The sequence below is a fragment of the Amphiprion ocellaris genome, chromosome 10 (assembly GCF_022539595.1).
Source record: "Amphiprion ocellaris isolate individual 3 ecotype Okinawa chromosome 10, ASM2253959v1, whole genome shotgun sequence".
In the NCBI taxonomy this organism is placed as follows: domain Eukaryota; kingdom Metazoa; phylum Chordata; class Actinopteri; family Pomacentridae; genus Amphiprion; species Amphiprion ocellaris.
The window spans coordinates 6,132,761-6,256,427 of NC_072775.1; the positions used below are offsets into that span (position 1 = coordinate 6,132,761).

Here is a 123,667-nt window from a genome sequence, read left to right on the forward strand (position 1 = left end):
CCAGTACTTAGCCCTTCACCTGGTTACTAAAGTCACCTGGTTTCTCCTTGCTGTCATACTAAACGCAGTGTTCTCTTTATGTAGCGGGGCAGAAACTGAGTGTGTGGAGACCTGAGTTTAATGCGGGAGGTTGGAGTTTGCAGACCTGCACTTAACATTCACCTCAACCCTCACCAAGAAAACACAACCCTGATGATGATTAGTAAGTACGGTTTGTGCAGTGCAGTTTACACAGGAGAAAAACTCATCTCATGAGGACTTCCTCATCACCTTGAAAAACACCCTCTAGTGAAATTTTTTTTAAACCTTGTCAACATGTCCATATGGTGTTTCTGAGATGCTGGAAGACATATGATGAGAGAAATAAGCAATCGGTGGCTAAGTATTTCCACCTTGAAATTACAGTTCGCAGATGAGGAATTCAGGCTTCTGGGGTTTCAAACATAATTTCTGTACTGCTATTTTCCTTTAGAATTGTTTTGTGGGCAAAGACGTACGACTGAATTACTGAAATATTCCAACTTACTATTAACTAAATATTACTCCTACAAGATTACTTGCAATGAAAAAATTAAATCTGTAAATTTAAAACACCGATATGAGTTTTTAAGGGTTAAATCAATGACTGGAGAGGGACTTTAAGGAGTATATTTCTCTAAAAATGCAGAGATAGCAGTCAGCTTCTTGATTGAAAATGTGTACAAAAGGGATCCAACTTACAAACATTTGTAATCAGTGATAGATAAAAGCCAAACATATTAATATTACAATATTAATTCAGTGGCAGATACATCCATATATAACATCTATCTAGCCATCCATTCATTTTCAGAGTCAGGTCACGGTGGCAGCAGATTATTTCCTCTCCTTAGCAATGTTTTCCAGGATCACAAAGTGTTCCCAGGCCAGATGGGGTATGTAATCTCTCCAGGGAGGTCTGGGTCTACCTCTGGGTCTCCAATCAGCTGTGTGACCCGAAAACCTCCAAAGGAAGGTACCATCCTTGTATGTGTGTCTTTTCTTTTCTTTTTTAATATAACCTCCATATACAGCTTGGGGAAAATCCTTTAAAATAAAAAAAAAACAAAACATTGTCCTAAACATAACCAAAGAGCGTCTGTTTCCTAAACACTACCACACACTCAGAATGTGAATTCTAGCCTCTGGTGTCACAGTCTTGTGTAACTGCTGTGTTCCATTTTCCTCAGAAAGTCGCAGCTGGGACTGATGTCACACCTCAGTTGACTGCGCTCCACTACAACAAATCAGAAAGCCAAGATGCACACCTCCAGGAAAACCTCTGCTTCCAGGTTACCCATTATTAGCAATACCAGTTGATAAGAATGCAGTATATGATATTTTGTACCTACAAACACTGCATGTCCACAGATTGAACAGTCTCGTGTGTACGACTGATTCAAATGAGACACAAATAAGACAGCAATGCTAATAAACAGTACTTTGCTACAGTTTTCATTAATGTGCTGAGCAGATATCTACCAAGGTCGAAGCACTGCCCTGACATCCTCATAGCCACTGTGATGGAGTTTGAAAATGCAGCACTTCATTCATTCAACAATGCTTCTGAGTATGATCTAACCATAGATGACCACAATAGAAACAACTCACTATTATATAAATGCAATTTCATGCAAACAGGGCTGTTTTTAGTTGTTATATTTAGCTATAGGCACAGTCACTGCATGTCGTAGCATGCCATTAACTTTTTAGGATAGGCTATGTGCTCCATATCCCATCCCTCTAGATAGAATCACATTGCCTTGTCTGTGAAGGTACTAGTTTGCCTATGTTCTCTATTCCCTCATCCATGGACTACATTTTGATATCAAAATGTTTATTATCAGTGTTAACAAATTTTAAACAACTAAAAGTCTGGTAAAGATTTTGAAAATTTAAACTAAAGGACCAGCATAGCAGTAAGGTATCATCTGCAAAGATGTTGATTAATGAGAGATAGTTTAATCAAATTAAAAGCTCAATCTGCATTAATGCTCAAAGTCACAGGAACCACACAATATAAAGTAATGGAGTCGAACCACAGTGTGGACAGTTTATGTAACAGGACGGAGAAATCGATTATATCAAAGGCCAAACTGAGCTGCACAGTCACGCCATCGTTTCTTACTATGTTGGGAGCAATAAATGTGCAATGACCGAGCGGTTAAAACCCAGCACATGGCGTCATCATAGACCGACATGACTGAAGAGGTCATAGTATGTCCAGTTTTTGTTTATGGCATTTTGTATTCAATTTCTGATTTAGCATTGTAACCTAGATAAGGGATTTTTAATCTATTTGATCTCCAGGTTTACTAAATCTCCTCCTTCTTTCAATTTTATTATTTATTTTAGTAATCAGTTCTTTAAATCAGCATTTACTTTTGCTACTGCAACATCTTGTTCTATTTTTTTTTAACATCTCTGTGTTTCTGCTGCCAGTGATTCACAGAATAAAGAGGTTGTTGACCAGCCAGCCTATCTGCCCATCTACTCACTGATGGAGGGAGGTGGTGCCTGCTGTGATATGAATCCGATGCTGCCCTGATTGGAATACAATGACCTGACAACACACAATCTCTCTCTCTCTCTCTCTCTCTCTCTCTCTCTCTCTCTCTCTCTCTCTGAACAAGGTTATCAGCAGAGATTATCAGGTTAGGACAATAGATGGCTGTTCACATAGGTAGTAAACAAGACGTGTCTCCACCGTGCCTGATTGTCATTTTATATCAAATTAGACTGTTTTTGTTTGAAAAAAATACAATAAGAACATTAGTGCAACTGATATCACTATGATTATTACTTGTAATAGTAAGAGGGAGGGAAAGACTTTGTGGCCTGGAGGTAATCGTGCACAAATGATTACATTCTTGTTACATAACCAACAATGCAACCAATACTACCATAAATATCAAGAATCCCCTAGTTGCAGCTATTTTGTCTACACAAGCTTACATAAAGTCTACAGGGAATAACATAGCAACACATAAAAACAACATTATTCTTGAAGTTACTTGAGCATGTTAATGCTGCTACATAAGTGGGTCATTGGATATTTCATACTAATTAAGCATTTGCCGACCTCCTATATACGGTCTATAGGGTATCTGTAATATCCCTGATGGTTTTGTCTCAACTAGTGGAGGCTTTTCTTTGTTCTCAGTGGTTTGCTCTTGATGTATTTTAGCACAGCATTCACTGAAGTATTAAAATGTATAAAAGATGGATGTAGTCTCTAGCTCTGAAAAGTGAAGCTCATGTGGAAACACAACACCTCTGGTTGCAAAAAACAAGCTCAATGACCCTGATTCTCACTTGATTTTCTACCTCAGTAAACATTTTCCTATTAAGTTTATGGTTTCAATTGCCAAATTGAAATGTCTTTCAATATAGCATGATGTTATTTTTCAAAACTATGATCCCATTTGGAGTAAATTAGGCAATAAAGCAGCATATGCATTAGGGCGGGGCTACATCTTGATTGATAAGTCACTACCATGTGGACATGTGTTTATCTAAGTCAGATCCACTCTTTGCCAGACCAAATGGCAACTGTGAAAATCTAAACTTCAAAACGGTATTCCACTAACCACTGAGAGACATCACTGCTATGTCCATCTTTAATATGTCCGAGTGAATTGATTTATTTAGCATTTTTACATCGTCTGAATGCTTCAAATCCCGAGAGTTGTCACATAACACTCAATATTCTGACACTAAAGTGTCACTTAGTAATGACCCACTTTTGAAAATATAACGTTAAAGTACAATTTATTTCATTTTCTTTTTGATCTTTCCAGTGGGGAGAGAAACTCTAACAGTCAGGTCCTGGTTCAGTGGTGACCTACACTTGCTGCTGTAGCTTTGCAGTGACAGGCTACTACCAATATTTTTAGCTGCACTCACTTTCAAACACATTTGTACAATCGTCTGACCACTTGTGGCCTGTGTGTTGGACCATGAGACCAAATCTCAGAAAAATATTTTGGAAAATATCTCTGTGAAGATTCTCTGTCATCCAGATCATGGTAATCGTAGGAGCTTCAGTAAAAACTAACTGGATTTCTCTTGTAGGTTTTTGAAGACCATTTCCCATGTGACCTGTAGTGACTATATATTCTGGTCCTCCCAGTTAGCCAGTTAGAACTGAAGACGCCTCTTGGATGAGAGATGAAACGTCTTCAAAAACCTAAAAGAGAAGTCCAGTTGATTTTTACTGAAGCTTCTATGATTATTTTGAAAAATGTATCATAACCAGTTGAAATTGTGTCAAAAAAACATAAAATACTTTAAAGAAAACTTGAAATTATCATTCAAACTCTTTTTGTATTATGGTTTATATTGTTTTGTCCACCTCTTTTACATTCTAGTCTTCTGAACTGAATTAACTGCATGCATCCAAATATTATTCATTTGTCTAGTTCTTGAGATTAATAAGGGAAGTTTTGATTCTCGGCCATGCGAAGGAATCAGAGTAATTCATGACCAGAATCAGTCAGCGAGAGGTCATTAAAAGTTTGTCCACATCCCATGTATCATCTTCTGAATATAAAAACTTAATGAAGCCTGTTGAGGCTGCAGCATCTGAAGCGGCTCTTCAGAGAAGGATGATAACATGCTCTTAACACTTCCCTGAACCGTGCTGGAGTGCATCACTTTTCAGACTTTTCACCAGGGACGAAGCTAAGGGGGTCACTCCACCAGGCACCATGAATCTTTGGCAATTAGGCAGAGAAATGGAGAGCGAGTGGGGTTGGAGAGCTGGGAGATGGTGGAGGAGGGAAGTGGTGGTGGTGCGTTGCTCTATTACATCCCAGAGTAGCAGGTGAATGTGCTCTGAAGCTCTCCGGCTTCCTGTATTGCTGCTCGGTGTGCTACAGGAACGCAACATTTGGGAAAAGAAGCTCTTTGATCAGTTAAACGTTGTGTGACGAGAACACTGGCTGGCGGTTTCACCTGTGTGCGTTAAGTGTTTAGAACGGTGCTTTGAGATGTTGCAAATCTAGCTCTTAGTAGTCAGTAAACACAAGCTGTTTGTGTGTGTGCGCTCTGGCAGACCAAATGAATGCTGGAGACACGAGCTGAAACTGTGATCGTATTCATGCCAAACGGGCAACATGGAAAAAGTGCTCACATTAAACTGCTAATAATGATATTTGTTTAGCATTATGGGGTCAATCAGGGGTTTCGAGACCCTCTAGATTAATGTGAGGGGTTGTCTGATGTTTGCATTTGATCTCTCCTTCATCTTGTCTTTTTACTGTTTGAAGAATGAAGGAATTATGAAAAGACTGATACCGCTCTCATATCTGGTTGCTAAATATGAAGCTGTCATCACCTTGAAGTCGCTAAGCAACAAACAGATACCAGGTAACCATTGCAGACTGCCAAGAAATACTCTGGCACATAACCCTGCTGGAGAACCAATAACTGGTGTTTTGTTACCTTTAGGCAATGCTGGCAAATTGTTCCCCCTTGCTTTCCATCCTAAGCTAACATTAACTGGCACATGCTTTGACCCTCTGTCAAACCACAAACTGTTTTAACATTACAGTTTTTGTATGTTGTGTACTTCGGGAGCATTACAGGTGCAGTAAAGCACATTATGTTACCTTTGGATGACCCAGCTAGCCATTTTCCCTTGCTTTCACTCTTTATGCTAAGCTAACTTCCAGCTAGTTGTTTTTCCCCTGCTTTCAGTCTTTACCACCAGCCAGTATCAAACTGCAGCATTTAAAAGAGATTCTCTACTTTCCAACAACCCTTGAAGTAACTATGTACTTTTCTGTTGGGGAAATTAACTAAATCTAATCTTCAAATCACAATATTTCATCAAAATTACTTGTTTCATTTAAAAATTGCCAAAAATTTACGATTTGCACCACTTCCATAAAAGACAAAAAAATAAAAATAAAAAATTCAAACAAACCCATGAAGCCATACATGACACAACTGTGAAGCACGGTCACATGACAAATATTAGAGTATTGTTTGGATAAAATGCAGGCAGAGATGTTAAGCAAGGTTCAGAAGACATAATACGTACTTGATCAACAAAATAAATGCAGAACGGGAAAAACAAAAGGTATAAGGAGGAGCATGTTGTCAGTGAGTTGTTGAAAGATACATTCAGCATGGTGAAACAGCTTCCTAGAGCTGATGTCCAGAGTAGTTTGTAGATATTCTACAAATGTAATGAGTTACATGTTGATAGCATGTGAATTTCAGTTTCTGAATGTTGGTAACTGTGAGACACATCTTGCACATATTGACTAGATTTCATTTTCAATTTTGGCAAAATAGATGTAGTTGAGGTAACATGAATGTGTTACTCAGCACAGAGGACATTTCTGTGTTTCCCTATATTTCTAGCCATGGTTGTGCGGCTACATATGGGTGCAAGATTGTATATTGCAGTGAAAAATGAGCCCACAGTGAGCAAAAAGGTAACCAGAACAAAGAATGCAAAGAAACTACTTGACGTTCCGAGGTTTAAACGTCATTATGAATGACGAAACCACTATTTTAACACACGTTGCCCAAATTAAATGAAACATTAAGTTCGTACCACTGGACAAGTGCATTGTCTTCTGACCGGCCATGTAGTTAAATAGCAGCTGTGAAACCCTCCATTGGTCCGACTCATTCTCAAGCTGCCATATGAGCTGATCTTTGTCCTCTCATAACTAACATATTGTACAAGCACACATGGCCAACACGCAATAAGCAGCCTGTTATCAACCAACTGGCATAATCTGCCCTGCCGATTTTTAACCCCCCACCAACGTCCATCACATTAAACTTCTTATGAGGCCTGGGTTAGTTCCTCCATTTTGGGAGCGATCTGTGATCTACGGCCCGCCTGGAGAAAACACACAGGAATTAACTTCAAATGAGGCATCATAAAGTGCCATGCAGGAGATGCACTGTGAGAGGGCTAATTCAGCAAGAGGAAGAGGAGGCACCCCTTCTCAAATTTCTGCCAGGTCACAGAGCAAGAAATCCATGGACAAACATTTATGAAGCCCTGTGGTGAAATAGGCTCCACAGTCATCTTTGGCAACGTGATGAATGGGATTTAATTACTCCATGGTGGAGCCCGGAGCTGATCAAGAGGCGCACCGTCAGGGGCGGAGCTAGAGAAAAATTAATATGGTGGCAAAGGGGTGGCAGATACATTTTAGGGGGTGGCATATAAATATATATATATAAATATATATATATATATATATATATATATATATATATATATATATATATATATATATATATATATATATATATATATATATATATATACGTATGTGATTGGATCAGATTTGGATGAAACCAACCAGCAGGCGTTATCAAATTGACGCAAGTACTGCTGAAACAAGTATGTTAAATAAGTAAATATCATTTGTATTTGTCAGCCAATCCCAAACATGAATTGTTCTTATTAGCTGTCAATCAGAATATGTGACTTGATGTGTCTAGCAGAAAGGGGAAAAGATTTAAATTGAAATAAAGTCAACCTTATACACTTTGAAGAAACCAAATGCTTGATATGTTAAAAATGTTTCTTAAATTTAGCAACAAACTAGATTAAGACTAGACAATGTCTCTCTTGTACACTGTTTTGGGAAATCTGCATTTGTGTGATCTCTGCTTATGTTCGGCCTGCCACAATGATTACATTATTAATTCATCTAGAACAGAGTCAGAGTCCAGATCATTGTATTTATTGTCTTAGATTTGTGGTTTTATTTTTTGATGCTCTTTGAGACATTTCTAGAATAATTCTATAATTCCAATACTCGGATATTCTTAAGAATTAAGGATCTACTCATCTTAAAATTGAAAGACGAACTACATCAGATAATAATTTGTCCAAAAAGGTAATTATTGTGATAGGTGTACCTCTTATTCAGATATATTATACTAAAGCAATATTCATAGCATGTGGAGCAGTTGGACCAGAGATAGTCTGATTTACCTTTCGCTGTCTGACCTCTGCCTGCCTTCATTTCTTTCTCTCTCTCTGAACTCTTCCTCCTCCACCTCCTCTCTGGGATGTTCTTCCTCCTCTCTTCTTTTAGGCTGGGAAAAGCTGCTGGCGGTTCCCTTCCTCTTCATTCTTTACTGTCTCCTACAAGAATCACACTGACTGAACTGTTTTTTCCTTTGATAATTTTCATTATTAACTATGACACAATCTGATATGTACAATTTAAACCTTTAAAGAGATACTTAACATGTAAACGTTTTTTCAGCTGTGAACTAAATGATATGAGTGTACTATGATGAAACACATCAATGTTGGTGTTATTATGACCTTGTCACCAAAATTATTTAAAAAACAAAACAAAACAAAACAAAACAAAAAAACCCCAGCATTAAACAAGCAGGATTTAGGTTTCAAACAGTGCATGAAAACCTGGTGTGGCTGGGGTACACTTTAATGTCATGTAAAGTCTTAGTGAATGTGTGATTTCTTTTGACCTACAGTGTGTTGTGAGAACCACAGGTTGTAATTATCAAAAAAAAGAGAAAAACTTCTACAGACGATCCCCCGCCATCCTTCTGTGGCTGTTCTCTAACATTAGCTAGCTACGTAAAAATTAGCAAGGCCCAGGCTCACTGGAAACCGTGGCTCCTCTCACAAGCAAACACTTTATGTGACTTTAGACACTATTAGCATTTAATACATTGTGAACAGTTATATTAGCATGTAGTCTAACCCAGTCTAACTAGCGTCTTACTGCCACACCGAAGTCCAGCTGTCATTCACGAGTGAGGTCTAAGAGCAGCCACCTCAGGGGGGCGTGTCGCCTCGTATCTGTAGCAGCATAGACTGTACAGGACGTGACGTCAACATGGTGCATTCAAAGCACTCGGACATCGGAGTTTCACTCGTTATTTGTCTTTCCTGGACTTTCGCTCTTTACGGCCGGCCACAACCTTTCATATACATATTTTTGAATGAGATCATTCAGAACTGGGGTGGCAGCCGGGGTGCCAAGGCATCTTCTAGGGGTGGCAGTTGCAACCCTATGCCACCCCAGTAGATCCGCCCCTGCGCACCGTGGTGGCTGTAGCGGTGTTCCCGTGGATCAACATGGAGCAGCGGTCAGGCTGGAGCTGGGAGAGCAAGGTCCTCTTCATCCGCTCACATGCCTGTCTGATGGCTGGGAGAAACTAAAAAAATAAATAATAAAAGAAGAAATATCGCAGCGCACCGTGCAGCTCCTCTGCAAAAAAAAAAAAAAAAAAAAGAGGCTGCACAAAGACGGTGCAGGCTGTGCGCAACGAGCCGCTGTCACCCCGCGATAATCTTGCGAAATATCGCTCAAATTTAGGTCAATCTGAAAGTAATAGGCTGCCGTTTTCTCATCAGCCATCCCACCCCCTCTCACCATCGCTTCCCCTTCCCTCCCCCCTCCTCTCGCTCTCTCTCTCTCTCTCTCTCTCTCTCTCTCTCTCACACACACACACACACACACACACACACCTCGGATGGATGGATGGATGGATGGATGGACAGCGAGTTAAAGCTGAAATATAAGGGGGATCTCCATTTTCGATCAATGCAAGCTGCACCGAAACACAACACCACAATCCACACCACGCCTCAGCACATAGAAGCAGAATAAAAAAAATAAAAATAATAATAATAAAACATCTGGCACACACTTCGATCAAAATAAAACATGCAGCCATATTCCCAGCAGGCTGTCACCATTCTAGCATTTCTGTTTTTCCCCTCTTCTTCTAGCAAGCATTTGCACAGATGGGAGGTGTGAGGCGAGCGGAATGAGGAAACTGGAATGACATTGCGCCTGCTTACTGTAAAATAAATTCCCTCGGGGGATGGAGAGCCTCCTTTTTTCTCCCTCTTGACTCCCCTCCTTTCCGACGTGCGAATTTCCCGAAATTCAGACCATGCAAAACAGGTAGTCAGTCATTTCCACCCCTTCTCCGAAGTATTTGGTCCAGCTCGGTGGCGTGAAGGGAAAGAAGAAGAAGAGAGAAGAAGAGGAAGGCAAAGCCAGCATCCGAGAGAGGAGGAGAGATACAGCTGTGGTGGAGGAAATGAGGGAGGAAGGAAGGAGCGGCCGGGCCGGAGCACTGCGCACAGGAGAGGAGGCAAGGAGAGCGGCACAGCCTCTCTCTCTCTCTCTCTCTCTCTCTCTCTCTCTGCTAGTTCACAATACAACATCCCCCCATCCCTGCCAGACAGACTGACAGACGGCCCGGGTACCAGTGTCAGCAGCGACACCCACCGGTGATGAGAGGGACTGCAGTATGGAGGGCGATTAATGCCACACTCACCAAAAACAGCTGGAAGAAGAGGCAGACATGTGGCTCATGTTACTGCGGGTGTTTCAGGACAACATCCATCCATCCATCCATTATCTATACGCCGTTTAATCCTCATTAGAAACGCGGGGGGCTGGAGTCTATTCCAGCTGACTTTAGGTGAAGGCAGGGGACACCCTGGACAGGTCACCAGTCTACCACAGGACTACACATAGAGACAAACAATCACATTCACTGCAGCTGAAGCTGTTTAAGAGTCCTTAAGTTGCCATGACAACACAAGAAGGTGGTAATTTTACGATCATTAAGTGAATTTTATTTTGGAAAGCAGGTTGGCATATTGGACTGCACGGTGGCTTGGTGGTTAGCACTTACGCCTTGCAGCTAGAAGGTCCCCGGTTCACGTCCCGGCCTTCCCAAGGTGTTTCTGCATGGAGTTTGCACATTCTTCCTGTGAATGCGTGGGTTTTTTCTGGATACCCCAGTCCAAAACATGCTCAGGTTAATTGGTGAGTCTAAATTGTCCGTAGGTGTGAATGTGGTTGTTTGTCTCTAAGTGTAGCCATGCGACAGACTGGTGACCTGTCCAGGGTGTCTCCTGCCTTCACCCTAAGTCAGCTGGGATAGACTCCAGCCCCCTGTGACCCTAATCAGGATAAAGTGGTTTGTAGATAATGGATGGTTAGAATTGTTGTACTTTTGGTCAAAATATTTATTTTTAGTCTTGTTTTTGTTTGATTTAATTGTCCTGCTTGATAAAGTTGTATTGAATGTCATATGACTCACGGCACGGACGCGAGGTGCAGCCCAGGAGAGAGAGAGATTGGGCGGGTTAAGTGGCCAATTTTAAGTCCGGTCTGCTTTTGTTTGTGTTTCTTTGGTCATCCATGCGAACACAGTAATTATTAATTTGAATAGGTTTTAAGAGAACTGTATACATTGTTTAGAAAGAGACTCTCTAATGTGATGTTGTCATGTTTGCGTTGATAGTTTTCATGGTGTACCACCAAGTGATCTAGCTTCTGTGAAGATTAAACCTTCTTGTGGACAAAGCATGGTGTCTTTCAATGACCAGCAGTTACACTAACATTCACACCTACGGACAATTTGGAATCACCAGTGAAACTCAGCATGTTTTTGGACTGTGAGAGGAAGCTGGAGTACCCAGAGAACACCCACGCATGCACAGGGAGAACGTGCAAACTCCACATATAAAGATCCCAGGCCCAGGCAGGGACCTGAACCGTGGATTTTCTAGTGCCAAAGTGACAATGCTAACCACTCAGGACCACATTTAGCCCTAAAATAATTAGCCACTGTGAAGTGGATGTGATAAAAGGGCGACAATGTAATCATCAGAGGTGCTAAATGTAAAAAAGCTGCTTGCAAAACCCATTTCCACAGCATTAAGGTGCCCCTTCTCAGTAATTAAGCAGGCCTCATGGTGTGTCGATTAGTTTTCTGACTGGAGATCCTGCAAAGATGGTTGATATCATAATGACTGTATTTCTTTTGCTCTGAAAATACCTTATACTATGTTCCCTTACACATTCTCGGGTGAATAATTTGCATATTCCTGCGCATCCAATTTAGAACCACTAAATATCACCGAAGGCAGGTACAACAGGTCACCAGTCCACATAGAGAGACACACAACCAAGCACACCCACATTCCCACCTACGGACAATTTAGCATCACTAATTAATGCCTCAATCGGCCCAATATTACTGGGCCCACCAGAACCCATGCCCCACACCCCTCATGTGTGCTCATTATTATTGGTTTCTCTTTTCACATTGCACCTTTTATACTACATAATACACTTTTTATTCCATTCTGTACTCTTTTAATACTTTATTGTAGATAACACCAACTTGCACTTTATTGTAGGCACCTTATGCTGTTTCATTGACCGGCACAATTTGCGCATCAATTGCATGCTCTTTTGTACATTGTCCATCTATCCTGTATGGAACATGTGTGAGCTACTGGATATTATACCATTATACTAATGGTATCTATCTATCTATCTATCTATCTATCTATCTATCTATCTATCTATCTATCTATCTATCTATCTATCTATCTATCTATCTATCTATCTATCTATCTATCTATCTATCTATCTATCTATCTCTAATCTCAGCATGTCTGCAAATTTCATACAAAACTCTTTCTGTGTGGAGTTGAAATAAAACAATGAAACAAAAATTAACCATCTAAGACATTGCATGGATAAATTATCTAGACCTATGAATCTTTTTTGTGTCCTCAGTTTCTCTATGAGCTCTGTTTAGCCTAAACAAGTAGGTAAAATCCCTAGATGATCATACCCCGTATTCCAGCACAGCGTGAATATTTCTGTTACTTTTTATTGTTTTTTTAATTCCTCGGATTTATCACACTCCCTGCTTCCTATTTGTCTGGCAAGACTTTCTTTGTAAAAATAATCTTTTTATCCTTAAAAAAGTGTACTTGTTAGTGTTTTTTGTTATGCACCAAAATACCAAATTACATTCCCTGTATGTGAAAACCTGCATGGCAATAAAAGTTATTTTAAAAAGCAGTGAGCTGTTTCGCCCTCTTCAGGCAGAACACTGTGTCTGCATCCATGATCGTCAATGGACGTTTGAGCTACATGACTATTGGTTAGTTAGGTGTTTCATGGTGTCTGGGTTTAATTCTTATTCATTCGTAAAGCTAGGAGGCTAACTAGTTGTGGGGTCGCTTCTGCAAATATCTTCATATCTTTCTATCATAGCTTTTTTGTTACACCTCCACATCCAAAACCAGCTACAGTTAAACCAGTCATTCTCAAAAATAAGTCTGGACACACCGTCTCATTTGATGTTTTTAATTTATTTTAATTATTTCCTACATTGTAGATTAATGCTGAAACATCAAAACTATGAAAAAACACATGGAATTATGTAGTTAACAAAAAGTGTTAAGCAAATCAGATTATGTTTTATTTTTTAGATTCTTTAAAGTAGCTCTCTTTTGCTTTGATGACATCTTTGGACGCTCTTGGCATTCTGTCAGTCAGCTTCATGATGGTACTCTCCTGGAATGGTTTTGAATTAACAGATGTGCCTTGTCAAGAGGCAATTTGTGGAATTATTTGCCTTCTTAATGTGTTTGAGACCATCAGTTGTATTGTCCAGAGGTAGGGTTAGCACGCAGTGGATAGCCCTATTAAAACTACTGTTGTAATCCATAGTATGGCAAGAACTCTCAACTCACTGAAGAGGAACGACAGTTCATCATTGCTTTAACAACATGAAGGTCTGTCGATCCTGAAAATTTCAAGAACTTTGAATGTATCCTCAAGTGCAGTCGCAAAACCCATCAAACCCTATGATGAAACTGGCTCTCATGAGGACGACCTCAGGAAAGGAAGACCAAGAGTCACCTCTGCTGCTGAGGATAAGTTCATTAGAGTCACTAGCCTCAGAAAGTGCCTCGGATTAGAGCCCATATAAAGTCTTCACAGAGTTCAAGTAGCAGACAAATCTCAATATCAGCTGTTCAGAGGAGAATCAAACCTTCACGCAAGAAGCAAAGAAGCAAAAGAGAGCTACTTTGAAAAATCTAAAAAATAAAAAATATTCTGATTTGTTTAACACTTTTTTTTGTTTACAACATAATTTCATATGTGGTCTTTCATAGTTTTGATGTCTTCGATATTAGTCTACAATGTAGAAAAGAATCAAAATCTGTAAAAACCATTGAATGAGAAGGTGTGTCCAAACTTCTGATTGGTACTGTATATCTTATGTGGCCTGGGAATGCCTTGGGATCCCCCAGGAGGAGCTGGAAAACATTACTGTGGAGAGGGATGTCTAGAATTACCTGCTTAGCCTGCTACCACTGTGAAAAGATATAACAAGGTGTGTAATAAGACCAAAAAATGGCAGTAAAGGAGAATTTACTGTAATTTGGGGGAATTTACTCAAACATCCATTTATGCTAAAACATTTGGGATTTGATGCAGCTTTATTTATCTCTACCTGGTGGATTGAGTTAATTAAAAAAAGACCAATGCTTTTTGAAAATTAAAGAATTTACATTGATATATTTTAATTGGTCCAATAGTATGTAAAGCTGAAGAGTATTAAAAGCTCAACTAAAATCAGTGAGCAGTGAGCATGCATGTACCTTGGGGTCCTCCAGGTGATTAATGACTGAATGGTTGATACTGCAGACAGCATCATCTGTGCTCTGTGCTTTGTGATTTACAGAAAACTTAGCAATAATATGAAAATTTTGAGGGACTCTTTCATGTAAAAAAGCTGAAATTTAAAAAGAAACTTAGATTTTTGTAGGACAAGGGGTGTTTTAGGTACTGGCCCCTTTTGAGTTAACCAGCTGGCTGAAATGGGCCACATTCACACACACTTAAACAGAAGCTACACAGACACTGAGGGTGCAAAACAGATTCATATGTTTCCATGCAAAGTCTTGTTTGTTTTTTAATTTATGCATCGCATATAGTGTGGCAGGAGGAGAAGAGAAAACGAGAAGGGAAAGGAAGGAAGATGTCAACACAACCAGTGGAGAAACCACTGAATAAGGCATGCCGTTAATGAGTACCAGGACGACAGACAGCAAATGCTGGCTTGTTGGCAGGGGGTTGAAACAGTCCAAAGAACCCCTTGGCAAAGGCGCATTAGTGGCAAAGTTGCTGGCTCTGGGAAGAAGCAACACCTGCCAAAAGAAACTGAGAAAGAAGCTTCAGTGTTGATCAAGCCCTTCTCAAAAAGATGTTTCCCTTCTTACCACAAGACATATCCAGGGAGATGCATTTAGTTATGCAAAGGTCAGTAGTATCAAAGGTTTCTCTGAAGTGAAAGGCAGTGCTGGGGATCACTGGTTTGAGAATTTTTAAAATCCAGACCTCAGTATTAAGAATCCAAAAATTCTTTCAGCAGCACGAGCAGAAGGATGGAACCCTGAGGTGTTTGGGAAGCGGTTCCAACTCTATAAAGGCCTGCTGCAGGAACCTCATATCAAACATGTTCCTTCACATCTTTGGGACTGTGATGACTTTGGCCTGCAAGGCAAGTTTTTTGTCTCACGTTGAAGTGAGGAGGTGTCGAGGTTAGTGCTATCGTCTCTCCTTTCTCCATAACAGTACTTACAGAAATCAGGGCAGCAGGAGCATTTAGTTGCACAATGGTCATCTTTAAAGGGCAGTGATGAAGCTGTGAGAAGCTTTATGGTTGCCAAGAGACCGTTGCAAATAGAGTTTTTGACGTCTGGATAGAGAGTGTCCTTTTCGTGGAATCAGGTCAGATATTTACAGAGAGATGATCCAAAGTCCCTGTTTGATGGTAACAGCAGTCATGTCTATAACTTGAGCTTCATGAAACTTATGGAAACCAAACGTGCTTTTGATGACTTATCCATCTCACACCTCACATACCCTCCAAGCTCTTTTCCAAAGTTTGAAACTCAGTTGGTATGAGGAAGGGTGGAAGTGGAGAAGAAGGATGGCAGGACACAGCTCCCTAAATCAGAAATCTTCTGTTTTTTCTTCCTGAAGACTGCAACAGTTGGAATTAGAGGTACAGGGATTTTCCTTGTTAACAAGAACATAATCTCTAAGAGTGTGAAGTCCAAGAGAATCACAACAGAGTGGGCGGTGTCACCCACAGCAACTAACCTGGTCTCTGGAGAAGTGGTGATCATCACATTTCAAGAGGATATGGAGGTTCTGATTCCACACCTTCATGCCTCAGGTTAACCTTCAACCTCCAACTTCTACAGAAGTTAGCACAAGATCAGTGAACTAAAAGCCATTTCAAATTGAGGAAGGAGCCTCAAACCAAGACCTACCATTTAACAAGCATATAAACAGAGCTCGATACTGTGAACATTTCATTTGAATTTATGACTAAATATGTGTGCAAACTGTAGAATGAACTTATGGGGATATGAGTGGGTGAAAAATATCACAAAAGTCAGCCCAAGCAGCCTACATTTTTCCAGCAAAAATGTTGATAACACAACGATAACAATTACACAACCAAGATGTTGAACCACTGTTGTCCATTCAAAAAGTACAAAAAAGTTAAAGATTCTGTTTTTACTATCGAAAAAAAATTCAAGTATGAAGACACAGTGAGCTAAAGAGTTCGCTGAAGTTAGCAAGTTTCATGCACACAGTCTAAAACCTATCAGTCATCATTTCAAAAGACAGAGTGTGACAGAAACTAATGTTACAGCTAAAAAGGTCAATGTTGGTGAGGAGGTGGATGTAGAAATCAGTAAAGCAACATTTCCTGGAACCTCTTATGGAGGTGCCAATTCATGCTTCACCGCTTGTAGGAAATACAGTTTTAACCCAAAGCGGCAGTGACAAGGTGACTTTTGTTACAGGAAACTCTCACCTTAAACAAGATTCCATAAAGAAGCAGAATAATGCAAAATCACGACCTGTATATATATTAACACACTGCAGAAGAAAACAAGTCTCTGTAACCTTGCAGGCAGCTGTGTGAAAGCAGGTGCTGCTTGCTGAAGAGAAAAGGACACATCTGAAAATAAAAATTAATATTGCATATTATATTGCCAAAGAAGAAGGAGCCTTTTTGAAGTCTGGGCCACTTTATTACCCTCCTTGAGGAAAATGTAGAGTGGAAATAAATCCAACATATGACAACGACAAAAGATGTGCAAAGATGATTGGATATATTGCAGACCCAATGAAACGGAGCCGAACAGTGAAGCTGAAAGCAGGCATGTTATCTGGCCGAGACAGTCATATCTCCAACACAGAATGTGGAATTGTGTATGTGCAGGTTTTTTGAAGGAAGCCAATAAATTTTGCTGTTGCTAAGCTGTTTTTCTTCTGAGCATAATTTGTGTCATTGCAACATTTTAAAGTAAAAAATTAAGCGCCAATTTGTTTTTTCATCATGGGTTCTGTGTTTTCATTCAGGGGCTCTTGAATATCATCAAGGTTTGCGCTGGGGATAATGGAGGGTGGATAAGAAAATGTGTTTCTTTAAGGGCAGATGGGGCTTCTCTCAACATGTCATTGTGCACCTACAAAGCAAGGAACCATATAATTCCAAGCTGTTGTACTCAACACAGGTTTTAATCACAATTACTACACTGCTTCTCTCATCTAACTAGTGAAAAGTGTTGGGCTATATAGTTTTTGTATGTGATATTGTGTTGGGGAATGTCTGCTTCTTGCACATCTTAGAACTCACAATACTGAGTCTACAGAAGACAGAGCCTAAGGTGTCTAAAGCCTATGATCTCTTGCATCTAATTTGGAAACACTTCAGTGGAAAGTCAAAATTAGAGCTCTGTGCTCTTGGATAGAAACATCTGCAGTCGTTGGAAGATGTTTCTGCAACATGGAGAGGACAAGAACCTCACAGTGGCCGTGATCAACACTCAATGGTTCCTTAACATCTCGAGTATCTGGTCCGTCAGTGTCCACATCCATTGAAGTTCAAGGGTTCAAAATTTCTAGTGATGATTGTTAGACACAACTTGTATTAATGTCATAAAATGTAAGAATAGGCTGAAGAGTTGAAGATCAGTTTCGTGCTAATATTTTTTCTCAACTAACATTTATGCAGTATTATTTACTCGACACAGCTCTGCACATTTAGCCACTTACTTAATGGTTTGTTTGATGACCCTGAGCCTCATAAAAAGAACATTTGATCTTCCCTCAAGCTCCCTGACTGTTAAAGAAAAATACAGTAAAAAGACTGGAGGCACCCAAGATAAAATCAATGCAAGATGACCTGCTTGAGAAGACCTAGACCTCATTTGGTCAGTGGCAGGGTAAGCAGGGATGTTTAAGAGAACTTAATCATCGCCTTCAGCATCATCTATTAGATGCACAGCAGAAGAGGTGGAAGATGAGAGAAGTGCAGCTGAGGTTACAGCTATGGTTCAGGTGTATAAGTGTCTTCTGAAGGGGAACAACACCTCACACATCCACACCTGAAGCAGCACATGGAAGCTGCCGTCAGCATCAACGTGGATGTTCTCAGAATGAAGTTTGATGGTTTGGTGGATGACAAGGGCGTCCAGACTGTACCCTCCAGAGGTAGCCAAACCTTCGGAGATGACACCGTGGCAGACCTGGTGAGGCATTTTGAGAAGCCTCCAATGCAGGAAGAATTTATTTGATTTAATTGATAAGACACTGCACTGTCAATCGACACACTTGTAATCCAGGATAAGTATCAAGTCTTGAAAATAATAACAAAAACACAACCTTTGGGACAAAACCCTCAGTGGCTGAGAGATGCTGTCGAGAAAGAACTTCTTCAGAGAAGACCACAGAGTAAGGCAGAGCAATTCAGGCACATTTATGGGTTTGTTTGGTTGGTTGGTTGTTTTTTGTGAGCTGAATTTTTTTTGCCTTTTTGGATGTTGCAAGCATGATATTGATGGGTTGTGTTGACATATCTTAATTTTCAGGTGCTCAGCAGCTGTTTGGAGAATCCCGCAGGTGCTGATTGTTGGGACAGTTTTGAGTGTTTGTAAAACTTCAAAATTTACATCACCTGTCCTCTAGGAAAACGTGGAGAACCAAGATCTGAGGAAGTTCCCTCCTCTTCTCTGCATCCAGGTGGTCCAGATCCAGTTCCTGCTCCAGGCAACTATTGCTCAGCTGGCTCCTCCTCCTGGCTCTTACTCCATCACTGCCATGGTAAACAGTGTGTGTGTTGATTGTGACTGTCAGCTTTCTGCCTTTTTAACTGGGTAAACTGGACAAGAAAGGTTTGTTTTTGTACAATTACAACATACAACATCTGGCTTCTCTCCTGGCTTTACCCTTACTGAACCTAAGCAGGTGGGTACCACTGACTGCAAAATGCAGATGTTTAATCCAAGTCATTTGCAAGAACAGCAATATTCAGATTTACCATGTTATCAGTTGTAAATATATTTACTTCAGTTTAAAAAGATATTTGCTTCTTTTAAAGCAGGTATTTTAATGACAGAACACCTAAAATGAAGCAAAACACCCCTCCAACTCTACCATACTTGGTCTCCTCCTTCGAGCACCCCTCTACCTAAACCAATGGAACGCTTCAGCTCAGGTTTGGCAGTTCCTGTTCAATGACAGGATGGGAGACAAGTGGAACAGAGAGGGAAGGTGAAGCACATTTTATGTCCTTTCTTTTTGTACCTTTACAATACAACTAATATACGACACTAACCCTGTTTAAAATGTAAACTTCCTTAAAGTTCTGCCTTTTGGACATCAGTCCATCTTTTACTCATTTATCTAATCACAGAAACAGGAACTTTGACCAAACCTTTGTGTGATATGTATATTTAAATAGGATAGAGTGGAATAGGATTGCATACAGATAGACTTAGATTAACATAGGCTTATATTCAAGTAAGAATCAGTAGGAATATGGATAGAATAGTTGTGTTTTGTATTTATTTAGATAGCAGCTTCACAATATATGTCTCAAACAGAAGCACCTCTTCAGAGGAGGGCACTTGATGTTCTTGGGTTTCCATAGCCGTGTCCATGGAGGCCATTCTTGGATGGAGAAAATAGTGGATGCCATCATCTTACAACACTACTGGCTCGGGATGGAGGAGGACACATGAAAGCAGGTGAGATCCACCTCAGTTTGGTCTTTTTTGACAAGAATTTACCAAGAAAAAAATGCTTTCATCTCAAAATGAAAACAGATTTTCACAATTAATCAAAAAATAATATTAGTGAGTCTCCTAATTCAGCACAGGCGCTGCCAGTCGGCCCCAGGAGTCACACAAATCGTCGGAGTGCAGTGAATGTGTCTCCAGTGATTGGTGAATCAGTCCTCCTGGTTATAACTACACCATGAGGACAAAAGAACACTTCAAGCAACTCTGTGAAAAGGTTGCTAAAAAGCATGCTAGGCCTGAGGGCTAGAAGGAATGAACTCCAAGCAAAGAAGGCTGTCGCACTCTTCTGCAAAGTAAGAATATGCTTTTGTAAAATGCCCTCTTTCCTTGCTTACCTGAACCACTTATAACTAAAAGGGTGAATCTGGTGTGCAAACTTACCTCAACCACAAATTCCCACCAGTATATCTGTCTGATGGTTGATTTCTTCACAAGGTGGACAGAAGTTGATCCTCTTAATTAAATGCTATCAAAAGTCACTGAATGAATTTCAGTGCACCTAAAAGGCTTCTGACAGAACAGGACAATGCCATCAATGTTTTAACTCCCCTGATGACAATATTCATGTTTCAACTGTTTCTGCCAGACCAACTATAGTGGCATTTATGAAGAAATAGCATACATCTTTTGCTACAGATACTTTCTAGTGTCACTTCTTCACTCCATCTCTCATGCTATCCACAATTCTTTTATCTTTTGTGATTTGTTGCCATCTGCCAGACCCCCCTCTTACTTTGGTTGTTGCACCTTTGCCATTTGCATTTGCCTGCCAGACCCCTTGATTTGACTACCATTTGTTCTTTGTTGTATTACCTTCTTTGACTGATTAGCAACCATATGCAAATTAACCACTATTCACCCTTGTATTTATATATGGCCTCTCCCTACACTCTAAGAAATTTCCCTGTAAATTTACAGTAAAGAGCTGGCAGCAAAAGTTGCCAGCAGCGCACTGTTGTTCTACAGTAATCCTACCATATTCTACAACAGTTTATTACTGTAAAAAATATTACAGTATTATGCTGTTTAAAGAGCTATTTCCTGGGGCTTTCAAAATGAAAGCCCCAGGAAATAGCATAGCATAGAAATGGCTCAGAGAAGAGATGACTTTTCAACATTAAGCTTTTATTAAAGCCAACTCTGTATCAAACATATTTCAAAAACTGACCTATCTAACCCATTCAATTCTAGTAACATGCAATCATTTCCTCACGCTGAACAGGTTCTTATTCTGCATGTCCTAGTTCAGGTACACTGAGTTTGGTTTCCATTTTTCCTGAACTGTAACAAAAGATACCTATATATCACTTAAATTATTTAACTACTGCATTGAACACATTCAGCAACTAACAAATTTCAAGTAATTCAAGTCTGGTAAAATAAAATATATAAACACAATTAATAATGTTTAACAGGTTGTCAACAATCTGTTTAAAAATTGCATATCACATTTCAGGTACCCTGCCTTCAGAATCAGTCTTTCATAACTCTTAATCATGTTCAATAAACACCTAGTTAAAGAACAAACCTGGAACTGAAGTATTTTATACTGAACCCAACACAATACTGATACTTGTTACCTTAAAATGACAACATGAACATCTGGTTGCAGACTGCGCTTTTGCTTTGTGAAAGTGAGGTTCTGTGTGGAGAGGTGCTGTGGGTTTACATGAAGTCCCACTCAGAGTCCATCAGTCTTTTTATAAAGGTGACTACATGGGGATTGACAGTAGATGTCTTTTTCTGGAGCAGCTTCCTGACCTCTGGAACATCACCTTCTCCTGGCTGGCCTTTGTTCCCCTCTCAGGGTTGATTACCAAGAAAGAGCCTACAACGAAATGACAAAGAAAGAATATATTAGGTGTGGTAGTCAAAGATCCCTTGAACATGATATGGAACTCTGTCACATTCATCCAAAAAACATACAAAAATAAACAGTAAACTCAAATTATTAAGCAAAACAGAGGCTTCCACTTATAACAGCTGTTTAGTTCAGTACACATTTAAATCTAATTTTTGCAGCCGTTTGCATAACAAGCAAATTTACCTTTCCTAAGTGGAGAGAACAGCAACATGACACATCCTACAAACCTTTTTAAAACTTGAAATAACCCAAATGGTCGAATGCAGACAAGTACATGTGGAGATGTGACAACAGATCAGTGGAGCATCACATTGTGTAGTTGATCAAAAATTACACGAAAGACAGAGATAGCTGACCTAACCTAGCTGGATCTGGTTGCTTAGAAATTCATTTTCCTGGTCTGGTTTTAAAGAAAGACCCAAAGTTTTTTCCACTCTGCAGCCAAAGGGCAGTATGCTATCTGCTAGCTAGTTAGCTAGCTAGCTGCTAGCTAACAGTGTGGGAAACGTTAGCATTCATGCTAGCGACTCGTGGCTAACACCAAGCAGTAACTAACCTGGCTATGTTTATGTTACTGTCACAGAATAAAACATAAAACAGACTGACAGAATTAAAAGTAAGGCAGGCTTTTTAATAATCACAGTTACCTTGTTCAGTGAACCGGAGCAGGAAGGATCAGCTACAGGTGGTCCGTGCAGGTCTGAGCCGGGCCGAAAATCGTCGTCCTCAGTTCTTTCTTTTCTCCTAATTCTTCCCTCAGTAATGAGTAGAATCACTGATACATACTATTTTAAACCTATTTCGTCACTTCTTTGTGTTGACTGTTTGCTAAATGTGGTGACGTGCAGGAAAATTTGCAGAGACGAGTAACGGTCGGACTGCAGCAACAGTCACACTCAAATCAACCCAAACCAGAAAAATACTGTAATCTGCTGTAAGATTGTACGGTAGCTTGCTGTTAATATTTTGTTCTTTAAAAACACATGAATTTACAGTATTCAGCTGTATTTACAAAGAACGGTATATTACTGTACAAAATATGCTGTATTTTTACAGCAATTTGTTACAGTGTACCCTCTGACTATCCCTATAAATTGGGGGACTGCAAACGTTCTGGTTCGGCTTACCTTCACAGACTCATGCTCTGTGTTGGTAAACCCACCGTAGGCCGGAATACAAACAAACACCCCACTACAGCAAGCTTCAAAGGACTAAGAGTGATATTTTTTAAACAGCTTTAAAATAACTTCCTGCTCAGCTTAACATCTCAGGACCAATGGCGCTGTCGAAGAAATCAATGGGACAATTCAAAGGTATTGTAAGTGTATTTTTTAAATAATCATACAAATGACGACATGTGTTGTGTATGCATCACCATCAGGACCTTGACTGCACAGCTGGATGTTATACCCAACAGTTGGGACAATCACGCAGCTCCAAGCAGCTCTTTCTACAGTAAAGACAAAGGTGGCAAAGTTCACTCCCAGTTTTCTTAAGTTTGTTTGGGAGGTCTAGTATTCTGCCAAGGTTCCTGAACAGTATACCATGTGTAAAAAAGAGGCCCATGCTTTGTGAAATAGTTTTAAACTGTGCCATGTGTATTTCTTGTTTCCGCAGAGCACTGATGATCGTGTAAAGGTTGCACTTGGTCAGGAATCATCGTTTCCTGTGGTCCAGACTCCACCTGCGCATGACACTCCTGCACAGACGAATAGGGGAAAAAATGAAGCTGAAGAGGAGCCACAATGATGACTTCCAAGTTGATAATCAATTATTGCATCAAAATTAAATGCAGGAACAAAGAGTTGGCATGCATAAAGAGACTATTTTTATTTATTTATTTTTTTTAAAAAGACTCCAGCAGCTGGGATACCTGAAGAATACTTTAAAAATTTTTTAAAAAGCTATAACTGATCAAAAATCTAGTAATTTTTCATTATTAAAATGAATTTGCATGCCTTTTAACACACACATCTCTGTAAAAATTCTCCTAATTTGCAAGATTTGTGTCTAACATTAGGATTAAGGCTTATTTTCTGAAAAGATTTCTGTAAAATGACAAATTTTCAAATGTATTTCAACAGTCTTTATGTCAAAAAACATTAATTTTGTTTAAATTATTGACATTTTATGGTTATTCAGTTACTGTTTTTAATATTATCTTTGCATTAGATATGTATTTTCACTCTCCATTACTGTAATTTTGTGGATTTTTATGTATTTGAAAAATACAGTTACGTTTGTGAGTGAGTGTTAGGGTAAGTCTTTAAAAAATATATATATATTTTTGCCATACAGTGTAATGAATCAAATAACTGTGCAGCAGATATCTTAATTTATAATTTGCATGTTTTTGTTTTTAACTTGAGCAGCTTAAGAACTAAATTCTTTACATTAAAATCTATTTTTTGTGTGTAAAAAATAGCATTATAAAAAAAATGCTGCAGATTGTATCTGTATTCATGAACGCTTTAAACAGATTGAAACAACAACAAGGGACCAATCAAGATTTTGCAAACTGCTTGTAACAGCTCTGGTCAGCAGTTTATGTTTGAATAAATGTTGAACATCATGTGTTTGGCTTGAACTTTATATTAAATAAAACCATTCTGGTTTTCTTTTCCTCTTTCTTTTAATAAAAGGTCAGTTGTTTGGTTCCTGCTGTGAACTGTAAGCTTTAAAAATTAATTATAGACATAATACATGATAAATTTATTCAGTGTGATAAACTGAGCGTCTCAGATTTTTAATCACAGAACATCAGAAGTTACATACATACTGTTTTAATTGTAAATTTGTCATCCTTTCTCTGTATTATTAGAACATTCAAGTTCAATACAATCTAGATGATTTTATTTATCACCACAGAAATAAGAATAAACTCACAAACTTAGATTACAAGTTTTAAGATGACAGTTAAGACTTTACAATAATAAATATATAAATTTATCAGTCTAGTTTAAATATTCTAGTTAAGACCTTAGAACAGAAACAGGATAAGAAAAAAATGTATGAAAGGTTCTAAAATAAAAGAATTAATAATCTCATTAATACGGCTGTCGCTGTGCCATCCTGCACATAAAGCACAGCTGATCTCATACCTGACTGGTAAACTGTTTCAGTCAGTAAATAAACACATAAACACAACTTGATGTAGGTTGCAGTAGAGGTTCAGGAGCTTCTTCCGGTCACGTGAATTTGCACATGATGTAAAAACGTGACACGTGATTTTGGGAAAGCGCGCGGCAAATTGATGATCCGGAAGCTAAGCTGTCCTGGTTTGTTTAAAACAGGTGGATCAGGTGTTCTTCCCTCATTTACCAAACTGATGCCAGAAGAGGACGGCGCTGCCTCACGAACCTCTGCTTCTTTTTCTGCGGAAAAGCTGAATTTCTAGAGACGCTGGTTGGAAACGGAGCCTCCGGAGTTTACTGAAGGTCAGCGACAATCAAAATGTTTGTAGCCGAAATGTTTTGGGTTTTATAACGTTATATTTAAAATGTTTTTCTGTCTCCTGTAGACCACAGACGAGCAACAAACACCAGACCAGCGAATATGGATTTGGACGCCGTCCGAGGAGCCTAAAATCAGACAGCAGGTCAGTAAAAGGCTGCAGGTTTGTGGAAAGTTTGTGAAGTTGACGACGTATGAGCGTCGGTGTGCGTGAGGTCTGGTGATTAAGGTCGCTTCGAGTTTCTGCAAATATTTCTCCTGTTTTTTTTTTTTTTTTTTTTTTGTTGAATTAATGTGTTGAACCACAACTTTGCAATTTTGACGTAAGTTTTTTTTTTTTTTTTTTTTTTTTTAATTTAACCTCCGATGTGCAGCTGTTAACCTCATTAATTTAAGGTGAAACGCTCTTGAATTTAAAACATTTTGGGCCTTCATTTAACAACTCAAGTGTAGTTTGTAAACATCACATCGTCATGAATCACAAACAGCTAAACTAATCAGATACGTGACGGGAACTCGGCCAACAGCGACCGAGTTAAATGGATCATTCCGCATTGTGCGTAAACCACAGCCGTTTGGGGGCACATAGAGCGTCTTTATTTCTGTTCATACCTACCGGTTCATAGTGGCTTTTATTTATGCTAAGTAAAATGCAAACAAATTCGAAAACTGATGTAAAATGATGCATACAGCTCACAGGTATTTCTTTGAAATGTTAATTCTTCTGCACCAACGTTTGTTTCACCCAACGTTGCTCTGGTAAATTTAGACATTTTGAGATATTTTCCTTCCATAACATGTCGACACATTTCGGAGTTAAACTCCGCATTGTATTTTTGTCGGCAGAATTCATTTTGTAGTTTTTTGTTTGAGATTTTTGACAATGAATCAATACTGTTCAAATGGTGACTCACAACTGAGAAAATATCCCAATATTGAACTACATTCTTTGTAACTGATCTTATATCAATTATCAATGTTTCAATAAAGAAAAACACTCCTATGCAGTTGGTACTTATGTGTGCTCTAAAAATACAGCTGCATGCAACTAAACTGCTCCTTTGCTCCTTTACCAAACAGGTGCAGAAGCAAAAAGGCACCAGCAGAGGAAAAGTCTTCTTCTGCATGAAAGCTGTTGAAACAATGGCTATGGGAGTGTTTCTGAAGTGGGTGAGGCTCGAGATTCTTGTTGGAGGACGTGCACGTCGATGGAACTAACCAAACTTTCTTTTCAACAGGTCAGTAATTTGACTTGGATTTTACACTAAACAGTTGGTTGAACCTTGGTTTGCTGTGCAATCTGACAATGAAGCATGAATTCAATGCCGTGTTAAGCTTAGATTTAAGAGCATAGAAACCAAAATGGAGTGAATCCATTTTTAACTGGTTGACTTGCAAATTTGAGAAACAAAAGCAGGTACAAACTGCATGTAAGGTTGTTCATTTCAGTTGGATGTAATTTCAATGTCTAACTGGTGACAGATGGAAGACTTTTGTAGTGAAATGGTGAAGATTGCCATTTAAAACTCTATCAATTGACAGTTTATCCAGTTTTATTGGTTTTTGGTCAGAAATACAGCAGCAAGCCAACATTTGTGCTGCATTTCAGTGTTTTTACACTGAGGGCAGCAGAATATTGCATCCAGCTTGTCCACATGGACGTTTGTGGGTTATTTTCTTTTAACCTGGATTTTCCCTCCAATTTAAAACGTCTAAGCCTTTCACCTGTTTCAACCACATCACCATATTGATTCTTTTTTTCCTTTCTCCCCCAGGTAGATCTACGAATCGTGAGAGCTGTATTTTTTTTGTTTATGGCCACTGTGCCATCTATCCTCTATTTTCCATTTCCTCTTTCCATCTTAAAGTTGGCCTTCATGTAGGACTGTAACGGTACACAAAGCTTCATAGAATACCTCAGTTTTGAGGTTTGATTCAAAGTCCTTTAGTACAGCTCAGAATTGACCATTAAACTATCAGCTGAAGAGTTCCAGGTTTTCTGACCATGTGTACCGTTCCATCCTGATGTGGTCAGCGTGCTGTTGTAACTTTTTGTTTCCAGGTTGATCATCCTTCTGTTCGTCTCCCCGTAGTTTAGCCTTTAGTGCGTCGTTTAGATGATCCCTCAACAGTAAGTCTCACTTTCCATACTTATTTTGCTGGTTTGTCTCTCCTCGGCCGCCGTGCCGACCTGTCCTGTCTTTCCAACATGGCCGCCGTGCCGTGTTTTTCGCATCCTGGCCGCCGTGCCGCTTCTTCAGCCTGTCTCTATCCATTTCTCACCATGCGTCGTCCAGCATGGCCGTCGATCCGTAGTTTGAAACCATGCTGGAGAAGACATTTTCTCTGGATCTATGGATAGTAGGTGGTAAGTTTCTTTAAATGTTGGTTCTGGTGTTGGGCTCAGTCTTGATCTCTCATTCTCTCTCTTAGTATGTCTATAATGGCCGGTTTGCTAAACTTACTGTGTAATAGAGCTGTGAAGATTATTGCGTTCGTTTAGCAGTATATTCTCGTGTTGTACAAATGCCTTCATGTGTCTGCTGTATCGGTCTGTATTTAAAGATGGTCATCGCCTCCGACAGCCAAATTCATAGACTGTAGTGTAGCTGTGGGCATCTTTACATACAGACTGTGCAGTGTGGTCAAGCTGCCTTGTTGTGGCTCAGCAGTTGCAACGAGGCAGCTTCACCTGACAAGTGATCTCTGTCATACTGAACTGTCATCTCCTGCATGTCCAGCACCTCTTTATATCTGTACCTGTCTGTCAAGCATGATCACTACATCTGCCACGCCTCTGTGGCTGCACTACCTGTGGTATTCCTTGTTCTTCCCTCATTCACCAAGCTGATGCCAGAAGAAGACGGAGCTGCAGCAGGAACTTCCAGAGACGATGACTGGAAATGGAGTCTTCAGAGTCTATGAAAGGTCTGTGAGAATCAACATGGTTGTTGCAGGAATGTTTTGGGTTCCGAATGCATTTATTTAAAGCATGTGTGTGTTTTCAGTTCTCAGATGCGCAGCAATCACCAGACCACTGCACATGGATGGAGATGCCATCTGACTGAGGAGCTGAAAATCAGACGACAGGTCAGTAAGTCTGCAAGTTCATTGAAGTTACTCACATGAATGAGGCGTGGTGAACAAGCCTTGGTCAGGTGTGTTGATTCAACATCTGGCATGTTCTCTTGCATGTATTGCTTCAGTGTGCTTTGCAGAAACTCAAACTTTTAATGCTTGAAATGTGTTGAACTAGTTTGGAGTTTAAAATGAAGTCTCTTTCTAATCTCAGAGACGCTGACTGGAAATGGAGTCTTCAGAGTCTATGAAAGGTCTGTGAGAATCAACATGGTTGTTGCAGGAATGTTTTGGGTTCCGAATGCTTTTATTTAAAGCATGTGTGTGTTTGCAGTTCTCAGATGCGCACCAATCACCAGACCACTGCACATGGATGGAGATGCCATCTGACTGCGGAGCTGAAAATCAGAGGACAGGTCAGTAAGTCTGCAAGTTCATTGAAGTTACTCACATGAATGAGGTGTGGTGACCAAGCCTTGGTCAGGTGTGTTGATTCAACATCTGGCATGTTCTCTTGCATGTGTTGCTTCAGTGTGCTTTGCAGAAACTCAAACTCTTTATGCTTGAAATGTGTTGAACTAGTTTAGAGTTTAAAATGAAGTCTCTTTCTAATCTCAGAGGTGCAGCTGTTAACCTGAAGTTGGAAGACGTGCACATCGATGGAACCAACCAAACTTTCTTTTCAACAGGTCAGTAATTTGACTTGGATTTTACACTAAACAGTTGGTTGAACCTTGGTTTGCTGTGCAATCTGACAATGAAGCGTGAATTCAATGCTGTGTTAAGCTTAGATTTAAGAGCGTAGAAACCGAAATGGAGTGAACCCATTTTTAACTGGTTGACTTGCAAATTTGAGAAACAAAAGCAGGTACAAACTGCATGTAAGGTTGTTCATTTCAGTTGGATGTAATTTCAATGTCTAACTGGTGACAGATGGAAGACTTTTGTAGTGAAATGGTGAAGATTGCCATTTAAAACTCTATCAATTGACAGTTTATCCAGTTTTATTTGTTTTTGGTCAGAAATACAGCAGCAAGCCAACATTTGTGCTGCATTTCAGTGTTTTTACACTGAGGGCAGCAGAATATTGCATCCAGCTTGTCCACATGGACATGTGTGGGTTATTTTCTTTTAACCTGGGTTTTTCCTCCCATTTAAAACGTCTAAACCTTTCACATGTTTCAACCACATCACCATATTGATTCTTTTTTTCCTTTCTCCCCCAGGTAGATCTACGAATCGTGAGCGCTGTATTTTTTTTGTTTATGGCCACTGTGCCATCTATCCTTTATTTTCCATTTCCTCTTTCCATCTTAAAGTTGGCCTTCATGTAGGACTGTAACGGTACACAAAGCTTCATAGAATACCTCAGTTTTGAGGTTTGATTCAAAGTCCTTTAGTACAGCTCAGAATTGACCATTAAACTATCAGCTGAAGAGTTCCAGGTTTTCTGACCATGTGTACCGTTCCATCCTGATGTGGTCAGCGTGCTGTTGTAACTTTTTGTTTCCAGGTTGATCATCCTTCTGTTCGTCTCCCCGTAGTTTAGCCTTTAGTGCGTCGTTTAGATGATCCCTCAACAGTAAGTCTCACTTTCCATACTTATTTTGCTGGTTTGTCTCTCCTCGGCCGCCGTGCCGACCTGTCCTGTCTTTCCAACATGGCCGCCGTGCCGTGTTTTTCGCATCCTGGCCGCCGTGCCGCTTCTTCAGCCTGTCTCTATCCATTTCTCACCATGCGTCGTCCAGCATGGCCGTCGATCCGTAGTTTGAAACCATGCTGGAGAAGACATTTTCTCTGGATCTATGGATAGTAGGTGGTAAGTTTCTTTAAATGTTGGTTCTGGTGTTGGGCTCAGTCTTGATCTCTCATTCTCTCTCTTAGTATGTCTATAATGACCGGTTTGCTAAACTTACTGTGTAATAGAGCTGTGAAGAGTATTGCGTTCGTTTAGCAGTATATTCTCGTGTTGTACAAATGCCTTCATGTGTCTACTGTATCGGTCTGTATTTAAAGATGGTCATTGCCTCCGACAGCCAAATTCATAGACTGTAGTGTAGCTGTGGGCATCTTTACATACAGACTGTGCAGTGTGGTCAAGCTGCCTTGTTGTGGCTCAGCAGTTGCAACGAGGCAGCTTCACCTGACAAGTGATCTCTCTCATACTGAACTGTCATCTCCTGCATGTCCAGCACCTCTTTATATCTGTACCTGTCTGTCAAGCATGATCACTCCATCTGCCACGCCTCTGTGGCTGCACTACCTGTGGTATTCCTTGTTCTTCCCTCATTCACCAAGCTGATGCCAGAAGAAGACGGAGCTGCAGCAGGAACTTCCAGAGACGCTGACTGGAAATGGAGTCTTCAGAGTCTATGAAAGGTCTGTGAGAATCAACATGGTTGTTGCAGGAATGTTTTGGGTTCCGAATGCATTTATTTAAAGCATGTGTGTGTTTTCAGTTCTCAGATGCGCAGCAATCACCAGACCACTGCACATGGATTGAGATGCCATCTGACTGAGGAGCTGAAAATCAGACGACAGGTCAGTAAGTCTGCAAGTTCATTGAAGTTACTCACATGAATGGGGCGTGGTGAACAAGCCTTGGTCAGGTGTGTTGATTCAACATCTGGCATGTTCTCTTGCATGTGTTGCTTCAGTGTGCTTTGCAGAAACTCAAACTTTTAATGCTTGAAATGTGTTGAACTAGTTTGGAGTTTAAAATGAAGTCTCTTTCTAATCTCAGAGACGCTGACTGGAAATGGAGTCTTCAGAGTCTATGAAAGGTCTGTGAGAATCAACATGTTTGTAGCAGGAATGTTTTGGGTTCCGAATGCATTTATTTAAAGCATGTGTGTGTTTGCAGTTCTCAGATGCGCAGCAATCACCAGACCACTGCACATGGATTGAGATGCCATCTGACTGCGGAGCTGAAAATCAGAGGACAGGTCAGTAAGTCTGCAAGTTCGTTGAAGTTACATGAATGAGGTGTGGTGACCAAGCCTTGGTCAGGTGTGTTGATTCAACATCTGGCATGTTCTCTTGCCTGTGTTGCTTCAGTGTGCTTTGCAGAAACTCAAACTCTTTATGCTTGAAATGTGTTGAACTAGTTTAGAGTTTAAAATGAAGTCTCTTTCTAATCTCAGAGGTGCAGCTGTTAACCTGAAGTTGGAGGACGTGCACGTCGATGGAACTAACCAAACTTTCTTTTCAACAGGTCAGTAATTTGACTTGGATTTTACACTAAACAGTTGGTTGAACCTTGGTTTGCTGTGCAATCTGACAATGAAGCGTGAATTCAATGCCGTGTTAAGCTTAGATTTAAGAGCATAGAAACCAAAATGGAGTGAACCCATTTTTAACTGGCTGACTTGCAAATTTGAGAAACAAAAGCAGGTACAAACTGCATGTAAGGTTGTTCATTTCAGTTGGATGTAATTTCAATGTCTAACTGGTGACAGATGGAAGACTTTTGTAGTGAAATGGTGAAGATTGCCATTTAAAACTCTATCAATTGACAGTTTATCCAGTTTTATTGGTTTTTGGTCAGAAATACAGCAGCAAGCCAACATTTGTGCTGCATTTCAGTGTTTTTACACTGAGGCAGCAGAACATTGCATCCAGCTTGTCCACATGGACATGTGTGGGTTATTTTCTTTTAACCTGGGTTTTTCCTCCCATTTAAAACGTCTAAACCTTACACCTGTTTCAACCACATCACCATATTGATTCTTTTTTTCCTTTCTCCCCCAGGTAGATCTACGAATCGTGAGAGCTGTATTTTTTTTGTTTATGGCCACTGTGCCATCTATCCTCTATTTTCCATTTCCTCTTTCCATCTTAAAGTTGGCCTTCATGTAGGACTGTAACGGTACACAAAGCTTCATAGAATACCTCAGTTTTGAGGTTTGATTCAAAGTCCTTTAGTACAGCTCAGAATTGACCATTAAACTATCAGCTGAAGAGTTCCAGGTTTTCTGACCATGTGTACCGTTCCATCCTGATGTGGTCAGCGTGCTGTTGTAACTTTTTGTTTCCAGGTTGATCATCCTTCTGTTCGTCTCCCCGTAGTTTAGCCTTTAGTGCGTCGTTTAGATGATCCCTCAACAGTAAGTCTCACTTTCCATACTTATTTTGCTGGTTTGTCTCTCCTCGGCCGCCGTGCCGACCTGTCCTGTCTTTCCAACATGGCCGCCGTGCCGTGTTTTTCGCATCCTGGCCGCCGTGCCGCTTCTTCAGCCTGTCTCTATCCATTTCTCACCATGCGTTGTCCAGCATGGCCGTCGATCCGTAGTTTGAAACCATGCTGGAGAAGACATTTTCTCTGGATCTATGGATAGTAGGTGGTAAGTTTCTTTAAATGATGGTTCTGGTGTTGGGCTCAGTCTTGATCTCTCATTCTCTCTCTTAGTATGTCTATAATGACCGGTTTGCTAAACTTACTGTGTAATAGAGCTGTGAAGAGTATTGCGTTCGTTTAGCAGTATATTCTCGTGTTGTACAAATGCCTTCATGTGTCTGCTGTATCGGTCTGTATTTAAAGATGGTCATCGCCTCCGACAGCCAAATTCATAGACTGTAGTGTAGCTGTGGGCATCTTTACATACAGACTGTGCAGTGTGGTCAAGCTGCCTTGTTGTGGCTCAGCAGTTGCAACGAGGCAGCTTCACCTGACAAGTGATCTCTGTCATACTGAACTGTCATCTCCTGCATGGCCAGCACCTCTTTATATCTGTACCTGTCTGTCAAGCATGATCACTACATATGCCACGCCTGTGGCTGCACTACCTGTGGTATTCCTTGTTCTTCCCTCATTCACCAAGCTGATGCCAGAAGATGGAGCTGCAGCAGGAACTTCCAGAGACGATGACTGGAAATGGAGTCTTCAGAGTCTATGAAAGGTCTGTGAGAATCAACATGTTTGTAGCAGGAATGTTTTGGGTTCCGAATGCATTTATTTAAAGCGTGTGTGTTTGCAGTTCTCAGATGCGCAGCAATCACCAGACCACTGCACATGGATTGAGATGCCATCTGACTGAGGAGCTGAAAATCAGACGACAGGTCAGTAAGTCTGCAAGTTTATTCACGTTACTCACATGAATGAGGTGTGGTGAACAAGCCTTGGTCAGGTGTGTTGATTCAACATCTGGCATGTTCTCTTGCATGTGTTGCTTCAGTGTGCTTTGCAGAAACTCAAACTTTTAATGCTTGAAATGTGTTGAACTAGTTTGGAGTTTAAAATGAAGTCTCTTTCTAATCTCAGAGATGCTGACTGGAAATGGAGTCTTCAGAGTCTATGAAAGGTCTGTGAGAATCAACATGTTTGTAGCAGGAATGTTTTGGGTTCCGAATGCATTTATTTAAAGCATGTGTGTGTTTGCAGTTCTCAGATGCGCAACAATCACCAGACCACTGCACATGGATTGAGATGCCATCTGACTGAGGAGCTGAAAATCAGACGACGGGTCAGTAAGTCTGCAAGTTCATTGAAGTTACTCACATGAATGAGGTGTGGTGACCAAGCCTTGGTCAGGTGTGTTGATTCAACATCTGGCATGTTCTCTTGCATGTGTTGCTTCAGTGTGCTTTGCAGAAACTCAAACTCTTAATGCTTGAAATGTGTTGAACTCGTTTAGAGTTTAAAATGAAGTCTCTTTCTAATCTCAGAGGTGCAGCTGTTAACCTGAAGTTGGAAGACGTGCACATCGATGGAACCACTAAAACTTCTTTCAACAGGTCAGTAATTTGACTTTACACAAAAGGCCAGAGTTATTTGAAACTTGGTTTACAAAGTAACATGAATTCTAAGTTGTGAGCTTAGATGTAAGACTATAGAACGCAAAATGGATGGAACCCATTTTTAACTGGTTGACTTGCAGACTTGAGAAACAAAAGCAGGTACATACTACATGTAAGGTTGTTTATTTCAGATTGAAGACTTTTGTAGGGAAATGGTGACAAGTGCCATGAAAACTGTCCATAAATGGAGTGAATGTATCCAGCTTAAGTGTGTTTGGTCAAATGTTTGCATCAGCAAAGCAACAGTTGTGCTTGTGTTTTTCCACCACACTGATTTTTAAATTATTTTTTTCCCCTCACCAGGTTGATCTACAAACTGTGAGTGCTTTTTTGTTATGGCAACTGTCCCATCTGTCCTTTATTTTCCATTTCCTCTTTCCATCTCTTGAAATTGGTCTCCACATGTAGGATTGTAACGGTACACAAAGCTTCATAGAATACCAGTTTTGAGGTTTGATTCAAAGTCCTTCAATACCAGCTCAGAATTGACCATTAAACCAGCAGCTGAAGAATTCCAGGTTTTCTGACCAACTGTACCGTTCCATCCTGCTGTGGTCAGTGTGCAAATTCATAGGAACTGTAGTGTAGCTGTGGGCATCTTTACATACAGACTGTGCAGTGTGGTCAAGCTGCCTTGTTGTGGCTCAGCAGTTGCAACGAGGCAGCTTCACCTGACAATTGAACTCTCTCATACTGAGCTGTCATCTCCTGCATGTCCAGCACCTCTTTATATCTGCACCTGTCTGTCAAGCATGATCACTACATATGCCACGCCTCTGTGGCTGCACTACCTGTGGTATTCCTTGTTCTTCCCTCATTCACCAAGCTGATGCCAGAAGAAGACGGAGCTGCAGCAGGAACTTCCAGAGACGCTGACTGGAAATGGAGTCTTCAGAGTCTATGAAAGGTCTGTGAGAACCAACATGTTTGTAGCAGGAATGTTTTGGGTTCCGAATGCATTTATTTAAAGCATGTGTGTGTTTGCAGTTCTCAGATGCGCAGCAATCACCAGACCACTGCACATGGATTGAGATGCCATCTGACTGAGGAGCTGAAAATCAGACGACAGGTCAGTAAGTCTGCAAGTTCATTGAAGTTACTCACATGAATGAGGTGTGGTGAACAAGCCTTGGTCAGGTGTGTTGCATGTGTTGCTTCAGTGTGCTTTGCAGAAACTCAAACTCTTTATGCTTGAAATGTGTTGAACTAGTTTAGAGTTTAAAATGAAGTCTCTTTCTAATCTCAGAGGTGCAGCTGTTAACCTGAAGTTGGAGGACGTGCACGTCGATGGAACCAACCAAACTTTCTTTTCAACAGGTCAGTAATTTGACTTGGATTTTACACTAAACAGTTGGTTGAACCTTGGTTTGCTGTGCAATCTGACAATGAAGCGTGAATTCAATGCTGTGTTAAGCTTAGATTTAAGAGCATAGAAACCAAAATGGAGTGAACCCATTTTTAACTGGTTGACTTCCAAATTTGAGAAACAAAAGCAGGTACAAACTGCATGTAAGGTTGTTCATTTCAGTTGGATGTAATTTCAATGTCTAACTGGTGACAGATGGAAGACTTTTGTAGTGAAATGGTGAAGATTGCCATTTAAAACTCTATCAATTGACAGTTTATCCAGTTTTATTTGTTTTTGGTCAGAAATACAGCAGCAAGCCAACATTTGTGCTGCATTTCAGTGTTTTTACACTGAGGGCAGCAGAATATTGCATCCAGCTTGTCCACATGGACATGTGTGGGTTATTTTCTTTTAACCTGGATTTTCCCTCCAATTTAAAACGTCTAAGCCTTTCACCTGTTTCAACCACATCACCATATTGATTCTTTTTTTCCTTTCTCCCCCAGGTAGATCTACGAATCGTGAGAGCTGTATTTTTTTTGTTTATGGCCACTGTGCCATCTATCCTCTATTTTCCATTTCCTCTTTCCATCTTAAAGTTGGCCTTCATGTAGGACTGTAACGGTACACAAAGCTTCATAGAATACCTCAGTTTTGAGGTTTGATTCAAAGTCCTTTAGTACAGCTCAGAATTGACCATTAAACTATCAGCTGAAGAGTTCCAGGTTTTCTGACCATGTGTACCGTTCCATCCTGATGTGGTCAGCGTGCTGTTGTAACTTTTTGTTTCCAGGTTGATCATCCTTCTGTTCGTCTCCCCGTAGTTTAGCCTTTAGTGCGTCGTTTAGATGATCCCTCAACAGTAAGTCTCACTTTCCATACTTATTTTGCTGGTTTGTCTCTCCTCGGCCGCCGTGCCGACCTGTCCTGTCTTTCCAACATGGCCGCCGTGCCGTGTTTTTCGCATCCTGGCCGCCGTGCCGCTTCTTCAGCCTGTCTCTATCCATTTCTCACCATGCGTCGTCCAGCATGGCCGTCGATCCGTAGTTTGAAACCATGCTGGAGAAGACATTTTCTCTGGATCTATGGATAGTAGGTGGTAAGTTTCTTTAAATGTTGGTTCTGGTGTTGGGCTCAGTCTTGATCTCTCATTCTCTCTCTTAGTATGTCTATAATGGCCGGTTTGCTAAACTTACTGTGTAATAGAGCTGTGAAGATTATTGCGTTCGTTTAGCAGTATATTCTCGTGTTGTACAAATGCCTTCATGTGTCTGCTGTATCGGTCTGTATTTAAAGATGGTCATCGCCTCCGACAGCCAAATTCATAGACTGTAGTGTAGCTGTGGGCATCTTTACATACAGACTGTGCAGTGTGGTCAAGCTGCCTTGTTGTGGCTCAGCAGTTGCAACGAGGCAGCTTCACCTGACAAGTGATCTCTGTCATACTGAACTGTCATCTCCTGCATGTCCAGCACCTCTTTATATCTGTACCTGTCTGTCAAGCATGATCACTCCATCTGCCACGCCTCTGTGGCTGCACTACCTGTGGTATTCCTTGTTCTTCCCTCATTCACCAAGCTGATGCCAGAAGATGGAGCTGCAGCAGGAACTTCCAGAGACGATGACTGGAAATGGCGTCTTCAGAGTCTATGAAAGGTCTGTGAGAATCAACATGTTTGTAGCAGGAATGTTTTGGGTTCCGAATGCATTTATTTAAAGCGTGTGTGTTTGCAGTTCTCAGATGCGCAGTAATCACCAGACCACTGCACATGGATTGAGATGCCATCTGACTGAGGAGCTGAAAATCAGACGACAGGTCAGTAAGTCTGCAAGTTCATTGAAGTTACTCACATGAATGAGGTGTGGTGACCAAGCCTTGGTCAGGTGTGTTGATTCAACATCTGGCATGTTCTCTTGCATGTGTTGCTTCAGTGTGCTTTGCAGAAACTCAAACTCTTAATGCTTGAAATGTGTTGAACTAGTTTAGAGTTTAAAATGAAGTCTCTTTCTAATCTCAGAGGTGCAGCTGTTAACCTGAAGTTGGAAGACGTGCACATCGATGGAACCACTAAAACTTCTTTCAACAGGTCAGTAATTTGACTTTACACAAAAGGCCAGAGTTATTTGAAACTTGGTTTACAAAGTAACATGAATTCTAAGTATTGAGCTTTGATGTAAGACTATAGAACGCAAAATGGATGGAACCCATTTTTAACTGGTTGACTTGCAGACTTGAGAAACAAAAGCAGGTACATACTACATGTAAGGTTGTTTATTTCAGATTGAAGACTTTTGTAGGGAAATGGTGACAAGTGCCATGAAAACTGTCCATAAATGGAGTGAATGTATCCAGCTTAAGTGTGTTTGGTCAAATGTTTGCATCAGCAAAGCAACAGTTGTGCTTGTGTTTTTCCACCACACTGATTTTTAAATTATTTTTTTCCCCTCACCAGGTTGATCTACAAACTGTGAGTGCTTTTTTGTTATGGCAACTGTCCCATCTGTCCTTTATTTTCCATTTCCTCTTTCCATCTCTTGAAATTGGTCTCCACATGTAGGATTATAACGGTACACAAAGCTTCATAGAATACCAGTTTTGAGGTTTGATTCAAAGTCCTTCAATACCAGCTCAGAATTGACCATTAAACCAGCAGCTGAAGAATTCCAGGTTTTCTGACCAACTGTACCGTTCCATCCTGCTGTGGTCAGTGTGCAAATTCATAGGAACTGTAGTGTAGCTGTGGGCATCTTTACATACAGACTGTGCAGTGTGGTCAAGCTGCCTTGTGGCTCAGCAGTTGCAACGAGGCAGCTTCACCTGACAATTGAACTCTCTCATACTGAGCTGTCATCTCCTGCATGTCCAGCACCTCTTTATATCTGCACCTGTCTGTCAAGCATGATCACTACATCTGCCACGCCTCTGTGGCTGCACTACCTGTGGTATTCCTTGTTCTTCCCTCATTCACCAAGCTGATGCCAGAAGATGGAGCTGCAGCAGGAACTTCCAGAGACGATGACTGGAAATGGAGTCTTCAGAGTCTATGAAAGGTCTGTGAGAATCAACATGTTTGTAGCAGGAATGTTTTGGGTTCCGAATGCATTTATTTAAAGCATGTGTGTGTTTGCAGTTCTCAGATGCGCAACAATCACCAGACCACTGCACATGGATTGAGATGCCATCTGACTGAGGAGCTGAAAATCAGACGACAGGTCAGTAAGTCTGCAAGTTCATTGAAGTTACTCACATGAATGAGGTGTGGTGAACAAGCCTTGGTCAGGTGTGTTGATTCAACATCTGGCATGTTCTCTTGCATGTGTTGCTTCAGTGTGCTTTGCAGAAACTCAAACTTTTAATGCTTGAAAAGTGTTGAACTAGTTTGGAGTTTAAAATGAAGTCTCTTTCTAATCTCAGAGACGATGACTGGAAATGGAGTCTTCAGAGTCTATGAAAGGTCTGTGAGAACCAACATGTTTGTAGCAGGAATGTTTTGGGTTCCGAATGCATTTATTTAAAGCGTGTGTGTTTGCAGTTCTCAGATGCGCAGCAATCACCAGACCACTGCACATGGATGGAGATGCCATCTGACTGAGGAGCTGAAAATCAGACGACAGGTCAGTAAGTCTGCAAGTTCATTGAAGTTACTCACATGAATGAGGTGTGGTGACCAAGCCTTGGTCAGGTGTGTTGCATGTGTTGCTTCAGTGTGCTTTGCAGAAACTCAAACTCTTTATGCTTGAAATGTGTTGAACTAGTTTAGAGTTTAAAATGAAGTCTCTTTCTAATCTCAGAGGTGCAGCTGTTAACCTGAAGTTGGAAGACGTGCACGTCGATGGAACCAACCAAACTTTCTTTTCAACAGGTCAGTAATTTGACTTGGATTTTACACTAAACAGTTGGTTGAACCTTGGTTTGCTGTGCAATCTGACAATGAAGCATAAATTCAATGCTGTGTTAAGCTTAGATTTAAGAGCATAGAAACCAAAATGGAGTGAACCCATTTTTAACTGGTTGACTTGCAAATTTGAGAAACAAAAGCAGGTACAAACTGCATGTAAGGTTGTTCATTTCAGTTGGATGTAATTTCAATGTCTAACTGGTGACAGATGGAAGACTTTTGTAGTGAAATGGTGAAGAGTGCCATTTAAAACTCTATCAATTGACAGTTTATCCAGTTTTATTGGTTTTTGGTGAGAAATACAGCAGCAAGCCAACATTTGTGCTGCATTTCAGTGTTTTTACACTGAGGGCAGCAGAATATTGCATCCAGCTTGTCCACATGGACATGTGTGGGTTATTTTCTTTTAACCTGGATTTTCCCTCCAATTTAAAACGTCTAAGCCTTTCACCTGTTTCAACCACATCACCATATTGATTCTTTTTTTTCCTTTCTCCCCCAGGTAGATCTACGAATCGTGAGAGCTGTATTTTTGTTGTTTATGGCCACTGTGCCATCTATCCTCTATTTTCCATTTCCTCTTTCCATCTTAAAGTTGGCCTTCATGTAGGACTGTAACGGTACACAAAGCTTCATAGAATACCTCAGTTTTGAGGTTTGATTCAAAGTCCTTTAGTACAGCTCAGAATTGACCATTAAACTATCAGCTGAAGAGTTCCAGGTTTTCTGACCATGTGTACCGTTCCATCCTGATGTGGTCAGCGTGCTGTTGTAACTTTTTGTTTCCAGGTTGATCATCCTTCTGTTCGTCTCCCCGTAGTTTAGCCTTTAGTGCGTCGTTTAGATGATCCCTCAACAGTAAGTCTCACTTTCCATACTTATTTTGCTGGTTTGTCTCTCCTCGGCCGCCGTGCCGACCTGTCCTGTCTTTCCAACATGGCCGCCGTGCCGTGTTTTTCGCATCCTGGCCGCCGTGCCGCTTCTTCAGCCTGTCTCTATCCATTTCTCACCATGCGTCGTCCAGCATGGCCGTCGATCCGTAGTTTGAAACCATGCTGGAGAAGACATTTTCTCTGGATCTATGGATAGTAGGTGGTAAGTTTCTTTAAATGTTGGTTCTGGTGTTGGGCTCAGTCTTGATCTCTCATTCTCTCTCTTAGTATGTCTATAATGGCCGGTTTGCTAAACTTACTGTGTAATAGAGCTGTGAAGAGTATTGCGTTCGTTTAGCAGTATATTCTCGTGTTGTACAAATGCCTTCATGTGTCTGCTGTATCGGTCTGTATTTAAAGATGGTCATCGCCTCCAACAGCCAAATTCATAGACTGTAGTGTAGCTGTGGGCATCTTTACATACAGACTGTGCAGTGTGGTCAAGCTGCCTTGTTGTGGCTCAGCAGTTGCAACGAGGCAGCTTCACCTGACAAGTGATCTCTGTCATACTGAACTGTCATCTCCTGCATGGCCAGCACCTCTTTATATCTGTACCTGTCTGTCAAGCATGATCACTATATCTGCCACGCCTGTGGCTACCACACCCTCCTCTCCCAAAGCAGGTGGATCAGCTGTTCAAACTGATGCTACAACAGGACGGAGCTGCGGCAGGAGCATCTGCTTCATTTTCTGCTTCATAGCTGAACTTCCAGAGATGATGGCTGGAAACAGTCTTCAGAGTCTAAAGGTCCATGAGAATCAACATGTTTATAGCAGGAATGTTTTTGGTTATATAGTGTTCATTAACACCATTTTTCTGTCTCCTGTAGGCCTCGGCTGCACAAACGGAAGACAACTGTAGCATTTGTGGATGAAGTTACTACTGTCAAACTGCATGATGAATCTAAAATCAGGTCTGCCTTTGTCTGTAGTTGCTGCCATGCCCCTCCAATTTCTATCTGTAGCGATGGCAATTTACCTGATCAGGCCATGATTCATTCATCTGAAAGTGATCCATTTCAAACGTCAGGTCATATCAGGAAAATTGGCTAATTTTCGTCTTTGACATAAATAAAAGCTGGTGCCCAAACAAAATGAGGTTTATAATAATATTGCTGCCTATTATCTTAAATGCAGCAATGCAAATCAATAGATGAGACAAATTGATTGGTACCACAAATCTAAAGAATAAAATCCAAAGCTCAAGATTCCAAAATGTCCTACAATCGGAGTAAATTCAATATACAATGGCAGAAGCCAATGTCTTGTCAAGCCGAACACCCTTTTGTCCTTTGTATAAACCAGGTGGATCAGCTGTTCCCTCATTCACAAATCTGATGCAGGACAGGATGGAGCTTCCTCTGGAATATTGGCTTTATTTCCTGCATAAAAGCTGGATTTCCAGAGACGCCAGTTGGAAATGGAACCCTAAGAGTTTGAAGGTCAGTGACTAATCAACATGTTTGCAGCAAAAATTATTCAGGTTTTCAGAAGTTGTATTGAAAGCATTTTTCTACCTACTGTAGGCCTCGGACACACAACACCAGACCAAACATGGAATTAGATGCCATCTGACTGCATGAGGAGCCTAAAATCAGACCACAGGTCAGTAAAACTAACTGTAAGTTTATTGAATGTTTGTGAAGTTGACCATGTGAGCGTCGGCGTGACCAAGGCCTGGTGACCCTGACGCCTCTTCAGCCTGTCCATTCAACGCCATGCACCATCCGTCATGGCAGCCAAGCTGTAGTTTGGAGCCAAGAAGACATTTTATTTGGATCTATGGGAAGTAAGTGTCATCTCTTCCAAATGTTTGTTCTGGTGGACCATTGGTTCAGTTTCATCTTCACCGACATGATAAACAAATGTTGGTTTCCAAACAAAATGAGCAATAACTAACAGTAGTAATTTATCTACCTATTGTCTTAAACACAACAATACAAATAAATAGATGAGACGGATCCATTGGTAATGCCAAACAAAATCAATTTATGATCAAAATTTGAAAATGTGTCCTACAATAAAATACATTCTGAATAGTTTGAATTAAATACAGTGGCAGAAGCCAGTGTCTTGTCCAGCAGAACACCTTTTTTTGGATGGTATGAAGCAGGTGGATCAGCTGTTCCATAGTTCACCAAACTTCTGCCAGGATGGAGCTGTGGCAGGAATGTCTGCTTCCCTTTCTGCTGAACTTGTAGAGGCGCCGACTGGAAACAAAGTCTTCAGAGTTTGTTGAAGGTCCGTGAGAAGCAACACGTTTGTAGCAGGAATGTTTAGGATTTTGCAACCTCAGTTTAACAGCGTTCTGTCTCCTATAGGCCTCAGACGCACCAGCGGAAGACAACTGTGACCACCCAGTCAATTCAGGTGAAGCAACTTCTGCAGCTGGCAAGTATGATTTTTAAGTTCACTTTTTGTTTGGCTGCTGGGTCTCTGTCTTCTGTCTATACCTCTGTCTCATCTCTCATTGAGGAGTCATCTATCTGTCCTGATCTAGTTACCTCAGCATGCATCCAGAGCCTTTATCACACATGGGAAATGTTGCATTTCTGCTTCATTGGGCTTTTCAAGTGGTCGCCTTTAATGTTTATACAGAGGCACAACATATGTTTAGTAAAGGGCCACTGTTTTTTAGTTACTCACACAAGATTAGATCATAGATTAAGTTTCAGAATTTACTAAACAATCTGAATTTCCACATGAAGCAGACACTTTCTGATGCTGTCAGATTAACATGAAGTAGTGCATGTATGAAAAGAGCTTCTGTCTGTCATCAGATTGGAACAATATTAATGCAATAACTTCTCATGCATTTTTTTCCTCCAGGTGGTGCTCTAAACAGTGCTGGTTGTCTTTAGTTGTATGTTTTCAGGACCTTTAGAATATTTAGTTTTGCAAAATTACAGGACAGTGAGCAATATATAACATAGTATTTATTTTTTTTAATATAAATATAATATAGAAATATCTAAAAATATCTTTAAATTATAATATTTTGAATAATTTACCAATATTTTTACAAATAGCAATTTGCTCTTCTAGTGGTTTGCTAAGTTTATTTACTGAATTTAAAATATAACTTTATCATGATATAAAAAATTCATTTTAACACTTGTGTAATTAATGCTAGTTTGATGTTTATAATTTAAGGTTTTAGTACTTATTGTATTTTTTTAGCAATGATCACTTTGTCCAATTGTTTTACTACTGCATTTTTTATTTTACCAGTCTTATTTTGTCTTATTCAGTGGTGTTGGTGTGAATTGGTTACTAAATCTGTTTTGTCAGTTGCTTGTAAAGCAGTTTGAACTTTGTTTTATTTAAAAAGTGCTGTATGAAGTTTTATGATTTCAGGTTTAATCAAAGTTCATTTCAATGTTATAATCAGCTGTATTTACTCTTAGTGCTCCAGAGCCCCTATTTGTTTAAATGATGTAAATTTCTAGAATATTGCTGTTCAATCATGTGTTACTGATACCACACATTTAAAATGGATGTTGAATGAAAGTGCTTTGTGCTTTGCAGTGTAAAAAATTCATATTAATCTAATTTTTCAATTTTAAATATTAATATTCTACAATATTCGTTTTTGGATCTTAAGCTTTAACATTTAATTTAGTCAAATTTCTATCAATCTGTATTTGTATCTCCATATAGGCTTGAAATAGATGATTTGCCAAAAGAAAAGATGAAGTTATTAGACTGTCAGTGAGTCCAGATGAGTTGCTGTTAACATTGCCACCTTAATTTAATAATTGTACTTCGTCACAGGTTAAATTCTGGCTGCTGTCGCTCTGCCAGGTTTATTCCAACAGCAGACTCAAGTCAGAGTTTAGGTTTTGCATCCTTTAGGATTTTTATTTGGGAGGCCTCCCAGCAGGGGATTTTAACCAAACCCCTGCAAAGCGTAACTTCATTAGTCGGTGACAAACTTCACCGACAGTTCATGTATGTTTTTATACGTATGTAGGATGGTTTGGGGGTTGGTTGAGTTGTTGGAGGGGCTAAACACGGCAGAGTGACAACTTAAAGCTCAGTGACTGTTAAGAAGCTCCTAGACACCCAACTTGGGTTTATTTTCTGTTTTATGGTGACGAGGACAACAGCAGCTACAACTGGAAACCTCACTGACATAATGAGTAACTTTGTCCTATTTTTAATTCTCATTACATTGAACTGAGTTACAGAGATGATCACTAGGTTAATGGGTGTCTCAGTAGAAATACAGGACACAAAGCACTTGCATTTCATTTGGTGACAATTTTAATTGGCTCAGTAATGTAGGTTTTTTATCTGCGCTGTTTTAAATGTTTTATGTGCAGCACTTGTATCAATGCTGGCCGTCTGTTTGATTTTTGTTTAGTTTAAGCAGCTGCTGTGTTTGACTTGTCATTTCTAACATGTGGAAAACATTGTGCTCGTACTTGGACAATTGTAGCGTCAGAATGTAAGCGCTTTGTGGACAAAACTGTGCCTGAATGACTGAAATACTGTAACTTATGTTATTGCATTGCAAATTTTGAACTAACTGGGGATGGTGGGGGGGGAAAGTCATGCGCATGTTGACAGCTGTGTCTGTCAGGAATTTTATAAATTACTTCATTTGTGGTATTTTGTTGACTGAGTTTCACAGTATTAGAGTATTGTCTAGCTTGATTTGTAACTTGAAATTCACCAGGGGTTTTATTCCTTATCAAGATGCAGTATTTGATGTTTGGTTTGTAAAATGTCACTCAGTGTTTTCTCGGTCTAAAGATACTCAGTTTACTGTAGCAGTTGTGGGGAGGAAAAACAATATATTCACATCTAGGAAGCCAATCACAAAATTTTCCTTATTTTCTCCAAAAAGTCAAACAATGATTTGCTAAAATAGTTGACAATCGATCATCACTATAAAGTCAACATTAAACAGGCTTAATTTATTTGCTACTACATTTCTGGCTTCTAAATTTGACTAATTGCTGAATAAGTTGCTACATGTGAAAAGTTAAACTGAAGGAGTCAATCTGACAAATTCATCTTGATTCTAAAATATGATGACCAAATCTGAGCTAAAAATCAAGATTTATTTATAAATATCCTACGTCTGACTTTAAATTAGAATTTTTCAAATAGAGTTCAGTTTAAAGGTTCATTCTAGAGCAGCAACTAATTAAAGAGATTTTTCAATTAAGCAATTAGCTGCTTCGTCAACTTATTTTTAAATAGATCATTGCATTCTAAAACACAACTTTTAATCCCACTTTCCAGTGTTCACATCTTCAATAATCATTTCTAGATAGTGTAAACGGCATAAAATTATGCAAAGACCAAGCATGTCAGAATCTCATCCAAATTAACTTGACATCCTGGAGCCCATTTATTTCTTTGTAAATAAATGTGGCTTCACAAACTGGTTTTGTTGGGCGAAGTCGTCTCCGCACTGCAGAGAACGAGGTCAGAGTCGACTCGTATCATAAGATGGCAAGGCTTTTCTCCTTCCCCTTCTCCTCTGTATGCAATGACAGCTGAGCTCAAAGAAACCCAAAGAGAAAATGATAACCCCACGGTTGGGCAGTTTTCAAAATCAGACAAGGATCCATCTGGTTTTGAGAAACCGCACATCGTGTAAATGAGACTTGAAACATCGGATTCTGATATGTTTTGGAGAGGATTGCGAGGAAACACATGATAGACTTTGTTGTATAGGAGCAATATTAGACAAAGTTGATATAATTCTGCACTTCTCTGTGCAATAGAAACTATAACTGATTCTGTTGTGACTAAGGAATGACAAATTCAGAGTTTTCAGTTGAACTGTAGGCTGTGCTAACAGAGAAGAGGCAATAATAGACTGAGAAATACAAACTAGATCAATAAAATGATGCAAGGATCAAATTGTACAGCAGAGCAAATTGTTGGAAGATGTGTTCAGCATCGTGAAATATTTTTCTAAAATTGGTGTGCAGAGTAGAACGACAATGCAGACTTTGTAGTGTTTTAAAATTGTAGTTTATCTATAGAATGTGGAGACAAAACAACCCCAAAAATAGACATGACAAAAATAAGGAGGTACAAAACAAACTCAATGGTTAAATAACTTGGTATGGAGAGCCACAATGTTAGTGTTTCTGTTTGTGTCCCTCCCCCCTTATTGGTAACACATTTCAAAAGTGTTGATACATTTTCTTGAATTTTTCTGATTTGTGATTCTGTCATATTGCACAAAAGAGATTTGAGTTCTCTCCATGTCTGACCATTGTTGTGCTGTTTCCATTCAGGTGCTCTGTATTTGTCAAAGCAAATCATGTTGTTGTGTTTTGCATTTGTGGTTGTGTTTTTGTTCTTCAATTCTGTCTGCGCAAAGAACTTGTGACTCTACAAACCATATAATCAGCACCGCTGGCCATCAGGCCATGGGACTCTTGGACTGTAGAGCTTGGATGTGATTAAATCACATGAGACTTGAACTGATGGACAAATAACAAGCTCTACACCTTGCAGGACGCCTGCACTGGACTTTTACGGATTGTTGCGTCTTTGGCCATTGTTGGACAAACATGGACATTCTGGCCAACTTTTGGATCTCCTGTGAACTTACTGTGTTGCGTTCTAACGAAATGGGATTTTGCTTTAGCTGCGGATGACTAAGTTTAGTTTCCTAAAAGTGGGATAAAGACACTCCCACTCCTGATGCCGGATGAGAAGAACCATGTCTGTGGTTGAAGAGCTGCAGGATGGAGATGACGTGTCATCGTTGGAGAACTGGACCTGAGGTCTGCTGAGGACGATGGTGGCTGCAGAGGACGGAGGACGCTGCTGCTCAGAAGATGCTGAGGAGGAGGACGGCCAGATGACGACGCATCAACGGGTATGTTTCTTTCACACCATATGATCAATTTGTTTAATTTCCGCTTGTCTTATATTGTTTTTTCTGTTTGCTTTAGATGTCCAACATTGAGGAAAGAAGACCTAACTGATCTGACGGAGCACATTCCCTAGATCTTCAGTTCTCTGATCACTTGATTCCACACAAGTCGGATTACCTTTACCCTTAGGGTAAAGCCCAAACAGTGACTGGTTTCAGTTAGTCCCTGACTCCTAAGACTGAACATTATGAACTCAAATCAGATGATGTTATGGATGCTCCTGAAAATGTGCTTAGATGTATGTTTGTGAATTTCACATTAATTAAAATGATTGCTAATTTAAGTCAATTTTTTCATCTGCTTCATTTTCATTATCTAGGTGTAAGGAACCTGTTCCATATTTCAGAAAAGAACTTGTTTAAAGGTTCATTCTAGAGCAGCAACTAATTTCACAGATTTTTCAATTAAGCAATTAGCTGCTTCGTCAACTTACTTTTTAAATAGATCATTGCATTCTAAAACACAACTTTTAATCCCACTTTCCAGTGTTCACATCTTCAATAATCATTTCTAGATAGTGTAAACGGCATAAAATTATGCAAAGACCAAGCATGTCAGAATCTCATCCAAATTAACTTGACATCCTGGAGCCCATTTATTTCTTTGTAAATAAATGTGGCTTCACAAACTGGTTTTGTTGGGCGAAGTCGTCTCCGCACTGCAGAGAACGAGGTCAGAGTCGACTCGTATCATAAGATGGCAAGGCTTTTCTCCTTCCCCTTCTCCTCTGTATGCAATGACAGCTGAGCTCGAAGAAACCCAAAGAGAAAATGATAACCCCACGGTTGGGCAGTTTTCAAAATCAGACAAGGATCCATCTGGTTTTGAGAAACTGCACATCGTGTAAATGAGACTTGAAACATCGGATTCTGATATGTTTTGGAGAGGATTGCGAGGAAACACATGATAGACTTTGTTGTATAGGAGCAATATTAGACAAAGTTGATATAATTCTGCACTTCTCTGTGCAATAGAAACTATAACTGATTCTGTTGTGACTAAGGAATGACAAATTCAGAGTTTTCAGTTGAGCTGCAGGCTGTGCTAACAGAAGAGGCAATAATAGACTGAGAAATACAAACTAGATCAATAAAATGATGCAAGGATCAAATTGTACAGCAGAGCAAATTGTTGGAAGATGTGTTCAGCATCGTGAAATATTTTTCTAAAATTGGTGTGCAGAGTAGAACAACAATGCAGACTTTGTAGTGTTTTAAAATTGTAGTTTATCTATAGAATGTGGAGACAAAACAACCCCAAAAATAGACATGACAAAAATAAGGAGGTACAAAACAAACTCAATGGTTAAATAACTTGGTATGGAGAGCCACAATGTTAGTGTTTCTGTTTGTGTCCCTCCCCCCTTATTGGTAACACATTTCAAAAGTGTTGATACATTTTCTTGAATATTTCTGATTTGTGATTCTGTCATATTGCACAAAAGAGATTTGAGTTCTCTCCATGTCTGACCATTGTTGTGCTGTTTCCATTCAGGTGCTCTCTATTTGTCAAAGCAAATCATGTTGTTGTGTTTTGCATTTGTGGTTGTGTTTTTGTTCTTCAATTCTGTCTGCGCAAAGAACTTGTGACTCTACAAACCATATAATCAGCACCGCTGGCCATCAGGCCATGGGACTCTTGGACTGTAGAGCTTGGATGTGATTAAATCACATGAGACTTGAACTGATGGACAAATAACAAGCTCTACACCTTGCAGGACGCCTGCACCGGACTTTTACGGATTGTTGCGTCTTTGGCCATTGTTGGACAAACATGGACATTCTGGCCAACTTTTGGATCTCCTGTGAACTTACTGTGTTGCGTTCTAACGAAATGGGATTTTGATTTTGCTGTGGATGACTAAGTTTAGTTTCCTAAAAATGGGATTTGTGTGTTTCTGGCACATGTTAAAGTGTCAACATTGTGAGGGGTAGATTTCAGCGCATCTGTGGGAAGTGAGGACATTTTAACTTTTTGGAAAAAATTTTCAACATTTTGAGGATGTGAAGACATTGCTAAAAGTGAGGAAATTTTTCTGTATAGGAGGACCATTATGGAAAATTGTGAGGGATGAAAAAAATTCTAAAATGTATGCGATTTTGTAAATGAGGTCAGTTCTGAAACATTTTAAGAATGTGTGGCATTTTCTGTGGGACTGGTGGCATTTGTAAAACTTTTGGGAAAGCAGGACTTTTTTTTTTTTTAACACCGAGGATGTTTCTGACAATAGGTGTGGACCTTCTTTGAAAGGAGGGCTTGGGAAGTTGCCACATTTGTGGGGTGTTAGTGGGAAGTGAGGACATTTTTGAAAATCTGGCATTTTTAAAAAAAAAAAATGAGAGCACTTCTAGAAAATGGAGATTTTTTTTTTAGAAAGGGTAAGCATTTATGGATAGTGTAGAGGACATTTTTTGGAAAGTGGAGACGTTTTTGAGATGTGTCCTTCGGAAGAAGGAAAAGGAGGATATTTTTAAGTCAAATAAGACTCAATCAAAAAGGTTAACTACCCTTTAAAAGTAAGGACTATGCACACAGTCTGAATGTTGCCAACTGGCACTGTCTTCTCTCTCAGCCTTGTACTGCCAGTGCTGATGAACAAGTGGAAATCAGCTTTGCCCAGTCAGTTGCTGAAGGGGAAATGGACTGTACCTGAAGAGAGCAAGAACACAAACCTACAAGAAGCCCACAGGACACTTAACACAGATCATAAATGTTCCACTCACCTCCCAACTTAGGATCAGAACTTTGATCAGAGCAACCAATGAAAGATTCTTAAGACTCTTATGAAATGACTGGGTCAAAACTATAAATACAGCAGTTAATATTTTGTTAAATGGCTTTTGCCAATTTTCACCTAAGCTCTGTACTTTTAGCAGCTGTCGACAAACTGTCCAGGTCCTCAGACTTTCCATTGTATTTTTTGTGGCAGTGTATTAAATGGGTCCTATTTAAATTTGCTTGAAGGAGTCACCAGCTGTAGTCAATTGTCGTCACTCACAAGATGTTAAGAGGCCATGTCACTAAGAAAATTTGATTAATACAGCTTTCTATATCATCAAAACTGATCATTCAAGTTCCTATATGGATATTTTTGACCCAGAAGATCGATAACACATTTATGAAACAACCAAAATGCATGATTGTTTGTATGGAAACTTTGTTCATGACTGCATTCCTGTGGACAATAAGAAGACATTCAGATTTGTTGTACTATATTACAAAGTACCAGGTAGACTCCCTGAAGTATCAGCTTATAAGTAGAGGCTGTAGGTACATCAGCAAGGCAATAAATCAACAAGAGCTACACTCTTACTATCTTAATCTTTTTGGAGCTCAAACAGAAGCACTTCAGAAATGCAGCGTTGTGATCAGGTGGGGGATGGCCACAGTGTGAGAAGGGTCCATTAATTTTGCATGAGGGGTTATGTCTAGTAATTCATGAGCTCTGTACTAAACAAGGCTTTCATGAGGCAGTGAGGCCTCAACAACTCCCGCTGGTCTAGTGAAAGCTTCACCCACCAACCTCAACAACATGGAGCCTCATGTGGAGTTACGCTGTGTACAGTGAGTGAATGGGCTTTTCATCCTCATTATGTCAGATAAATCCATTACTGATTTGTTAAGCTTCCATGAATCCTCAACTTGTTAAAGCCGACAAGTGATTGGAAGAACGAGTGGTGGATGTTCCCTTTAATGAGCTGTGGATCTGAGATTTTACAAGGCCCCAAAAATCTCATCAAGGAAACAGATTGGATTGTAATTTGTTTTCTGTAGTTACTGTAATGCAAGTGCTATTTATTTCAGAGAATAACATGCTTTTCTGTAATCAACACATGATTTGTCTGAAGTGTTCCAGGTGTGTGGTCAACGTGACATGTGAATGTTTAAGGTGAGTTTGGAGAGCTTGCAGTTGATTAATGTTTTCATTATGGTGTTTTTTTTCTGCTAGATTGAGTCATGCTTTGCGGGAGCTGGTTCCTCTGGAGCTTTGTTGTTGAACCACCTGTTGACAGAGACTTTTATAGCCCTGCATGTGGCTTGAATAATAAAAAAAAGTGTCCCTTATAAAACCATGCCTGGTCAATTTGAGTTTCTTCAGTGCTTGTATATTTCTTGATACATGGATTGTAAAGGCTTGTGCTGAAATATTAAAGTTTTTGCTATTTTAAAACTACATTTAGTATTTTGTGTTTGCCACTATTGAAAACTAACAGAGAAAAAGTGCTGATGAAATAGATGAGTGAGGCAAAGTCAGGCATATTTTGCAGAGCATTTGTATTACTTTTATTATTTTCAGTTTGTCTGTAGTTTTGTGTTTCTCTGAGTGTGGTTAAAGCTCTGCAAAAACATAAAAGAAAACATTAATGACTTAAACTGAGCAGCTTAGAATTGTGAGTATGCACACAGATCAATTCAAATAATACAAAGCAATGGCTGGTGCTCGGAAAAGGAGAACAAAGAAAAGTAGATGGTGTGTATAGAGATGTGAAGGCCTGAGTGGTTTCAGATGTGAGGAGGAAAATATTCACAAGTAGAAATGTCTGATTAGATTCTCTCACTGCTCAGTAGTCAAATCTGGTAACTCTTGGTTGCAACTTCTGACTGTCACATGTCTTTTAAATTTAAAAGGATTTGATCTCAGACATGCTTTCAGTCCACCTTGACTTGCATCAAATTGTCACGGCAACAAGATCATTTAAGTGTCCAAATCCAGAAATATTTGTAGCAAAATACAGTTTAAAACCTACTTACATGGCACCTTTCTACCTTCGTGGTACTCAAAGCACTTTACCAATGTTTCTCATTCACACACCAATGGAGACAGACTTCCATGCAAGGTGCCTGCCAGTATTGCCCAAGGACACTTCGGCATGCAGGGATTGAACTACTAACTGTGCGATCAGTGGATAACCCACTCTACCACCTGAGCCACAGCGGTCCAACGACTGTCACTGTTGCTGACCATGTAGGCCAAGTTCCAGGCATATTGGTTGTTTTTTGACCAGGAAGTTGGAATCTCATTTCAGTACTTTCTTTCTGTTTCTTGAGAACACTTTATATTGTTGAAAAAGACAGTTCATGACGGTCTTTTTTCCATTTCCAAGATTTTCATGAACATAATCTGCGACTACATATTTTGAAATTTGCTCTCATTGGCTAAACCATGAGCAAAAATCACAGACAACATGCCTGCTAATTAATCTGAAATACGTGCTTGTGATAGAGCGGTGGTATTACTATCTTTAGCCAAAATAAAAATTATAATGTGATTGTTTGATTAGCTCAGGGCATTTTACATAGCAAGGGCAAGACCTCACTTTCTACATTTTAAAGACAAGCCCAACAAATTCATACAACTCACTTTGAACAAGTACAGTGGGAAGACAAACATCCCTGTTAACATGAAGCAGAAGCAGGCTCAAAGTGGGTGCATTTTCCTCGACCTGTTAGGGTGAAAGTCGAATGAAAAGACAAAACAGGAACAGACACATTCTACAGGAATGGATAGAGCAGAATTACACTTAAGACATGAAAGGGTTATTTTCATGGAAAACCCTCTGAATATTTGACTTTAATACACAGAAATGACCCCTCTGGGGTGAAATCATTGACTGCAAAGGATCATTAAAGCCATATTTGCACAGTATTAGTGTTATCTGGGGATCTCATGTAATTTAAAAATTAACGGTCCACACCTCTGGTTCGTGTGGAGCATTTGCACAAATTGAGTGAAGTCTGGGTTTCACTCCAATTTACTGACATTATTGATGATTATAATATAAATAGGACTCCACATGATAAGCAATGAGACTGCTCAGACCGGACAGCAAAATGTGCCTTACTTCCTGCTGCCATGCATGCCATACATCTAATCATCGAGGTTTTTCTCTTCTGATGGATTTGGGTTTGCTTTTTCTGTGAATGGGTCTACATGCTGTGCATCCAATTTACACCCAAAATGCTGTCCAAACTTTCATTTATAATTGTCAGTGCAGCCTCCATGATTCTCGAGTGAGAAAGAGGCAAAAGAAAGGTACAGAAAAACATCACCAAGATGTTGATTCTCACAGGAGTAGCATTATCATGGGAACTATGTGTTTGACAGAAGATGGTAGGTAATTTGTGGTGCAATTTCTACTTCACGAATTACCGACATGACAGATTCTCGAGGGATTAAAATCACGGACAAACTCCACAATTATTCAAAATCAGAAGAGCTCCTCAGGTAATATGCGCCCCATGTGAATAAGGCTTAAATTGCTAATTTTACCATTTTAAGCTTAATAATGAATGGGTGATTTATTCCATTTGTGACACTCTCAAAGCATTGGAAATCCAGAGAAAGTCAAATATAATAAATATATTAACATGATGTACAGAGACTCGTCTTACCTGTGAGTTCCTAATTTGCCAGTTGAGTTGTTTTGCACTGGCAACATTTTCTTGTGTAGAAGTCTCATTAGTCAAACCCCATAAACTCGTGTGAGCTGGGGAGTTACGAGCAGAAAGTTGCACCTGAAGGAAAGTCTAATCCAGCTTTCTTTCAAACATTTTATAACTTTTCTGTTTCAACTGTGAGCTGCTGTATAGAATAAAGGTAAAAGCTCTGTGTATGAATTGGCTGGCCAAGATTCAAATCCCACTTGTAGCAGGAATCATCTTAGAAAAATGATATCTCAGTGAAAATAAACCCCACTTGCCCAGCCAGTGCTTTATGTTGGTATTCAGCAGCATCGCTTCCCCAAACCCCAGCGGCTGCAGCAGTGATTCAACACCAGCAGCAGCCACCAGACAGCCAAATCTCACATCATAATTGACCATGATTGATGCCTCCTTAACATCTCACCCCACTCTGCATCCAAACCAGCTGAGACCAACCCCAGCCCTTTTGTTCAATTGGCTAGAAAGAATACAATGCATGCCCAAAAATGTATGCCAAACCAGGACAAAGGGTTTACTAGAGGGAGTCGGAACACAAAAGGAGACAGGAAAAAGTTTGTAACCCAGTTGAACTGAGCGCTCCAAGTCCTCTGACTCTTTTCTATCTCTGGCTTTATCTACATTCATCTCCCTCTCATTCAGTCCTTCTCTTTTCTCCCTGTCCCTCTTTGTCTAGCATTTCTTTGTTCAGCCAACTGTAAGTTATTTCCAAATGCCACAGTCAGTGGCATCAGTGGCAAACTAAACCTTGCACACATTGTTCTCATATGCACAGTTTGCTTCACTGAACAAGAAATGACTTTGGATGTTCAGATTATCTGAACGTCACAGCCCAAATGTCATACCATGATGCTTGAAGAGGCAGGAAATTTAATTCAGATCATAAAATATCACTAAATATGAGCCAATGCATCTATGTCTCTGCAGTAGTGTAGGGCACATTCTCTTGAAAATCTGTTTCTTCATTTATTTACAGTGTCACCTCGAGCAAGCTCTCCTTGAGCTATTTCTCACAGTCGACTCCATTTGAGCTATTCTTATCTGTAGCCTATTCTCTGCTGTTCTAATGACCTGACATCTCCACGGGGATCATTAAAGTTTCATCTGACCTAATCTAAAAATTGAAGTCCCCTTAAGCAAGGCACTTGTCTGCTCCAGTGGAGCTGCTCAGCGTCCATCAGCGGGAGAATGTGGTTGTACTGAGAATCTGTACGTCTTGCAGGTGTCCAAAGCAGAGTGTGAAGCATGATGCTGCAGGGAGGAAAATATGCTCATTTAAACCTATTTTAACACTATGTATACACAGATGTACAGCTTTGATACCATCCTAAAAATTCTTGGTAATTTCTGCAATTATCGTGTTTACATGCACACCAGTATTCCACAATTCAAGGTGTGGAATTTATATGAAGAATAGTAGAATCTGGTTATTTATATCCCAGTATACGTCGTCCGTCTGACTCACCTCATCATTGCTCTATGGAAGGAAAAAACACTCTGCCTTGTTTGAATTTCTTTCAGCCACTCACTATCATACTGGGAAGGATAAAGGGTGCGAAGGATGCACTTGTTCCCTGATGGCTGGAATTGTTTTACTTTGGACATCCAATTAAAACATTGTGATCATATGAATTTGGTACATTTCCATTTATTTCTGAAGATATTGTACAGGTTATGCAAAAAATGAAAGGGCGCCAATAGTGGGGACCAGGAATGTATATGTATTTAAGAGTTTATTTAGGTGCTTATATTGGGGTCCAGTCCATAATTTCTAACCCTATAAATTTCAAATGCATACATAATGTGAGACAGTGGATGTAATGGAATTTTGACCTCAGATTAATGTATATAGTTGGTATTATGTATTCTCATTATCTTGATTTTGGCCACATCATGATTTGCAGCAGCCAGCCAATAATAATAATAATAATAATAATAACAATAATAATAATAATAATAATAATAATATAAAAAGCAGAACTTGACCTCTGAGGGAGTGAAGTGCACAGAGAGGACGGATGCTTTATAGGGAAGCATTGCAAGACTTGGAGACAAGGGTTTCAGCCAAACCAGAGCTCCAAGCCAAGCAAGTTTGAACAGGATATGATTCTAATTAATATCAAGTCACAGCCGACTTTGAGTGGAATGAAGAATCCCAGAGCTGCTTCACTCTCTAGGACGACCAAGAGTGTTTTTTTTAAAAAAGCTTTTTAGCTCCTGTGTTGGATGATTGGAATGGCTTATTATCTGGAGAATTGTGTTGTGTTGGATCATCTTACCGAATCTGATGACACTGTCTTGGCTTCTAATGCAGGAAACTGTCATCTTTAAAAAATCTCAAATGCCAGCCAAAAATTAATCATCTTCCTCATTAGCCCTGTAGGAAAAAGTGAACCCTCATCTTCTCGGAACACTTGAAGGACCGTCCTATGTTTATTGGACTTTGCTAACTTTGTTCCCAGCCTGGACTGTTACTGTTCTTCAGCATATACTCAAAGGACACTGTGACACACAAAACCCACAGCCACTCTGGAAACTTTTTGTTGGGCGATTCTTGTATAAGAAACTCTGATGTAACCCAGGACTGTGTAAGAAGAAATAATGGGACACTGCAGCTGTTGGTTTTGATGAAATATGAACAAACTAAATGGAATTTAGTTCAGAATTTCCCTATGAGGATCAATAAAGTTCTTCTGTTCTCTTCTAGTCTAACTAAAATGTATATGGAAGTGGTTCTAACAGGAAACTTGTGAAAAGACTGGTTTTGTTTGAAACAGATTCTGGAGAATAGGAAGGGATATTTAGGCAAAACTGCAACTGCTTTGGTTATCTTAATCTAATGTTATCCCTTACATCTACCTTTACATTCTTAATTTATTTTGTAGTATAGGTTACACTAAGAAGTCAGGCCTTTGTTTCATTCCTGGGTTGTCGATAGCAGATAATATCAGTAGGCCGACGTTATAGGACATCCCTATACTGGATGGACTTCCATGAACTTTGTCTCTTTCTTCTTTCTTTGGTTCTGTACTTTCACTTTTGTCCAGAACCCTGAGAAATCCCATCATCTTTAGCTGGATTAGGGGTTTGGTAGCATCCTTTAAATGTTTGCATGCTCACCTGCTGAACTAAGGTGATCATGAACACACCTTTCTCACTACACTGGCAGATTATGCCACAATCAGCTGCACGTATTTGGGAATTTGAACTTCGACTACAGAGTCCAAAGTAAAATCTGCAATGTTTATTCAATACAATTATGGCCGTGCTGCTTCTGTTTACTCTCATTTTGAAGTTTTGATTGAAATTTGACATCTGTACATAAAGTACCCCATACAGCAGCACTCTGCTACAGCTTAATCTCTCCAGTAGGAACATGAAAGTAGTTACCTTTCCCTTCTGACAAACAAATGTGGCAACAACAAATATTATATTTCATCTCCGAGAGCCAAAATGTATCTTTTGAAGGAAATTACATCATATATCACAATACTACCGAGAAATTACAGCGGTAAATTACCGAACGGCTCGCCAAGATTAGACTGTCCTCTAGCTGTCAAGATGACTGGTTGGTTTTAGTCGGCCAGGATCCTCACATCTTGGGGAAAAAAAAAACGATGACAGCTTTGAGCCTGACTCAAAATCTCTTCTGTTGCTACTGGTTGGAGGGAAATGCACTATTTGAACAGAGAGCAAAAACACTTGGAGCCATTTTGAATGTTTTTTGCTTGATGTGGACTGTTGGAATTGGAACAGTGCATGAGCCGAGTCAATGTTTCACAAATGTACAAAAATACAAGTAGAGAAAGACTTATGGCTTCGCTTTTTGGGGCTGTGATCGATCTTATTGTATTGCAGCATTCCTGATGTGATGAAATATGATTCATAGATGAATATTTACAAGCCTATGAATCAATTTGAAAGCAGCAGATTCCAGTCAGGGTGCTTTTAAAAATTATTTCCATGATTTGATGATGATGTAATGCACTTTATTTGATATATATGCTATTAAGCACACCATGAGTATAATGCAGAGTCGCTGACTTTTACAGTTTGTGTTGCTGTTTCCTTATTTTCTCTGCAGATGGATTGTGAAATAAACAGGTTTTACCTTATTGTTTCCCTCTATTGGTTTTCTGAGAATCCACTTGGTAATAAAGTGGAGCTCAAAACAACATCTTTTCAGTAGAACTCGCTGCCTTTATCAAAATTTCAGAGGTGTTTTATGAACTTTGACTGGCTCCTTTGCATCGGACACCTTTAATTTCCTTTTTTGCCGCTACTCAGCACAGCAGCAGCTCTCTAACTCCACTACATCTCCCCATATAATAAAAAAGACAAATAGTGTCAGTAATGTGGGCTGACAGGAGAATGTATTCCTTATTGTACGGTGCATAAATACACAAAAGTGTATAAATACAAGGATCTGCTGCAATAAGTCACTGTGTGTAAACAACATGTGAAATGTGCCTTTACGAGGGATTCATATCCTCTCACAGGGTTATATTTAACCGCTACCAGTAATATTCAGAATTCACAGAGAACAAAAATGCTATTAAAAAATACTGCTCTTGGTCTTAATTAAAACTTAACAGACAAAGCCAGTGAGATTAATGCTTAGATTATTTTTTATGTGGCGAGCAGCTCCTCCTGTGATGAATTCCTGTGCAGATTCGGATCTTCTGCGGTGAATAAAGCATGATGCTGCCTTCATTGGGGTCTGAGTTGTGTTCTTTTCTGGGGAAGCAGCTTGTAAAGAAATTCCACCCTCTGAAGGTTAAACTTCATGTAAAAATGAAAGAGACAGAAAGAAGCTCTGGGCAGAAAGAGACTTTGTCAGACGGAGAGTGAAAAATGTAATGTTTATTTAAGGGACAAAGGAAGACGGTATGAGTTTCAGTAATCCACCCCAAACTTCAGAAATTGTTGCATGTGTTCTTGAGCTTGTAGATCTTTTTAAAATATTGTTAATCATTATATTATACTATAAACATCCTCCTAAGGTTCAGATGAATTGCTCAGTATGATGTACATTGTTAGGTAGATAACAACATCGCACATCACACTGTGAAATTACAGTCTGCTTTAGATACATTCCAGATTGAGTCATGCTGAAATAAAACTTGTGATTTTCAAAACCACAGAGGAGAATCTTACCTCTTGCCCATAATCACAACCTTTAAGATTCTCACAGTGAATTTGCTAGATACAAATATTTACATATACTGATTTGAAATGTACTCACTTTACAGTAAACTGAAGAGCTTAGTTTTCCCTCTGTTAGTTGGAAGGCCACTGTTCAATCTGTTATTACACCACTGTCCAATAAGAAACCATTTCAAAAGGGTTTATAAGCTGGAACAGTCTGTCAGTCTGTTTACATGTACAGTCCTCCACAAGGAAATATTAGGAAAGTGTTTATTTAGGATTCCAAAATTGAAGTGTCACTCCTCTCTTAAATAACTAATCATTAGCTTCTCTATTAAGTTTGAGTAGGAATTACTCAATAACTAGTGTTTTACTTGCAGCTATTTCCTCATTCCTTTCTCCTTGATAAATTCTCAAAATTTTGTGTCCTTCATTACAAAGTCTGCAATCAATGTATTAATTAATGGCTAACACGTTATTTACTAATACTTTTAACCAAGACCTCTCAAAGTCAAGACATCGATCAGCATCCGAACCGAACAGCAGATCAGTCCAGGTCCTTCCCAAATCTCAAGTTACAAATACAACACATTTCTACTGATCAATAAATTATTTGTACTGGTAAATATGTGGTATAACTGGAGAAATTTACAGCAATGCCATCCTCAGATAAATGTTTAATGCGGCTTATTCCCCCATCGTTGAAATTGTTGTCGTGGCAACGCCAACCGATGCAGCAGTGTTGTTGCTGTCAAGTTCACGCAACACCACACAAGAGAATTTGCTTCTAAATCACAGAATACAGTGTGTCTCATTTGCTCTACAACCACTGCAAATCTAAGAATATATCTAAATCAGTTAAATATGGACTGAGCCAGGTTTTTACTCGATTTTGTGCTGATGAGATCATGAGAGATGCTTCATTAGAGGTCACATTGATGCAACTGATTGGAGGAAAACCGTTTTCTCCAATTACACTCGAATATATTTCAACTATCTCAATAACAGTTTTGATTGAAATGTTTGTTGCTTAAAAGTTCTAAGTAAGTTGATCAAATGTTGTTTTGTTTTTGCCGATCCCTCTGGACACCTGACCAAAAGTGGAATTCAGATGTGGAGCTGTAATAATTGTCATAATAACTTTGGGTTTGCAGGTTGTGGAAAATCTGTCTCCAGCTTTGCTCTCGTTTGCTTTTTCATTCATTATGGTCACATCTCCAGCGGACTGTATGAGCACTTATCTTCTGGGAAAGTGCTCACGCAGTCTCCGGGGAAAAATCTATTTATAAGCTGCTGGCGAACATTTATGATTGCAGACTTGTTTTGATTAAAAAAATAAATAAATAAAAAATTTAAATTAAACTAGCCGTCAATATGCATGGAAATTAAAAAATAGTGGAAATGTAGAGAGAACAACACAACAAATGGAAAGAATTTGTGACCAAAAGTTGTTGTTTTTCATAGCATAAAGCAGAGTATTAGTAAATCATTTATTAACCATTAATAAATAATAATAATATAGTAATTGCAGCTTTAAAAAAGTAGTGCATGATCAGAAGATGCATATTTTATACAGTGTACACATGGATCTTTGCTCTTAAAGGGCTAGATAGGGTGTATTAACAGCGCCTTCTTTAGCAGAATAACTGTATTATTTATTAATGATGCACTGCATAAAAATGAACTGCACGGTGCAAAATGAAATAAGGATAGGGAATAATAAGGATAATAAAACACATTCAGGAGTTGAAAATGTTATTTGAGATTCTTAATGTGCAGCCAATGATCTGTGTGTGTGTGTGTCTGAAACATGAAATGTGACCGTGAAAAACCGTGTAGCTGAGGCAACATGGTTTCAGCTCAGCGCTAACAGAGAGAATTTTTGAAATGTGCTCCTCTGAGGATTGTTTCTCACACTGGAAACACCTGCAGTAAGATCAGAGGTGAGCTGAAGCACAGCGGCGAACGGTGAATAAGTGAAGTGGGCTTTTTTTTTTTTTTTTGTGAAGTGAGCTTTTGTAGATCCTTTTGCCAGCCAACATCGAACAGAGAAGAGGATATTGCTCAGCTCGTGAAGCTGCAGAGAGCGAGCTGAACTCAGTCACTAATCCGATTCCTTTGCAAAAACTTCCCAAATGTGTCCTGCTGAATCCCTTTGCCTCTAGTACAAAGAGCGGGAGGTGTTTCCACAGCAACACGCTTGAAGATGCAGGTGGAGCTGGAGTCAGGGGTGTTTAAATGTCAGCACACACCAGTTATATCTACTGTTTGGATCCATGAGGACGCTGAAATTATCCTCGTTTTTGCTTTATTGAAGTAATATGATTAGAAGATGTATAAGACCTTACTTTTCATCACAGCAGGAGCTATATTGATGCCTGAAAATATCATAATGTGATGTAATTTCAACAATTTAATACCAAAATTATACAAGAAATGGCCTCCTCAGACTCTTAGCAGAGAGTGTTGGGTGGTTAATACACATTTTAATACATCAAAATGTGTTGTTTGTTAAAGCAAAGGCACTATAGCTGTTTTTCTTGCTAACAGCAGTGCCACCTTGTGGCGTGAAAAAGCATTGCTGACACTGATCTGGCAGTAGGCTGTTTAACAAGTGTCGTCCTGTGGGTCAAAACTGACCCGTTTAAGTGGTTTGAAAATGTGGAAAAATATATATTTTCACAGTGAAACTTCTGATGTCCACATTTTCAACATTTTTGGGAAATATTTGAACATTTCTGGTGGAAAAAAAGAAATGTTAAAAATGTTTCTTAAGAATATTCACAAAAAATCAACCAAAATCCAGTGAATTTCACTGGATTTTGGTTGGTTTTTATGTGGATGTTCTTAAAACAATATTAGAAGTTTTACTGATATATATGTAATCACTTTAGATATTTTTAGGATTTTTTGAAAGATTTTTGCAAATTTTTTTGAAAATATTTACAAGAATTTTCTTGCCAAATTTGGGGTATTTTTAAAATAAAACATTTAAGGAATTATTGGAATTTTTTAAAAATAAAACCTTTAAGGGAAACTGATTTTCTTCCTGAAGGTTTTGCAAATTTTCAGAAATTTGGGGAATTTTTTTGCTTAATTTTTGGATTTTTTTTTTCAGACAAGGAAACAATATTTTTTGGTGCCCGTAAATGAGGACAATAGGAGGGTTAATGTGGCAAATGACTATTCTAGCTGGAAACGACAGATTTTTAATGGAATATCTACATTGGGGTACAGAGGAACATTTCCAGCAACTGTCATTCTAATGCTATATATATGTATATATATATATATATATATATATATATATATATATATATATATATATATATATATATATATATATATATATATATATATATATATATATATAAAAATTGCACAGATTTGTTCATTTGTTCTTTTTTTAAATAATATGCTATTGCACATGCTATGATATGATATTGCATGTTGGTAAAAGCTTTTTTTTCTTGTTTTATTTTTCTTTGTTGTTGTTTTTATTGCACATTGAAGGTTATTGCACAGATATTTCACACTGATGAGGTTTTTTGCGTATATATTTTTCGTGCTGACATTTATGGGGATCAGTAGTGGTTTGTTTTCACTTTGAATTTTACGGCCTGTACTGTGTATCACAAATAAAACCTCTTTAAACTCTTTAATCTTGGATGGCTTCATTTCCGCAGTGGCCCTGAACGCATCCTGCTGGTCGGTGCAGCTCAGAGCTCTCTCCTCTCATCCTTTTGTGTCCGCTGACCAATCAGCGCTCAGATTCGGTCTTCCGGCCGCTGATTGGTCGAGAAGGAGGAAGATGCGACGGCCATGGAGAATAGATTGAGGACTTTTCAAACCGATGTGATTGATATTTGGACATTTCAGGCCCTGACACGGCGCCGTGTGTAATGTAATCTCACTGGATCGGTACTTACCGGACGCTGCTCGGTGTCGGCGGTTTGTTTTGTTCTCGTTTGAATCCTCTGGCTCGGTTTTGTTTGTGGTGTCGGATCGTTTGATGTGATGTCGGGCCCTTTGCGCTGCTTTAGGTGAAGTCACTCCCTGCAGAATGTAGCTTCGGGTTATATCACCAGAACAGTCGTCACTGGAGGTAAGGAGACACTGAAAACTGGACTTTAACGCAGTATTACTGTTTGTGAGTCGATATGGGGATCAGATTTGACATGTGGTCCCGGTTTTAAATCCGATCGTCGACTTGTGGGCCTTTGGATGGACGAGCTGCCTGGTGGAGCTGCATGAAAATCACTCAGGCTTGAAACATGTGAAATGCAATACATAAATCAGTGTGCGTGTTTGAATTGAATTAGTGCATAATGTAAGATAAGAAAAGCCTGTATTCATGCAAGGTTACAGCAGCAAAGATTCTTGCAAATTTCCCCACTGTGGCATTAATAAAGGGGTCAATATATAATTGAGGGACTTTTGAAGTCCATGGGATATATCTTGCATACATTTTTATTAAAAGTAAAAACAAGCTAGTGTTTTTCTATGTTCATTATGATCATGTCTTTACAAATTCCATAATTATTTTTTATGAAAACAATCACTTATTAATTAAAAAAATGACTGGATATCACTGAAATGTCAACTAAATAACCATCTGAATTTAATAACAACCACCTTCTAATTAGCTAAACAATAATAAAATGAGCTTATTCAAAAATGTTTTGATTGTGTTCTTTTTATTAAGTTGAGATAATCATGACAGATGTTTCTTTTTTTGGCACTATATCAAATTTTAAATGGAAAATGACAAATTATCTGCGTTACCCGTTACAAAAACACCTCTCAAGGAAGTGTGTTAATTCCAGATCACATGACCTGCTCCACATGATGTCATTTCCTCCTGAAGAAAAGACTGGCCAGACTCCAAGGCTTTCTGAGATATTTAATATAAAGTAGTGTGTGAGTCAAGTGTGGATTTATGGCATGTCAATAGGTTAGGTACAATATCTTTATAAATAAATTTCAGTTTTACTCAGTTGTATATATAATATTTAGAAGAATCTTTGTCTAAAAATACAATGTGGTGTTTGGTTATAATAAAAAAAATGTTGATTTTAGGCCTGAAAACAGCAAAAATGTCAACTATGTTACAAAAAGTCCCACAATTATATATTGACCCACCTACTGGAACCGATGATGCCACAGTAAAGTTGGGTGAAGTTGTGTCCAAGACCCTGTCTGCACATGACTCCCTTTATCATGATGTATGTTAGTCTAAAAATAAAACTTTCATTTTGAAACAGCACTAAAAGCAGCAATTGGGCCACATTTTTGACAAGATAAGCCTTTGGGTCAATATATAATTGCGAGACTTTTTGTAACATAGTTGACAGGTAAAGACATCATCATAATGAACATAAAAAACATTAGCTTGTTTTTACTTTTAATAAAAATGTATGTAAGATATATCCCATGGACTTCAAAAGTCCCTCAGTTAAATATTGACCCAGTAGCTTCCAGCACACTGTGATATATTTTGTACTGGAATCCATGCAGGTAAAGAAGCAGCTGATCTCCTTGCAGGTGTTGCTGTGTGAACGATGCACGAGCGATGTCTGATGTTGAGGCCACGTACGCAGACTTCATCGCCTCTGGCAGGACGGGCCGCAGGAACGCCCTGCACGACATCCTGCAGAGTCCCACCGACCCCGAGGGACGAGAGCTGCCCCTCACCCTGTCCCTGTCCCAGCTGCACATCAACGCTGGAGGGGGAGGTACGCTGCTGCACCGTAAAGCACTGCTCACTGAACTAACCAAAAAATATAAAAACTGTACTTAATATCCAACTGAAAAAATCTGTGTTTTTATGAATTATTGTAATTTAGTTGATCATAAAGTTACAATATTTTTACAATAATTAAATGTTTTCCACTATTTCAGAGAAAAACCATGTATATTACGTGATATTATTATATTACATTCTGGTGGTCCCTCACCATATCGCAGTTCACTTTTCACAGTCTCACTGTATCACCTATTTTTCAATTTTATTTGGTATTGTAGATTTTTCACTATGTCGCAGGATTTTGCAATGCATAGGTCTTTTTATATATTTATTATTGTGGCCGGCTGTGTTGAAGAACAACGCTGGAGAATGGAAGTCTACCTTTGATGCACTCTGCAACTGGCGGATGCTTTTATTTTGACACACACAGGGAACAGCACTATACAAAATGTGGCAGGAAGTCATCAAACACTTCACACTAACGGTCCTGAAACCTTAACACTTAACCAAACTATCCAGGCTGACTAAACCACAAAAACACAATAAAACACAAACACGAATAATACTGTAACACTAACATGAACCACAGCAATGACATTTAAACCCCCAACACCCCGAACTCCCATGGTGCATTGCAGCACAGCAGCTCAGCCATAGACCGGCCCTGCGATTGCTACATTAATTATTTTTGCAGTAAAATAAGCATTGTCTAGCCTAAAAACTGTAAAACAATATAAAAAATATGTAGAAATAATAATTGAAACATATTAAAAGAATATTAAATCGAAATAAAATGCGTAGAGTACAGTGCTGGGTACAGCATCAATCTCCTCCTGTGTGTAGCAGCATTCAGTATCTGGCCTTGTCTGTTTCACATAGACATCTGGTCACTGCTAGTGTTGCTCTGTGGTGTTGTGCAGTGTGTGGGGAGGGTTTATAAAGCCTTAAAATATATAGAAATAATAAGTAAGTGTAGCCTGGCAAAATTAACACTGCATAGGACACAGAAATATAATTTGGGTTCTTTATTCTGGACAAAATTAACTGTTTTTTTTTTCAATGGATAAAATAATTAAACAATAAATAAAAGAAATTGCAACACTGACTTGCTGCACTGCACACAAAACTGCAATCTGCTAGGAATTTCTGGTGCTACTTCCGGTGCAACCAAATAAAATTACACTGGTAAAAAAGTCTAGATAAGACTGAAAAGCTACACATGAAGCGAAACAAAACTACATAAAAATATAAATGTAGTAACTCCCCCCGACAACGCGGGCTTCACAACACTCGACTTAATGGACAGACGTGGGCTCTAGCCTAGCAGCTCCTAGCAGTCTTCATGTTTCTTAGAAAACCAGAGATAACAACGCCGGTCAAACAGTGTGTGTTGCGCTCACGAAGGAAAGAGAGCTTCCTGATTGTGGTGGTCCCTAGTGGAGCCCCAAAATCTTGCGTTGTCACAGGAGGTTATCCCCCCCCCCCAAAAAAAAAAGAACCAGGAGTGCCCTCTAGTGGCGTTTTGTGTAAACAGCACTTAATTTTCCACCTGGTTACATAAGGTTGCTACTTTGCTGATTGTCATCCATCATGGGGCAGTCTGGAACGTAACCCCCGTGATAGACAAGTTACCACTATAGATTATATAAATAATGCTGAACTTTTCTCTCTTTTCCTGCAGATGGAGACGACACTGAGGACAGCCAGAGCTCCTCTTCCATCCAGAGGGAGGCCGAGCAGAGGAACAGTTAACCTGCTGCACACTCCCACCGGCAGACAGAGAGCTGAAGGATGGTTTCCAGTCGTGGTGGTGATGAATCAGTTCGTCCAAAGCGGGCTGATAGCTGGAGGGTAGTACCGTGACTGCTGATGTGCCTTCAAACAGGGCACTGACCCCCAAAACCCACTGTAGAAGTGCTGCGATGTGACTACCCAGTGCTCCGTGTGAATCTACTGTGCACTAGAATAACAGATTGATTGCAGGGTGCTTTTCAGAGTCAGGGTAAGCAGAAAGACAGATTTGTAGCTCTTGTAAAGCTGATTTTTACTTTCAGTCTTAGTTACTAAACACAACCGGCGGGAGGACTGAAATATACAAAGAAAACAGACGGGGCACCTGTGTGAGTTTTGTAGGCGTTCAAGCAATTTGTAAGAGCACTGAGACGAGCTGATGCAACGGTCGCAGTGGAAGTAGCATGTTTGTAGAGGTAGTGATGCTGGTAGAGACTGTATTGCCAGGTAATGGCTTGTGCTTCCTTTAAATTGACAGTACTGCGGAGGGGGAAATGGATTCAGCTGTAGTGGAGCTGCGACAAAAACTCACAGGCTTGACTCAGTTGTGTATAGTAGAAAGCAGCGGGCTGTAGCAGAGCTGGAGGTGTGACATTTACAGTCGGTATGGATGAAGCGTTTCAGTGGCTCTGTGGTTTTAAAAAAAGAAATGAAATGATGATGTGTACTATCTTTAAAAATGTTTATACTTTTTTTTTTTTTTTTTTTTTTAAACTTTTCTAACAATGCCATTATAATCACAACCCTACAGGAGTAGTTTGACATTTTTGGAAGTATACTTTCTTGTTGAGAGTTAGATGTATATGTAACTAGAGTTAGCAGAAGATTAGCATAGCCTAGCATAAAGACTGGAAACAAAGTGAAACAACTAGCTTTGCTGTGTCCAAAGGTAGCTAAATTGACCTGCCTCCACCTTTAAAGCTCACCAGTTAACATGTAATATCCTGTTTGTGTTTGTTTTTTTTTTTACACAAGGTAAGATGTAAAAACAACAATTAGCGGTTTTGCTGAAAGCTATGTGCCAAAGGGTTTCTGTGCTGGAAGCCGTTGGTTTGCGACCAGTTGAGACTCCATTACGTCATGTTTTGTACAAATTAAGCTGAAGTTAAATAACACACTACTTAGTGAGCTATAGAGATGCTGATTGGTGGATTTGTTACCTTTGGACAGTTAGCCAGGTTAGCATTCCTGCTTGTGTGCAGTCTTTGTGCTGTATAGATGTAATATGGGCCTCGTGTGGCCATCTCTGATTTTGACCTTTAGCTTCCACTTGCTACAGTTAGCCAAACTTAACTTGCTAATAATTTATTAAAGCTGCAAATCATTTAAATTTAGCACTATATGACCTCTATGGTAGCTACAGCATTAGTGTCCATACAACATTTTGACTGGCAGAAAAATACTCAAATGAAGCACTGAGATGAAATGCATACATTCACTTTTTTTCAACAAAAATCAATATCTTAACAGTGTATCGCCATTCTGTATGTAGACAAGCATCATCCCTTGTTCTGATCATTTCATGTGACATATTATATAGCTCAAAATAAACATAAATTGGCCAGAATCTGTTTTCAGGTTCAGAGATTTTCAACCAGAAGTGCAAAAAGTGGCTCTGATAAAAGACATTCAGAGAAAAATGTGGACACTTAGTCATACAACAAACTCAACTAGCTACCTATGTTGCTTTACATTAGCTTCCTGTTTTTACAGTGGAAATGTTCACCAATGATATAAAAGCCATTGTATAAAAGATGGCTGTAGCAACTGAGACGTCACCCATTGGTTTGTCAACTACTGAAATAAGAGATGGTGAACCAGAGACTGAAAACTCAAGGACACAGTGCAATCTGTCAATCAAAAGGTAGCCTAACCCTAAAAAATGTCCTGATTTGTCATCTATTGTACTTTAAATGGGACCATCATTTACCAAGTGAACCCCATGCTGTATGGAAGGAGACTTGAAGCTAGCGATTTAGACCATAAAGTCGAAACAAATGAAATGAGAACCATGTTTATTTTCCCATAGACTTCTATAAAATTGTACTTCTTTTTGCAGGCAGAGGAGTCGCCTCCTGCTGGTCAATAAAAGGAATGCAGGTTTAAGGTACTTCCACATTGGCTTCACTTTTTAGAGCCGCTAGCTACATCCAGCTTTTATATACAGTCTGTGAGGCTTCACTTGTCCATACAGTGTTGCAGGTTACTGGTAATGATTCTTAACATTAACTTCCATTGTTATCTAGAAGCAGATTTATGAATATGAATTAACCCTCCTGTTGTCTTCATTTATGGGCACCATAAAAAGTTGTTCCCTTGTCTGAAAAAAATCCCAAAACTCAGCAAAATATTCCCCAAATTTCTGAAAAAAATTTGCAAAATCTTCAGGAAGAAAATTCAAAAAATTCCTTAAAACTTTCCCTTAGCTAGATTTAAAAAAAAAAATCCCCAAATTTGGCAAGAAATTAAAAAAAAAAAAAATTTAAATGTAAATATTTTCAAAAAATGAATAAAAATCTTCCCAAAAAAATCCTAAAAAATATCTAAAGTGATTTGTTTGTTTGTGCGAAATTTGCTGGATTTTGGTCTATTTTTTTTCTGAATGTTCTTAAAGAAACATTTTTTTTAGCATTTCTTTCTTTGCACCAAAAAATGTTCGAAAATTTCCCAAAAGTTGAAAATTTAGAAATTTTCACTGTGAAAATATATATATTTTTTCCACATTTTTAAACTTTAAAATGGGTCAATTTGACCCGCCGGACGACACAAGGGTTAAAGAATTAAACATGGACTAGACTGTATGTAATATTGCCAATATAGTATGGAATCATTTTCTTACACAGTATGCCCATGTCATAAAAAAATGGACTTCCCCTCTGTGTTGGGATGAATAAATATTGCATTAACACATATTTTGAACAACCCAAAATACAAAATTACAAGCTTTGAATATTTCCCCTTATGCCTAAAGATGTTTATTAATTTCTTCCATTGATTTCCAGGTGAAGGAGCAACACTGTTAATGTTTTAGAATGCTGGTGATTTATGATCAGCAGTAGATAAGCAGGTTCAATCAGCCACTGGCTCCTGCAGCTACATATTTGCATGCATGACATGCATGACAGCGTTATCGATCTTCCCATCGGACACTCAGAAGCGAATTCAATAAGACCCAAAATGCCAAACTATTCCTTAAATGTGGATATGCAATACTCAGTGGAGCTTCCAGTAACTGCAAGATTTGTTTGTGTAAAAGTTTCTATCTCTGACACTGAAACTGACCTACATTCCTGCTGCTTTGTGTAACAGCTGATAGTAATCATAATAATCACCTGTATAGACCATCACGCATGCACTTTTAAACCTGTGTCTTCTGTCATTTTCCTCTCCGACTATAACCTTCGACTTCCATTCATGATAACATAGAGGCCGATGTAACTCTTTTTTTTGTTATTGTCATTCAATCAGGTGTTCAAGTTGTAAACTGCCGTGACTGTGTAGTGACTCACTCTGGCTTCAAGAAGACTGTGTAAAACCAAGCTGTTCATTATTCCGCATGTTAAAAGTAGGGCAGGTGCATGACTCCGCCAAATGTTTAGGTGTTTGTCTGAAAGTCTGTAAACATATTTTCTACTTCTGGTGTCAAACAAAGTGAAATAAATAATGGAGGAGAGTAAAATGACGAGTGTTCTGTGTTTATGTACGTTTGCAGCTTGACCAGCAGGTGGCACTGTGGGAGAATATATGGGTCAGTAGATAATTGAGGGACGTTTGAAGTCCATGGGATACATCTTCCACACATTTTTATTAAAAGTTAAAAAAAAGAAGTTTTTATGTTCATTATGATCATGTCTTTACAAATTCCATCATTATTTATTATGGAAACAATCATTTATTAAGAAAAAATGACTGGATATCACTAAAATGTCAACCAAATAACCATCTGAATTTAATAACAACCACCTTCTAATTAGCTAAACAAGAATAAAATGAGTTTATTCAAAAATTGTTTTGATTGTGTTCTTTTTATTAACTACAGATAATCATGACAGATATTTATTTTTGGTGATATATCAAATTTTAAATGGAAAATAACAAATTGCATCACTTTCAACTAAGTTCCCCATTACAAAAACACCTCTCATGGAAGTGTATTAATTCCAGATCACATGACCTGCTCCACATGATGTCATTTCCTCCTGAAGAAAAGACTGGCAAGACTCCAAGGCTTTCTGAGTTATTTAATATAAAGTAGTGTGTGAGTCAAGTGTGGATTTATGGCATGTCAACAGGTTTACTACATTATCTTTATAAATAACTTTCAATTTCAATTTTACTCAACTGTATATATAATATTTAGAAGAATCTTTGTGTAAAAATGCCATGTGGTGTTTGGTTATAGTCAGCCATGTCGATTTTAGGCCTGAAAACAGTAAAAATGTCAACTATGATATAAAAAGTCCAGCAATTGACCCATATGAGGCTTAACACTAAAACATGCATAACTGGCAAGTTTGAAAGTGTATAGACAATGTTTAACACACATGACCAAATATGAGAGGCGTTATTTGATTAAATAACAAATATATATTCATATACATGGATAGGAATGTGAGAGGCAACGAATTCTCCATTTGGTTATTTGGTTTATGGCATGTTGTAAAACTCTGCTGTTGTTCAACTTTAACAATGCTTTGCGTCTTTGTCGGGCTGAAATACTATCTGTCTGCTTTGCTCCTCTGTGTGTGTGTGTGTTAGTGTGTGTGTCTCAGTGTGTGTGTGTGCAGATTATGCAAATAATCATTAGACAATTGTACCAGGAAGTTTTAGTAAAAAAAAAAAAAAAAATCCCCCACCACTTAGTCTAAGTTCCTCATTTTGGTTTAACAGTCCCTGTCGAGCGGCTGACCCACTTGTCAAACCAAATACTGCCACCCTACGCGAGACGGACTCTCTGAGGTAAACTAAAGAAGAGATATCTGAGGATTAAAAGACCTCTACACTTTGGATTAACTGTTTCCTTAACCAGGGATACACACTCAGAGAGGTAAGCACTCATAGGTGAAGTGTGAATGAAATCACTGTTCACACTCATTAGAAAACACTGCATGTAAGGCTTTGATTAATGGGAAAAAAGGAGGAAGTTTATTTATTGAGACTTCACAGTTTTATTTAATTACGTGGCTGCTGATTAATTACATAAAATGACCAATTTGTTGTATTATTTCAATTATTTTTTGTTTCTTTCATGATGTCAAGCACAGTTTTACCCATAGTTTTCACATGAAGTGTTATTGCACTCTAATGAAAGAACAATCACTTGTTTTTGACTGAAGTTTTTGGTTGCAACATGCACTCATTGCCAGATTAGTTATTTATTTGCATTTACACCCCACAGCAGGCTATCTCCTGTCCTGGTTTCATTTCTTCGGCTCCTCTGCATTTGGCTCAGTCCTCTGCTGAAGGAGGAAGTTGGTGTGTTGGTCACAGTGTGGCAAACTGAGCTCCTTAATCCGTTCAGACCCTCGGTTTCCGGCTGTTTACTCACTGTCAGGTTAAAAATATACCAGAGGCACTGAACCAACAGAGCACCAACAAGCCTGTGAAAAAAACTGCCAAACTGCTGGCTAAAACTGTGCTTCACTGACTTCGACACGCTGTGAAAAATGTTGAGTTTTCTTATAAATTAGTGCCATTTCAAATCACAAACTTCTCTTTAGTCACAACAAGTAGCGTTGGTTTTCAGGTGTGACCAGGTCTCTGTTTGCACTGACTTAATGGGGCTTTTTTTCTCCTAAATCTTGTCCAAACAACCTTATTCATGTCATCCAGGTGCTATTGTGCTGCTACCCCCCTGAGTACACTGCTTTTATTAAATTACTGATACTCAAAGCTGTATCACAGGATTTATTTCCTCAAGAACAAAAGTATCACTATGTGGTAGACAAACGTAAGTGTAAAAGAGGATTATGCTGCCATTAGAGGCCTAAAACCAACAGGACCAAGTGCTTTTAACACAGTATTAGCATTAGTGCTAGTTATTGTGATCAGTGTGGCTACAGTTGGTCAGGTTCATTCATTCATGCTCTTCTCAGGATGGATCTTACCATCTTTGGCCATCACAAGAACCACAAACAGGTCAAAGTTTTATCAAGTGAAATATTCCCTGTATGGCACAAAACCTCATGTAGACATTTGTTGTTTTATTGTTTTATGTGAAACCTCTTTGTCCAGTGTCGGTTTATTGATCAAAAAGCAGTGAAAGTAAAGTAATTCTCATCACCCTCACCTTTGCTTTGTTTTGGTTTTTTTTTTGTTCTAATTAGCATGAATTAGCATGTTAGCACTAAACTTAAATGGGGAACATGGTAAATATACCTGTTAGCATATGAAGACAATTTCTCTCGTTTTAGCATTTAATGCCAGATTCACATCAATGACGACCAGGTTCTTCAGCACTTGCTTGCTTTGAATGCAATTATTCAGACCTGGATCACAAACTTCCAAAATTCCTTTGAAAACAAAATGACAAATATATTAGGTTGCATATATTGTTGTATAAGTTCAGTTTAAGAATTTTTTTAAAGTTCATTCACTGGCCTGCAGAACTTGCCGAATATGTTCCTTTTTTTCTCTGCTGTTCAGTTTTTGTTTTTTTGTGCTTTAGTTTCCTGCAGAAGAACATCTGTGTTGTTCTCCTCTTATGACCAACACCTACTTCTGCTACTGAACCACTTCAGTTTTTCCTGCATGGCATCAACAGAGATGATTTTATCTGATCTCATCTTAGTTGTTGATCTCATTTTTTTAGTTATGGCTCTTTGGTTGTTTCACCTCGCTCTACTAATTCTGGCCACACAAGTGTTTTAATAATCACTCCTTTTATAGCAAAAGAAAAAAAAAAACAGAAGCTTCTGTTGGGTGAGAATTTTGACTGTCCAAACTGTTGAGAACATTATGATCACATTTGGTTTTATAAAAGTCTCATGCTGTTGGGAATAGTTCACAAAGTAACTTTACAAAACTTTCCTGTTGATGTCTGATGGGCAAGTAAGAAAATAAATGATGTAGGAACACAAATAACAAACAATAATGATGAATATAATAAAATGGAAAGTTAGTAAAATCATGCAAAATCAGAGCATTTCAAGTTTCAAAATAAATTAATGAAACGAAACAAGAGCAGCCGAATGTAAAATAAGATGAAATAATCCATTTTGTTTTTTGAATGTAAAAGTCAACACTGATAGAAAAGTTTACAAAAAAGTATAACAATGCAGTGGGAAATATTAGTAATTCCCGTAAAAGAAACCATTTTTAAATGTAGTCACCAGTTTGGACGTGCAATATTTAAATGTCAGCTTCTCATCAGTCCAAATGTCCAGATATTTGTGGTCTTCAACTCTTTCAATACTTGTTCCATTTACATAAGAGGTAACAAGCAGCATTTGTGGCTCTAGTGAAGATCATGACTTTAGTTTTATCTGCACTGACAACTTGACTGTAAATTATACGGTACCTGCACTCTCGCATGAAATAGTACCATCAGCATAAAGATGCACATTACAGCCAAAGACCATAGTGACAATGTCATTTATATAAAGATTGAACATCACTTACAAATTCTGATTTAACATTTCTGATACCTACGTATTTCTGTTGATCCATGAGGTAACTCTGAAACTATTTCAAGTATTTTTATAAGATCAAAACTGTGAAATCTGTCAAAGATTATATTTTTTTCTAACACCTGACTGACATATTCACAGAATAGAACGCGCTACGAGGGATAATTTCAGTTGTTTATTTACAAAGGATTCTAGGCTGAAAACCAAAAATGTCAAAATATTCCTTCAGCAGTAAACAAAGATTGTAGTTTTGTACTTTGATTTAAATTAATGTTGACTTATTTAATATTTAACCAAGACTGCAACTTTCCTCTGTACCTTAACCAAGTAATTAATTACAGCACAGTGAAGTCATAAATTAACTTTTTCATGACACACTTGTGGCTATTGTAGGGAAACTAATCTAATATTACAGTAACAGTAGTGTTTTCTCAATTTCTAACTGATTTTCTCTTTTACACTTCAGCAGAGCCTGAGATTATCTCAATTTTCAACTGTGTCTTTGTGTATTTGACATAATGTGACATTATTACAACAGTGAACATGTCATTCTACCACTTTCTGTATCTTGTAGGTCCTATTCACTTTACATTTTTTACCTCTGATGATGACAATACTAACTAGTATTGACAAACAGTCATTTGGATCTCTGTTTTTACTCTTTCTTATGCTAATATTGCAGGACCTGGTGTGAGATTTATATCAGGTAGTGATTTTTATGAGATAATGAACCAATATCAGAGTTACTAGAACTTTAATTTACAGAAGATTTCATTTATACATGATTTATATATGAGTATTGCATGTCCAGTAAGTTGTCGCCCACACCTGTTGTTTCTCATGAGTTGCTAGGATTTATATTATAAATATATTTACAGTAATTCCCCTTTGACTTTTTTGAAACACTTTCAAGATAAAAAGGAAAAATGATGATGCTACCGTTTTGATTCTGTGTTATTTTTACATGCAAAAACCAAAGCGACACAGGTGTTTGGTTCCAGGTTCTCTTTACGTGGTGTTTGTTTCAGCAGCTGTAAATGTGTAACAGTCCACTTCGCTCTTTCTTTTTCTCACTTCCTCATGCAGGCAGTATGGGCTGTATGAAGTCCACGCTGAGCGAAGGTCTGAGCGGAGGTTCGGAGGGCAAAATCAGCCAGCAGACTGTACGTACCGACCAAATGCACTATGTCAGAGACCCCACCTCCAATACAAAAAGCAACATAGTAAGTAGTCAGATAGCTGGACTGAGCGACACTTCAGTCATAGAATGTAACATCAGATTTATGGTCTCAACAAAATGTTGTGTATGTTGCTGGTTTTCGACCAAATTGAAAACAACACATCATAAAAATCAAGCATGTCATGGTTTTTTATTGTGCATTAGAACCTTTAAAGTAAATATAAAACTTCCAATAATCATGTCTAGACTTGTTGAAAAATTACTTGATTATTGTGGTTTAGGCTCAACTTTTTTTTGACAGTAAATGGAAAATGAATTGATTCTGTAGATTTCAAATATGACCTTTCCTACTGATTTGGAAAAAAGTGACTCAGATATTTCTAAAAAAGCAGAACTTCTCTGTCTCAAATGATGATGTCTGTGAAAATAAAATGACTAGACAATAAATGTCCAGAAGTTACAGCTATGTGAAAATAATGGAAATAATGTAGTTTGATAGATATCGTGTGACATTCATATTGTTTGGCTTTGCAGAATAACTCGCTGTTACCTGGTCAGATGTTCCAAAAGATGGAAGGTATATCACTTTCTTTATTTCTTTCTTTATGTTTCTTTATTTCATTCACTCTTACTTATTTTATTATCTAAAACTTTATCATCGATCAAACAAATATCTGAGGCTTTTATGAGGCAGCTAGCTAGATTGCTAGCCACAGTGGCTGCGAATTGAGTATCTAAATAAGTTAATATAATAACATTAAAAGGTTTGAAGTCGTCAAGTCTGACTTAATACGTAGTTTTTTAGCTACTGAGCCCTGTAATCATTTCTACATTTCACTCTCATTATCAGGTATTTTCTTCCTAGCTTGACTCCAAAATGGAGGACAAAGACCACAGTCATCGTTGAGCCTAAATTTGTTTTAATACTTAACAGCCTTCAGTTGTATACATTTTCACTATTAAGTTACTATCCTCAAAACTTCTGGTAAATTTAGTTTCTATTTCTTGCTTTGTGTCACTATTTACAGTCTATGGAAACAGAATTTGTTCCCAAAAGGCTGTAGCTAAAAGACCTATTCAATTTAGGGTGCTAATTAGAGTGCTAATTTAGAAGTGTAGTTCGCTTTCATCTCTGACTTTCACAATGAAACAACCAATAATTAGCTAATCATACATACAGGCATTGTGATAAATGGTTAAAATGCACTTTAATATTCTGAACTTTTTCTCTGTTATTATTTGGCTAAAATACCTGCTAGCAAGTGAGCTAGCCAAGCTAATCCTCCAAGCTAATTGACAAAACACAAAGAACACTCACATTTGGTTGGCCAATTGCTTAACTTGGTGTGTTCTATTACAAACAGCCACATGATATCAGCAATATATTAATAATGTAAAAACCAGCCCAGAAGTATTCATGTATGTACAATATAATTACAATAAATAAGAGTCATTGCTAAACGATTTGGTTCTCGATGTAGTACACTATTAATACCAGTACTTACAAACACATGACTCGGAAAAATGAGGTTAAGATACACTTTCTCAGAAATTTGTGAGTTATGTTTAAACAGCTGTGGTGACAGATGGCTCCTTGATAACCCCAGTGACACATTTATAGTCACACTGTGGTATTCAGCGGATAGTTGAAATTGTTTTTAGTTCTGCCAGTCACACTGGGGTCAACACTGTGTGTTTCTTTATCTCTTCTGTCATACATTTCTCTCAGTGCTTACCCATGACGCATTAAAATAGCACATTCTTGGTATTGGTAACAGAGCTGTGAACCTTTTTTATGTCATACTGTATTTAACATGTCAATTTTTTATTTATTTATTTATTTATTTATTTATTTATTTATTTATTTTTATGTTTCCTCTCTCAGAGCAAGACGGTGTCGGTAAAATAGTGATCAGCCTTTATCCATATGAAGCTGCACATCCTGATGACCTGGGATTCAAAAAGGGAGAAAAGATGAAAATATTAGAAGAGTGAGTGTCTGGTGTTAATGATAGACTGATTCAACTTCAGGAAATGTCATTAATCATTTATACATTGCATCATTCAGGGCAAGAGCCAAGCACTGTTTAAACTCTAGACCATGAACAGATGAAAAAGTGTTGAACATGCTTTTAAATTCTGTTAGATCCAAAAACAGAGCAGTTGCCTTAATATTTCCAGCTGAATGTGAAAAAATATTCATTGAATGAATGCAGAAATGAGATCAAATAAACAAGTCAATTCCCTACATAAGTATCATTAATATTGTTATAAGGAAAAACTTCAATATCATAATTTTTAGTGTGGAAAATTATGTTTTTCTACTTTTAACCCTCCTGTTGTCCTCATTTATGGGCACTAAAAAATATTGTTCTCTTGTCTGAAAAAAATCTAAAAATTCAGCAAAAAAATTCCCCAAATTTATACAAAATTTGCGAAATATTCAGGAAGAAAATTCAAAAAATTCCTTAAAAGTTTACCTTAAAAATTTTATAAAAAAAAAAAAAAAAAAAAAAACAAACCCAAATTTGGGAAGAAATAAAATGTAAAAAAAAAAAAAAGTAAATATTTTCAAAAAATGAATGTGAAAACATGAAATGAAAATCTTCCAAAAAATTATAAAAATATCTAAAGTGATTACATATATATCAGTAAATATAAAATCATTTAAAACATTGTTTTTTTCTGACTGTTCTGAAAGAAACTTTTTTAAAAAACATTTCTTATTTTCCACCAAAAAATGTTAAAAAATTTCCCAAAAATATTGAAAATGTGGAAGTTTTTACTGTGAAAATATAGATTTTTCCCCCACATTTTCAAACTTTAAAATGGGTCAATTTGACCCGCAGGACGACACGAGGGTTAAGGTACCAAAAACCATGATTCCAGAAATATTACTACACCACCAAGCAAAAAAACAAACATTATTTGTGCATTTATGTTTATTTCGCAGACATGGCGAGTGGTGGAAAGCAAAGTCTTTGACAACCAACAAAGAAGGATTCATCCCGTCCAATTACGTCGCCCAAGCTGACACCATGGAAACAGAGGAGTACGTAGCTGCATCTTAATTAACGACTTTATTATGTTCTAAATCAGCATTTTAGATGATGATTTCAGTTTCATCTCACTCATTTGTGCGTTCATCTTTGCGGTTGTGTCTTGTATTGTCTATTTCCTCTTCAATGCAGATGGTTTTTCAAGGACATCACAAGGAAGGATGCAGAGAGGCAGCTGCTGGCTCCAGCAAACAAACCAGGCTCTTATCTCATCAGGGAAAGTGAAACATCAAAAGGTCTGAAAATCACAGAAACTCTAAGAGACACAGAAACATTCAACACTGCTTCATTTAGACCATCTGGAATCACCAGTCAGTCTCGTTTACTTTCTGATTTTTCCACAGGGAGTTTTTCATTATCCATCAGAGACATGGACGCAAATGGGACAGAATCAGTCAAACATTATAAGATCCGGATGCTGGATAATGGCGGCTACTACATCTCTCCTAAAATCTCCTTTCGTGACATCGGCAGCATGATTAAACACTATCGCAGTGAGTACAGCAGTGGACTGAAGAGAAAAACTTGTAATCGCAGCCAGTGATGTGAAGGTGTACTGACACACCTTTGAGTCCACTTTATGATACTAATTCTAACTTTTTTGTATGGCATGTTTCAAAAACAAGGTCATAAAGTGCTTTACAATAAAACTAAAGTGAAATTAGACAAAAATATCAACAAATCCAGACCCACAAATAAATAAGATTTTAAGAAATATGGCATTTATTTATTTGAAATAAAATGCATTCAAGACAGTTTAAAGGATTATGATTGCCATCGCAGAAGTAACCTAACAAATGTAAATATTGGGCTCAAAACCATACAGATTTTACCTGATTAATTTACATATTAAGAATTAAACCCTACAAAGCATACTCCTTTACCTGACGAAAATAGATATTAAGGCCAAGACCCTGCAGTGTTATTATTATAGAGAATAACCTGACTGTTGTTATAATAACACTAAGACCCTGCAGTTTTATAAATTACCAGACTTAACCTGGCTAATGTAAATACTACGATGAAAAACCTACCATTAATTAATCAGAATCAGAAATATTTTATTGATCCCACAGTAGAAATTGCTTAAGTTACAATTGCTCCTGTTCAAAGCCTCATAAATTTAAGAAGCACAAGAAATATATAGGTAAACACAAGCAGAAAAATATGTCCTAACAATATAAACACAAGTAAAAAAGTATAAGCATAAAATGCAAATGCATTGCAAGTGCATTGCTCTAAGAAAAAATTAAATTTAAGTATGCAGTGTAATCCATAGTGATGGAGCTATAGTTATTGCGCAATAATTATGCAGAATAATTTTTAAAATATTTGTCAGAATAACTTGGGCAAAACTAATGTGCTAATACCATACAGTCTATGGCTAATACCTTTACTAATAAACATAATTTCAAAGGTGACAAGTTGTGGCTTTACAGGGGAGTAATGTTGTGTAACTATTTCTTAGTGAACAGCCCCCGGACACAGTGACTTCTCCGAGTGTTTGCTTGTTTCCCAGCAATGTCGTAATGATGACAAGACTTCTGGAAGAGGCGCTGTTTCCACCAGCTTCCAGTTTTATGCCAAGAAAGGCTAATAGCTTCCTAACTCCTGCTCCACTTAACGACAACAGTGCAGTATCGATCTTCTCATTTAAAAAGCTCCCCAGTGCCGTGTTATTCACTGCTAAGGAAACCTGAACTGAAAGCAAGGATGCCTCAGTGCTGATTGTTTGTGTGTGTTTCCCTCCCAGGTAAAGCTGATGGTCTGTGCTGTAAACTGGATCGTCCATGTGTGAAACCTAAAGCTCAGAAGCCGTGGGACAAAGACGCCTGGGAGATTTCCAAGGAGTCTATTAAGATGGTGAAGAAACTGGGAGCAGGGCAGTTTGGAGAAGTCTGGATGGGTGAGTAAAGACACAAAAAGTTATCTTGCTTTATTCAGTAGCATTGATTAAGATCAGCTTTGGATGTAAGAGAAGATAAAGACACTAGTCGCAAAAGGGATGAACTGATTTTATTCCTTCAGACCCTTGTGGGACTTAAGGCTACACTGGACCTCATATGAGAATCTTCTGTGTCCTAAAAGAGCCTGAAAGCTAGACCTCATGGCAATATATCATCAGATGAGTTCTTACAAGTATTTAATAAGATTTTTAAGAAGATAGTTCCTCAGATTTCACAAAAATATCTGACCATAAAAACAAGGAAGACGATACAAGAGCTGAAAACTTCTGACAGTGCAGCTGGCAAAATAAATGACTGATTGACAGACGCGTAACTGTAAGAATGTACTTTAATCTGGCCTATACTATGGAAACAATTGTAAAAGAACCTGTGCAAATGTGCTGAAAAAATATTTAAAACTGTGGAATACTGTACATGCTCAAAAACGGTAAAAACTGTTAAAATGATGGCAATATCTATAAAATTACAGGATTTAAATACAGTAAAAATTGTAAATTTATAGTCACACTTTGAAGAGAAACCAGTAGTAAAACTGTAAAATAAAACTTGAAAAAGAGGTGCTATGCTTAATCCTTAATATGTATTGTTTGACCTTTAGATAACTGCAAACATCTGCGAAATATTTACATTTTTCTGATTTAAATACATCAAAAATATTTTTCATTTATTGGTCAAATGTTGTCAGAGAATAAACAGCTATTCATAAAAATCCATATTTTTAAAGTTGACAATATTTAGGACTTTTTTATGTGGTTTTACTAGATCAGTAAAATTCAACAAATGAGGGAAAAATCTGTAAAATAATAGTAAATTGTTTTTAAAAATACAGGCAAAAACTATTCATATCATATTTTTCACATTCTATGTGGGGTTTGGCACCTGGATTCTGTCAGTGGAGTGATGAAGAAAGTGTTTCTTGATGAGCTCAGGAGGTCTGAGGATTTCTAAATCCTCTGGCTGTGAGGTCAGAGTGGCAGAAGTTGACAGTAGAGGGAAGTTTCATTTCCTTGCATTTTAAACAAAAATAACTTCCAATTCTTCTTAACCATTGTGTGCAGGAATTATTTTTGCTGCTTTCTTTGAAATTAGCTCAAATGCCTCTGGGCCTGGAAAATCCAATCCGTGTGTAGATCAGTGTTAAAATCTGTGGAGGAAATGTTTGAGTCTGAATGATGATTTGCATTGGAAATGACACACACGCACACGCACGCGCACGCGCACGCGCACGCGCACGCGCACGCGCACGCGCACGCACACGCACACGCACACGCACACGCACACACACACACACACACACACACACACACACACATATTAATATGATAAAGCTAAAGCCTTTAGCATGGTACTGCAAAGAGCGTTGCAGATTCATGTCTTCCTGTGTTGCCACGTGGTGTCAAATATAGGTTAACATGGTTAATTGTTGGAGGACTGCGTGAAAGCAAACCTCTGTAGCTTTGTGTTGGTTGAATTCTCATCATCCTTCTCTTTACGTCCATGGAGAGCTACGCAAACCGACACCTAAAATCCACCAAAACACAAAAACTGCACCCTTTGGCATTGATGTGACATTAATTAATACAACATAAGCCTATTTTAAGCATGACAAAGCAGGTCTAATGACCAAATTTTGGCAAACTTTTTAGCTTTAAGTGGTTGGTTTCAACATTAGGCGCACAACTACCACAACTGCAGTTATACAATCACAACTAGTCACTAATCCCTAATCAAACCCAGACAAAAACCATAACCCAAACTCCACATTATTGTCAGTTTGTAATCTTAAACTACACCAAGTCTGCATTAAAAATAACATTACTGACCAAATGACACTAAATAACAATGATCATAAACATCCATAAAGACTCCTTCATGTTAATGTGTTGTGTCATGTCAGTCTTATGGACACCATCTCAAGAAAAGTGGTATCAGCTTCTTTTTTTTTTCCCAGGAACTGCAGGCCATGTCATGTTTCTCATTTGGTTAAAAAAAAGACAAATTCCCATCACTTTTGACTGAACACTTACACAACTGCTGTGTAAGTTCTGTAACACATAAGGGAAGTGAGTGACAACATAGTGGTGAAAAGGTGTTTGGAGGTTTCTGTAGGTGGGGTATGCTGGGGGAACTGGGTTTCAGTAGGTGCTGAAACAGAAACAGTAAAACCATGGAAAGTTCTTTATGTATGGAGGCAGAAGAGGTAATTACCGCCATGGTTGATCAAAATCAGGCAGCAGAGGCTTAAGAATTAAGTGTCAAAAACTGCAATTCCTCAACTGACCACTGGAGGCTAACTCCAAACTTGAGTCAATCCCTATAGACTCCCATGTTAAAATGTTCAACTTCACAACCAAAGTAAACATGTTTAGTCTCGCATAGAGAACAGTTTTGCTCTCTATGTTTAAGTACCACATTCATGACAGCTGCTTAGGAAGTGGATTTTTAACTGAACTTATCCATTTAAACTTTATCGAGGCCCTAAATTTTGCTCATTGCTCATTTTTGCATTAGCTGTGAGTTAAGCAAAATCAGCCAAAGTGTTAGAGCCACCACACTGAGCTTCAAAGCTACTTTTCAGGAAATCCATAGCTGACATGATAGAGGGTTTGCCCATCACACATATGCTGAATGGTCAAAATCAGAGGGAGAGTCCAAACTTACCACAGCTCAGTGGTCACTGCCTGAAAGCACTGTCAGTTCTTCCTTCTCCTTCTGAAGAGCTCAGGGTGACATATACAGTCACCCTGCAATCATATGTTATTGATATGACAGTTAGTTACTTCATAAACCTGCAATAAACAGCTTTACACGAGGAAAACCATTTTCCTTTTCTTCTGTTTTAAATCTAATAATTTGAAGATTTGAAACTTTGACTCAAAAATGAAGATTTGACTTGGATTTGTCAACTTTAAGGCAAAAACCTGAAGAGATTTCACCTTTAAAATTGCTCTGCTAATGTCTTTTGAAGCTTTGCCAGACTGTCATAATTAAGGATTTCACCGAGATGTGTTCGGCATCTTCATTACCTGATGCAGACTTCCAGTTCACTGCTGACAGCAGAATAAAATCTAGACAACTCCAAATTTAGATGAGAGAAATTGGCCTTTCATTACGAAAGTAATTAGCTCAATGGTTTCCTCTCTTCATATTCAGCATATTGACTATTTTTTTCCTTATGGCTGTACAAAGGATTCTCAGGCAACATATTTTTTTTGCCTTTAATTATGAAGAGCTCCTTTATCTTTAAAAATAATTAAAACTAGTGACAATTTGTCAATTATTGATGTTTTTTTTGTTAATTGTATGAAGTAGAAGAAAAAACATATTATTTTAGCCAACTCTTACTGTTTACAGTAAATGGTCACCAAGAGGATGAACAAAACCCAAGAAGTTTATGATAAAAGGTTTGTGTATAAATGCTTTTGCAGTTTATTACTGAAAAGACCGTTTTTAATGGCTGAAACCTCCATGTCATCTGTAGTCCACTTGTTTTGTCTTGATTCATAATCCTCAGAAGAATGCAGCCAGTGATTACAACTGAAGCTGAACCTTGTTAGATAAGTTGAATGTCCTACAACATATGTGTGTCTACAGTTATCTCATAATGTTGTTGTATTTGGTCACTGGCTGTGTTGCGTGACATTTTTCTCAGCTGTCACCAAACCTGAAACTGCTATTATAGTGTTACTTCCCCTTACTTATAGTTTTTACTTCTTATTCTGATCACAAAAGTTTCCACGACAGACAACAGCGGTTGAAAATGCAACAAGCAGCGCGCACATTGCGATCGAGCACCTGGAAATGGTTTGCTGGTCCAAATTGTCCAATAGCCTTGATAGCACAGAAGCAACCCTAAGAAACTATTAATATTCTCCACGTCTTACCTTCACTTTCTGTACACTCAGCATACTACAACAATGCAACCAAAGTCGCAGTGAAGACGCTGAAGCCGGGAACCATGACGGTTGAAGCCTTCATGGAGGAAGCCAACGTCATGAAGACGCTGCAGCACGACAGGCTGGTGCGGCTTTACGCTGTCGTCACCAAGACTGAACCCATCTACATCATCACTGAATATATGGCAAACGGTAAGTGTGGCCTGTGTTTAACGTGGACTGCAGATATTCTTCTCTGGAGAGACTTCTAATGACTGAAGCAATATAATAAACAGATTTATTAGTTACAGACTGGTGACAAATTAAAGGAAAAACCGACATAAAGCGTCTTAGAAGATGTTGGGCCACCATGTGCTTCAAGGCTTCTTGCCATTGTTTCTCCAAGTTTCTGGATGTCTACTCTCTTTTACAAAAGATACTCCCTTATTTGATGTTTACAGACATACAAATCTTTCACAATAAGATAAAGATGATCATTAAGAACAACTTTGTAAAGATTTGCAATGGTTCTTCCCTCTCAGGGAACAAGTGGACCCAAACTATGGCAGTAAAATGTCCCCACTGTGTAACAGAGCCACCAGATCCCCTCACTGTAGCCATCAGGAATTCAGGTTTTTCCTTTCATGTGTCACCCGTCTGTTCTGTAATACTAAGTGCAATATCATCTGTACTCATACACTGATCCTTAGACATGTTTCACAAGAGAAGACCAGTAAGCTCGCCAGAGTAAACATGTACAGTGCAGTCTCACAACAAAGTGAAACATCTATGTTTTCTTTCCAGCTCAACGTGTATGGTTTTCACAGAAAACGCTTTGAAATAGTGAGATGCTCAGGTTTTTTAAGGGGCTTTTACTGTGGTGGGACTCGTCACCCAGTCAACCAAAAAAACAAGGGCAGTGTATCATAACCTGTCACTGGTTTCAAAACCAAATCAAGTAGTTTTGTAGCATAAATAAATGCAAACATTGACTAAACCCTCCTAATGCAGACTTTGTTGCTCTTTCTAATAAATAAAAATGTGCCGGTGACATCATATGAATGCAAGAAAAGAAAAGGAAAAAAACCAGACATCTCACAGTTTCACAGCCTTTATTGTACAACTAGCTAACGTAGCTTTTCACACATTTTGGTGTGAAACTGTTTGGTGTGAAAAAAACTGTCTTCACATGAACTGAACCATGCACTTCTCTAAAGTCACAGCTAAAATGCAAACACAGATAAAAACCAAAACACAAAACAGTCCAGCAGCCCATACAACATGCACTGATGTAGTTTCCTGTTCTGTCTTGTCTTCAGGGAGCCTGTTAGACTTCTTAAAGGGCGACCTTGGATGCAAAGTGCAACTACCCAAGCTCATCGACTTCTCAGCGCAGGTGATTTTCACAATATGCTTCACTGTGACCTCACTGCTTGTGAAACAGACGTAATAGCGCTGCTACCATTGAATTAAAAGGAGGAACAACAACTAAAAGTAAAGCATCACACACTTCCCAAACCGAAGCACAAAATACCAGTTTGTTCTCTTGCAAAACTTGGCAGAACTGAAGGTTCAACACTGTTGCTGAAGCAGCTGTTTGTTAGTTAATACTACACCAGAAAGCTACTTTTAAATGGCAACACTGTAAGATAACAATTAAGCTCAACTATAAGAGTTGTAATAATGATGCTATACACTTTTGTTCTTGCTTTTTTGGTACATCTATGGATTTGTTTCAATATAATTTCTTAATTTGAGTTACTGTGTTTATTTAAGTTATGAAAGGGTTAATTTTACATCGTAAAGCACCAACACAATGGACAGGACTGGTATGTAGTCAAAGCTGACATTCTGACATTGATTAGTTCATAATCCTTCTTTTTAATTGTGGTATTTAAAGATAAGGTCACTTAGGCTGTTTGAACATACACTCTAATCATTATTACCAATATTTGCACTGCACACATGTTAACAGAGGGTCATGTTTGGCATATGATGTCAGTACAGGTAAAGAATTGTTCTTCACAGGTTTTCCTTCTATTTCATCTTGGCTTTTCCCTTCCTGTTGCAGATAGCGGAGGGCATGGCGTACATAGAGAGGAAGAATTATATTCACAGAGACCTGAGGGCAGCCAATGTCCTGGTGTCCGAGAGCCTGCTCTGCAAAATAGCTGATTTTGGTTTGGCAAGAGTCATAGAGGACGACGAGTACTCGGCCAGAGAGGGTAAATGATGTGTGTGTGTGAATATGACTGTGTTGCCATTTTTTGCTTATGGAAGTTTTTTTTTTTTCCATTACAAATGATCATCATCCCCAATGTGAAGATTGTGACGCACTGAAATAAAAAATCCCCTGGAAGCATCAGGAAAGACCAACATGCTGAGAAAATCCAAGCACTTTTGGTGTCATGTACAGGATATTCCACTTTTTTATCACCAATACTTCATTTCATAGTCACAATAGGCTGCAATGTCTATATGCTGCACTGTTGAGATAAGTGGAGGTGAATGCATTGTGGTTTTAGAAACTGTTGAGACCCTATTAATTTTTGCACACTGTATTGTGCTGTAGATTTAATCTAAATCTCTCAATAACAAAAGTATTCACACCCTTTGCTACAGCATCTCATACTGTGGTCAGATATGTGCTGTTAGCTTTAACTATCAGTGAGATGTTTAGAGAACTTCACTGGAATCCAGCGACTGTAAACAAAAATGTCCATAGTCCACTTCTGCATAACAGGGTCTTTGTGATTTTACTATAAACATCAGAACATGTGCTTATTACTTGCTGGAAATATTTAGCAGAATGATGGGACAGATCGTGCTAAAAGCTGGATCACTGGATTGTGCTGAAAGGGGCAAGAATGAAGGAACCTACTTGATTTTCCCCAAAGAACTGGATAGAATTTAAAGATTCTCAGATGTAAAAGATGGAGATGGAGATGCAGCTCCAAGGATGCCAGTTGCCATTAAACCCTAAAGAAGATGAAGAAGAAGAATTCATGCCCAAATCAAAGGCCTGAATGTGTAAAAACATGTTTTCACTTGGCGTCATGCATGTACAATCAAATCTACAACACAATAAGGTTCGTCAAAAGCAGTCTCAATTCTATCTTAAGCAACTGCGTGTTTCTCTGTGTCATAACATGAAACCTGTCTGATCAGTGATCTGGATCCAGGAGACACTGAAACTACTGTTTTCACAATTTAAAAATGACTGCAAGTGCAAAAATAGAATCAAAACCTTCCATGACTGATTGCGTTGATGCCACAGGTGGAATGTGTGGGAATGTGTAGGAAAATGGGTTATTTGCATTGATTTTTAAAAACGGAATCTTCTATGTGTTTGTGTTTTCCCCAGGAGCCAAATTCCCCATTAAGTGGACCGCTCCAGAGGCCATTAACTACGGCACCTTCACCATCAAATCAGACATGTGGTCCTTCGGAGTTTTGCTTTACGAGATTATCACCTACGGGAAAATCCCTTATCCGGGTAAATTCCACTGCTGTTGTCTTTATCATGTGAAGCATATTTACACACAATTTTCACATCTAGCTTTGAGGTTCTTGTCCTTTACTCAACTTGGGCACATTTGAATCCGCTTTATATTTACACTCCCAGCATTTTAGAGAGAATATTACTCAACTGCATTCATTTGATAGTATTATTTACTTTGCTGGTTCCCACATGAAATCTTCATATAAAATGTGATGTATTGCTATCAATTAAAACTGCCAAATTAGAAATAGCCAACAATATGCCACACATATTAATGAGTGGCCAATCTGTATAAATAGTATTTTATTTTGAATATATTTGTCTATCAATACACCCCTTCCTTATGTGCAAAATATAAGTTCACTGTTTCTATTTGTAGATTCACAAACATATGAAATGTGACTCACTATAATGGATCAAACTGCCACATGAAAACGATTACAGCCAAAAATATCACATACATATGGTGCAACTTGGATACAGTCTTTGAGTTGAGGCTCACAAACTTTGACTCTGTGTTGTTTTCAGACTTTATAAAGACTTTTACAACTGTGAGTGTTCAAGACTTTATTGGACTGATGACTTAAATGAAATCATTTCCTGCGCTGGGATCATATCACTGATATTTACTGCCCTCTGCTGGTGGATTTTTTATTCAGCACTACACAGAAAAAGGGTTTTTTGTACATCAACTGGGTCAATATATAATTGCGGGACTTTTTGTAACATAGTTGACAGGTATCATAGTTGACATTTTTGCTGTTTTCAGGCCTAAAATCAACATGGCTGCCTATAACCAAACACCACATGGTATTTTTACAGAAAGATTCTTCTAAAATATTATATATGCAATTGAGGAAAAACAGAAATTGCAAATTATTTATAAAGATATTGTGGTAAACCTGTTGACATGCCATAAATCCACACTTGACTCACACACTACTTTATATTAAATAACTCAGAAAGCCTTGGAGTCTTGCCAGTCTTTTCTTCAGGAGGAAATGACATCATGTGGAGCAGGTCATGTGATCTGGAATTAACACACTTCCTGGAGAGGTGTTTTTGTAATGGATAACTTAGTTGAAAGTGATTTCTCGGACACAGATACAATTTGTTATTTTCCATATAAAATTGGATATATTCCCACAAAAGAAACATCTGTCATGATTATCTCAAGTTAATAAAAAAAAAAACACAATCCAAACATTTTTTTGAATAAGCTCATTTTATTATTGTTTAGCTAAGTAGAAGGTGGTTGTGATGAAATTGGGATGATTATTTAGTTGACATTTTAGTAACATCGAGTCATTTTTCATTAATAAATGATCGTTTCCATAATAAATATTTATGGAATTTGCAGACATGATCATAATGAACATAAAAAACATTTTTTTTAAACTTTTAATTAAAAAGGTATGCAAGATGTATCCCATATATTGACCCAACTACCACTTTTATAAGATTTACCCTCCTGCCGTCACTTCTGCTCCTTTCCACAGACATCATTCATTCCTCCACTATCATTTTATCCTGTTGCTCTTTGCATTCACTCTGCACGTCTGCATCCTGTCCAGGTATGACCAAAGGGGAGGTGATGTCCTCGGTGCAGCGCGGCTACAGGATGCCTCAGCCTGACAACTGTCCCAAAGAGCTGTATGATATCATGATGTCCTGCTGGAAGAACCGACCTGAGGATAGACCCACCTTCGAGTACATGCAGAGCGTCCTGGATGACTTCTACACGGCCACAGAGGGACAATACCAGCAACAACCATAGAAACACGAAGCAAGGAAGAGATTTTTGACACATAAAGACATTTCACATTCACTCCACATGTATGATTTTATTTTCAATGGTTGTATTCTTTTGTATATATGACTCTTTACTGTATTTATATTCATACTGGTGATTTGTTGGGGAGAAAATACAGTTTGCAATATCTAGACTATATTGCAGCAGCCTGAAGGTGCCATCTGTGTGTATAAATACTATATTTTGTGCATTTCTAAGCATATTCAGAGGTACATAAGAGTTACATTTTTGCACAAAATGACCAAATAACAGACACTATTCTCGTGTACGTGCTTTTAAATATTAAATTTCAGTGTGTTTGTGAGAGTGGCTGAACAAACAGTAGGCATTGTACAAGGAGTTTTCAGACGTCAGTGTGCACTTTGGCGACTTTTTTCACTCTGAGCAAACATGTAGCGATGATCTTTTTGGCTTCAGAGTGGTTTATGGATGTTTTTTTACATGCCTGAGTTGTTCTCTGATAATAGATTTTCATAAAATGTGGGACTTTTTCAAGCAAAAACATCAAATCATCTGTCTTTATATGTTGTTCTATGCATTTCCATATGTAAGGTACTGCAGTAAACCACACTTTAGGCTGTACATACACAAAGTTATCATGATCCTTTTTACATTTCAGAGCAAATTATTTCTTGAGTCTCTCTAACATTGAGACCCCAAGTCTCTTTGTGGTGTCAAAGTTTCTGTCATTGTAAGGAAATGCTGAGTTGTTTCTGTCGCTTTCTCTTTTGATAACAGAAAAGAGTTAGTTCCTTTTAAGTCCACTTCATATTGAAGTGCTGTAGCTTTTGTCTGTTGCTTGTTTCAGGGTTTAAATATAGCAGCTGTTCTCTGTGTCATATCATCATTTCAAACATGTTTTTCTAAATCAAATGTGGGATCTAGATAGAGCATGAGATGCACAGATCTACAGAGGAACAGTACCCCATTACTGTATGGGTTATTTTGAACATTGGAACCTCAAGTTGTTTGTCAGTAAATGATGATGTATGTTTTGTATTCAAATAAAAATCTGTAACTGAACTAAAAGTACATGCAGTAAACTTTATTCTGTGTTGGATTCCTTTGTACAATTAGCTCTTATTTAAGAGATTTAACCGTCACTATTAATTTGGTAAACTTTCCCAGATGATGGCATGAAACCCTTAAACTCGTCTCTGTGTGTATCAGAGTTACTTGTTTAGAAGCTTTTATTCTGCAGAAATGATCCCTGTATCTCCATACAAGTGTGGCATTAAAGGACAACAACCCCAGTCTCCATCTGCAATGATTTTTTTTTTGCATTCAGTTGGAAAAACAAATCGTTATTCCCCTATGTTAAAAAGAATGGGTATAATTTAATAAAATATTGCCTGTATTTGTGGTCAATACGGAACTATATGGAAACAATATCACACAATATTGAGAAAAGAAAATAAAAAAGTGAAAAGTATTTTGGTGGTAGTGTGATTTTTTTACAGACAGGATACAGAAAGAAATAAAAAGAAAGAAAGAAAGAAAGAAGGAAAGAAAGCAGTACAACAAAAAAGAAAGAAAGGAGAGAAAACAGTACAGAAAAAGAAAGAAAGAAAGAAAGAAAGAAAGAAAGAAAGAAAGAAAGCAGTACGACAAAAAGAAAGAAAGGAAAAAGAAAGAAAGAAAAGGAGAGAAAGAAAACAGTACAACAGAAAGAAAGAAAGAAAGAAAGAAAGAAAGAAAGAAAGAAAGAAAGAAAGAAAGAAAGAAAGAAAGAAAGAAAGAAAGAAAGAAAGAAAGAAAGAAAGAAAAAGAAAGAAAGAAAGAAAAAAAATTAGAAAGAAAGAAAGAGCATGCTCTTATTTTGAAGCCTCGCGTCCACTGGTCACGTGATTTTCCAACATGGCTGCTGTGAGTCCAACTGACAGTTGAGGAGCAGCAGGTCGCTACAGACATCTGCAGGAAGAAACAGAAGAGTTTCTGATTAGTCTGTCTCCTCTTCAGCGCTGCCGACATGAGTAAAGCCGACCTAATCCTGTAAGTAAACCTGCCTGTTACTCTAAACATGCCGTATTATTCTACGTTTGTGTTGTCGTTACCGGTTTTGCTGCTAGCTGTCTAAACAGAGTGACCTTATGAAACCTGCCTGAGTCATTCTTATGAAAACATTTCTTTTTTTATCCAAACATCAGTGAGCCCAGTATCATGTCCACCGTTAATAATCCAATCTGTGCAACAAATATAGCCTATTCCACTTTATTTTGCTGCGAATAGACCCTTATTAAGGCAGCGTCTACTTCTGTGCAGAACCTCATTCAGAAATCCAGCAGTTCAATACTTTTTAGCTCTTGTTAAATGGTTAGTTCCGTTTCAAACACGAATTATTTGCTTTAACGAATTCTTGTGGATCTTCTGATAATTTCGGCACAGGGATAATTCATCATTCTCTTACAATTGTACATATTTATTTGGTTTAGTTGTCGTGGGCTCGACCGTCTAACGTGGCTTTTAGTGAGTCTTTTTTTTTTTAAAAAACATTTCATATTACAGTATTGTTACCTAGCTTTAACTGGGTGAAAACCATCTAAATAATGACAGTAAATGGAAAAAATACATTTTAAAAAACGGACATTAAGTTCAAATTCTGAATTTTTATAGTGTACTTTATTTCATTTAAATACATAACAGCTTCAGTACTTCTTTTGTAACAATGTGTTGTATATGTCCTGACAGATAATCCGATTTGCAATATATTTTTTAAAAGTCATTGTGAGTAATAGATTCAAAAACGTATCATGAAGCAATAACACGAGATCAAGAGTGTGACACACAAGGAGAAGGACATGAATTTGTAAAACTATGACGAGAAAGTTTAACCCTGTAAGATCCAAATCTAGAAAAAAATCAGTAATTTTTTTTTTACAATAAATAAAACAAAAATATAAGTTTTATACACACACACACACACACACACACACACACACACACACATATATATAAAATAAAACATAAATAATATATATGATAATTAATAAAATCGTAATAATGTTTATTATTATTTTATTTTAATTTTTAATAGTTTTTTTAAAAATTACAATTTTTTTCTATATCTACAAATTAAAAATTATGAGAAAAAATAAGATAAAATAAAACTAAAAAAGTTATATATAATAGAAAATAAAATAATATTAAAAATAATTAAACTGATGTTGTAATTTTGCAACAGTGTGTTTTACAGGGTTAAACCCTGAGTCAGACAAGCTGAGCAACCTTCTAAATGTCAGCGTTTTGCTAAGTGCATTGTTTCAAATTGTGATTTTGACTTAAAACCTGTAAGATTCTCCACCCTTCTATAATCCATCTTTTAAAGTGAAAGTTAATAATTAGTTTCCTGCAGAGTTTTAAGGTGGTCAGGTCAGATTTGCATCAGAGTGAGTGTGTGATGCATCATTTGTCCATTCATTCAACCGTTTCTCTGCTGCTGGGAGGTGATAAGAGAGCGGAGGAGTGCTATCGCTCGTGATCACGCTGTCATTTACACTCTTCAGCTGGATGACCAATGTGATTGTAGGGAAAGGGAGGGTACGCCTGTATTTTAGATAACACAAGCAAGCTCCTGTATTGTTTAGTGATTAGAACAACGCGGGGAAGAACCCATTCATGCAATTTTGAGATTAAAATTTAAATTTTGAGCAGATCACATGGCCTTGCTGCAACATTTTTCAACTGTATTCTGTACAGATTTGCATCAGTTCGTTCTACAGTAAAGCTTCATAACATCAGTGTGAAGATGACTAACAGAAGTAGGAGTAATAAATGTGACTTATTATGACGTTCTCCTGAATTCCTGACTAAACACTACTAATACTTGCTCTCTGATGTTGCTCTCCATCCACCTGTATTCAGTTTGACGATAACTTACAATGTTTTCCAGCCCCAAAGACTTTCCTCAGCTAAAGAATGATACATTCCTGCGAGCAACAAGAGGCGAAGAAACCGAACATGTCCCGGTGTGGTGTATGAGACAAGCTGGAAGATACCTGCCAGGTACTGACCTCTGATCTTCTGTCTTTCTTTTATGACATGGATGTTGACAATATAACATCAAATACGATCTGCATTTCCAAAAAAACTCGATATCTGCAATCACATTTAAAAAAATATTGTGGCTATTGTTGCACATGTGTAGTTGTCATTGTTCATCATTTATTCGATGTTACTCAAGGTCCTCCAAGCTGTTCATTAGTCTTTTCTTGAATATAATCTGCAGAGTTTCGTGAGTCCAGAGCAGGGAAGGACTTCTTTGAGACGTGTCGGTCGCCGGAGGCCTGCTGTGAACTCACTCTGCAGGTATCGACGTGGATCCGTGGAGAATAATCTACATTAGCATTGTTAACATTCAGGCAACTAACATGCGTTTGATACCGAGGATATAGAGGGATTAATAAACTGTCTTCAGGATATAACTTCTTGTTTTTCCGCTTCAGCCTCTGAGACGTTTTCCCTTCGATGCTGCCATCATCTTCTCCGACATCCTGGTTGTCCCACAGGTAGAGAACATATTTTTTGTGGGGTTTTTTTTTGTTTTTTTTGGCATTAATCACTCTTTCTGACACTCAAATTATTGTAAAATACTGCAAAACAGGTTTTCTGTAGGGCAAATATCCAGAGCTCTTTTTAGCTTAATTTAACTTGTAGTTGTACTTTTATGCCCAAAAAATTTGTCACGGCTTAAACGAGCAAAATGGACATAATTGTGTAACTATTTAAATGGATTTCTAAGCAACGTCTGAGCAGGATATGTGTAGGCAGGGCGCAGAAAATGACAGATGAGAGTTTTTGAGGAGGTCAGCATTTCAAGTTGTGGCTGATTTTACTTTGAAACTGCAGAAATAAACACTTGTTTTAAGGTGAGACAGCTGAGACAGTTTGTGTGTCCGTCATGGCTGTTTAATTTAAAATGTGTTTATCAGGTTCTGTGTTTCGGATTCACTGGCAGCTGATAGTGGAACAGACTGATTGCTTTGGATGGAAAACGCTTCACGTTGTTTGCTTATAATTCTCCACAGAGAAAAACTAACCTGGCGTGTGGAATGTCTTTTGATCCTGTGTGGCTGATCAATAATACTGATGAAATCTTATATTGACACAGTTTGTTAGGAGAAACTCTGCTTGTTTACACTGCAGTTGTGTCTGTTATGAGCTTTTGCATTCACTGATTTGTATTCACCATCTGATGTACAGTCATGGAAAAAACTATTAGACCAGCCTTGTTTTCTTCAGCTTCTTGTTCATTTTAACGCCTGGTACCACTAAAGGTCCATTTGTTTGGTCTAATATAATGATAACAACAAAAATAACTCATAAGAGTTTAATTTATGAGCTGATATTTAGACATTTTCCATGGTTTTCTTGATATTAAACAAAATCACTTAAGTTCTTACGTCAATAGCTGTCTCTCAATCATGCCAATTTCCAGCAGTGCCAAGATGTCTGCCTTTGTGGCTTCACATAATTCTCTTGTTTTAGGCATTACGTGAGAGCTGACAACTTCTGAGTTGTGCAACAGCTTGAATGTCAGCAGGAAACCACTCTAGACCTTTGCATGTGCTGCTGATGACATGAAATGGCCTCTTATATACCCTGGGAATACAATTAAGCTTCAACATGTCAGATAGGACATAAAGTATTATGTAATCAGCTGCATTTTTGGTCATGTTCACTGTATTCTTCAGGTAGTAAACCTGTAGTTGTACCAGGCATTGAAATGAACAAGAAATTGAAGAAAACAAGGGTGGTCTAATATTTTTCCATGACTGTATATCCTCTGAGGATTGAGCAAGAGGTTCATACATGTTGATTGATGTTCAGGGTCTGAGGGACTTCTGTGTTTTATGCTTTCAATCTGCAGCGCAGACATTTTGTTTCCCTTTTCCTGTCAGTAAGAGTCATTATACAAACTTTGTCAGCACTTTTTTAGTTGTTGCTTCAAGTTGCTGTCATCCCCACATTATATGCATCCATCACTACTGTTGCTCCTTTCTTCAGCTCTGATAAATGAATCACTGCTAGTTGATGTAAAACATGGAGGAATGTTGCTTCAGACACCAGATCAAAATAGAGGGAGATTTACCTGCTGCTGATTGGCCTAATTAGCATGTGTTTTGTGCATTCTGTGTTTGGATGTGTTATAAGAAAAAGGATTTCTGCAGCACACGAATTCTGCTCCAAATATTCATTTTTCCAGCCAGCTGCACTCTAAACAGAGCAGCTGTCCGTAATCATATATAAACTAATGTATCCAAAAGAATGAACTGACTAAACTAATTATTGTGGAAACTTGTCTTTTTGCACATCTTTGAGTGTTTTGTTAAAGGGAAATGGCCTCATATGTCAGCTTCTTTTGATGGTTTTCTTCCCCCTATTGGCCACAAATTGATTAAAACACCTTTGCATGGCTTTTTATTGAATTGTAGGCATGGATGCAGGCAGAAATTTCATGTTATTTCCGTCAATTGTTCATTTAAGTGGCATTTTTGAGTATTTCAGTGGCACAATCACCCTCTTATGATGACTCTTCTTAAGCTTGAGATAAGCTTCAAATCAAATTGAGAAAGATTTTGTGTAAATGTGTTTCATTAACGACTTTACGGACCCTCTAATGTCTGTTTAGCACAAAGTCACTTGATGCCATGGACAGTTTAAGTCGTATACATCAAGGCTTTAAGCTACCAGCAGGCCTTAATGATTGGTGCACAGACAAAAATCAACCAAATATAAAGAGTTCCATAATTCTTTCATTAACTGATAAGCTCCCCACCTTATCACGTTATGTTTGGATGATTTCAAGATGCAAGCTGACCATCACAAAGGTATCTTCATGACGATGATGCAATATCTTTTGCTTTCGTTCTCCCTCCAGGCCATGGGTATGGATGTCCAGATGGTGCCAGGTAAAGGTCCTACATTCCCAGAGCCCCTGAAGGAGCCAGAAGACCTGCAGCGTCTGCGGACCAAAGTGGACGTAGACAAGGAGCTGGGCTACGTCTTCAAAGCCATCACGCTGACCAGACACAAGATCGAGGGCAAAGTGCCTCTGATTGGATTCACTGGAGCTCCGGTTAGTGATGGATAAAGACACAGACATATATAAAAGCATGCACACACAGTTTTAAATCTTGCTGTTCTTCTTCCCTCCTCAGTGGACGCTCATGTCCTACATGATAGAAGGCGGAGGCTCCAACACTCACTCTAAAGCAAAGCGTTGGTTGTACAGACACCCTGATGCCAGCCACATGCTGCTGAAGATGCTGACGGACGTGATCGTGGAGTATCTGCTGGGTCAGGTGGCAGCTGGAGCTCAGGTCAGACCACTGTCCAGTCTCACGAACCAGCACCGTCATCGTGACACAAACTATATGCATTTACCCAATTACTTGATATAAACTTGCTTTTCTTGTAACTTGGAGTTGAAATGAAGAACATATCAGCTTCCCATGATATGCTGGTAGCTGATAAGATTCAAAAATGTTAAAAATCAGACCTTTTAAGTTCATCTTAACACATATAGTGTTGGGTGTTACGTACATAAATGCTACTTGCTGATAGTGGCAGCTACTGCAGCATTCCTTCCAAACAAACCTGCTTCTAAGCATCAGCACAAAATGCAGTGGAAGCAGCGATTTTGTTCCCCAAAAAACTGAGCACACCCCCAGAGCACAAACCTGGATTATTGCACCCAGTCTAGACAGAGTCACTAGCAGAGTACAGCACTATTTTTACTGCAGTGTTCAGTATTTGGGGCAGCAGGGTGGCTCTAAAGAGTCTGCTGTCATACCTGGACAAACGCAGCTTCTCGTTCCTCTGAGCGTCCTCGACCTCTGCAGTGAAACATTATTATTTAGCTCTCCACAGGAATTTTGGAGATCATTTGAAACTTTTCTAATCATGCAGAATGTGCTAAAGCATTAGCAAACATAAAAATAATTGGATTAACTTGCCGAAAAAATTTGATTAATGTGAACCTGACATTGGGGTTTACAGAAAGCAACAAAGTATAAATGTTCATCTCCAAATTAAAGTCAGTTGAAAGTGCAGATCAGAAGCCAATAATAACAGTATTTGAGGATTTATTTGTAGTCATATGTGTAGTTACATGCAGTGTAGCAGTCTGCTAAGTTTGTGATAAAACTGGGGTGAAGAATAAAGGACACTTGATAAAATGGTGATTAGAGTAAAATTTTAAATCACATCTCACAGAAATAACCCACAACAGACTGTAAACGTCAGAACTCCACTTCTGGGACATTTCATGTGTCAAATCTACAGGTTTTTAGCTTTTTCCATGTAATTTTGCGGCATTAAAACAACACATGAAATGATGACGGTTAGGAATAAGGCTCATTTGTCGTGATTATGTGGTGTAAAATGAGATACAAAAATGATGAAAGTGGATTCAGATTACATGTGCAGTGTCTTTGCATTTTATTCACCCAACTTTTATTGATACAAGGTTGTAGAACACTATTCTTATATTGTCGGATTTAATAACAAATAATGTTAGCTGGGTTAAGCAACGGGACATCAAAACATATTTCAGCATATGTGTTTGGATGTCTTTTTACTTAGATACATAAAAAACTCCTTATGCTGTTATTCTAGAAAAGTATTTTACACAGTTCACACAGTATGTACTTCCCTATAGTTTATTGCTGGGTATAGACATGGATCTTCAAATGTGATTCGACTTTAATGCACCAAGTTCATCAGATATCACATTGTCCTGATATCTGCACACATCTGGCTGGTAGAAAAACATCCCTACAGACTGAATATTGTACCTCTGGTTTTATATCCTGTAGCCACAGATGACATCTCGTCAGCAAACACAAACAGAGCTCAGATCACTCTGCTGAGTCTTTCTTGTCAGCGTGTTTCCTCTCATATATCCTTTCCCACCCATGTGTTGCCAGTGGCTAATGTAAAACCACAAGAGATCAGCTGCCATTTTGATGAAATATGAGCGAAGCGTTGCATTTCTGACACAACAAATACACCCACAGCTGAGAGACACACAGCACGCGGTTGGAAAAAACATAGTCCAAGACAATATACAATCTGTAGAAACCGTGAGGTTCATTATTTATTGTGCAGAAACACTCATTTCGTAATTATTTTGTAGTTTGGGGAAATGGAAATCAGCCCAACTTCACAATACAACGCTATGGAATGTTTATTCCTTCCACCTGTTGAAATGTGATCTGGTTTCCTAAAAGCAGAACCGGTGCTAAATTATCAGAATCTTGATGGAAAAGAGGCGACAGATGTGATCTGTACATGGACTTTGAGAGAAAGAGTCAGTTGACACACAACCAAGGAAATTTCACACAACTATTCAGAGAATCAGAGTCAGAAAGGATTTATTGCCAAGTAGGTTTTCATGACCGAGGAATTTGATTTGTTAATACCATAAACAGTAACATAAAGATTGAAAAGTGTTGTCAGTTGTATGTATTAATAAGATAAATAAGAAGCAGTTGCAGTAAATGTATAAAGGGTTTGTAAAACACGAAAATAACAGTACGTCACTGCTTACTGTGCTGTTGGGACTCTAGTGACTAATTTAGCTGGCTGTCACCTATAAATTACTTTTTGAGTTAAAGTTTTTATGCGTGTTACAATAACTCCGTAAATGTTTAATCTAAAAATAACACGTATCAAACCACTGGCTCATTCAAATAAACACCATAATTAATCTGAACATTTAATATTTTTTCTTGGGAGCTATTTTACAAATGACTGCATTGTACACAAATAGATATTTGTAAAGTTTTATTTTGCATCTTTAGTGAATGATTTGTTTCAAACTCGTTGGTCATTTAGGAAGAACTGATCTCACCCCCGGTGCAGGATAGGGTTATTTTGATGAAGACTGGCTCTTGTTTGCTGTTGTCAGAACACTTATGATGCTTTTCCTGCCTTGTTTCCTTTAGAGAGAAACTTATCTGCATTTATCCAATTTAACAAAATGTAAATCTCCTCTGTTTGTGTTGTTCAGGCTCTGCAGGTGTTCGAGTCTCACGCCGGCATTCTGGGACCTGTAGAGTTTAAAGAGTTCTCCCTGCCGTACCTCCGTGACATCGCTCGCCGGGTCAAAGACAAACTTAAGGAGGCAGGACAGGATGTTCCCATGGTAAAAAACAACCCACATCTAAGCATGTTTTTACATTTGGACACCTACAAACACACATATAAGGTACATTCTGACATGCACTAACACATTTCAGCACAAAAATCACTGCAGAAACACGGACTCTTTCATCCTGCACAGCGGCTGCAAATGAGTCTGTTTATTTATTCATCTGTTGCATCGTTGCATCATGTGTTTGTGTTTTGGTTATTAGTCGCTGCTATATTAGTTTCGGCTCTCGCTTCTATTCTTATCTGCACTGTGTTGCTTCAACAACACTGTGTTTCCCTGGAGGGATCATTAAGGATTCATCAGGTCTGAGGAGAATCACTGTTGCACTTCGTCGCCTGCAGGGGGCAGCATTTCAACAAAAATGGGCCTGAATGAAGTTTCCTTGGAGATTTGTTCATTTTACTTGCCTCTGTGTGTGTGTTTCAGATTGTGTTTGCAAAGGACGGTCACTACGCTCTTGAGGATTTATCCCAGTCGCATTACGAGGTGGTCGGACTGGACTGGACCGTTGACCCGCGATCTGCACGGTAACAAACTATTTAGTCTTTGCGTCTTCTCACACTGGTGAATTTCAGCTGTCAGTTACATATCAGCTCATATTTGTGGCTCTTTCTGTTGGAGCTTTTAAGATCCGAAGCTCTGAAACATTTCTGGAATGTGAGACGGATCAAAAAACTGCAGAAATGAGCTTGAAGCTGCTGTAGCCGGTTTGCAGCAGCAGCAGCTGCAGCAGCAGCAGCAGGTTAACCATTGCTGACCTCCCTCGGCCCTGGTGTGTCACCGGGTGCAGGATTTAAGTCAACAAAACGTCTGCGTTTCCTGCCCTGCTCATCAGATACTTAACCCGCTGGTTAAAGGATTAACTCGTGTGTCCTGTGATGTGTGCATGTATGCAGGGAGCGAACTGGAGGGAAGGTCAGCCTGCAGGGGAACATGGACCCTTGTGCTCTGTACGCTCCAAAGGTAACTTCTGCTCCCACTTCCATCAGGATTTGCACCAACACTGATATCTGGAAGCCTTTTCTCTTTCTCAAAGCTGATTATTCACATTAGCGGAGTGAAATAAAGAGAGTCAGACCTCCAAAAATTTACAAACCCCCCCCCCCCAAAACGATCCTCAGTGAGTCTTTGTGAAGGAATAATATAAATAAGTAATTGCTGTAACTAATTAGCTGGCTCATTAAAGGCCTGCTACACTGTTAAAATGGACATGTTGTACCAGAATGCAGACATTTCTCTAAAATAAGTTCAAGCTGTCAGACAGAATTGTCATCCACTGTCTTTTATTGTGCTTTTAACAGAGCAGACTCTGTGTTTTTGATTTCCGGTGGAACATAATATTCTAGATTGTACAATAAATGTAAGTGTCATGGAGAAAAACATCGGCACCCTTCCCTGAACCTGATGTTTTGTAGCGTCACACTTTTGAGACAATCACTGCAATTAAGTACTTTTGGTTGCTTTTAATACAACTTGTACAGTGTGACTGCTCCATTTCTTTCCACTTAGATGGATGCCTTCTGCCAGCTGTGCATTGCAGCTTTTTTTTTTTTTTTTTTTTGTTTAGATGTTTCAGTTGGATTAAGATCAGGACTTAATTCTTCTTCCCTGGAACTGTTGATGGTGGAGGTCAACTTTTGTGTATTTTGGAGTTTTTCTTGGTTCTTTTTCCACCTTAAATTTCCTAAAAATACCATCAGCTGTTGCTACGGGAGCATCAGACTGCTTGGAAATGCAGTTTGTAACCTTTAGCTTGTAGTTAATTTCTTTCCAACCTCCTCAGACGTCTCTCCACTTAGCACAATGAGTTTTTCCCCCATTTAAATCAGCTCAATGGCTGATTAGAATATTGAAGATTCCAGTGATACTGATTGAAGACAGACAATCTCATAATTTATCACCGGTTGTAATCATTTTCTTCTTTGTGCAACAAGCAAGAATTTAGCTCTTTACACAGATTCTTTGGTTCATTCTCTAGCAGGTCTCCATGACACACAAGGTTTTAGTTACAATATTAAAGCTGCAATCAGTGTTGATCGGGTCCTCGCATCCTTGCTGGTCAGTGAATTCAAGCATGTCCACCAGGTGGCGCTGCGACTGAGAGTGTATTTTGGCCTATGGATGTACTGAGGGCCAGACTTTGATCACACATGTAAAGTTTCATGCAGATTGGAGCATTACAGGCTGGATACGCAGCATTTGCTGGGTCATGGCGAAATGCAGAAATTCCAGGGGCCGCCATTTCCATGCCCTCAGACTTTTTAGTAGTTTGCATTCTCCATTCTTCATTCATATGGCAGGTTTAGATATTTCCTTTGCACCAAAGAAACAATTAAATAATTATTGAATATTTCCTTAAATTGATTGCATGATCTACATGACAGTCTTTTGGTTCTTGCCTTGTCCAATCATAGAAATCTACATAGTCAAGTGTGTCATAAAATGTAAGAAAGATGTCAAAAGAATTTAAAAAATCCACAACCTTACATGGTTATTTACTGTCACCATTTATAACACCACATTGTGAGACAAATCCTCCTTCATTCACCTGGAATTAGCTCTTTGACTCCTTTTTAAAGCTATTAGCATTCGTCTCATAGGTAGGTGGCAACATTTATTAGAATTATTTTGTCTTGTGACAGGTATAATGTAAGAATCTATTTTTACTGTAACGGCTGGAGTCTGGTATGAACAATGTGGGTTCGGACCAGAAGGTTCTCCCAGTTCTCTGCAGAGACGTCGATATAAAGTTCCTTTATCCACTCAGCTAGACAAAAGTAATAAACAATAAGTCATAAACAATGCCTCAGTCATGTAAAAGTTTCCACATACATCCTTTACTGTCTGATAACCCTGATAACCTATTGTTCCAAGTATTTTCTTTACTGCTGTTTTCATATTTATGGTATAAATCCTATTTTCATTCCAGTGTTTCACTTCATATGTTTCTACCTGTTCTAGTGAAGAGTTCAGTTCCAGAAATTGTTGGTCCTCTGTCCTAGTTTGACATCAGTGTAGCTCAGACTTGCTGAAACAAACAGCTCCTGGTTCATCCTTAACTGTAACCCTCCTTCTTCTTCTTCTCTTTTCCTTCAGGAGCGTATTTCTGACATCGTGAAGAAGATGCTGGAGGGTTTCGGCGCCAGAGGCTACATCGCCAACCTGGGCCACGGCCTTTACCCCGACATGGACCCAGAGAACGTGGGCGCCTTCGTGGAGGCCGTGCACCGGCACTCCAAACAGATGATCAAACAGATGTAAACGTGTCTTAAGAGAACGTGTGTGAACCAAACAGGCCTTATGATGATAAAAACATCACAAATAGTAAATATTGGTGTTTAAATACAAAAAATTACATCTTTGCTTGAGCAGTTTTCTGCAGGAGGCTGAATAAATCAACTAATATCAGGATGAAAAAAATCCAGATCAACACAAATTCAGCACGTTCTCATCCAGTGCAGCTTTTCAGGATGAAAGCATGTCGGTTTTCTAAGACAAGATTTTCTCTTCATCTGTAATATGTTTATCTGAGCAGGAGTGGATTATGTGTTAGGATTGCGAAGGGATGACAGCATTTTTGCAAGTACATGTACATTAAAAATGCATTTTAAGTAGTATGGGATCGTATTTGTATTAAAATTGAATCTAAGGTCTGAACAGATCTGACTAAAAGCATGTATGAAGAATTTATCCAATCAGAATTCCAACTCAATGTCCAGACAGCAGCTTCTAACTGTAAACATCTTTCAATCCAAACGGAGCTCTTCATCGCTTCTTTCTCAAATTCAGTCGAAAGTGAAAAACAAAGACGGATCCAAACTGCTGTGAAAACAAAAGCTGGTGATTTGGCAAAAAGGATTTCATCAAGGGACTCTTCTGCCGCAGTTTATGAAATCAATATTTTAAGGAAAAATGTCAGCACACAGCGGTTGATCATCCTGTCGTCGAACATCTTAACTGAACAAATCCCCCGCTGGATCTCTGCGGGAGCGGTTTTATTTTTACCCCCACTGACAGAAAATCTTTTAAAAAACGCACTGAACAAGAAGACGCCATGTGCTGCTTTTTTGTCTGTTTTTCACCCTAAATCAGATTTTCTATTTTTCTTATTTTTTTCATCAGCTCATTCTGGTAGAAAAATGGTTTCTAGAATAAATGACATTAGAGGCTGGGAATGATTGATTTGATTGTTTCCCAGAATATTAAAACCTACCAGTGTCTTTATGGATGTTTTTTTACACCCAGTTAAATAAGGATAGATTAATTTCTTCTGAAAAAATGTGTTGCTTTTTTATATTAAGTTATTAAAATTAGATTTGGCCAAAACATCTGGGGTAAGCTTCGGCCACTTGTCCAGTACAGGCTTTGAACAGGGTTTTATTCGTCTTTGTGTTCTTAAACTCTATGTTGACTTGGTGACCCAGAATCTGCAACAGGATTTTTCTGCAGAGGAATTTTTTTAGCCAGAGAATTAACTTTTGTTAACTGGGGTTTCATTTGCTCAACATTTCTGTTCATGAAAGGGTCAGAAATAGCAGGAAACTTAATAGATTTCTATTGAAAAAGGTATTACAGAGCTATAGCCTTGACTGTATTGATCCATCATGCTTCATGTCACCCCCCCAAAGACCCATTCTGAACCATGAAAAACCATCACACTTTTACACTGGTTATTTTACATTTTTTAGCATGGAAAATTATCAAATTGTTGAACTGAAAAAGCACAAAACACTTTGCTAGGATGTTGGCAGATTTAAAATTAGATACAGTCATGGAAAAAATGATTAGACCACCCTTGTTTTCTTCAATTTCTTGTTCATTTAATGCCTGGTACCACTAAAGGTATATTACCTTAAGAATACAATGAACACGACACAAAATGCAGCTGATTACATAATACTTTATGTCCTATTTGACATGCTTCAGCTTCATTGTATTCCCAGGGTATATAAGAGGACATTTCATGTCATCAGCAGCACATGCAAAGGCCTAGAGTGGTTTCCTGCTGACATTCAAGCTGTAGCACAACTCAGAAGTTGTCATCTCTCACATAAGGCCTAGAACAAGAGAATTATGTGAAGCCACAAAAGCAGACATCTTGGCACTGCTAGAAATTGGCATGAGTGAGAGACAGGTAGTGAAATAACTGAAGATCTCCAAGACAGCCGTTCATTACACCAAGAAAAAACAAGCCCAACATGGTTCTACCAAACTGCTAGCTGCTCAGGAAACGTCTTTCTACCCACCAGATGACGTCACTCATCCGTTCCTGTGTCAGGAATCATCATCAGACCTCCAGGGACCTTAAAATGAGTGAACACTGTGGAGAAATGTGACTTGTTTGACAAGTACAGTTGGAAACTGACTTCTTTAAGCTGGTCTGAAGTCACACAGGGCAGGAAGAAGCCCTTCATCAAGGAAAGGCAGAGGAAAGCCTGGTTACTCTTTACTGGGATCACAAGGATTGGACTGTTGATGATTGGACTAAGGTTCTCTTCAGTGATGAATCCAATTTTCAGTTGATTTCCACTCCTGCCAACTTACTGGTTAGGAGGAAGCCTGGAGAAGCTACAAACCAGACTGTCTGCCCCTACAGTAAAACATGGGGGTGGATCAGTGATCATCTGGGGTTGTTTCAGTTTGGGTGGAACAGGGACAATGAACCAGGTCATGTTTGGGGTTACTCTTAAAAACAGTCTTCTTCCATCAGCTGGAAAACTCTTTCCTGCCTCCAATGTTTGGATTTTCCAACAAGACAAGGTCAGTTAAAGCCTGGATGGAGAACCAGAACATTGGAACCATGCCTTGGCTGCTCAGTCACCAGATCTAAATCCAACTGAAAACCTGTGGAAAATCATAAAACGCAAAATGGACACTGAAGCCTAAATACTCAACAGAATATTTTCAAAATGATCACTTCTAAACTTTGTTTTAATGTCCTGTGTGCAGACTGTGATTCGAGGCTGAGTTGTGGCCCAGAAAATGGGACAGAGACGTGACAGTGACGGCGGCTGTAAGTGGGACAGAAGTGAGACGGTGTCCTGCCTGAAGGTGTACGAACACATTTTTATCCGCCGTCCTGAGCTCCTCTGAGAGAAGCTTTGTAATGAAGATCTATATAAATAAACAGCTCCGACAGTGCAGCACAGTGTGGCCTCTGGAGCAGCATAAACGGAAGAGTTTAACACAATGAATCAGCTTTAATAAAAAGATATAGGTGACACACAGTCTGTTCAAATGCACCTTTCAGACATTGCTGGTCTGTTTCTGCCTGATCCTGGAGTGTTTTCTAGCAGCAGGCAACGCCTTCTAACTCTGAGAGCTCTGATGAGTTTGCAGCGTTCTGATAACTTGTTACATAATTTGTCTGCACGTGAGACTCGACTAAGTTCTGCAGAGATGGAAAAGAAATCCTCCAGTTAACCCTCCTGTTGTCTTCTTTTACAAGCACCAAAAATTATTGTTTCCTTGTCTGAAAAAAATCCAAAAATTCAGCAAAAAAAATCCCAAATTTCTGAAAATTTGAAAAACTTTCAGGAAGAAAATTCCAATAATTCCTTAAAAGTTTCCCTTAAATGTTTTGTTGTTTTTTTTAAATCCCCCAAATTTGGCAATAAAATTTTTGTAAATTTTTTTCCAAAAATGAGTGAAAATCTTTCAAAAAAAATCCTAAAAATATCTAAAGTGATTACATATATATCAGTAAAACTTTTCTTTAAGAACATTCACAAAAAAAATCTACCAAAATCCAGTGAAATTCATCCAGCGAACATTTTTAAAAATTTTTTTCCACTAAAAAATGTTCAAAGATTTCCCAAAAATGTTGAAAATGTGGACATCAGAAGTTTCACTGTGAAAATATTTTTTTTTTCTCCACATTTTCAAACTTTAAAACGGGTCAATTTTGATCTGCAGGATGACACGAGGGTTAAGTGCTGCTGCCATTTATGAGGTTAATCCAAGTGATAACAAACACAATTCTGGTTTTTAAGACAAGTTTGTGTTTAAGTTGTTTCCAAAAAGCTCCAGAGATGAATTTGGGTCACAGCAGTTAAATTCTCTTCACTGGTCTTGTCTTAAAGATAAATAATAATTTTAAAAGAAAACAAAGATCTGAAAATAAAGCCTAAAAATTATGTCGTGTTGTGGTGATGTTTCTTCTCCTTCCACCATTGGAGGAGTTGAAGCTGAACCCTGAACTACATGCATGTCACAGCAAAATAATGTCCTATGATCATCTGCTCCAATTTTTCCTGGAATACAGTTTATAATTCCATTTTCCTAACATTTTATACGAAATGCATTGAAATGATGTGTCCATGCAGATCACAGCTCACCTACCAGTCCATTATGATTATTGTAACACATTCATATTAATATAATACACAGCCTGGCCAAAAAAAGTCACCACCTGGATTTAACTAAGCAAATAGGTAAGAGCCTTCCATTGGATAATTACTGCAGTGATGAATACGTTTCAGCTGCAACAACTTATTTAATCCTTGATGATGCAGTGAGGAGCTTCTCATTTCTTAAACAACCATGTTGGAAGACATATCCTGTGGTCATGGAAAGGATGTTAATCTGTCTCAGAAGGGTCAAATTATTGACCTGCATCAAGCAAAGAAAACAACTAAGGAGATGAAACTACTAAAATCAGGTTAAGAACCGTCCAACATTATTAAAACATGAAGGATAGTGGAGAACCAACATCTTTGAGGAACAAATGTGGTCGGTCATGTGGCCTGATGAGTCCAGATTTACCCTGTTCCAGAGTGATGGGGGCATCAGGGTAAGAAGAGAGGCAGATGAAGTGATGCCCTCATCATGGCTAGTACCTACCAGCCTGTGGGGGTTAATGTTATGATCTGGGGTTGGTCAGGTTCAGCAACATTATGTTCCCAAAGAATGAGGTCAGCTGACTACCTGAATATACTGAATGACCAGGTCTTTCCATCAATGGAGTTTTTCTTCCCTGATGGCATGGACATGTTCCAAGATGACGATGCCTGGATTCATGGGGCTCACATTGTGAATGAGTGGATCAGGGAGCATCAGATGGATTGTCCTCCACAGAGTCCAGACCTCAGCCCCACTGAGAATCTTTGGGACGTTCTGGAGAAGACTTTATGCAGCGGTCCGACTCTCCCATCATCAGTATAAGATCTTGGTGAAAAATGAATGCATCTCTGGATAGAAATATATACTATGAAACTGTAGAAGCTAATCAAAATGATGCCAGAGAGAATGAGTGCCGTACTCAAACATAAAAGCAGTCCAACAAAATATTAGCATGTGCAATTTTTTCTTTGGCCGGGCAGTGTAAACCCCATTTTTCACCATAATAAAAAGGAAAAATAATTTCTCGTTGGACCTACGCTTGAAGAAATGATCACAATGGTTAAAATTTGTGTTCTATAACACATTGATGTTTTAACTATAGCCTGTGTGTAAAAGATGCATGTGATGACATCATCAACTGATTGTGGACTACTCTCTTCCGTTTCACCATGTCGCCATCTTAGTCTTTTGAAATCGAATTAAAATGAAAAGATGATTTCAAGTCAGTTAGTGATATTTTCTGAACAACCTGTAGTAGAATGTCACTATATTACAAAACAACAAAACCGAAAGAATGCTTTTTCACAGGAAATACTTGGTCAACAAAGTCATTTTTGCTAAGCTTTTGAAAGTGATTAAGCAGGTATGACAAGAATTCTGAGTTAATGTCATGATGAGAAATAACATTAAATTCTCTGGCTGTTATTTTTCAATAGATCCTGAGATAAATTCAAAGTTCAATGAGCAAAACAACTCGCTGAGGGTTGGCTGGCGGGGATGTTTTAAAACAAATTATCTCAGAAAGTACTTGACATATCAATCTTTAAAGTTCACAAAAAACATTAAATATCCATAACTTATGATTTAAAAAAAAAAAAAAAAAAAAAAGTTTCAAGTAAATGAAAGATGGTTGAGCATAAGACCTCTGATGATCTGAGATGGAACAACTTTCTATCTGACTAAACACTGTGACAGCAGATCATGCTTTATTTCAGAGCTGGATTTCTCTGCTATGTTTTTTTTAATTAAACTTAAGATTTTGCAGAAAAACTCTGCCAGGAAACATTACATCAGTGAACAGTTAATGGTTCTAATGAAGGTTCACCTCCATGTTAATGTAGCTGAACCAAGTCCAAGAAGCTGTCTGGACCCAATCCAGAACTCAGCAGGATTCATTTAATGTTAAAATCCAGACAAGACCAATGTTCAAGGCAGCCGCGTAGTAATAATTTTTTAGCAGTTAAAAAATAAACGTGATTATCTAATGGTTTCTAATGACAACTCCCTTCTGTCGTCCTGCGGGTCAAAATTGATCCGTTTTAAAGTTTGCAAATGAAGAAAAAATCTACATTTTCACAGTGAAACTTCTGATGTCCACATTTTCAACATTTTTGGGAAATTTTTGAACATTTTTTGGTGGAAAAAAGAAATGTTAAAAAATGTGTCTTAAGAACATTCACAAAAAAATCAACCAAAATCCAGCGAATTTCGCTGGATTTTGGTTGATTTTTTTGTGAATGTTCTTAAAGAAAATATTAGAATTTTTACTGATATATATGGAATCGATTTAGATATTTTTAGGATTTTTTTTTGGAAGATTTTTACTAATTTTTGGAAAATATTTACGAGAATGTTCTTGCCACATTTGAGGGATTTTTTTAAAATAAAACTTTTAAGGAAAATTTTTAAGGAATTATTGGAATTTTCTTCCTGAAGGTTTTTCAAATTTCAAATATTTGGGGAATTTTTTTGCTGAATTTTGGGATTTTTTTCAGACAAGGAAATAATATTTTTGGTGCCCTTAAATGAGGAGGGTTAAGAATAATTTTTTCTTCTTTATTATGGTGAAAAATGGGCTTAATGTTGTTCTAAGAGTTTATTTTACTAGAACTGCCTTCAGGATGCACATTCAGTCAGTTTCCACCAACATGACCAAAGAGTTGACATCCACAAGGCTTCTTTTAGCTGAAAACTTCCAGGTTTTAGGATCATTTGAGGACAAGCAGAGGTGTTAAAGTCAAAGCGATCAGGACTCATCACTCAACGCCGTTTCAGCTCAGTAACGAATGAGATGCTGCGACAAATAATCCAAGCAGGCAGCAGCATCCAATCACAATCCTCCAGCTCTTTTGTCTCCATGTGAATTCAGCAATTTGGTAAATGGTGGGTAAACACGGCGCCGCGTTTATTACACACAAATCGTGTGCATCACTGCTGTAATCATAACAGCAGCTCAAAGAAGAGATCAGTTAATCCAAAATTGTGTTTTCCTCTGGAAGGCAGCTCAGAACGTCAGATAAGCAGATTCTGGTAAATCCGTCTGTTGTTGTTGTTGTTGTTGCTGCTGCTGCTGCTGCTGATGTTGTTGTTGTTGTTGTTGTGTTGGACTCCAGCAAACGTCATGTGATCAGACTGGTCACTGGACAGCAGCAAAGATACCACAGTGTTGTTGAAACGTTTTAGCGCCACGATGGAGGGGATTTTGTAGCATGTTATCGTATTTTAATGGATTACATGTATGATTTATGGGCTTTTTAAGGGATTAAAAACTCCCCATTTACCCCATCCTTTTGATTTATGACATCAAAGAGCCTTAATTTAGGTAATAAGATGAAAATTCAGGGATGGATTTCGTGGTTTATGGCCAATTTTAAGCATTTGTATCATTTAAAAACCTCCCAAACTGTACAGATAATCCCTTTAAAACATTTAATGAATTAAAATGAATCAATTCATTTATTAATAACACAAAAAATAACACAAATTTGGTTAGAATAGCAGTGTTTGCCCCTTAAAAATAACCTTAATGTTTCATTCATGGTACAAATTAGAGGCGATGCTTGACCCTTAAAAACAACTTCAAACGTTAGAATCCATGAACTGTGTTCATTCAAATGGAAATACCTGAAAACAAAACAATGCCACCTTAAAATCTAATTTATTTGAGGCCTAACAGTAAATCAGAATCTTTGTATAAGCCAACCAACCTTTGATAACACATTAAAATTTAGAATTCAAGGACTTTTCAAAGTAAAGCTGGGGTAGGCAGTAGTTTTTTGCCATCACTGATCAAAAAAACCCCCCAAAGCCATAATAACCTTTTGTCCATTTCTAGGCTTTTAGGATTTAGAAAATGAAGCTTGTAATAATCTCGTATCTGTCAAACTCAGATCAGGTTTGATAGTATTAATGTTTACAAAGTCTGTGATGAGAACATGTAACCAGACATGAAATAGAATCACAGACTTTTACTTTTGTAATACAGCGTTTAAATCCTTGTTGAAGCTACAAATACATATGTTTTTTTAGCTTGAATTTTATTAGCTTGAATTTATATGTTAGGGGAAAAACTAGAAAGTTGCATTGAGGATTTTTTTTTTTGCTTAAGGTCTTTTTTAAGAGTTTAAGAGTTTCTTTTGGAAATCAACCAAACACCTTGATTGATTGAAGCTATTTGTTGTGTTTTGGTCTGTGTATTTATCTGGCAATTGGATTTTCCATTCTGAAACAGGTATTGAAAAACAAAAAACGAGTGGTTATTTGATTTTCGTTTTAAAAGACAGAAATACAAAAAAGCTGACCAGTCCTGATTAGCAGCTAAATGTAGCATCAAGCTAACGATGTTTGTGTTGTTTCCTGTCAGCAGCTGAAATGTGTTGTGTTCCTGTAATGTAGTTCATTAAGTTCTTAACACTGTGGTTGGTTGACGTTAATGTAACGTTCAGGAAACTTAAATGTGATTAAAACAGTAACGTTAATGTTCTAGTTGTCAGTAATCAGCTTTAATTTGACACTAAAACAGACTCTGATAGTTTTAAATGACATCAGTTTCATTAATTTGTTGAAAATTGTCTCATTTGTTGTTGTGATGTTGCTGCTGATTCATTAAAACCAGATGATCCATGTTGAAGATATGTTTAGTTCTAGTATCAGAAGTACAAGAAGGAAAATGGAAGTTTAGTTCTGCTACGTCAAAGATTTCAGGAATAAAATAACGAAATGAGTCTTTATGCCTGAAACTTTATTGTACAATAAAGAAATAATGAAATAATCACAGATAACAAAAATATAAATAGCAGAGAAAACCTAAGAATAATTTCCTGAAAACTCTGTGAAGGAAAAGCAGCTTTTTATCCTGAAAGATCAGAATCAGCTCCAACATCTGCATCTGACAGCATCAAGTCAACCAGAAAAAAAGAAAAAAGAAAATGACTTCTTTCTGATCACATCTGTTCCGCTGCTCACAGTCTGCTGCTGCTCACATTCTTCACATTTATAGTCCACTTTTAAAAGTTCAGCAGACAGGTGCTCTGCTTTGGAGTGTGACGATGTCGTCCGTGATGTGGAGAGTGAAGTTTCCGTTTCACCCACAGCCTGCTTTAGGGCAGCCGGGTCGGACTTGATGTTTGAAATACTGACCGACAGCTCAGATTTAACTGTCTGTAGTTCCGTTTTGATGGGTGTTAAACTTTCACTCAAAGCCGCCAGGAGCTGGGTCTTTAAAATAACTGCCGTCTCGTTACAGAGTGAAAGTAGCAGTTCCTCCTTAAAGTCAGAGATTGCAGCATCTGAGGGCCTCTTCAAAAGAAGACGTAGTTGATGAAGGCGTTCTGGAGCAGGACCAGAAAGACCACGACCAAGCAGCCTTGAGATCTTAGGCAGCGTCTCCCTCAGGTGGGTGTTAACGGTGTTCACAGTCAGGTCTGTGGTAATCCCGTCAAAAAACAAAACAGAAAAAAAATCTAGATTATAAATCAACATGTAACCAAAGCACTCTGTGTATAATGCCATAGTATAGGATGTAGTTCAGAAAATGTCAAAGTATAGTATGCTTTACTGAAGAATAACATAGTATGGCCTGTAGTTCATAGTATAGCATGTCGGTAAGGAAAAAAAAAGATTATTATGTGGTTCAAAAAGTGCAAAATGATAGGATGTTGCCTAAAATTGTCATGTATGATATGTGGTTCAAAAAATGTCATAGTGCAGTATATTGTCAAAATAGTATGTAATTCAAGAAAACATCAGAGTGTAATATGTTGTCTAAAAAATGCCATAGAATAATAATTTCATTGCACAAGTAAAAGTATAGTAATTTTTAAAACTGTTCAAATTCTTATATTTTGCTAAAAACAAACAAAAAAACATCATAGTAATATGTCAATTAAAAAAGCCTATAGTATAGCATGTCGCTCTAAAAACATCATAGTATAGCCTTTGCTATGAAAAAACACCATCATATACATCGTATATTGTACAAATAACAAGTCAAAGGAAAGAGACATACATTGTAGAATTGTAGTAATTGTGGGCTGACTGATTTACTGATTATCAGTATTTTATTTTTTACTGATTTACGGTAATAAATAAATTTAAAAATGGCACTACTTTGGCTCTGAACCTTTATCTACCTGTGGTCGCGCTGTCTTCTGGAGTGATTTGATTGGTTATATGTCACGAATAAAACTCCTTTAACTTAACATCTGTAAACAAAACAAAAACGTATCAACAAAGTTTTCTGTTAGAGTTTGTGTTCTTCAAAGTTTAACTCCAAGATTTTAAATACTTTCATTTACTGCAAATGAATATCTACTCCAAATCTCTCACTAATAATCATTATCAGCCTTAAAAACCCACAAAACACCCCTCTATACTCGACCACACTTAGTACAGTCCGGTTCCCCCTTCTATAAATCTGCTTGGAATCATCCACTTCCTGTTTGTCAAAGTGGCCTTCTACCTGGACAGGTTTTGTTGGAGTTCATGCAACAAACATTTTGGGTAACTGCACTTTAATATGGATGGATGACACTGAATTACAGTCTGTTTTAATGAGACTGAGTTAAGATGTGTAGCTCTGTCATTAAATAGTAAATTATTTCTCAGAATTCACAGAGAAAAGTCTGAAATGTTTGCTAGGTTAGCGTCCCACATGTTCTTTGGCTCAGCTAAAGCTAACTCTCTCCAACTTCTGGATCTCTTGAGTTGCTTGTTGTTAAAATATCTTGCTAGATTTGCTGAAGCTCAGAAAGTCTGAGATGTTTGTTCAAAATAAGCTCATTCTCAAGTCTTATCTAAACTGTCCTCTTTTGTTTGAACTTTCCCTAAACTTAGGAGTTAATGACAGAGCAGCACATCCAGACTCAGTCTCATTAATGTAGAGATTAAACTTTAGTGTCATTCATTGATGTTAAAGTGCAGTTTTTCAAATGTTTGTTGCACATGATCCCGACCAAACCAGTTCAGGTGGAAGATGATGTGAAGAGAAAGCTCCAGAGGATGAATATCACACATTTACGTTGGAAATAAATGTCCTTTAATTAGACATTGTCATGCAAAAGTTGGATTTCCCTTTAATGATGTTCAAATCTTTGTTGAGTGTTTTGTTGATGTTGGTTTCTAAATGTTTTCTGACACTCGTCCCCAAAGATTAAAACCTTCTACGGCTCACAAGCTGCAACAATTCACACATTATCAACTATCTTTCTGACTAAACTAAGATAAAAAGTGAAAAACTGGCTGATTCCTGCATCATGAATGTAAATCTTTTTGGTTTTTATCACAATAAACTGAATATATTTGGGTTTGACATTTTATAAACCAAAACAAGAAATGAATTACTGGAGAAAACAATCAACAGATTAATGGACAAAGAAAATGTGTTTTCCAACATATATGGCTGAATTACTCCAACATTACAAGATACATACAATTTTAATTCAGTTTTATTTATATAACCCCAAATACAGGTCAAATTGTCTCAAGACGCTTTATTTTTATTTTTTTTGGTCATATTTAAAATATGACAAAGTAAGAAATTTAAACCTCTTGACTAATCCAATTTATTATTTGGTTTTTAAGAGACTAATCGACAACTAAAATAACTTTCTCCACTAAAACTAATAAACATGAGGTCAAATAGAAGGAAGAGTTTTAAATACTGCAGTCCCACGATGACAAGAATAAAGTTTCTCAACAAAAACTAAATCTGCTGGTGGATTCCATTAAAGTCCTAATAAATGATAATAAAGTGTTTTACTAAAGGTTTGTGGTGCTAAAAATCTCCAAGTAAAGATATCAAGTTGAACATGTGGATGGAGGTTGATAAAAGTTGACCTCCCTTCATTTCTCTGGAGCGACTCCATGGATTTTATGGATGGTGGTTAAAGACCTGCTCTTCTAGTGGTCTTCCTTCTAGTCGCTGTAAAAAGTCAGTCCATCCTGGCCGACTTCAACACCTCTTCATGACAACTTGTTCTGCCTCAGACCTGGTGGAAACTCCAGAAACTCGGGAAAACCTGTCAAGACTCGAGGAACTCGTCGAAACTCGAAGAACTCGTGGGGCGGGGGAAGGTGTGGTGGGTGGTGGGAGGAGGTGGGGGAGTAGAGGGGGGAGGCTGCCACCCACCTCCCCGCCTACTCTCCGCCCTGACTCCACCCAGACTCCGCCTTGGCTCCGCCCGTGTGGTCACTTCAGCAACTACGATGCCAAAGGGACGACGAATTTATTTCTTTTTATCTGATCTGTAGCTCAGTGAGTTAAGGATTTGCCTATGGAGCTGCAGGTCGCTGGTTCAAGACCAGACACTTCTTAAATTTTCTCAAAATTCTGACAAAGACAAAGAATGAAAAATGCCGGTGGTGGGTCTTGAACCGGCGACCTTCCAGTTGGTAGTCTATCTTCTTAACCCCCTGAGCTACTCGCTCAGATACTAATTCTTCTTTTTTTTGCGCATTTATCATCTATTTTTTGTCGTTTTCGAGTTTTTTTTTAACTTGAGTCTCGACTCGACCGTTTTTCTCAGGAGGTTGGACTTCAGCCTTTGTGCTGGAGGGTTGAACCTTCAGTTCCAAGACTTTACAAAGCCTCCACACCTCCCGAGTCCTCAGGACCTGAGCTTTCACACAGTCTGAGGGCTGAAATTTTCTAAGACCCACAGTAGTTCTCTGTTAGTTTGAACCTTCAGACAGTCCAAGGACTGAAATCCTCTAAGTTCCTGAGTAGTTCTCTGTTAGTTTGAACCTTCAGACAGTCTGAGGACTGAAATTTGAAAAGTTTCTCAGTACTTCTCTGTTAGTTTGAACTTTCTGGTTAACAGAAGCCTTAAAACTTGTGACCATGAGTCTTGATTTCACATTTAGACCATCCATCTGAGTTCTTCTCAGACCTTCACCTGTGGGTTTTTTAGAAATCCTCAACAAACTTTGATTCTCTTCACTGAACAGTAAAGTTTGGGGAGATCAGAAGGTAACATTAGTTTGATAAATGCCTTCAACTACTAGTAGACTTTATCTGGAAAGCAGTTTTCTGAAATGAGTTCTTAGTAAATCTGTCCACAATCAAACCAAGAACATAGAAAGAGGAAATGTTTGAAGAAACAACTTGATGTTTTCATTTCAGACTAGAAAACACTTTAAAGCCTTTATCTGTTTTTGCTCTTTTTGATCGTTTTATTGTTTCTTCTGTTTAAATTGATCTTCTAAAGTTTAACTGGTGTCTTTTCAAATGTTCTGTCTTTAGTTTGATTCTTCTTAAATGTTTAGTTTTGCTCTTTTCTCACCTTTTATTCTTTTAGAATTCTCTTAGAATTTAATTGTATTTAATGTTTAACTATATTAAACAGACAAAATATTGAATTAGATAATTCAACATGATACAATACACGTCACTATGAAATTAAACAAAATTTTTCAAATACTAATATTACAAATTACAGATAAAATATTTTCGATAATTAAACATTCAAAAAATACAATTAAACAAGAAGAATATTAAACATTTAAAAAAATACAAAACATTTAATTACATTATTAAACCTTTAAAAAGACAAAACATTTAACTAAAAAATTAAATGTTTAATTAGAAAATTACATCTTAAAGTCAATAAAACTTCAAATAGGAATTAAACAGAAAATACAATGAAGCATTTAAAAAGAAAATTAAACATTTAAAGGTGGTAAAACATTTAAAAAGAAAAACCTTAACAAAGATTTAATCTAAAAATTAAATATTGGGAAAGAAAAAAATTCAATTTTGTTTCATTTCATAATTACATGTATTGTGTCTTGTTTAATTATCTAATTCAATATTTTGTCTGTTTAATAGAATTTAATTGTATTTAATGTTTAACTATATTAAACAGACAAAATATTGAATTAGATAATTAAACAAGATACATGTAATTATGAAATTAAACAGAATTTTTCAAATACAAATATTAAAAATTACAGATAAAATATTTTCAATAATTAAACATTCAAAAAATACTTTTTAATAATAAACCTTTTTCAAAGTTTTATTGTATTAAATTATTTTCCCTTTGTATTAATTGCTTGTTATGTAGTTTATTTCTTTAATCTTCTTTTTCTGTCAAGATTTTAACCTTAAAAATGAAACAAACCCTTAAATCACAATGAAAATACTTCTGTTGTCACAATCATGAGTTAGTCAATTATTCATTTTATCAATTCAGCTTTATTTGTTTAGTACCTTTCACACAGATGACAAAACTAAACAAGCAAAGAGAAAAAACTATGCTAAAACTGTGATTAAAACTCAAAAACAAACAAAAAAGAAGATTTAACATGGTAATAAAATATGTTGTGTCCAGGGGATGGAGGGAGTTTATTGAAGTCTTCTTGGGCTCACATGGGAAATCATTTAAAACATAAACTTGATATTCAGTCTAAGGAAACTGCAGAGCAACAGAAGAACCAACAATATCTCCTGTTTTCTCCTTTAATGAGTCGACTCTTCTTGTGCTTTCAGACCAAAGAACTACAGACTCTTCACAACCTGCTCAAACTCTTGGTACAGGACCTCACCACACGGGTCAAGAAGGTTTCTGTCTCATTTCTACTCTGAAGATCACCTTCTGCTGCTCAAACTGCTGACAAATGTTTCTGCTGCTCTAAAGTCTGCTCTCCAGAACTTCCTAAAAACTCTCAAAGTCTCTTCTGCTGCAGGTTGCTTTGTAGAACTGTTCCAGAAAACCTCACTAAACCACATGGAGGGGCCTCAAGATAGTCGTTCAAATGAAACCATACAAAAACCAAACTAGCACAACCCAAACACTAAAGTCTCCTGCAGCCTACCAGAGAACCTCTGAGAACAGAGAATCAGAACAGGAACTCTTACCTTCTGGACAAGAATACAGAATGTGTCTGACCAAAAACCTCTGAAGACTCACTACAGCCAAGATAAAGACACAACTCAGCTGCTCCAAATCCACTAATCACTGCACACATTAGCACCATGTGCTAACTGTGGCTAAAGAACCACATTTACCAAGACAACTATCCAGTACAAAACCCTAAAACACACCAAGAAACACATTAAAGACGATTTTACTGCTGGAAGCTGCAAGCCAACGCCTAAAGAACAAAGTAAAGCAATGGAGCCAAACCCAGTTCACTGGTGAAGAGAAGCAGAGGAAATGTTTGTCTGCAGCTAAATAAAGCAGGAAGACACTGAGCTGCTCAGGTGTTCCTGATAACACCAAGCAGCCACCTGGACAGCCAATAGGAACACAGCCACCTGGACAGCCAATAGAAACACAGCTTACTGGAAGTCCAGAGGGTTGGCTTAGTGAAGGAAATTTAGTTTAAAGTTGAAGCAGAAAGTTAACAAAGAAAGTTGAAAACCACCTTCTGATCCCTGAAATCTCTGAGTTTTCACACAAAGAACACCTGAACATGTCAAACTGGTTCCATAGTAGAACCATCATTGTAAAAACGTCATAGTATGGTGTGTTGCTCAAAAAACATTAGGACCCGGCTGTCTAGGGTCGCCGAGGAGCAACACAAAAACAGGACAAACGCTGGTTTCCAGGGGGTTAAGAGGCTATTTATTTGAAAGAGTAAGTTTACAACAACACAACATGTGAGCAGAAAAATCACAAAGTCTGTCTTTAGTTCAGCTGAAAATATTAGTTTTTGTCTTTTTTTATTGACCAAACTTTTCAGGAAGTAGATGAAGAATAATTAAAGCTCTCGTGTAGAAGTCCAACTTATTTTGGATCCTTGTGGAGAGTTTAATCTTAGAGTTTGTACAGCTGTTGAGTTTTTAGAGTCACATGGATTGTTTTGACATTTAATAACCGAGTCCTGAAATAAAATTACAGTTGTGGATTTCTGTCATTTAGTCTGGACTAAACAAATAACAGCAGCATGAATCTCAAACGTCATTATGAGGAGTCTGGATTGAGGTTTCTCACTTGATAATGATCAAAACATGAAATTTAGGTTGGTTTAAAGGAATATTTCACCTTAAATCTTTGAATGCTGACCTAAAAGGTTGGTTTCAGAAAGGATTCGACCTACAAGGTCCTCACACATCCACCTTAAAGGAAATTTCCACCAAAAATCCTTGGACATGCACCTAAAATGTTGGTTTAACCGAGTATTCCATCCAAAATCCTCAAAGAGACCTTCCCCGAAGAAAGCTTCCCTGTTGGCTCATTGGTGGAGTTTGTTACTGAGCATCTGAACCTTAAATCCAGTGAGACGACCATCTTCAGTCGAGGCCAGTCAGAGAACTTCAAGACCTTCCATCAGCTGGACCAGATGTGGCATCATCTCCCTCTGAACATCTGGATGACAGGAGAAAAGACAGAAATCAAACACAGATCACAGAAATACAATTTATTCACTTTCATCATTTTATAAAAGTAGCATGAACTTTATTAAAACTTGACAACATCAGTAATGAAAGTAAATATTTTTATTTTGTGTTGAAGCTAAATTTAAAGTCAATTTTAATGAGTTTATCCTGAGAGGAGTGAGAATGGAGCTTTTCTTTCCTTTGTAGAATATTCCCTCAAAATATTCTGTTTATTATTGGCTTTAGAAGCATTTTTCTTTACTTATTTATTTTTAGATACCTCAGACTGATACACTTTGCTGATTTGTAGATAATTTCATGTACAATGGCAATAAAGATCTTCTATTATAACATATTTTGCTAAAACAAGAACTGCAAACCTTCTCAACCATCTCTCAGGCTGCAAAATTCCAACTGCGACCAAGAATTATATGATGTGATTATTATTAAAATCTTTACTGAACCAGCCCTGGAATTAATAAAAATCTGTATATGGATATGATTTTCTCTGATGGGACCACTATGGAAGCTGTAGTAACAATTAACTATCCTTTGAAGGGAAAGATTAGGTCTTCTTCAGGTGGATAAAAAAAAAATGTTCTCCCTTAAAAAAAAAAAAAAAAACTGCATACAATAAAGTAAATCTCTTCTGCACTGCACACACACTACACATTTGTATAACTCTGGATGTCAGAGTAAAAGCAGACAGATCCACCAATCAGCCACAACATTCTTACCACTAACAGCTGAAGAGAACAACATCCATCATCTTGTTCTAATGCAACGTTCTGCTGGGAAACCTTGACGTTCATGTGGATGTTTGACATGTACCACCACCTAAACACTGCAGGACAAACAACCCCCTAGTCTCCATGGCAACAGCAGTCCTTGATGCCAGCTGCCACCCTCAGCAGGACAAATTAAAACTGCTACTACAGGAGTGGTCCGAAGAACACGACAGAGCTAAGCTGTTCACCTGGGTTCCACACTCCCCACATCCACATCTGATGGAGCATCTGTGGGATGGTCCAGGATCAGCCTGGTCTAGGTAGGACCCACCCTGCAACCCACAGGATCCACAGAATCCACAGGACATCCCCAGAGGTTCTGATGAACCACTGGGTCAGAGGAGTTTTAGCAGCATAAAGGGACCAACACAGTATTAGTCAGGTGGTCAGAATATTCTACTGTTATATTGTCATGCTGATTATATGATCAGTAAATGTTACCATCAATTATAACATCCACATTGATCAGGAAAAAACAAACAAACTATCATTTCATTCAGAAACTGTGGGGTTAAACCTAAAAAACACAGACCTCAACAGCAGTTTGTTTCAAAGCAGAACTCCAGCTGGTTTTCACTAAAGAAGCTTTCAGAGCAACAATTAAATGACAGTTTTGTTCTCATTAAGTTCAGTCAGCCAAAATAATGTACACACATCAGGAAAAGAAAAACTTTTATAAATATTTCATTTGTATAAGTACTTCTACACATATAAATACCTCTTTCTAAGTTTGATCAAATCACCATAACTCTGTGTCCTGTTGTACGATGTTTTCCCACCAGATGGCGCTACCCTCATGAATGGAGCATCAACAAGTGACGTCTACAACACAACAGAAATGTCTGGAAGTCAGTGGCCACCACTTTAAGCACCTCTTGTAATTGTAGAGGTCAAAGATAACTTTTATTAATCTCGTGATGTCTGAATAAATTTGGTATTGAAATATTTATGCAAGTTTTTCTTTTCCTGATGTGTGTAAACATTATTTTGGCTGACTCTGTATAATGGGTTTCTGACAGGTCACCAGGCAACATCTTTTTATAATAATGACAAACATACCTGCATTCTACAGGAGTGATTTTCCTCATGTGCAGGTAAAGATGTGTGAGGAGCTTAGAGATGACAGGAGCAGGAGTCATCCTCACTAATTCAGCTTCCACCTAGAAACAGAAAGACCACAAACAAACACACTGATAGACTCTCAAACGTTCAACCTCACAGCATCAAAATATCTGTTTAGGAAGTGTTGTGTTTCTAAATTCTGCTGAAAGCATTGACAGACATTCTCTTACAAGGTTGTGTAAAAAGCAGCCTGTCCTCTGAGCTACTGAGAAATCTTCCTGAACAAAGTTTCTCAGTGTAAATCAGCTCAACAAAAACTAAAGCCTCAGTCAGAAATAACAGGTATCGCAAATTATTAACAACTTTCTTTATTAACTCAGACTTTCTGCTTCAACCTCACATAAAAAGGGGAGTTTAACTCGTCAGGTGACTGAAAATGAAGGGCTTGTGCAGTTCTAGATCCAAAAGTAGGATGTTTCAACTCATGTTTTACTACAAATACATGCAATAATAAATAAATACAATGGCTGGTTGTTAGTTTATTCACTATTAATGTCATTTTATATACTGGATTGAACTTGAGCAGTGGAAGAGAGAAGGAATTTAATGAAATTATGGAGATTCAGAGAGGTAATGTTGTGCAATGTTAAATTAACCAATCACTGTTCTCTGGCTCCGCCCTCTGAGAATCTTGTTGTCGTTTGGCTCCACACTTGCTGATGACCACTTCCGGTCTCAGAAAATAAAAAAACTGACCTTTTTTCGTTTCTGTCTCTTACTGATTTTATTTTTTTGTTATTCTAAATATAAAATGAAAATCAAAGCATTTTTAAAGTTTTGTAAATCCCTTTTTGATCATGAAAAGGAAAAACGCCTTGTATTTCAATTTTAATTTTTGTATTTTAAAACGAAAATCAAATAACCACTCGTTTTTTGTTTTTCAACACCCGTTTCAGAACGGAAAATCCAATTGCCAAAATATACACGGACCTGTTTTCAGTCATATATTCTGACTTAATTCATTATATTTATGTCTGACAAATTAAAGATAAACACTGTTGGCTTTAGTAAATTCATAACATTATAAAATCCCTCTCCGGTCAGTGGTGTAACTCCTTAAAACTAATCTTTGTGTTTTTTTGCTATAAAAATAATCCCTAGATGCACCTCTACACTGCTGCTTCTTCTAGAATACGCAGATCTATGAAGCCCACATCTCTTTCTTTACCCACTGATGTTGTCTCAAGCACACCAGCTCACCCCCGAATGACACAGAAACCCCCACGATGACTGTTTATTTTACTCGGTACGCGTCTTCTAGCAATGAAAAAACACAAAATGGAAATATTAACAGCTCCATCGTTATTGGAGAGGATCTTGGAGATTATATGATGACTGGTGTACGTCTCTGTCTGTCTGTCTGTCTGTCTGTCTGTTTGCAACATTACTCAAAAACATACCAAAGGATTCGGATGAAATTTTCAGGGAAGGTCAGAAATGACACAAGGACCAAGTGATTAGATTTTGGCAGTGATGCGGCTTATAGACTAGATCCACGGATTTGTTAAAGATTTCTGTATCATCGCGAGATAGCGGCACAGAGTCGCTGTAACTATCACAACAAGTGAACAACAAATCATTCAACGATTGAATAGCTTTGGTGGAGTATTCCGCTCTCTGAGTGCTTTTCTTGTTATTAGTGCATCTGTTCGGACTGTTTTTAGCTACCAAATATGACTAATTTGTTGAGCCTTTGAGTATTTACTGCAGCACAATGGTGTAAATGAGCCCGAATCACAATATACTGCAGTGTGTTTGTGCGTGTGTGTTCGCTGTAATAAAGAAACATGTCCTCCGGTGCAACTGTGTGTCCCTCCTTTGTTGATCCGCCTGCTGAACGCACTTCAGCTTAAAATGGAAGGTAAATGAAAAGTGGAAATCAAGCCTCCATATAATTAAGACTGTACAACAGTGAGGGTTATTAATATAAACCAAAATACACAAAGCTCAAAGCAGCTGATGAGGAAGGGAAATGCAGCAGGCTTTCATTCATCTCTGTCCTTTGTGTTGCTGTAGTACCATAAAAACACACACAGACACACACAGACACACACGCCCCCCCCCCCCCCACACACACACACACACACACACAGAGGCTTTTGTTGTGGCCCCCATATTGCGTAAATAGCGAAGACAAATGAACAAAAATCACCGATCACTGATTGTCGACAGGTAAGACTGAAGAGGCTGGGACTGTGTGTCAGTGGGCCATCTGGGAATAATGTGACAAGCTAAGTGTGTGTGTGTGTGTGTGTGTGATTGTGTGTGTGTGTTGTGTATGCGAGAAGGTTGTAACAATGAATCTGTGCTCTTTAGAAATGGAGATCAATTTCCACATGGTCGCCTTTAAAGGCTTTGGCAGGAGAATAATATATAAGTGTGTGTGCTTTTGTGTGTGTTTGTGTCCTTGTTTGTGTGTCTGCCGCGTACATGTGTGTGTGAATCATCTCATTGTGTGTGTATTTTGTATCTTTGTGTGCATGGGAGGCTTTTATGTGTTTATTTTGTGCGCAGAGATTGAAC

At 38.2% G+C, this 123,667-nt stretch overlaps 4 protein-coding genes and 5 long non-coding RNA genes across 16 annotated transcripts in view; 7 read left to right on the plus strand and 2 right to left on the minus strand.

Annotated features, from left to right (window-relative positions):
* LOC111580727 (catenin delta-2-like) overlaps positions 1-10,167 on the minus strand; it is a 191,691-nt gene extending 181,524 nt beyond the window's left edge. Inside the window, exons 1-2 of one of the 6 annotated variants that reach the window (XM_055014457.1) lie at positions 9,845-10,167; positions 7,994-8,146 (exon numbers count right to left, since the gene is read on the minus strand). In XM_055014457.1, the coding sequence (XP_054870432.1) occupies positions 7,994-8,024 (31 nt within the window). In that variant the 5' untranslated portion in view covers positions 8,025-8,146; positions 9,845-10,167. The remainder of the gene's footprint in view (positions 1-7,993; positions 8,147-9,844) is intronic. The other 5 variants (XM_055014456.1, XM_055014459.1, XM_055014460.1 and 2 more) reach the window with 5 other exon arrangements.
* Positions 10,168-25,147: 14,980 nt separating this feature from the next.
* Positions 25,148-28,391, plus strand: LOC118471510 (uncharacterized). Its single transcript, XR_004848836.2, has 5 exons — positions 25,148-25,285; positions 25,369-25,446; positions 26,382-26,539; positions 27,077-28,229; positions 28,310-28,391. It is a non-coding gene; the product is annotated as an uncharacterized LOC118471510 (long non-coding RNA).
* A 5,649-nt stretch (positions 28,392-34,040) lies between these two features.
* Positions 34,041-37,173, plus strand: LOC118471508 (uncharacterized). The gene is made up of 5 exons (XR_008603065.1): positions 34,041-34,112; positions 34,479-35,082; positions 35,163-35,244; positions 35,422-35,492; positions 36,030-37,173. It is a non-coding gene; the product is annotated as an uncharacterized LOC118471508 (long non-coding RNA).
* Positions 37,174-37,258: 85 nt separating this feature from the next.
* LOC129349755 (uncharacterized) lies at positions 37,259-39,081 on the plus strand. Its single transcript, XR_008602867.1, has 4 exons — positions 37,259-37,339; positions 37,542-37,610; positions 37,977-38,574; positions 39,057-39,081. It is a non-coding gene; the product is annotated as an uncharacterized LOC129349755 (long non-coding RNA).
* Positions 39,082-39,940: 859 nt separating this feature from the next.
* LOC118471507 (uncharacterized) lies at positions 39,941-47,516 on the plus strand. The gene is made up of 6 exons (XR_004848833.2): positions 39,941-41,102; positions 41,185-41,268; positions 41,660-41,796; positions 41,881-42,595; positions 42,676-47,207; positions 47,284-47,516. It is a non-coding gene; the product is annotated as an uncharacterized LOC118471507 (long non-coding RNA).
* A 15,130-nt stretch (positions 47,517-62,646) lies between these two features.
* LOC111580726 (cAMP-dependent protein kinase inhibitor alpha) lies at positions 62,647-70,070 on the plus strand. 2 transcript variants are annotated; one of them, XM_055014679.1, is made up of 3 exons: positions 62,647-62,959; positions 64,372-64,589; positions 66,282-70,070. In XM_055014679.1, the coding sequence occupies exons 2-3, from the start codon at positions 64,427-64,429 to the stop codon at positions 66,350-66,352; spliced, it is 234 nt and encodes a 77-aa protein (XP_054870654.1). In that variant the 5' UTR covers positions 62,647-62,959; positions 64,372-64,426; the 3' UTR covers positions 66,353-70,070. The 2 variants fall into 2 exon arrangements, with proteins under 2 accessions (XP_054870654.1, XP_023144361.1); XM_023288593.3 differs by having other exon boundaries at positions 62,651-62,959; positions 64,399-64,589.
* Positions 70,071-71,196: 1,126 nt separating this feature from the next.
* On the plus strand, positions 71,197-90,831 carry lyn (LYN proto-oncogene, Src family tyrosine kinase). Of its 2 annotated transcripts, none has more exons than XM_023288595.3 (13): positions 71,197-71,438; positions 75,106-75,182; positions 75,734-75,776; positions 77,085-77,190; positions 78,153-78,251; positions 78,391-78,494; positions 78,603-78,752; positions 80,012-80,164; positions 84,131-84,313; positions 85,420-85,496; positions 86,172-86,325; positions 87,465-87,596; positions 89,177-90,831. In XM_023288595.3, the coding sequence occupies exons 2-13, from the start codon at positions 75,111-75,113 to the stop codon at positions 89,377-89,379; spliced, it is 1,476 nt and encodes a 491-aa protein (XP_023144363.1). In that variant the 5' UTR covers positions 71,197-71,438; positions 75,106-75,110; the 3' UTR covers positions 89,380-90,831. The 2 variants fall into 2 exon arrangements, with proteins under 2 accessions (XP_023144363.1, XP_023144364.1); XM_023288596.3 differs by having other exon boundaries at positions 71,201-71,438; positions 75,106-75,242; positions 89,177-90,830.
* A 433-nt stretch (positions 90,832-91,264) lies between these two features.
* On the plus strand, positions 91,265-103,228 carry urod (uroporphyrinogen decarboxylase). Its single transcript, XM_023288592.3, has 10 exons — positions 91,265-91,407; positions 93,305-93,417; positions 93,641-93,720; positions 93,858-93,920; positions 96,293-96,490; positions 96,573-96,734; positions 99,428-99,562; positions 99,998-100,098; positions 100,468-100,534; positions 102,668-103,228. Exons 1-10 carry the CDS (start codon positions 91,385-91,387, stop codon positions 102,830-102,832), a joined length of 1,107 nt encoding a protein of 368 aa, XP_023144360.1. The 5' UTR covers positions 91,265-91,384; the 3' UTR covers positions 102,833-103,228.
* Positions 103,229-117,190: 13,962 nt separating this feature from the next.
* LOC129349870 (uncharacterized) lies at positions 117,191-121,235 on the minus strand. Its single transcript, XR_008603050.1, has 3 exons — positions 121,082-121,235; positions 120,211-120,352; positions 117,191-119,223 (listed from the first exon to the last, which is right to left on the minus strand). It is a non-coding gene; the product is annotated as an uncharacterized LOC129349870 (long non-coding RNA).
* Positions 121,236-123,667: the final 2,432 nt, after the last annotated feature.

What these genes read in the sequence shown, in the direction of transcription:
- LOC111580726 (XM_055014679.1), top strand. Translation starts at nt 64,427, where the DNA reads ATGTCTGATGTTGAGGCCACGTACGCAGACTTCATCGCCTCTGGCAGG. An exon ending in CATCAACGCTGGAGGGGGAG is followed by an intron (nt 64,590 to 66,281) that starts GTACGCTGCTGC and finishes CTTTTCCTGCAG; the next exon opens with ATGGAGACGACACTGAGGAC.
- lyn (XM_023288596.3), top strand. Translation starts at nt 75,111, where the DNA reads ATGGGCTGTATGAAGTCCACGCTGAGCGAAGGTCTGAGCGGAGGTTCG. An exon ending in CACTGAATATATGGCAAACG is followed by an intron (nt 84,314 to 85,419) that starts GTAAGTGTGGCC and finishes TCTTGTCTTCAG; the next exon opens with GGAGCCTGTTAGACTTCTTA. An exon ending in CGGGAAAATCCCTTATCCGG is followed by an intron (nt 87,597 to 89,176) that starts GTAAATTCCACT and finishes CATCCTGTCCAG; the next exon opens with GTATGACCAAAGGGGAGGTG.
- urod (XM_023288592.3), top strand. Translation starts at nt 91,385, where the DNA reads ATGAGTAAAGCCGACCTAATCCT. An exon ending in AGCTGGAAGATACCTGCCAG is followed by an intron (nt 93,418 to 93,640) that starts GTACTGACCTCT and finishes TATAATCTGCAG; the next exon opens with AGTTTCGTGAGTCCAGAGCA. An exon ending in ACATCCTGGTTGTCCCACAG is followed by an intron (nt 93,921 to 96,292) that starts GTAGAGAACATA and finishes TTCTCCCTCCAG; the next exon opens with GCCATGGGTATGGATGTCCA.